At 52.5% G+C, this 142,362-nt stretch overlaps 2 protein-coding genes across 2 annotated transcripts; both read right to left on the bottom strand.

The window, feature by feature from the left end:
* Nucleotides 1–31,357: 31,357 nt before the first annotated feature.
* LOC122172995 (alpha-1B-glycoprotein-like) lies at nt 31,358–81,926 on the bottom strand. Its single transcript, XM_065566517.1, has 8 exons — nt 81,848–81,926; nt 81,614–81,652; nt 47,154–47,456; nt 43,368–43,655; nt 40,378–40,683; nt 37,434–37,721; nt 31,806–32,147; nt 31,358–31,452 (listed from the first exon to the last, which is right to left on the bottom strand). Exons 1-8 carry the CDS (start codon nt 81,876–81,878, stop codon nt 31,358–31,360), a joined length of 1,692 nt encoding a protein of 563 aa, XP_065422589.1. The 5' UTR covers nt 81,879–81,926.
* Nucleotides 81,927–110,657: 28,731 nt separating this feature from the next.
* On the bottom strand, nt 110,658–132,739 carry LOC101944541 (alpha-1B-glycoprotein-like). The gene is made up of 9 exons (XM_065565387.1): nt 132,417–132,739; nt 129,990–130,295; nt 127,711–128,013; nt 125,141–125,443; nt 122,034–122,336; nt 118,675–119,004; nt 118,023–118,124; nt 113,006–113,127; nt 110,658–111,888 (listed from the first exon to the last, which is right to left on the bottom strand). Exons 1-9 carry the CDS (start codon nt 132,643–132,645, stop codon nt 111,742–111,744), a joined length of 2,145 nt encoding a protein of 714 aa, XP_065421459.1. The 5' UTR covers nt 132,646–132,739; the 3' UTR covers nt 110,658–111,741.
* Between the last annotated feature and the right edge of the window lie 9,623 nt (nt 132,740–142,362).

The following is a 142,362-nucleotide window of genomic DNA, read 5'->3' on the forward strand; positions in this document are numbered from 1 at the left end:
TCCTTGGTACCTGAGTGGGGCAGCTCCTGCCCAGGGCCAGCTCAGCCTGCAGGGGCGGGGAGGGGAGGGCTTGTGCGGCTGAGGCTGGGGGTGTCAGGGAGCTGCTCCCAGCAAGCACAGAACAGGCTTCGCTGCACTAAAGGCAAATGGTAGGAAGGTGCCTCAGAGCCCCGGGCACCCCCTGGGGAGCATCACACACACCAGCTGGGATCTGGCCACATTGACTCCAAAGGAGCTCGGGCTCATTTTCATTGGTCTTGCTGAACCCACAGACTCATTTCCAAGTTTTTTTTTATTCTCACCAGCTGGGATCTCGCTCTCTCACGGCGAAGTTTCTGAAACCAGCCCCTTGTCCCACTGGGCCCTTGGGGTGTGTTTTAACTAATGTTTGTACTGCATCGCAGGGAGGGTTTGAACAGAAAGGGATTGACGGGGATGGGGAGGGTTTCCAGTCCCCAAATCCTGAGCCTGTGCGATGGGTATTTACCCCACACTGGCACTAAGAGGGGTAACAGGAGCTGGAGAACTCGTCACATCAGAATCCTGCAAGTTGGTGATCCCTGGGGCAGCCCAGCCTGTGAGGGAAACAGGTTCTCTGGGGAGGTACCCAGGAAGACCAGGGCTCAAGGAGAGGGACCGGGCCACCGACTGGTCAGACCCGGCAGAGATCTCTGGAAGGATGTGGGAGGTGTGTGGCAGATGTTACCCGCCGGGCCATGCAAACACTGAGCAGCAGAGATCTCACAGTCGGGGAACCCTGTGGGACCAGCGTCCCCTCCTTGGTACCTGAGGGGGGCAGCTCCTGCCCAGGGCCAGCTCAGCCTGCAGGGGTTGGGAGTGGAGGGCTTGTGCGGCTGAGGCTGGGGGTGGCAGGGAGCTGCCCCCAGCAGGCACAGATCAGGTTTCCCTGCACTAAAGGCAAATGGTAGGAAGGTGCCTCAGAGCCCCAGGCCTCCCTTGGGGAGCATCACACACACCAGCTGGGATCTGGCCACAGTGACTCCGAAGGAACTCGGGCTCGTTACATTGATGTGGCTCTACCCATAGACTCTTTGGAGATTTTGCTGATTCTCACCAGCCGGGATCTCACTCATTGCTAGCGAAGACTCTGAAACCAGCCCCTGGTCCCACTGGGCCCTTGGGCTGTTTTTTAAACCAATGTTTCTTCTGTGTCACAGGGAGGATTTGCAGAGACGGGGAGTGATGGGGATGGGGCGGTTTTCCAGTACCCAAACCCTGACCCTCTGTGAAGCGTATTGACCCCGCACTGGCACTACGTGGTTTAACAGGCTCTGGAGAGCCTGTTGCATCAGAATCCTGCCAGGTGGTGACCCCCAAGGCCGAAAGTGAGCCGGTACGGGCCGGTACTGTGTACCGGTAAGAAGACGGTACTGGCCCGTAGCAGCCCACACACAAGCGCTGCCGTGGCAGTGCTTTAATATCCCTGCCCCTTTTGCACGCCCCAACTGCGGCCCCAGGGCCGGTGCAGGGAAGTTTCACGCCCTAAGCAAGGCTTCCACCTCTCCCTCCCACAGCCATGCAGCAGCTCCCGCCTCCCCCCACCCTGAGGCGCCCCCCCGTGGCAGCTCTCCTCCTGGGAAGCCGTGCGGCAGCTCCCCACCCCAGCTCAACTCTGCTATGGCCCCTCCCCGAGCACACGGTCGCCGCTCCACTTCTCCCGTCTCCCACCAGTGGGACCAGCGTCCCCTCCTTGGTACCTGAGGGGGGCATCTCCTGCACAGGGCCAGCTCAGCCTGCAGGGGCGGGGAGGGGAGGGGAGGGCTTATGTGGCTGCGTCCGGGGGTGTCGGGGAGCTGCCCCCAGCAGCCACAGACCAGGCTTCCTCACGCTAAGGGCAGGTGGTAGCGACGTGCCTCACAGCCCTGGGTACCGCCAGGGACCATCACACACACCAGCTGGGGTCTGTGCCACTGACTGAATGGAGCTACGGCCGATTGACACCAGCTAAGGACGTGGCCCCCTTGACTATAATGGAGCGACAGCGTTTTTCCTTTGGGCTGGCTGTACCTATAGGCTCCTTTGGAGGTGTTGCTGAGTCTCACCAGCTGGGATCTCTCTCATTCACAGCAAAGGCTCTGATACCAGCCCCCTGGTCCAAATGGGCCCTTGGTGTGTTTTAAACTAATGTCTGGAGGCTCTGCGGTGGTTCAGAGAGCCTTTGCACAGACAGGGGCTGACGGGACTGGGGAGGTTTTCCAGTCCCCAAACCCTGACCCCGTGTGTTGGGTTTTGACCCCGCACTTCCTCAAAAAGGGGTAACAGGAGCTGCAGAGCTCGTCACATTGGAATCCTGCAAGTTAGTGACCCCAGGGTCAGCCCCGTGTGTGAGAAGAACAGGCTCTCCGGAGAGGTACCCAGGGAGATCAGGGCTCAGGGAGAGGTTTGGGGCCGCAGAGGGGCCTGGAAAAGAGGGGTCAATGTTAGATATAGAAGAAGAGTCACACCCAGCAGGGATCTCTGGAAGGACCTGGGACTCTAGGGTGAAATTCATCTCAGAAATTACAGGGGTATTGAGATTTCTCTGTGGGAAACACCCTGCATCCCTGTACCTCACTGAACCCCAAGCCTGCACTGTGCCCACATGTTATCCAGCAGGAGACAGAGCCTCTCTGTGTGGGATCCACTGGCTTTACTGGGTTGTCTAGTGCACAGCAGGGGTAAGGGACGGGTAATCTCTGTCTCAGCTGTGAGCATCAGCCGGTCACTCCACTGGGACCAGGGACCTCTTTAGAGACCAAATCCCTGACTTGATAGAGGAACTTTGTATCCTATTGTTTTTTTGCTGCCAGGTGCCGAGCACCTCAGCAGAGCACCTTCCCCTCCGATACACATGGCAGTAGGGGATCCTGGCACATTGGTGCCAGCAGGGGGTTGTTGTAACATGATAGAAACAAATCTCTCTCTCGATAGAAACCATGACTGAGGAATCCAGGCAGATGTAGGGCCGAAGATTTACAGTGTGTGGCCCTGACAGTGCCCAGCTGTGTCCCTAGCACTGTGAGCCTCCCCACAGCAGTGCCCACCTTACCCAGCATTGTAAGCTTCCCTGTAGCAGTGCCCATTTTTTGTTGATCAGGTGGGACAGCTCTGCCCACCACAGAATGTCTGATATGAGGGGAGTTGCCCTGACCAGAGACGGGGTGAAGCTGACATGTTGCGGTGTGTGACCATATGGGGATTTTCCATAATATTTCCTATGATTTCTGTGCATGCCTCAGTTTCCCCTATGTGGTGCATGGTTAACTAGGTGGAGGGAAAACGTTGTTTAGTCTTTGCAGAGACACAGAGATCTGGGTGTGAGTAATGCCTAGCGGCTTGGGTCTTGGGTCCCCATTCCCATGGAGAGCTTGAGAAGACAATGATCACTCCAACTGCCTGGACATTTGGTGCCTTGCAACTAATGACCGTGGATGTTCCACCCTCTGCAGGAAGGCAGCCAGCATTGACCAACTGGAGAACAAAGCTCCAGTCAGGCTCCTGCATTAGTGCTGAGGACTGCACTGGGACCCTGCTGCCCTTTTTGATAGAAGAATCCGTATCCCAAAACCTGCTCAGGCCGAGGAACCAAGCACTGAGGGTAGCACACTCCTCTGGGAGATACACTGTGTACCGTGGTCCGGAGAGACCATGGAGGCCAGTGGGTGAGCTGGAACAGAGGCAGAGGGATCAATGCAGAGGGAGAGGCCAGAACGGAATGAGGAGATTGGAGAAGCGTGGAAGAGATGAGTCCTGGACAGACATGATCACAAACCAGGCTCATCTCACTGCACGGCACCCACCCCCCACGCTGGGAAATACACCATGGCAAATAAACCACGGCCCCTCTCTCTCTGTCGGGAATCTTTCCATAGATCCCAAGACCAGAATGGACCATTGTGATCATGGAGTCTGACCCCCTGTGTCACCCAAGCCCTAGGACTTCCCTGAATTGATTCCTATGTAACGTAGAGCAGATCTCTGAGAAAAACTTTTAGGGTATGGTTACACTTGCAGATGTAGAGCGCTGAGAGTTAAACCAGCCTTCAGAAACCACAGCAGGGAAAACACTGACGTGTGTTTACACTATCAGCTGCAAGCGCACTGGTGTGGCCACATTAGCAGCTCTTGCAACGGCCACAGAGAGCCGTGCATTGCCGTGGCTGTCCCAGCGTGCAAGTGGCTGCAACGTGCTTCTCAAATGGTGGTGCGGGGGTGGAGTGTGACAGGCAGTGTTTTGTGTGTATGTGGCGGGAGAGACAGTGTGTTTTGGGGGGCTGAGAGTGTGTCAGCATGCTGTCTTGTAAGTTCAGACAGCAGCAGACTGCCTCTTACCCCTCATACACACTCACAACAAGAGCATTCCACACTAATGGCTCCTTTGTCGTGGAGCAGGTAAGCATGTGGGCTGTCAGAAACAGAGCTTTCAAAACAATGGGAATAGAGGCCACTTGACTTCAGGGGATTATGGGACGTTTCTGGAGGCCAATCACAGCGCAGTAATGCAACACCTCGTTCACACTGACACATGGGCATTTCAGTCGGGGTGCAGCAAGCTTTATGCTTCTCGTAGAGGTGGATTACCAGGAGCTCTCCATCTGCAGAGTCCAGGCCCTCTATGTGCCTTGCCAGTGTGGACACATCGGGAGTTAGGGCACCCAGGGCTGCTTTAATGCGCTCTCACTTTCAAGTGTAGCCAAGCCCTCAGGCTTGATTCAGAAGTTGCCAGCGCTGGAGAATCCACCACGACCCTTGGGGAACTGTCCCAGTAGTGAATTCCCCTCACTGTTAAAATCTGTGCCTTATTTCCTGCCTGAATTTGTCTAGCTCCAGCTTCCAGGCACTGGGTCGTGTTAGATCTTTTTCTGTCGATTGCCCGGTTTCTGTTCCCATTGGGAACTGCTAGACTGTGATCAACTCCCTCTTAACCTTCTCTTTGTTACAGTAAACACCTGCAGCTTCTGGAGTCTCTCACTATAAGATGGACCCACCCTTTGTGCTGCTGGGCAAATTCCAGCTCCCCCCATCTGTGAAACTTAACACCTCCCAGCCCGCAGCCTACTCCACCCATATCCTCCCACTGCCCCCAAATCTGCTGCTCCACCATCCTGTGCACGGAGGAGCTGACAGGGCGGATGGGACTAGACTGTTGCAAGGAGCAATTCAGGGAAAAGAACAGGAGCCAAGGAGAGAATCTGCCTTTCTCACCAGGGATTAGGGGCATGAGCAGCAGAGCTAGGGTGGGAAGGGTTCTTCATGTGCCTGGGGAGCACCAGGACCCCCTCTGTGTCCATCCTGGGGGAGCAGGTGGGGGATGATGAACATGGGAGGGTCCTTAATCCACCTGGGGCACCCAAAGATCTCCCACTCTCCCTCCTGGAGAAAGGGGGTTCAAATGGAGGCATGGTTGTAAATGCAAATATTCACCCCAAGTTCTCTATCTGGGGGGAGGGGAAGAATAGAGGGAGGAACCCATCAGCCGACCATGAGACCTGCCTACCTGTAGCTAGAGGCTTCAAAGAGAGAGAGAAATGAGGAAGCTCAGGCGGATGAGGGGAAGGGAGGGGGGAGTTTTTCTACCCACCGCATTTCCTCTGGGGTCTCTTCAGACCCTGCAGGTAATGTTCTGCTGGGCAGTGCTGGGTCTCTGCCCCCTGACCCTGAGCCCTGTGTGGGAGCCCAGAGCTGGGGTAGGGAGACCTCCCCCCTCCACACAGCCCCACCCCAATGGGCCCCTGCCTGGGGGGGACTCAGTGTAATGGGGAGGTGGGTGCTCAGTCTCCACAGCCCGTCCAGCCCTCGCTCTCTCCGCTGAGGCTGCCAATGAGGGGCTGGGTAGCGCCCATGGGGACAGGGGATCTTCTTCACTACAGCCAGTGCTGGGACCCGCCACATGGACCCCCACAAACTGCCATCAGCTGCGGTCACTCTTCTGCCCCACAGATGTGACTCTGGAGTGGAGCTGCTGCTGCTGCTGCAGGTTCCACAGGAGACACCTGTGAATGGGGCAGCCTGACCCACACAGGGGATGACAAGGGAGCACCCGGGGATCCCCCCTTCTTTGGAATGCCAAACATCACAGTGCGATAGGAGGGGGATCCGTGCCACCACCCCCATTGTCCAAGACCCCACCCCCACCGCGAGCATCTCAGCAAGGACAGGAGACGTTCTTACCTTCTGGGGACACCGGCCTGGGGAGCATCTGGAGAGAGGCTGGAAGGGAAGAGAAGAGCGGGGGTGAGAGCTCTGGGGAGAGAATGAAGGGTGTAGAGGGATGGAGGGACGTGGGTGTGAGGATCACCAGGCAGACTGACAGAGGGAGGGATGTGGACCGAGGGAAGTGACTTACCCAGCAGAGGCAGAAGGAGAGTTAGCGCCATGCTGAGCTGGTCGTTCTGGGCTCGGAGCTGGGCTCTTAGCTCAGCCACTGGCCCCGTCTGGACGCAGGGAGGGGAATGGGCTCCTCCTCTCTGATGAAGGGAGAGGAAGCCACAGCCTCAGGCGTGGTCACCGCTCAGCTCAGGGACTGGAGAGACACTGGTTCCTTATGCGCAGGGCGTGCGGAGGGGAGCTGGCCTTTTCACATGGCTGACACTGTTGGGGAGGGCTAAACCAATAGCCCCAGGTAACTGACACCTCCAGGTGTGGGCTAGGGACTCAGCGGGGCTAAAGGAACCTAAGGTGAGTTAACCTGGTTTACACCAGCTGGGGATCTTCCCCTTTGAGTCCAGTGGAGCTACGTCCCGATGACCCCAGCTGGGATCTGGCCTCATTGACTCCGGTGGAGCTATGTAACAATGACCCCACCTGGGGATCTTGCTCATTCATGGCAATGGCTCTAAAACCGGCCCCCTGGTCCTGCTGTGGCCTTGGGGTGTGTTTTAAACTAACATTTAGAGGTTCTGTGCCTCTGTCATGGACTCACAGGACTCGTGCTTTCTCAGCTCCGTACGGTTCCTGGGGGAAAACCCTTCAGAGCCACAGCCCTTCTCGGGGAGCCACTCTCTCTCTCGGGGGTTAAGCCGTAGGCCTCTCTTTCTCCTGGAACCACACCTCTCTGAAACTTCAGTACGCCTTTCGCTCACCTTGGCCCCCTCAGGGAGTCCCCTCGCTCTGGCTCCCCGGGGCCTCCATGGCCAGAGGGAGCAATGCAACTCTGATCTCTTGACTGGAGTGACTCTCAGCTGGCGTAAAGCAGAAGGGTTATTGAATGTCTGAACACAGCTTAGGAAACTCTCCGGGCCCTTGGTCCTAGCAACCCTCAGCACAGAACATCTAGATCTCTCCTGCATCCAGGGGGCCTCTGGCTGCTCTCTCTCCCCAGTCCAGAAGTCCTCTCCTTCCAGCTGGGCATCTGATATCACTTTCCCCTTAGCCCCACCTCTGTATTTTGTCTTTTGTCCCAGGTAAACAGGTCACCTGGGCCTCCTCTCCTCTCAGCCTCTCCTGTCATCCATCCTTTTTCCCCACTGGCTCGAACCAGCTGCTCGGGTCACTGGGGTCCTCGCTCCGCAGCCATTGTCCTTCCACAGGCCAGAACCAGCTGTGACTTCGGAGCTGAGCCTCCCGGTCACCAGTCGCTGGGGTATCCATTCTCCAGGCCCTGGTCTGGGGTCCCTAGTACCACCACTGGCCCTCTGTAACAACAAACTCTGTCTCCCACCACCTCACTAAACCAGTAACACACAGGGAAACTGAGTCCCACACCCTCTGCATGCAAACCAGTGGAAAAAAAGACCCCCCCTGCTTCGTCACATCTCTCCCCATTTCGAGTCAGAACTATAGAAAACTCTCCAGCATGAACCTTCAGCAAAACAAATGGAGTGTCTCAGAGATGGAGGGTGCCAGAGAATTTCACTGTTGTCCTACAGCCGTGTGGGCATTTCCTGGGAGCATCTTGTAGATCCTGGAGGACACAAACACAAGGAGCAATGCAGGGTCATCAACCCTCCAGGCTCCATTTCATACCACGTCCTGCCTCGTGAGCTGTGATTCACTCTGATCTCTCATTCTCAGCAAGATTGGGTGACCCCAACCGTGTTCAGTGCATTGCCCTGGGGCGCCATGCTGCAGGGAGCAGGACAGGGGATCAGCAGGGGGTGCTCTCCCCTGGTAGGCAGTGCTGGCTGCCATATCCTGTGTGGTGCCAGGGGGCGCTGTCCTTCAGGAAGGGGCGTGAGTGTCTCCTTGGGGTGCATTGTGCTGCTGGATTTGTCATCTCGTGGAAAGTGTCCATAGATGCTAATGACATGCCTGGTAGTTAAATACCCACTCTTCATATGTACAGTTCTTGTCCCCAAAATTCCCACGTCCACTTCAACTGGGCACATAAATCTTGCTCTGTTGAGTTCATGGATATAGGTCCTGTGTCTTTGTACAACAGCTCTTGTGTCTTAACATAAGAAGATAAGAACGGCCATGCTGGGTCAGATCAAAGGTCCATCTTGCCCAGTATCCTGTCTACCGACAGTGGCCAAGGCCAGGTGCCCCAGAGGGAGTGAATCTAACAGGCAATGATCAAGTGATCTCTCTCCTGCCATCCATCTCCACCCTCTGGCAAACAGAGACTAGGGACACCATTCCTTACCCGTCCTGGCTAATAGCCATTAATGGACTTAACCTCCATGAATTTATCCAGTTCTCTTTTAAATGCTGTTATAGTCCTAGCCTTCACAAGCTCCTCAGGTAAGGAGTTCCACAAGTTGACTGTGCGCCGCGTGAGGAAGAACTTCCTTTTATTTGTTTTGAACCTGCTGCCCATTAATTTCATTTGGTGGCCCCTAGTTCTTGTATTATGGGAATAAGTAAATAACTTTTCCTTATCTACTTTCTCCACATCACTCATGATTTTATATACCTCTATCATATCCCCCCTTAGTCTCCTCATTTACAAGCTGAAAAGTCCTAGCCTCTTTAATCTCTCCTCATATGGGACCCGTTCCAAACCCCTAATCATTTTAGTTGCCCTTCTCTGAACCTTTTCTAGTGCCAGTATATCTTTTTTGAGATGAGGAGACCACATCTGTACGCAGTATTCGAGATGAAGTCGTACCATTGATTTATATAAGGGCAATAATATATTCTCAGTCTTATTCTCTATCCCCTTTTTAATGATTCTTAACATCCTGTTTGCTTTTTTGATCGCCTCAGTACTGTGTGGAAGTGTTCAGAGAACTGTCCACAATAACTCCAAGATCTTTTTCCTGACTTGTTGTAGCTAAATTAGCCCCCATCATATTGTATGTATAGTTGGGGTTATTTTTTCCAAGGTGCATTACTTTACGTTTATCCACATTAAATTTTATTTGCCATTTTGTTGCCCAATCACTTAGTCTTACGCTAGGGGAGGGTGGATAAGTCTATGTTGGCTGGGATCACTGGTCACTGACTGTGCAAAAGCCGCTATGCCAACAGCAGGGGGGCTGCATGGAAGCGCTGAGTGTCACGTTGGGGTTTGATCCAAAACCGCCTGCCCTGTAACCCTGGGTGCCTTGAAATGCTCGGCTGCTGCAGCTCCCTGCTGGACATTCCCTGCCAGCAGACAACCGTGTACCAGGGCCGGCACCAGCGTAGGAAGCAGGTGCTTGGGGCGGCCAATGGAAAGGGGTGGCCCGTCCGGGTCTTCGGCGGCAATTCGGTGGCGGGTCCCTAGAGTGAGGGAGGGACCCGCCGCCGAATTGCCGCTGAAGAATGAAGCAGCGCGGTAGAGCTGCCACCGAAGTGCTTTATCTTTTTTTTTTTTGGCTTTGCCACTTGGGGTGGCAAAAAAGCTGGAGCCGGCCCTGCCGTGTACTGACGATGTACTGATGGGTGTGGGAGCCACCACCACCACTGCCCCTTGTGGAGCAGGCTCAGGGCCCCGTGCCCCGGCGACAGCTCACATGCCCGGGGAGCCGCAGAGCCGAGCATGGCGAGCGGGGAACCGGGGGGCACATGATGGCTGGCGCCCGCATGCATCTGCTGCAGCCTGCAGGAGCCCCCGGGTGGGGCAGGCCGCAACCTTGGCAGGAGGGGTGGGGGGGGTGGCTGCTCCCTACTAGCGGCACCACCGCCTTTGCAGGGCTGCTCCATGGCTGGGGCTCGCCGCCCCCGCAAGCCGATGCTCTGGCTCTCCAGTGCCTCCGGAAGGCGGCTCCTCCCTGCCAAGCCAGGGCACCACTTTTTGGCACCCGCAACCACTTTGCGCCCTAGGAGACTGCCCACTTCACCTAGTGGTTGCACCGGCGCTGGGCCTCCCGCATTACACAGGCCAGAGAACTAGAGCAGAACCAGTGCTAACGTCCCTCTGGCCCATTCTCCTACTTCTGATTATTATCCTCTCTTCCTCCTTCTATGCTGGACTCCAGGCTTTGAATTAACATCTGCTCCTTTTATTCCCCTCCTTTTCTGCCCCCTCTTTCCTCTTTCATGTTCCTGATAAGCCTCACGACACCAAAGTCACACCCAACATAGCTGCACAGGTGAGAAAATGACCTCCTCCCTGCCCTACATGGCCACCCAATCAGCAACATGGCCGCTATACAGAGGTCAACACAGCCGTAAAACATGAGTGCTCAACACAGCCAAGGACAAATCTACCCACTGTGGCAGCTTGATTTCCAATATGGCCGCCCTTCAGAGAGCAGCACAACGTATGGCCGCTCAACATGGCCAAGAACAGCTGCCCAGTAGACATAGATCTGTGCATTCAATATGGCTGCTTTGCACATCTACCCTCTGGGATGGAAGAAACCAGCAGGATCATCGAACCCTCAGCCAGTCTGGCCGCAGGGGGTGTGATTGCCAGATGCTCTAGGCCCTCCCTATCTGCAGAGGGCTCCATAAATATCAGGCACTGGGGCATTAGTAACAGGGAGGTGACAGAAAATTAGGCATCTCCTGGTGACCCTGGCTGCCTTCTGACCCCTCTTCCCAGTTCCATGTTATGTCTGAAGGATGAAATCCCCAGCCCCTCACCCAGCTCTTGCTCATTTCTGTGGGGAGCCCCTCAGGATCCTGAGGTGAAGCAAGAGGCTCTGGAGAGAGAGCACAGGTCAGCTCTGAATAAATTGAATTCTGGGCACCATCTCCACATTCCCCACGGCCATGTCCCAGCTGACCCCTCCCCTTTGCTGCTCCTCACAGATCCCCTTCCCCAGCCAGTGCTGAGCGTGGATCCCCGTCCAGTGAGGTGAGCAAAGGGCTCCCCCTGTTGATCACCTGCGCGGCCCCTGGGGATGCTGGTGAACGGAGGTTTCATTTCTACAAGACGGAGCCAAGATCATCCCCAAAGAAGCAGGGTCTGAGATCAGCACCACAGAGCTCGGCAGCGGCTCTGTGTATGTCTCTGTGCTCAGCATTCCATGGGCCAGTTCCAACAACACCCGGAAATTCAGCTGTGGGTACGAGGAGAATGCGGGCGGGAGGTGGATCCCATCCCCCGGCAGACGGGCCGTGACTGTCACCGGGAACATCACAGAGACAGGTGAGGAGGCTCTTGGCTGCTAACATCTCCCCAGACACATTTACCCTCCAAACGCCACACAGGGACATCATGTGCAACACGCTCAGCAGTGATGTTCACCTGCCGGATCCTCTCATGATTTTCCGCTCCCTTCAGCTCCCAGCTTCCTCTGGGTACAGAAGCTGGTGGTGGGTGGCTCCTTCTTCCTCATCAATGGCCTCATCTTCTTCATCTCCCACTGCTGCGTCTAGATCCAGGTAAGTGGCATGTTCTGGGAAGGGGGCCCTTCATTCTGTGCCTTGCATTCTCTCCACAAAGAAGCCCATTTGGTCTGCAATCGCCCCCCTCGAATTTCAGCCTGGGGTGGGGGAGGTTCTGGTGGAAAGTCCAAGAGTGAGATCTGAGAAACCTCCACATGATCTGAAAGGGCTTTAGGCAGCATGAACGCTTTAGCAACCAAACCAAAATACAACTGCATCTGCGGTGGGGCATGGCCACTGTTTCACAGTTGCACAACCCTTGTGCACAGAGTTTGCTTCCTCGGTGTGGACCCAGGCAGCCCTGCATTCACAACGTACACATGGCTGCAATGTCGTGTGTATATACTCTGCCTTGCAAGGTATCATTTCAAACTCCCACCGCACTTTGGTGGAAGGTTCCGACCGAGAGCCAGCTGGACAGGCTGGACCAAACGTAATTGGAGAGCAAAACCATCTTCAATGCAGTCCGTCCTTTGCTACATTGAATTTGAGCCTTTCAGCTGTGTGTTTTCACTTTGATTTACTTGTAACCATCTGTAACTTGGTTTCTTTTCACTTGGCATCGCTTAACCCATGTCCTGTTGTTGATAAACTTGGTTTATTTTAATCTAATCCAACCCAGGGTTGGGTCTGAATTTAAGTCACTGGTAACTCCAGTTAACGTGGCGAGCAGCTCAGGATTGTCTCTTTAAAGGAGCAAGTGATTCTTGTTATTTATGTGGATGGTCCAGGAGAGGGCTGCACTTCAGGGTGGACGGTCTGGGGGAAACTTGGGCCTGGGGGGGTGGGTTTGGGGTCCCTTGACTAGCAGTAACCAAGGCTGGGGGAGCCCAGAGCATGACAGGAAGAACCAAGCAGGCTGCTGGAGTCGGAGTTTCTACACCAGGGCTGTTGATCACACAGACACTCAGTACCGGCTTGTCTCCTGGCTGGGAGCATCCAGACAGAGCTGCAGCAGCCCAGCATTTCTGGGTATCCAGGCTTGCAGGGCAGGTGGTTTTGGATCAAAACTGAAAACGTTGCAAAGGGAAATGCTGGGTCATGAACCTGTGTGTACTGGAGATGGAATCCAGTTGAGAGATCTTATCTAGAGACAGTGCCACCGTCTCCATCACAGTGACACGTGAGCCCCTCTTTTTCCTGCTGTTTGGTGGGAGGGTGACTGGGAATCTGAAGCCCAGCCCAATATCCCAGCTTCACCCCCTGTCTCTATGGAGTGCCACTCCCTGTGTCTCAGATACACCATGGTGGGCTTGGGGTGGTTCCAAGCTGATTATTAAAGCCTGGGCACCAGCTGGGCACTGCTGTGGGGAAGGGCAGAGCACTCGTGTCCCCACTGGGCACTGCCGTGGGGAAGGGCAGAGCGCTCGTGTCCCCACTGGGCACTGCCGTGGGGAAAGGCAGAGCGCTCGTGTCCCCACTGGGCACTGCCGTGGGGAAGGGCAGAGCGCTCGTGTCCCCGCTGGGCACTGCTGTGGGGAAGGGCAGAGCGCTCGTGTCCCCGCTGGGCACTGCCGTGGGGAAGGGCAGAGCGCTCGTGTCCCCGCTGGGCACTGCCGTGGGGAAGGGCAGAGCGCTCGTGTCCCCGCTGGGCACTGCCGTGGGGAAGGGCAGAGCGCTCGTGTCCCCGCTGGGCACTGCTGTGGGGAAGGGCAGAGCGCTCGTGTCCCCGCTGGGCAAAGCTGTGGGGAAGGGCAGAGCGCTCGTGTCCCCGCTGGGCACTGCTGTGGGGAAGGGCAGAGCGCTCGTGTCCCCGCTGGGCACTGCTGTGGGGAAGGGCAGAGCGCTCGTGTCCCCACTGGGCACTGCTGTGGGGAAGCTCACAGCGCTCATGTCCCCACTGGGCACTGCTGTGGGAAGCTCACATTGCAGGAGTTACAGTGATTGACTTTGAAATGTATTCTTTGGAAAGTAAATCCAGACAAAGTTCCCCTTCTCCTGCTGCTTGTTCTTCAGGGTGCACACCCCCTGCATCCTCAGGTCCATTTGCTTTCTTGGTTGACTGGATCCCTTTACAGTAGAACCTCAGAGTTATGAACACCAGGGCTATGAACTGACCAGTCAACCACACACCTCACTTGCAACTGGAAGTACGAAATCAGGCAGCAGCGGAGACAAAAAAAATACAGTACAATACTGTGTTAAACATAAACTGCCTTTAAAAAAGGAAAACAGCATTTTTCTTCTGCAGAGTAAAGCTGTATTAAGTCAATGGTCAGTTTTAAACTTTTGATAGAACTACAACATTTTGTTCAGAGTTACGAACATTTCAGAGTTACGAACAATCTCTATTCCTGAGGTGTTTGTGACTCTGAAGTTCTACTGTACCTTAGATGCAAATGTTCTGCTGTGGTCCTTTGCTTAGAGTCAAGCTGTCACACTGTCTGGACTGGCTCACAGATTCATAGATTCTAGGACTGGAAGGGACCTCGAGAGGTCATCGAGTCCAGTCCCCTGCCCGCATGGCAGGACCAAATACTGTTTAGACCATCCCTGATAGACATTTATCTAACCTACTCTTAAATATCTCCAGAGATGGTGATTCCACAACCTCCCTAGGCAATTTATTCCAGTGTTTAACCACCCTGACAGTTAGGAACTTTTTCCTAATGTCCAACCTAGACCTCCCTTGCTGCAGTTTAAACCCATTGCTTCTGGTTCTATCCTTAGAGGCTAAGGTGAACAAGTTTTCTCCCTCCTCCTTATGGCACCCTTTTAAATACCTGAAAACTGCTATCATGTCCCCTCTCAGTCTTCTCTTTTCCAAACTAAACAAACCCAATTCTTTCAGCCTTCCTTCATAAGGCATGTTCTCAAGACCTTTAATCATTCTTGTTGCTCTTCTCTGGACCCTTTCCAATTTCTCCACATCTTTTTTAAAATGCGGTGCCCAGAACTGGACACAATACTCCAGCTGAGGCCTAACCAGAGCAGAGTAGAGCGGAAGAATGACTTCTCGTGTCTTGCTCACAACACACCTGTTAATACATCCCAGAATCATGTTTGCTTTTTTTGCAACAGCATCACACTGTTGACTCATATTTAGCTTGTGGTCCACTATAACCCCTAGATCCCTTTCTGCCGTACTCCTTCCTAGACAGTCTCTTCCCATTCTGTATGTGTGAAACTGATTTTTCCTTCCTAGGTGGAGCACTTTGCATTTGTCTTTGTTAAACTTCATCCTGTTCACCTCAGCCCATTTCTCCAATTTGTCCAGATCATTTTGAATTATGACCCTGTCCTCCAAAGCAGTTGCAATCCCTCCCAGTTTGGTATCATCCCCAAACTTAATAAGCGTACTTTAAGTACGCTTAAGTAAGTAGATCCCTACCTCAGGGTGTACTGTTAAAAACAGGGCAGGCACCCCAAGCTGGTGGTGGGTCCTATTATTCGATGTCAATAAACCAGTAACAAATGTGAACTCCTGGATCACTGTAACAGCCTTACCATGGATTGACAGACAGTCGCCTTAGGCTCTCCAATCTGTCTTGCCACCAGGTGCACCGGACTTAGTGGAATGGTCACTTACACCAAAAATCACATCACATTCAGGTTGCTTCCAGAACCAAGAGACCACTCACTTCCCCAGAACAATTGGTACCCTAAATCCTACACCAGAGACAACACCTGTAGCCAATCCTGGAATCAACTATCTAAAGGCTTATTAACCAGGAAAAAGGAATAAGAGAGTTCTCTGCAGGTTAAAGCAAGCAAACAGATACACTCCAATGAGTTACCATATAAACCCGAAGAGTGACAGATTTGTAGTGATCTGTCTATCCAAAGTGTCCAAACTGTCTATCCAAAGCCCCTGGGGATCTCTGGCTTCAGTTCAGAGTCTCTAGCCCTTCAGAGTTCAAATAGCCCCAAAGATGCCATTTCTTCTTGTCAGGGGTTTTTATTCCCTCTCCCCAGATTTCAGGAGGGTTGGATGTGTTCACATGCACGTCTCTTCTTTATGGGTGGGGGGACGAGAGCAACAAAGTGTTTTGTCCTCTGATGTTCCACAATGGTTTGTCTGGTGTCTATGGGCCTTCCTTTGCTGGGCAGGAAATAACACCTCCTGTGGCAAACTTGTATTTCACACTTGGTCATGCTTGTCTCTGGACTGTGGGTGTTTACAGTTTCAGAGGAAACACATAAATATCACCTTATAACATGGGATACGAACGTTATCTGTGAGATTAATGTAGGCAGCAACATACAAGCATTTCATAGAGTCTAAACTCTAAAAACATTCCTAGCCGTCCAAGGCCTTGTATACACCACACAATTTTGTTGGCAAAAGGCAGCTTTTGTCAACAAAACAATGGAGGTGTGCACACTAGTATGTGCCTCCCACGGACAAAACTCTCCGGCTTTGCTGACAAAATAAAACCATCTCAATGAGAGCTCTAGAGCTTTTTGCAGCAAAGTCAGATTGACAAAGCATCAGAGTGGACACCGCATTCATTATGTTGCTGTAACTGGCCTCCAGGAGGTATCCCACAATGCCCATCGTGGCCGCTCTTCTCAGTTTTGAGCTCTGCTGCCCTGCATCCAGCTACAGAGGTACGCGCCCCTCCCCTTTCACAGCCCTAGGAAGTTTTGTAACTGCTCAGCACGGAGAGCTCCCGTAGCTACTGCCCAGCTGAGCAGGCCGGCTCCGCAGCGAACGCACTCCTGCCTGGACTACGGGGTTGGGGGCTGGGGTGGATCTCCTGGGACTGTGGGGAGAGGAGGCTGTGGGAGAACTCAGAGGGAATCATGGAGTCAAAACATTACTGGTAGGGTTACCATATTTCAAGAAGCAAAAAAGAGGACGGGAGGAGCCCCACCCTAGCCCCGCCCCTGCCCCTCCCACTTCCCGCCCCCCCAGAACCCCCAACCCTCCCCCCGTTCCTTGTCCCCTGACTGCCCCCTCCTGGGACCCCTGCCCCTAACTGCTCCCCGGGACTCCACTCCCTATCTAAGCCTCCTTGCCTCTTGTCCCCTGACTGCCCCAACCCTTATCCACACCCCCACCCCCAGACAGACCCCTGGGACTCCCACGCCCCATCCAACCACTCCCCACCCCCTGACAGCCCCCCCCAGAACTCCCAACCCATCTAAACCCCTCTGCTCCCTGTCCCCTGACTGCTCCGATCCCTCTCCACACTCCTGCCCCCTGACAGCCCCCCCAGAACTCCCAACCCATCTAAACCCCTCTGCTCCCTGTCCCCTGACTGCTCCTATCCCTCTCCCCACTCCTGCCCCCTGACAGCTCCCCCCCAGAACTCCCAGCCCCCTACCCCCCGCTCCTTGTCCCCTGACTGCCCCCTCCTGGGACCCCTGCTCCTAACTGCCCTCCAGAACCCCACCCCCTACCTAAGACTCCCTGTTCCTTGTCCCCTAACTGCCCCCTCCTAAGACCCCCCCCAACTGCCCCCCAGGACCCTACCCCCTACCTGTACCCTGACTGCCCAAAACTTTCTCCACTCCCCCCCAAAAGCCCCCCCCGTTTCTTGACTGCCCCCTCCAGAACCTCCCTGTCCCTTCTCCTGCCCCCCCTTACCCTGCTGCTCAGAACAGGGTGTTGGGCTCTGTGCCAGCCGGACACATGGCTGAGCTCCCCTGCACAACAAAACCCGGTCCCTGGCCCTGCACAATGCTGCCGGACCGGGCTGCAGGAGGAGGAGCTGCCGGCCGGCTCAGAATGCAGGGGGCGGGTGGGAGGAGGAAGCTGCTCCGGAGTCCAGCCTGGGACTTTCCTGCAGCCCTCCCAGCCGCTCGCTCTGCCGGGGGAGGGGGAAATCCCGGACATTGTGAGTGCTTTACAAATTCCCCCCGGATGCTATTTTTAGCACACAAAAGGAGGACATGTCCGGGTAAATCCGGACGAATGGTAACCCTAATTACTGGGGAATCCTGCTCTGCCCGGCCCTAGGACAGCAGCAGCAGGCAGGCAGGGCGGCCTGCTCCTGGGGCGGGGGAGACAGGGCTGCCCAGAGGGGGGGCAAGTGGGGCAATTTGCCCCAGACCCTGGGCCCCACAGGGGCCCCCGACAAGATTTTTATGGGGCCCCTGGAGCGGGGTCCTTCACTTGCTCTGGGGGCCCCAGAAAACTCTCGTGGGGCCCGGGCCCCCGGAGCTTCTTCCGCTCCGGGTCTTCGGCGGCAATTCGGCGGCAGGGGGTCCTTCCACTCTGGGACCTGCCGCTGAAGTGCCCTGAAGACCTGTGGTGGGGGGTCCTTCCACACCGGGACCTGCTGTCGAAGCGCCCAGACCCCCTGAATGCTCTGGGCAGCCCTGGGGGAGAGAATCCTCCCATGCTGTGCAGAGTTAGGGAGGGAGGTGGAGGCTGAAGTTGGGGTGTCCCCCTCCCCCTGCTGGTGTACGGTCTGTGCTGAGCTGGGGGGGGCACATGGGGACACCAGCTGGCTGTGCATCAGCGTCTGCCTCAGGATTGGTTGCTTCTGGCTGCTGTCTGAACTTAAATAGCTTGTGGACACATTCACTCTCCCCAGCTCACACTCTGTCTCTCTCTCACTAACACACATACACACACTCCCTCTCACACACTGCCCCCCCCCCACACACACTGCTGTGGGCTTGTTGGGTTAGTGTTCAGGAATGTCAGCTTCGTCATATTACCGAGCGATACTGTCAGGGTTCCCTCCCCACTCTGAACTCTGGGGTACATGTGGGGACCCGCATGAATAGGGTTACCATACATCCGGATTTTCCCGGACATGTCCAGCTTTTTGGGCTCCAAATCCCCGTCCGGGGGGAAATCCCAAAAAGCCGGACATGTCCGGGAAAATCGGGACATGCGGGCGGCGGTGCTGGGCCGGGAGCCGGGGGCCGGCGGGGCCGAGCACCGGGGGTGCCGGGGGCCGGGGGCATCGAGCGCCGGTGGGGCCGGGGACCAGGGGGTCAGGGGCCGGGCCGGGGGGGCCGGGGGCACCGAGCGCCGGGGGCCAGGGGGCCGGCGGGGCTGGGGGGTGCTGAGCGGTCCAGGGGGTGCTCGGCCTGGAGTCCGGGGTCCAGGCCGGAGGGTGCTGAGCGGGCCGGCGGGGCTGGGGGGTGCTGAGTGGGCCAGGGGTGTTCGGCCGGGGGCCGGCGGGGCCAGGGGGTGCTCGGACGGGGGTCCGGGGTCCAGGCCGGGGACCAGCAGTGCTGGGCGGGCCGGGGGTGCTCGGCCGGGAGCCGGGCCCGGGCCCGGCACCCCAGGGCCCGAGCCGACCCAGGCTGGAAACGCCGGGGGGGCAGCCTGGGCCACGCCTCCTCCCCCCACACCCGCCCTTACCTGCTTCAGGCTTCCCACGAATCAAATGTTCGCGGGAAGCAGGGGAGGGGGCGGAGTTGGGGCGGGGACTTTGGGGAAGGGCGGAGTTGGGGCGTGGGGGCGTGGGCAGGGCTGGGGGCAGGGCCCCGTGGAGTGTCCTCCTTTTGGAGGCTCAAAATATGGTAACCCTACGCATGAAAGACCCCCTAAGCTTATTTCTACCAGCTTAGGTTAAAAACTTCCCCAAGGCACAAATTCTTCCTTGCCCTTGGATGGGTACTGCTGCCATCACCTAGTGAGTTAGACAAAGATTCAGGAAAAGGACCACTTGGTGTTCCTGTGTCCCCAAAATATCCCCCCAAGCCCCTTCACCTCCTTTCCTGGGGAGGCTGGAGAATAATATACCCACCAAATAGGTAAACAAAGTGAGCACAGACCAGAGTCTTGGGTTTTTAGGACACAGATTCTTAAAAACAGAACTTTATTATAAAGAAAAAAGTAAAAGCAGCACCTCTGTAAAATCAGGATGGAAGGTAATTTTACAGGGTAATAAGATTTAAAACACAGAGGATTCCCCTCTAGGCAAAACTTTAAAGTTACAAAAAACAGGAATGAACTTCCCTCTTAGCATAGGGACAATTCAGAAGCTAAAACAAAAGATAATCTAACACATTTCTTTGCTATTACTTACAATTTATAATCTTAGATGCTTATTTCAGGTAGGGTTTTAGGAGATTTTTTTTCCTGCCCTGGTCCCTCTCTGTCCAAGAGAGAACAACAAAGAGAGCACAAACAAAAACCTCCCCCAGGGATTTGAAAGGATCTTCTTCCCTTATTGGTCCATTTGGTCAGGTGCCAACCAGGTTATTTGAGCTTCTTAACCCCTTAGAGGTAAAGGAGGGATTTTATGCTACCCTCAGCTGTATGTTTAGACAGCTACTTGTAAAAGTGATTTAAAATGTGTTAATTTGGGGCACACACAGCAATCGTTACAAGGCTCTTAGCACGGTGCAAACAAACAATGCCGGGTTCAGCACACGACAGCAACACACATTACTGTGGCTCAGGGTTAATATGCTCCTTCAAGGCATCCCTCAACCCAATAGCCCCCCACTGGGCTCCTCTTTTAGCCTTGTGTTCATAATGCACAGCACAATACTGAAGAGCCGTGCAGGAGCCAGGATTTCTGACAGAGATGGCTGGGTTGCAGGTTCCCTGGCCTCTGTTTGCCGGAAGCTGGGAATGGGCAACAGGGGATGTATCACTTGATGATGACCTGTTCTGTTCATTCTCTCTAAAGCACCTGCCATTGACCACTGTCGGAAGAAAGAAGACTGTGCTAGATGGCCTTTAGTCTAACCCAGTATGGCCGTTCTTATGTGACCAGGGCAGTTGGAAATGGCTGGCAATCTGAAAGGATGCCCATGGAATGATGGGATTGAGAAACCTGAATCATGTGATGCTGTACCTGCCCCATGAGAAATTGCAAGTCCTTCCCAAGCACCCTGCGGCCAGTTGCACCATGGGATAGCTACCAACAGGGCACTGCTCTCTGTGTCGATGCAAAAGCTGCTAGTGTGGAAATGCAACAGCGGTTTAATTCCAGCAGAGGCTGTATGTCAGCATAACTTGAGTCAACAAAACTCTGTACTGTAGACAAGGCCTAATACTTATTTTGAGGAAAACTAACACACAGGTGACCTGGTCTGGTCTCCAGCTATGGTGTTGTCTGTTCTTAGCTAATGCCTGTAGCGTGGGCAAGAGCTGGGATCTGATCTTATCATAGAATATCAGGGTTGGAAGGGACCTCAGGAGGTCATCTAGTCCAACCCCCTGCTCAAAGCAGGACTAATCCCCAGACAGATTTTTGCCCCAGATCCCCAAACAGCCCCCTAAAGTATTGAACTCACAACCTTGTCACAACCTTCCAGTATAACACAAGCCAGGCTGTTTTTCTTAGCTGCCATTAGCTTGCTCCATGGAGATTATAAATCCACATTTGTTTGTTTCTGAAATACCTTCACAACATATTTCCAGCACACATACATAACTCTTTCTACACAACCCGTATACACATCATGCAGTGATAGTCATGAGCAGTGGATCACCAGTTTTTATATGATACCTGACAAGATGTTGATTGGCTAAATATTCTGTCAACAGTGTGTTGGCTGTGCCCTTTGCCAAGTGGCATAAAAGGGCTGTTGGGGTGTAAAGGGTTAAGGATATGGATGCCGGGAGAAGATGCAGAGAGACATAGAGAGGGTTCTCCCTCCTTATTTAGCTGCCTATCGGGTGTGCGTTGTTACCACCTCGCTATACAGCACATGTTCACCTTCAGCAGGTTTGTCTTTGTTTTTCAACTGGGTTGTGTGGGTCTGTAAGGCTGGAAATACCATGAGCGCGTAGGTGACTTCTAAGCCCTGGTGGTACAAGTTTTAAATTATTTTACCCTCACTTCACCCTAACCACAACCAAAGGTCTTAGTGCTCACATCAAATGAAATGATTTGTCTTCAATCAAACTTCAGCTGAGTTGGTTATTTGACATCATGTGCTAATAAATCCAGCATGTACCGATATACATTTGAAAGCCTATATCTATTTTTTTAGAACTCTGTCTTGTTATACTTTGTCTTCTCATTGAAAGGTACATACCTCATTTGCAATGCATATTTTATGTTTTGTTTCCTTCACCAAGCATCCTACCGCGGTGTGGGTGTCATTAATGGTTTAAAACTATTTATGCTGATCACTACAGAACAGTTATTGGCTACACCATATCACGGGAGCAGGTGGGAGATCACATCCCCTTGCCCCCTTTCACACACCTCTTTTCTTCCTATGGCAATAGCAGATGAGAGCAGCCAGGCCTCCACCCAGAAGCAAGATGCCGCCAGTTGTCAACAGTTCTCAGCCTGGCTCCTGGGGGACGGGATCAAGCTCCCGCTCACATTCTCCTTGTACCCACAGATGAATTCCCCGGTGTTGTTGGGACCGGCCTGCGGGATGCTGAGCACAGAGACATTCATATAGCCGATGCCAGGCTCCATGGTGTTGATCTCAGACCCCACGTTCCTGGGGATGAGCTTGACTCCATCCTTGTAGAAGTGAAATCACCCTCTCTGGCATCCCTGGAGACCGCGCAGGTGATGAGCAGGGGAATCCTTCGCTCCCTGCTCCAGAAGGGGGATCCAGCCTCAGCCCTGGATGGGGAGGGGGATCTGTGGGGTGCAGGAAAGGAGAAGGGTCAGCAGGGACAAGGTATTGGGGAATGTGGAGATGGTGCCCAGAATTCAATTTATTCAGAGCTGACTTGTGCTTTGTCTCCAGAGCCTCTTGCTTCACCTCAGGATCCCAATAAGTATAAACCTGGGATCATACTGTGTGCAGGAGACCAGCGTGGCAGGAAATCATCTTTCAATGCAAGTGTCATGCTCAGTCCAGGGTACGTAATGACAAGACTGGTCCAGCCTAAGGAGAGAAGACACTGACCAGCTAGGCCTGGGGTGGGGTGGGAGGCAAGTCCCAGGTTTATGTCAACAGAAGGAAGCAACTTGATCAGATGCTGTCATAAATATAAAGGGAAGGGTAACAATCTTTATGAATGCAGTAATATAAAATCCCTACTGGCCAGAGGTACAGAATCACTTTACCTGTAAGGGGTTAAGAAGCTCAAATTACCTGTGTTTTAAATCTTTTTTATTTACTCTGTAAAGTTACCTTCCATCCTGATTTTGCAGGTGTGATTCTCTTACTTTTTTTATGAATAAAATTCTTCTTTTAAGAACCTGATTGATTTTCAGTGTCCTAAAACCCAAAGGGTTTGGTCTGTGCTCACATTGTAACCAATTGGTTAGTATATTATTTTCAAGTCCCCCAGGAAAGGGGGTGAAGGGGCTTGGGGGGATATTTTGGGGGAATAGAGACTCCAAGTGACCCTTTCCTGAATTTATGTGTGAATCACTTGGTGGTGGCAGCAATACCATCCAAGGAGAAGGAAAAGAATTTGTGTCTTGGGGAAGATTTTAACCTAAGCTGGTAAAATATAAGCTATGGGGATCTTTCATGCGGGTCCCCACATCTGTACCCCAGAGTTCAGAGTGGGGAGGGAACCTTGACAGACTTCCTGCAAAAATGAGTGCGAGCCAGGCTAGGGGATGGGGATGGCTTCCTTCAGATACAATATGGGGCTGGGATGTGGGGTCAGATGGTGGCCAGGGTCACTAGAAGGTGACTTCCATTATTAATGCCCCAGCCCCTGATATTTATGGATCCCACACATGGACCACCTCCATGTCATAACCCTGGAGGAGAAGGCTCCATCTCAGCAGCTTAGCATTAGCTCCTTTCATTCGATGTAGCCACATTCTGGGTGAATGGTCAGTGTACACAGTGAAGCGCCACTCAAATAGATAGGGCTGCAGTTTTTTACTGTGGCCAGGGATTCCTTCTCTATGGCCACATAGTGCTGCTCCCGGTGCAGCAGCTTCTTCCTAAGGTACACAACGGGGTGTCTCTCCCCTTTCATATCAGTTTGCATCTGCACCACACCCAGCCCTGTGCCTGAGGCATCGGTGAACATCAGGAAGGGTTTGTTAAAATCTGGGTTTAGCACTGGGCTTTGGATAAGTGCCCCCTTCAGGGCACAAAGAGCCCTTTGGCACTACTCGGACCAGACCACCTTGTCCGTCTTTCCCTTCCAACAAAGCTCTGTGAGGGGAGCTGCCAGGGAGCGAAAGTGGGGCACAAACCTCCGGTAGGACCCCGCCATCCCAATGAAAGCCTGGACCTGCTTTTTAGTCTGGGAAGCGGGCCAGTCCTTGATTGCCTCCACTTTAGCCGGCTCCGTCTTCAGGTGGCCACCCCCCACCTTGTGGCCTAGGTATGAAACCTCTGCCATCTCTACCTTCCACTTTTCAGCTTTGATGGTCAGTCCTGCATCCTGGAGGCGACCCAGCACCCTCTTCATCTGGGACACATGTTCTTCCCAGGTCTGGCTAAAGACAAAGATATCGTCAATATACGCTATAGCAAAGTCCTCCATCCCCCTTAGCAACTGATCCACCAGGCGCTGGAAGATGGCAGGTGCCCCCTTGAGGCCAAAAGGCAGGACCAGGAACTCGAAGACCCCTATTCAGGGGGTGAAGGCAGACTTTGCCCTGGCCTCCAGGTCCAAAAGCACCTGCTAGTAGCCTTTGGTAAGATCCATGGTAGTGAGGTACCGGGCGCCCCCCAACTTGTCTAGGATCTCATCAGTCCTAGGCATGGGGTAGGCACTGTACACGGTAATGGCATTGAGCTTCTGATAGTCCACACAGAACCAGATTGACCCGTCCTTCTTGGGGACCAGCACCACAGGTGAGGCCCAGGGGCTGGTGGACGGCTCGATCACTCTTAACGCCAGTATATCCCTGATGTCTCTCTGCAGGTTCTGGGCTGTTTTCCCAGTGACCCTGAATGGGGAACACCTGATGGGTGGGTTGGTTCCTGTCTCCACCTGGTGGACAGCCAGGTTAGTGAGCCCAGGCCGGTTGGAGAACAGCTGCTGGAATGATGCAGCACCTCTCTGATCTCTGCCTGCTGGGCAGGGGTTAGCTGGACTGAGAGGGGAATTGATTTCAGTGGGGGGTTAGCCCCAGCCTCAGGGAGGAGTCCCACCAGGGGATCCTCTCCTTTCTCCTCCCACTGCCCACACACAGCCACCACCAACTTCTCCCTGTCCCAGTACAGTTTCATCATGTTGACATGATACACCCAGTGGCTGTGTGCCTGGATGGACAGTTCCACTACATAGTTCACCTCATTTACGTGTCTGATGACTTTGAAGGGGCTGTTCCAGGTAACTTGCAGCTTGTTCTTCCTCACGGGGATGAGGAGCATCACCTGGTCCCAGGTAGCATATGAGCGGGCACATGCTGAGAGGTCATACCAGACTTTCTGCTTCCTCTGTGCCCTTGCTAGGTTTCCCCTAGTCAAGGCCATGAGCTCCACAAGCTTTTCCCAGAAACTCAGTACATACTCCACCACTGATTCCCCACTGGGAGAGTCCTTTCCCTCCCACTTGGCACTCATCAAGTCCAGGGGCCCTGTCAGGGTTACTTCCCCACTCTGAACTCTAGGGTACAGATGTGGGGACCCGCATGAAAGATCCTTAAGCTTATTTCTACCAGCTTAGGTTAAAACCTGGAACGCTGCCACCACCAAGTGATTTAACAAGAAACAGGGGAAGGACCATCTGGAGTTCCTCTTCCCGCAAATATCGCCACAAGCCCTTACACCCCCTTTCCTGGGGAGGCTTGAGAATAATATCCTAACCAATTGGTTACAAAGTGATCAAAGACCCAAACCCCTGGGTCTTTGAATAATGGAAAAATCAGTCAGGTTCTTAAAAGAAAGATTTTATTAAAAATAAAATGTAAAAATCATCTCTGTAAAATCAGGATGGAAAATAACTTTACAGGGTAATCAGATTCAAAGAGCCCTGAGGAACCCCCTCTAGCCTTAGTTTCAAAGTTACAACAAAACAGGGATAAACCTCCCTCTAGCAAAGGTAAAATTCACAAGTTGAGAAAACAAAGATAAACTAATACGCCTTGCCTGGCTGTTACTTACAAGTTTGAAATATGAGAGACTTGTTCAGAAAGATTTGGAGAGCCTGGATTGATGTCTGGTCCCTCTCAGTCCCAAGAGTGAAAACCCACCAAAATAAAGAGCACAAACAAAAGCCTTCCCCTCCCCCTGCCAAGATTTGAAATTATCTTGTCCCCTTATTGGTCCTTTGGGTCAGGTGTCAGCCAGGTTACCTGAGCTTCTTAACCCTTTCCAGGTAAAAGGATTTTGGTGCCTCTGGCCAGGAAGGATTTTATAGTATTGTACACAAGAGGGCTGTTACTCTTCCCTTTATAGTTACGACACGCTCCCCAAATCACAGATAATGTTGGACAGCCGGTTCCACACTGGCTGTGATTTCTTCCTGGAGCTCTAGGAGAAAACAGAGTTAATAAGACACATGCACCTTTAGACATACTACTGATTATATAAAAATTAACAGTATGTCCCACATTCCAAGAACAATTGTTAACCAGTAAAAAGCAACAGAGGGTCCTGTGGCATCTTTAAGACTAACAGAAGTATTGGGAGCATAAGCTTTCTAGGTTCTTACCCACAAAAGCTTATGCTCCCAATACTTCTGTTAGTCTTAAAGGTGCCACAGGACCCTCTGTTGCTTTTTAAAAATTCAGACTAACACGGCTACCCCTCTGATACTTGATTGTTAACCAGTTGATTCTAGGAAACTTTTATGGAAGAGTGCATCAGCCACTTTGTTAGACTGAGGGAGGTCACTTACCCAGAAGAGGGAGAAGGAGGGTTAGCTCCATAGAATCATAGAATATCAGGGTTGGAAGGGACCTCAGGAGGTCACCTAGTGCTACCCCCTGCTCAAAGCAGGACCAATCCCCATGCTGAGCTGGTCACTCTGGACTGAGCCCTGTCTGGGTGCAAGGAGGGGGGTGGGCCCCTCCCCTCTGATGGAGGCAGAGGGAGTCACAGCCTCAGGCATGGTCACTGCTCAGCTCAGGAGTTGGAGACTCACCTGTGCCTCGTGCGCAGGGCGTGCAGAGGGGAGCTGGCCATTTTCCAGGGCTGACAATGTTGAGGAGGCCGGAGCAGCAGCCTCAAGTGACTGATACCTCCGGGGTTGGGCCAGGGACTGAGCTGGGGTAAAGCGACCTTAGATTAGTTACAGTGTATTACACCCGCTGGGGATCTGGCCCCATTGACTCCAGTGGAGCTACGGCCCATTGACACCACCTGGGGATCTCGCTCATTCACGGCGATGACTCTGAAACCAGCCCCCTGGTCCAGCTGTGTCCTTGGGAGTGTTTTGAACTAATAGTTGGAGGTTCTGCTGCAGCACAGGGAGTGTTTGCACAGACAGGGAGTGTCGGGGCTGGGGAGGGTTTCCAGTCCCCAAACCCTGATCCCGTGTGTTGGGCATTGACCCTGAACTAGCACTAAGAGGGGTAACCGGAGCTGGAGTGTGGGCCTGGCCCAGCTGGAGATGGAGCTCAGCTGGGCAGTGAGTAGAAAGAGAGGCAGCCCAGATGAGAAGTGGGCTGTGAGGAAAAGCTCTCCCATTTCTCTCTGGTCCCTGGAGGGAAGGTCTGGAGAGAAGCAGCTGTGAAGACAGCCCAGGGAGATGCTGTGCAAAGGGCCCGAAGGAAAGCCAAGGTAGGAAGGAATCCAGCAGGCAGCTGGGAGGTGTCTGGGGGAGCAGAGCAGATCTCAGTTGCTCACCACAGCACTCTGGGTTTGGTTTCCCGTCTCCGGCCCTGGGAACGGTGGGTGAGATCCCCCGGCACAAGAAGGAGAAGCACTGCTGAGTTTGGGGGAGGGTCTCTGGATAGAAAGTTCTAGTCAGCGTTGGTCTGTGCAAGAGCCAGACAACGACTCTGTAGAAGCTGGGGAGCGGTGAAGGGCCTGTATGGGGGATGGCAGGGGGAGGCTGGGGAGAGATGGAGAATTATGTTGATTTGAGTTTAATTTACTGGACTCTATGTTTATCCCCACAGGAGCCAGCTGGCTGTAGGGCCTATCATGGCGGGTGAAATCACCACAGAACCTGAGGAACTGTCAGCAGTGGTGCTATGCCAGGCCCTGCCACAAACGGAAGCTACAGCAGTGAGTCCCCTCTTCCCCACCCAGCCAGACTCTTGGCCTGGGGACAGACCGTCTTGCCAGGGTGAAATTTTCATGTCCCCTGATGAGAAAATCCATCATTTTCAGTTCATCGTGAACGTGCCGTCTAGAGACCAGCGTTGAACCTGCTGCGGGTTTGCTCTCCGGTTCCGCGCTCTGAGCGTTGTGAGTTTCAAGCTTTCGTACAAGGCAGAGATTTCATTGAACCCAGTGACAAAGAGCTTTAGGGATTTTCTTTTTCTATCCTTGCACGGCCCATAAACACCATGGATGTAATTTTCCAAGCTTTGTGGACATTTTACAGTAGGAAAAAGCATAAAAGAGAATAGCAACCAAAGCGGGCTGGAAAGGTTAACTGAAGGCGGAGTAACTGTGTTATTCCCATCTCCAACCCACTGGCTCCCACTTCCCTCCCAGAGCTGGGATTAGAACAGAGGTTTTCTGACTCTGAGCTCCCCTCTGCTCGAACCCATGAGACTCCATATCATTCCCAGCGTCCGGAATAGAGCCCAGGAGAGCTGGTTCCCAGTCCCCCTGCTGGCTCAAAAGAATGCACGGGAGGACCAGAGACAACTCTTCATCATGAACCTTCAGTCAAACCAATGGAGTGTCATGGAGATGGAGTGTGCCAGAGAATGTCACTGTTGTCCAACAGCCCCTGTGGGCTCTGCCTGCAGGCCTCTTGCAATCCCCGGAAGACAGTAGCACAAGGAGCAATGAAGGGTCACCAACTCTTGGGACTCTGTTTCCCACAATGTTCTACCTTGTGAGCTGTGATCCACTCCAATCTCTCATGCTCAGCAAGTCTGGGTGACCCCAACCATGTGCACTGTATTGCCCGGGAGGTGCCATGGCACAGGGAGCAAGTGGATTAGCAGGTGCGCTCTCCCCTGGCAGGCAGTGCTGGCTGCCATGCCCTGCCCAGTGCTAGGGGGCGCTCTGCTTCAGGAAGGGGCATGAGTGTCTCCTTAGGGTGCATTGTTCTGCTGGACTTGTCACCTCGTGGGAGGTATTCACAGAAGCTAATAACATGCAGGGTCGTTAAATCCCCACTGGCTCATCTTGTCCCCAAAATTCCCACCTCCTCTTCCACTGGACACAGAAATCTCACTCTGCTGAGCTGTGACAATGCGGTTCTGGTGGAACCCAACTGAGAGTGCCAACTCAGGACAAATTGCTCAAACAGGGCAGTTACAGCCCAAGGCTGGGGTTTTTTCCACCTCTAAGGCAAACCAAACCAGCCAGACTAGGACTTCGGTCTCACCCCTTGGCTAACCGCAAGTCTCACAAGCAATCTCCTTAGACACCCCAGTTTCCCAGTATTACCACCAGTGCCACTCGTTATGGGGACAAATGGTTATGAAAACCAATACCCCAGTAAAAGAAAAAGGTTCTCCTGATCCCAAAGGACCAAGCCCCAGACCCAGGTCAATATACAAATCAGATCTTACCCACAAATCACGCTGTTGCCAATCCTTTAGAATCTAAAATCTAAAGGTTTATTCATAAAAGGAAAAAGATAGAGATGAGAGTTAGAATTGGTTAAATGGAATCAATTACATACAGTAATGGCAAAGTTCTTGGTTCAGGCTTGCAGCAGCGATGGAATAAACTGCAGGTTTAAATCAAGTCTCTGGAATACATCCCCCGCTGGGATGGGTCCTCAGTCCTTTGTTCAAAGCTTCAGCTTGTAGCAAAGTTCTTCCAGAGGTGTGAAGCAGGATTGAAGACAAGATGGAGATGAGGCATCAGCCTTATATAGTCTTTTCCAGGAGTAAGAACACCTCCTTGTTACCTCCTTACAGCCAAATGGAGTCTGGAGTCACATGGGCCAGTTCTTGCATACTTCGCTGAGTTACAAGGCGTATCTGCCTTCTCTCAATGGATCCATTGTACAGCTGATGGTCCTTAATGGGCCATCAAGCAGGCTAGGCAGAGCTAATCTCAGCTTGTCTGGGATGTCACCCAGAAGCATAGCATAAGTTTGCCATACAGACAGTATAGAGCCAATATTCATAACTTTAACTACAAAACTGATACACACATACAGACAGCATAATCATAACCAGTAAACCATAACCTTGTCCTAGACACCCCATTTGACCCCCTTTATACAAGATTTGGGTGCCACTACAGGACCTTGGTTGCAACAATGATCTAGACGATCCTAGTTTATGTCAATAACGTCACATGAGCTCATGGATAAAGGTCTGCACTTTTGTACAAGAGCTGTGGGGGTTGGATGGGTTGATGTTGGCTGGGATCGCTGCTCACTGAAGTGGCGCAAAAGCCGCTATGCCCTACAGCATGGGGGCTGGGTGTCATGTTTTGGGGTTTGATACAAAACCACCTGCCCTGTGTTCCTGGGTGCCCTGAAACACTCAGTGCTGCAGCTCCGTATCTGCACATTCCCAGCTAACAGACAAGCATTTACTGAGTGTTTGCAGTCAACAGCCCTGATTTAGCAACACCGACTCCAGCAGCCTGCTTGATACATCCCGCCATGCCCTGGTCCCCAGCAGCCTCGGTTACTGCTAGGAAAGGAACCACAACACACACACCCCGGTCTGCATTTCCCCCAAACCACCTGCCCTGAAATGTCCAGCCCTCTCCTGCAGCATCCAGAGAAATAATAGTGGTCACTTGCTCCGTTTAAGAGACAATCCCCAGCTGCTCGCCATGTTAACTGGAGTTACCAGTGACTGGAATTCAAACCCAGCCCTGGGTTGATTTAGATTAGAATAAACCAAGTTTATTAACAAAAGGCCATGGGTTAAGAGATTCCAAATGAAAAGAAACCCAGTTAGAGATGGTTACAAGTAAATCAAAGGGAAAACACACAGCTGAAAGGCTAAAACTCAAGGTAGCAAGGCATGGTCTGCGCTGAAGGTGATTTCACTTTCTGATTACTCTTGGTCTGGCCTGGGCAACAGGCTCTCGATCCTGACCTTCCTGGGAAGTGCGAGGTGCTGGTTTCCCTTGTTGTCTGAGGGGGAAGAGAATTTGGGGGTTCACTGCCCCTCTCTCTGTAGTTCAGGAGAACATGTCTCTCTATGTTCATTGACACTGCTTCAGGAAGGAAGGTCTCCTGGGGGTGCCTTCTCCCGCCCGGTTGATAGCTGAGTCCTCACCTCCTGTCCATGGTGGCCATATACATCCTAATTCTCTTGTTACTGGCAACCCGGATTAATTTCTATTCAAGTCCTGGGCAGACCTGGTTCTCCTTTGTTCAAATACAGACTTTAAAACAGACTCACAGAGGTCAGCCATATCTCCACCTTCAGCGTTCTCACCTATACTCTGCAGTGATATTATTGACCAGTGTGGTGGGATTTTCAAATGATACCTCACAAGGCAGAGTTTGTATAGGTCATTGCAGCTGTGTGTAGGGTGTGAATACAGGGGTGCATGGGTTAACTCTGGGCAAGCAAATTCTGTGCACAAGGGTTGTCAAGCTGTGAAACAGTGACAGTGCCCCACCACAGATACAGTTTCTTTTTGGTTGGTTGCTGAAGCGTTCATGGTGCTTAAAACCCTTTGAAAACCTGTGGATGTTTCTCAGACCTCACTCTTGGACTTTTCAGCAGAACCTCCCCCTCCAGGCTGTAATTCAAGGGGAGAGATTTCAGATCAAATGGGTCACCTTGTGGAGAGAATCCAAGACACAGAATGAAGGGCCCCCTTCACAGAGGAAGCCAGTTACCTGGATCTAGAAGCAGCAGTGGGAGCCGAGGATGATGAGACCATTAATGAGGAAGAAGGAGCCACCTACTGCCAGCTCCCGGACACAGAGGAAGGTTCGAGCTGCAGAGAGAGGAGAACCTCAAATGGAACCAGCAGGTTAACATCCCTGCTGAGCGCGATGCATATGATGTCCGTGTGCCCGTGCCTCTAAGGCTTGTGACTAACTCCCCTGGATCTCAGAAGCCATCCAGCTGAGATGTGAAACCCACCCACAGCTCTTCCCCTTCACACTGGTGGACACCAATTTCTGATTCTTCCCATCTGTGTGTCTGTCCCTCTCCTGTCAGCCTGTCCTCCAGCACCCCGTGACCTGCCCTGTCCTCATTTGGACATCAAGGGAACTGGGCACAAGTATGTGGGGTTAGAAGAGTCAATTTTTCTGGGGAGATGTTAGCAGCCAAGAGCCACCTCACCTGACAGTGTGACGTTCCTGGCGACAGTCACGGCCCGGCTCCTGGGGGACGGGATCCATCTCCCACCCACATTCTCCTCATACCCACAGGTGAATTCCCCAGTGTTGTTTGAACTGTCCAGCGGGATTCTGAGCACAGAGATGTTCATAGAGACAGTCTTGGGATCTGTCGTGTTGATCTCAGACCCCACGTCCCCAGGGATGAGCTCGGCTCTGTCCTTGTAGAAGTGAAACCTCCGCTGACCGGCGTCCCTGGGGGCCGTGCAGGTCATGAGCAGGTGGATCCCTTCGCTCACTGATCCGGATGGGGGATCCACACTCAGCGCTGGCTGGGGAGGGGGATCTGTGGGGAGTAGCAGAGAGGAGGAGTCAGAAGGGACATGGCAGTGGGGGAAGTGGAGCTGGTGCCTAGAATTCCACTTATTCAGAGCTGACCTGTGTCCCCTCTCCAGAGCCTCTTGTTTCACCTCAGGATCCTGAGGGTCTCCCCCAGAAATGAGCGAGAACTGGGCTGGGGGAGGGGATTCCGTCCTTCAGATACTATATGGGTCTCAGATGTGGGATCAGAAGGAGGATGGCCTCACCAGGACATAACTTGTTTTTTGTTATATCTCTGTTACTAATGCCCCGGCCCCTGATATTTCTGTAGATAGTGAGGGCCCAGAACATCTGGCTATCCTGTAGCCTGATCTGGGGTAGGTTAGTAGTGTTGATTTAATTTATCCACTTAATTTTATTTTTCTTTAATTAATTAATTAATAATTTTATTAATTTTAATAGTTTAATAATTATGGTGAATATTCATTAGTATGGGTATTTGGCTCGCCAATTTGTTTAATCAGAAGATAGAGTTCATCCTGAATCAGGCTTCACAGAGTTTATAGAAGGAAATTCGGGGTTGTGACAGGAAGTTTACACAGAAACAGATGTAGTTATAAAGACATTTTATTAAAATCAATGAAGATAGTAAGTAAATGGAAAAACAGTTAGAGTTACAGAGTTACACTTGTATCACAGTTCTTTAAGAGAATATAAGGCTATACACTGCAAAATGGATGAATACTCACACCCTGTTCTTGATAATAATCTGGTGCTGGCAACACCTTGGGCGTTTTTCACACTTCTAGTAAAGGAAGTTACTGCAAAGTGACTTGTTTTCTAAATTCACTCTATATGCCTTCTCTAAATAAAAATGTAAATGAGATTAAATCCCTTTTTAATTTACAATCTTGTAAAGAATGAAGAACGACCTTTCAATAGCTAATAGTCGTGTGGAAGATGAGTAGTATTGATACGTAGTTCAAAGGTGGAGGCAACGAAGAGTAGACAGGAGTAGGTAGATGGGTAGATTGCCTGTCTAATGGCAAACTGCCTGCCTTTTTATAAGGTATTTAATCGGAAATCCTCCCTCCTATGCCCATATTTCATTCTTCCCCCACGGAAATGTTAGGGTACACTTACCATAGGCTAGTATGCATGTGCGTATGGATGACAGATATGTACGCACTTGTGGTAAATACATTAGAATGTGGGCAAAACCCCTCATTTTCCACCCCATTTTACTATTGGTTTAGGTAAAGGTCTCTAGACATCCGCGTGGGTGTTTTGCCTAATTTCACTTTTTCCTGGAAAGGGTCTCAAAAAGGTGTTAACTACGCATTAGCTTTAACATACAGAGTTTAACCTGTAGTTAGGTCTCTTGCATTACAGCTAAACTTACTTTTAATATAAATCTATAAATCCAATACATCAAATACTCATTTTATAAGAAAGATATATTGATACAGACAGGCAGATTAATCCTTAGGGCTACACGCCCCCCTTTGACGGGGTGGTTTGCACAAAGAAACCCCGTCACCTAGATTGGATTTCATATCTGTGGGGCCCTTTTTAGCAACACTTTCATACCTGGGCATATTTTGATAGGTATCTGGAATGGGCATCATGTATATATATTCCTCACTCTGTGATGCTTGTATATGCCTCTGTCTAGGTGTCTGTCTAGGCATTTGCTTAGGTTTAGGCTTGGGTTTGTTGAATTTATACTGCAAGTAACCTAAAATAAGGAAATTAATTCCAATTGCAATTCCTTGGATGATTACCCATCCTTTTAATCCAAAATTTTCTCTGGGAATTGTTGCAGTTCACTACCTTCATTTATTAACTGGGAAATAACTTGTTGGGCTTTGTCCATATCATTAGTAATTTGGATTAGGTGAGTCTCCTTACTAGCCATTAATGATTTTAGCTGTAAGTTTAGTGGGGGAATATAGGCCAGAAAAGTGGGTGTTCTTTGGACAATTAAATCCTAATAAGCGGGGTTGGACTGAATAATGGTAATGTTCTCAAAAATGGGAATAGGGAAAATAGCTTGATTTCCTATTACTGGGGGTTGCTTTGGGGTAAAACAGAAATTTGGCTCTGTGACAGGACACTCCAAGGGACCATATTGGTACCTCTTTTGGTGGGTTACCACGCAAAATTGGTTACTTCCAGCATAGGTCACCCTCTCCATCGGTGTCTTCCACCTTGTCAGCCTCACCAGGCATGACGATGATGAATTCTGTAGTTTCTCTCCCTGTAGTCCACACAAAACAGTGTCTGTTTCAAACACATTACCCCTACAGATATACTGAGGCCCTTTCTCAGAACAACAGGCCATCTGTGGAACTTTCCAGGTCTGAGTTGGAGTTTGATAGATTACCAGGGGAGGTGCATTAATGCGTTCCCTGTAGATGTCATCTTCGAGGTGACCTATAGAATGGATAGTAGCCAATTGCCTGTACACATCCTTGTTTGGGTCAAACACCGGTAACGAGACCATGAATGAGACAGACAAAGATTGTGCCATCATACAATCTTTTGAAAGAGAACAACTGTCTCGATTGGGGTGAGGTGTCACAGATCCTAACTCTCTCATAGCACCCACTGACAAATGCTGGCATGCATCCAAACAAGTAGATCTTTCCTTATTCAGTTTTTGAAAACATTTAGGGCAGTACCAACTTAACAGTTGCTCATCTTTAATTAAGTCTGGAACTTCTCCTAATCTCAAGGATCGTAATGCATCAGTAATAGTACTTACAACATATTCCCCATATGCAGAGCATATAATTTCTTTCCCCAAATGTTTATCCCTTTGCTGATCATTGTTTAAAGCAATTAACTGATTAACTTTCTATTGAGTCTCATTAAACAATTGAGTTATATCATACATATTATAGACAGTATATTGTTCTTCCTGGGCCAACCCTTTTATTCCTTGTAACATTGGATTGACCACTCAGTTGGCTTCCTCTTTTAACACATAATCTATATGCTTGCGGATTTTCCAAGTTCCATAAGGTACAACATGTTTCAGGGAAGTTGAATTTGTTGTGGATGTCTTGCACCCTCCTCCCTTTGAATTTTCATCTAAGGGCCACATCTTTTTCCAACCACTAGACGGCAATGAAGTGACTCCCACTAATTGATATTGAAAAGTAACATCCTCCCCTCTAATTCCCTTAACCTGTTGAATCGGGTCATTGATAATTTCTGGGTTGAGTGAAATTTTGTTGGTATGTTCTGTTGCTTGTGCCCAGACTGTTTGAGAGCTGGATGGCCCTGCTGGGATTCTACCGTCCCAGAGGGTAGAGGCGCAAGGCGGCCATGTTGAATATCTGGGTCTACATATTCTTGGGCTTGTTGAGTGACCATATCTTGTGCTGCTGTCTGAAAGTCAGGCAACTTCTCCAGTTATGTCAACAGGCTGCTCTGGGGACACAGTGACATGGAGAGCCGGGACGAAGGCTGGAAAAGACAAGGGCGACGGGGGAGGAGATGGCTACTTGGGCAGCTGGTGACACAGAAGCAGAGGAAGGGCCAGTGAAGAGCAGAAGAGGGCGGGATCCTGGACACAGACCCCAGCCAGCCCCAGCTCATAGCCCAGGAAACACCTCTCCACCAGGCCATGAAAACACTGAGCAGCAGAGATCTCACTGCCAGGGAACCCAGTGAGACCAGCGTCCCCTCCTCAGTATGTGAGGGGGGCAGCTCCTGACCAGGGCCATATCAGCCTGCAGGGACGGGGAGGGGAGGACCTGTGCGGCTAAGGCTGGGGGTGTCGGGGAGCTGCCCCCAGCAGGCACAGTTCAGGCTTCCCTGTACAAAGGACAGATGGTAGGAAGGTGCCTCAGAGCCACGGGCACCCCCTGGGGAGCATCACACACACACAGCTCACTTTCATTGGTCTTGCTGAATCCACAGACTCATTTCAAGGTTTTTATTTATTCTCACCAGCTGGGATCTCGCTCTCTCATGGCGAAGATTCTGAAACCAGTCCCTTGTCTCACTGGGCCCTTGGGGTGTGTTTTAACTAATATTTTTGCTGCATCACAGGGAGCGTTTGCATAGACGGGGAGTGAGGGGCTGGGGTGGGTTTCCAGTCTCCAAACCTTGATCCCGTGTGATGGGTATTGACCCCGCAATGGCACTAAGAGGGGTAAGAAGAGCTGGAGAACTTGTCACATCAGAATCCTGCCAGTTGGTAATCCCTGGGGTAGCGCAGCCTGTGAGGGGAACCGGCTCTCTGGGGGAACCCGGGGAGATCACAGCTCAAGGGGCAGGACCGGGCCACAGACAGGTCTGGAAACAGGGGTCAGGGTTAGATACAGAAGAAGGGCAGACCCGGCAGAGATCTCTGGAAGGACCTGGGAGATGAGGGGCAGCTGTTACGCGCTGAGCCATGCAAACACTGAGCAGCGGAGTCTCACTGCCGGGAAACCCAATGGGCCCAGCGTCCCCTCACTAAACGGGAACCCTGCACTGTGCCCACACGTTACCCAGCAGGAGGCTGGGCATCTCTATGTGGGATCCACTGGCTGGACTGGATTGCCCAGTGCCCAACAGGGTTAAGGGACGGGTGGTCTCTGTCTCAGCTGTGAGCATCAGCTGGTAACTCCACCTAGACCAGAGACTTCTCTAGCGACCAAATCCCTGCTTTGATAGAAGGATTTAATTAATTAATTAATAATAATTTTTTTTTTTATCCTATGGTGCTTTCATGCCCGGGGGCCAAGCACCTCAGGGCAGCACCTTCCCCTCCCATACACAAGGGCCATAGGGATCCTGGTGAGCGGGTGCCGGTAGGGGTCAGGGTGACATCAGAAATTGATCCCTCTTCTGATAACAATTAGGAATGAAGCAGCAGGACTGAGCATGTAGAACTAGATGACTTGTGAGCCAGGATGACAGGGCTGAAAGTTGCCCCACAGCTGTGCCCTCTAAGTGACTAACTTTACTGATCAGCTAGGAGTCTCTCCCTGCTGTTGTGGTGCCCAATCTCCCCTCCCCATGGTGTGTCTGACATCAGGGCCTGGCACTGACAAGAGACGGCCCCAAACTTTAGATGTTACTGCTGCCTGGGAGACCCCAAAACCCAAAATAGCGCAATAGCCCCCGCAACACCCACTAGAGGAGCCAGAGATCCAGGGAGTGACAGTAACCAGACATGGGGACGGGGGGGGTTGAAACTGACCTAGTTGGTGGTCCTGCCCGGAGCTGAGTGACCGGGCTGTGTCTCACCCCATGCGTGGAGCAGAGATACCCCACCACAGGACCAGTAAACAGCAGGAGACGGGGGACTCACCTGTGACTGCTATGGAGATCGGTCGGCTCCTGTTTGATGTGATTTCTCGCCCAGACACTGTCTGCCAGGATTCACAGGTATAGGCTCCGCCTTGTGCTTGAATCGATTTGGTGTAACTGTACCGAGGTGAGGGGAGTTCCTTCTGCTGAATTTCCTGATCATCTCTGAAGAACCGAACTCCGAACACAGTGGACGTCCCGGTAGCTGAGCACATCAGGGTCACAGCTTCTCCAGTTATGTAGACAGGCGGCTGCGGGGACAGGCTGAGCTGGGGAGTCGGGAGTGGGGCTGGAAAAGACAAGGGGGTCGGGGGAGGAGATGGCTACTTGGGACGCTGGTGACACAGAAGCAGAGGAAGGGCCAGTGAACCACAGAAGAAGGCGGGATCCTGGACACGGAGCCCAGCCAACCCCAGCTCAGTGCCCAGGGACCACGTCCCCGCCAGGCCATGCAAACACTGAGCAGCAGAGATCTCACTGCCGGGGAACCTTGGTACCTGAGGGGGCAGCTCCTGCCCAGGGCCAGCTCAGCCTGCAGGGGCGGGGAGGGGAGGGCTTGTGCGGCTGAGGCTGGGGGTGTCGGGGAGCTGCCCCCAGCAGGCACAGATCAGGCTTCCCTGCACTAAGGGCAGATGGTAGGAAGGTGCCTCAGAGCCCCGGGCACCCCCTGGGGAGCATCACACACACCAGCTGGGATCTGGCCACATTGACTCCAAAGGAGCTCGGGCTCATTTTCATTGGTCTTGCTGAACCCACAGACTCATTTCCAGGTTTTTTTTATTCTCACCAGCTGGGATCTCGCTCTCTCACGGAGAAGTTTCTGAAACCAGCCCCCTGGTCCCACTGGGCCCTTGGGGTGTGTTTTAACTAATGTTTGTGCTGCATCATAGGCAGCATTTGCACAGACAGGGATTGACAGCACTGGGGAGGGTTTCCAGTCCCCAAACCCTGACCCATGTGACGGATATTGACCCCACACTGGCACTAAGAGGGGTAACAGGAGCTGGAGAGTTTGTCACATCACAATCCTGCCAGTTGGTGATCCCCTGGGACAGCCCAGCCTGTAAGGGGAACCAGCTCTCCAGGGTGGGTACCTGGGGGTATCACGACTCAAGGGGCAGGACAGGGTTACAGACAGGTCTGGAAACAGGGGACAGCATTAGATAGAGAAGAAGGGCAGACCCGGCAGAGATCTCTGGAAGGACCTGGGAGATGAGGGGCAGCTGTTACCCGCTGAGCCATGCAAACACTGAGCAGCAGAGATCTCACTGCCGGGAAACCCAATGGGCCCAGCGTCCCCTCCTTGGTACCTGACGGGGGTATCTACTGCCCAGGGCCAGCTCAGCCTGCAGGGGCGGGGAGGGGAGGGCTTGTGCGGCTGAGACCAGGCAGTCAGGGAGCTGCCCCCAGTAAGCACAGGCCATGCTTCCTCACGCTAAGGGCAGATGGCAGGAACATGCCCGAGGCCCTGGGTATCCCCGAGGAGCGTCACACATGCTCTCTGCTGAGTAAGCCGTGCTGATCACTTATGTGCCCTGGCTGAAGACCCCTTTGGGGATCTGCTCCGCTCTGTGATTGAGGAACCTCTATCCCGTCACTCTCTCACTCCTGGGAGCCGAGCATTTGAGGGTGACTGACTCCCCTCGGATAGAGATGGGGTGCAGGGAGCCAAGAGAGAGCATGGGGCTGGTGGAGAGTCTGGAATGGAGATAGAATGGGGAATCTCCACAAAGTAAGGAGGATGGGGAGATAGATGAAAAAATCCCTAACAGATCCCAGATGAGCCCCCAGCGGAGATGCTCCATGACCCCACCATATCGATTTGGAATCCTGCAGCTTTGTGACCCAGGAGCGCCCAGCATGAGAGGGGAACAGGCTCTCCAGGGAGGTACCCAGGGAGATCAGGGCTCAGGGAGAGGGATGGGGCCGCAGGAGGGTCTGGAAAACAGGCATATGGGTTAGATACAGGAGAAGGTCACACATGGACGGGATCCCTGGAAGGCCTGGGAGGTGAGGGGCAGATGTTACCAGGTTCCATTCATCTCAGGAATAAGAGTGGGATGGAGACTTCTCTGTGGGAAACACTCTGCACCCCTGTACCTCACTAAACCCGAACCCTGCACTGTGCCCACATGTTACCCAGCAGGAGGCTGGGCATCTCTGTGTGGGATCCACTGGCTGGACTGGATTGCCCAGTGCCCAACAGGGGTAAGGGACGGGTGGTCTCTGTCTTAGCTGTGAGCATCAGCTGGTAACTCCACCTAGACCAGAGACTTCTCTAGCGACCAAATCCCTGCTTTGAGAGAAGGATTTAATTAATTAATTAATAATTAATTTTTTGGGGGTATCCTATGGTGCTTTCATGCCTGGGGGCCAAGCACCTCAGGGCAGAACCTTCCCCTCCCATACACAAGGGCCATAGGGATCCTGGTGAACGGGTGCCGGTAGGGGTCAGGGTGACATCAGAAATTGATCCCTCTTCTGATAACAATTATGAATGAAGCAGCAGGACTGAGCATGTAGAACTATATGACTTGTGAGCCAGGATGACAGGGCTGAAAGTTGCCCCACAGCTGTGCCCTCTAAGTGACTAACTTTACTGATCAGCTAGGAGTCTCTCCCTGATGTTGTCGTGCCCAATCTCCCCTCCCCATGGTGTGTCTGACATCAGGGCCTGGCACTGACAAGAGACGGCCCCAAACTTTAAAAGTTACTGCTGCATGGGAGACCCTGAAACCCAAAGGAGCACGATAGCCCCCACAACACCCACTAGAGTAGCCAGAGATCCAGGGAGTGACACTAACCAGACATGGGGGGGGGGGGTTGAAACTGACCTAGTTGGTGGTCCTGTATGGAGCTGAGTGACCGGGTTGTGTCTCACCCCATGTGTGGAGCACAGATACCCCACCACGGGACCAGTAAACAGCAGGAGACGGGGGACTCACCTGTGACTGCTATGGAGATCGGTCGGCTCCTGTTTGATGTGATTTCTCGCCCAGACACTGTCTTCCAGGATTCACAGGTGTACGCTCCGGCTTGTGATCTAGACACCCCTAATAGTTTAATCGAATTGGTGAAACTGTACCGAGGTGAGGGGAGTTCCTTTCGCTGAATTTCCTGATCGTCTCTGAAGAACCGGACTCCGGACACAGTGGACGTCCCAATAGCTGAGCACGTCAGGGTCACAGCTTCTCCAGTTAAGTAGACAGGCTGCTGCGGGGACACGGTGAGCTGGGGAGCCGGGTCGCGGTCTAGAAAAGAACAGGGGGTAAGAGGAGGAGATGGCTACTTGTGTGGCTGGTGACACAGAAGCAGAGGAAGGGCCAGTGAAGCGCAGAAGAAGGCGGGATCCTGGACACGGACCCCAGCGAGCCCCAACTCAGTGCACAGGGACCACATCCCCACCGGGCCATGCAAACACTGAGCAGCAGAGATCTCACTGCCGGGGAACCCAGTGGGACCAGCATCCCCTCCTTGGTACCTGAGGGGGCAGCTCCTGCCCCGGGCAAGCTCAGTCTGCAGGGGCGGGGAGGGGAGGGCTTGTGCGGCTGAGGCTGGGGGTGTCAGGGAGCTGCCCCCAGCAGGCACAGACCAGGCTTCTCTGCACTAAGGACAGATGGTAGGAAGGTGCCTCAGAGCCCCGGGCACCCCCTGGGGAGCATCGCACACGCCACCGGGGATCTGGCCACATTGACTCCAAAGGAGCTCGGGCTCATTTTCATTGGTCTTGCTGAACCCACAGACTCATTTCCAGGTGTTTTTTTTATTCTCACCAGCTGGGATCTCGCTCTCTCACGGCGAAGTTTCTGAAACCAGCCCCCTTGTCCCACTGGGCCCTTGGGGTGTGTTTTAACTAATGTTTGTGCTGCATCATAGTCAGCATTTGCACAGACAGGGATTGACAGCACTGGGGAGGCTTTCCAGTCCCCAAACCCTGACCCGTGTGATGGGTATTGACCCTGCACTGGCACTAAGAGGGGTAACAGGAGCTGGAGAGTTTGTCACATCACAATCCTGCCAGTTGGTGATCCCCTGGGACAGCCCAGCCTGTGAGGGGAACCGGCTCTCCAGGGTGCATACCTGGGGATATCACGGCTCAAAGGGCAGGACCGGGCTACAGACAGGTCTGGAAACAGGGGACAGCGTTAGATAGAGAAGAAGGGCAGACCCGGCAGAGATCTCTGGAAGGACCTGGGAGATGAGGGGCAGCTGTAACCCGCTGAGCCATGCAAACACAGAGCAGCGGAGATCTCACTGCCTGGAAACCCAATGGGCCCAGCGTCCCCTCCTTGGTACCTGACGGGGGAATCTACTGCCCAGGGCCAGCTCAGCCTGCAGGGGCTGGGAGGGGAGGGCTTGTGCGGCTGAGACCAGGCAGTCAGGGAGCTGCCCCCAGTAAGCACAGGCCAGGCTTCCTCACGCTAAGGGTGGGTGGCAGGGACATGCCCCAGGCCCTGGGTATCCCCGAGGAGCGTCACACATGCTTTCTGCTGAGTAAGTCGTGCTGATCACTGATGTGCCCTGGCTGAAGACCCCTTTGGGGATCTGCTCCGCTCTGTGATTGAGGAACCTCTATCCCGTCGCTCTCTCACTCCCGGGAGCCGAGCACTTGAGGGTGACTGACTCCCCTCGGATAGAGATGGGGTGCAGGGAGCCAAGAGAGAGCATAGGGCTGGTGGAGAGTCTGGAATGGAGATAGAATGGGGAATCTCCACAAAGTAAGGAGGATGGGGAGATAGATGAAAAAATCCCTAACAGATCCCAGATGAGCCCCCAGCGGAGATGCTCCATGACCCCACCATATCGATTTGGAATCCTGCAGCTTTGTGACCCCAGGAGCGCCCAGCATGAGAGGGGAACAGGCTCTCCGGGGAGGTACCCAGGGAGATCAGGGCTCAGGGAGAGGGATGGGGCCGCAGGAGGGTCTGGAAAACAGGCATATGGGTTAGATCCAGGAGAAGGTCACACATGGACGGGATGTCTGGAAGGCCTGGGAGGTGAGGGGCAGATGTTACCAGGTTCCATTCATCTCAGGAATAAGAGGGGGATGGAGACTTCTCTGTGGGAAACAGTCTGCACCCCTGTACCTCACTAAACCCGAACCCTGCACTGTGCCCACATGTTACCCAGCAGGAGGCTGGGCATCTCTATGTGGGATCCACTGGCTGGACTGGATTGCCCATTACCCAAGAGGGGTAAGGGGCGGGTGGTCTCTGTCTCAGCTGTGAGCGTCAGCTGGTAACTCCACCTAGACCAGAGACCTCTCTAGCGACCAAATCCCTGCTTTGAGAGAAGGATTTAATTAATTAATTAATAATTCATTTTTGGGGGGTATCCTATGGTGCTTTCATGCCTGGGGGCCAAGCACCTCAGGGCAGCACCTTCCCCTCCCATACACAAGGGCCATAGGGATCCTGGTGAACGGGTGCCGGTAGGGGTCAGGGTGAGATCAGAAATTGATCCCTCTTCTCATAACAATTAGGAATGAAGCAGCAGGACTGAGCATGTAGAACTAGATGACTTGTGAGCCAGGATGACAGGGCTGAAAGTTGCCCCACAGCTGTGCCCTCTAAGTGACTAACTTTACTGATCAGCTAGGAGGCTCTCCCTGCTGTTGTGGTGCCCAATCTCCCCTCCCCATGGTGTGTCTGACATCAGGGCCTGGCACTGACAAGAGACGGCCCCAAACTTTAGATGTTACTGCTGCCTGGGAGACCCCAAAACCCAAAGTAGCACGATAGCCCCCACAACACCCACTAGAGGAGCCAGAGATCCAGGGAGTGACACTAACCAGACATGGGGGGGGGGGGGGTTTGAGACTGACCTAGTTGGTGGTCCTGCCCGGAGCTGAGTGACCAGGTTGTGTCTCACCCCATGTGTGTAGCAGAGATACCCCACCACGGGACCAGTAAACAGCAGGAGTCGGGGGACTCACCTGTGACTGCTATGGAGATCGGTCGGCTCCTGTTTGATGTGATTTCTCGCCCAGACACTGTCTGCCAGGATTCACAGGTATAGGCTCCGCCTTGTGCTTGAATCGAATTGGTGTAACTGTACCGAGGTGAGGGGAGTTCCTTCTGCTGAATTTCCTGATCATCTCTGAAGAACCGGACCCCGGACACAGTGGACGCCCTGGCAGCTGAGCACGTCAGGGTCACAGCTTCTCCAGTTATGTAGACAGGCGGCTGCGGGGACACGGTGAGCTGGGGAGTCGGGAGGGGGGCTGGAAAAGACAAGGGGGTCGGGGGAGGAGATGGCTACTTGTGTGGCTGGTGATACAGAAGCAGAGGAAGGGCCAATGAAGAGCAGAAGAGGGAGGGATCCTGGACACAGACCCCAGCCAGCCCCAACTCAGTGCTCAGGTACCACGTCCCCACCGGGCCATGCAAACACGGAGCAGCAGAGATCTCACTGCCGAGGAACCCAGTGGGACCAGCGTCCCCTCCTTGGTAACTGAGGGGGCAGCTCCTGCCCAGGGCCAGCTCAGCCTGCAGGGGCTGGGAGGGGAGGGCTTGTGCGGCTGAGACCAGGCAGTCAGGGAGCTGCCCCCAGCAAGTACAGACCAGGCTTCCTCACGCTAAGGGCAGGTGGCAGGAACATGCCCCAGAGCCCTGGGTATCCCCGAGGAGTGTCACACATGCTCTTTGCTGAGTAAGTCGTGCTGATCACTGATGTGCCCTGGCTGAAGACCCCTTTGGGGATCTGCTCCGCTCTGTGATTGAGGAGGATTGGGAGATAGATGAAAAAATCCCTAACACACACAAACCAACCCGATCTCCCTGCCCAATGCCGCCTCCCCCAGGCTGGTGGAGAGGGGCTGGTTCTTCCGTGCTGGGATCTCCCGGTCAGACAGACGTATCAGTACAAGCAGGTGCAGGATTTTTTTTATTCTCACCAATTGGGATCTCCCTCTCTCATGGCGAAGTTTCTGAAACCAGCCCCCTTGTCCCACTGGGCCCTTGGGGTGTGTTTTAACTAATGTTTGTGCTGCATCATAGGGAGCATTTGCACAGACAGGGATTGACGGGGCAGGGGAGGGTTTCCAGTCCCCAAACCCTGACCCTGTGTTATGGGTATTGACCCCGCACTGGCACTAAGAGGGGTAACAGGAGCTGGAGAACTTGTCACATCAGAATCCTGCAAGTTGGTGATCCCTTGGGCATCCCAGCCTGTGAGGGAAACAGGCTCTCCGGGGAGGTACTCAGGAAGACCAGGGCTCAGGGAGAGGGACCGGGCCACCGACTGGTCAGACCCGGCAGAGATCTCTGGAAGGATGTGGGAGGTGAGGGGCAGATGTTACCCTCCGGGCCATGCAAACACTGAGCAGCAGAGAAATCACTGCCGGGGAACGCAGTAGGAGGAACGTCCCCTCCTTGGTACCTGAGGGGGGCAGCTCCTTCCCAGGGCCAGCTCAGCCTGCAGGGGCGGGGAGGGGAGGGCTTGTGTGGCTGAGGCTGGAAGTGTCGGGGAGCTGCCCCCAGCAGGCACAGACCAGGCTTCCCTGCACTAAAGGCAGATGGTAGTGAGGTGCCTCGGAGCCGCAGGCACCCCCTGGGGAGCATCACACACGCCAGCTGGGATCTGGCCACAGTGACTCCGAAGGAGCACGAGCTCGTTACATTGATCTGGATCTCCCCATAGACTCTTTTGGAGATTTTGCTGATTCTCACCAGCCGGGATCTCGCTCATTGCTAGCGAAGACTCTGAAACCAGCCCCCTGGTCCCACTGGGCCCTTGGGCTGTTTTTTAAACCAATGTTTCTTCTGTGTCACAGGGAGGATTTGCACAGACGGGGAGTGACGGGGATGGGGTGGTTTTCCAATCCCCAAACCCTGACCCTGTGTGATGGGTATTGACCCCGCACTGGCACTACGAGGTTTAACAGGCACTGGAGAGCCTGTTGCATCAGAATCCTGCCAGGTGGTGACCCCCAAGGCCGAAAGTGAGCCGGTACGGGCCGGTACCGTGTACCGGTAAGAAGACGGTACTGGTCCATAGCAGCCCACATACAAGCGCTGCCGCGACAGTGCTTTAACATCCCTTCCCCTTTTGCACCCCCCAACGGCAGCCCCAGGGCTGGTGCAAGGAAGTTTCGCGCCCCAGGCAAAACTTCCACCTTGCCCTCCCACAGCCATGCGGCAGCTCCCTGCCCCCTCCCCACCCTGAGGCGCCCCCCCGTGGCAGCTCTCCCCCCGGGGAGCCGCGCGGCAGCTCCCCACCCCAGCTCAACTCTGCTATGCCCCCTCCCCGAGCACACGGTCGCCGCTCCACTTCTCCAGTCTCCCAGGCTTGCGGTGCCAATCAGCTGTTTGGTGCTGGAAGCCTGGGAGGGGAGGAGAATTAGAGCGGGGGCGGCGTGCTCGGGGAGGAGGCGGAGCAGAGGTGAGCTGGGGTGGGGAGCTGCCGCACGGCTCCCTGGGGGGTGGGGAGCTGCCATGGGGGCGGGGGGGAAGCTGCTGCACAGCTGGGGTGAGGTCACAAACTGCGGCAGAACTTTAACTTTGCTGCCAACGGAGGGGAGTAAAAGGAGCAGCTGCCCTGGGGCCAGTGATTTAAAAGGGCCCAGGGCTTTGGCCGACGCTGCTGCTACCGCAGCTGGAGCCCTGGGCCCTTTAAATGGCCACTGGAGCCCTGGGCAGTGCGGATGCGATGGCTGGGGGACGCTGACCCCCCCCAGCTCTGCCCCTTCCGCCCGAGGCCCTGCCCCTTCTTTGGACTTACTTTCACCCCTGATAACCACCGGGGCAGTGAAGTGTGTGAATGTCACAGATTCTCTGGTGAGGTACAGGGGGGGCTCAGGGCGAGGGACAGATTCACAGGGGCGGGGGTCTGGAAACAGGGGTCAGCGTTAGATACAGAACAAGGGTCACAGCCGGCTGGGATGTCTGGAAGGATCTGGAAGGTGAGAGGCAGATGTCACTATATTACATTCATCTCAGAAATTACAGGGGGATGGAGACTTCACCGTGGGAAACTCCCTGCACCCCTGCACCTCACTGAGCCCCAATCTGGACTGTGCCCACATGTTACCCAGCGGGAGGCAGGGCCTCTCTGTGTGGGAGTCGCTGGCTGGACTGGATTGCCTAGTGCACACCAGGAGTATGGGAGGTCTCTGTCTCAGCTGTGAGCATCAGCTGATAACTCCACCAGGGTCAGGGACCTCTTCAGAAAGCTTTCATAGAAAAAAAATTTGCTTCCGTTGGTGCCTTCACCCATGGGTGCAGAGTAACTTAGGGTAGCACCTTCCCCTCTCATATACATATGCAATAGGGGATCCTGGTGTATTGGTACCGGCAGGGGAACTGGGTAAGACGCCATAAACTTATCCATCTCCCCATGAGAATCATGAATGAAGCTGCAGGGCAGAGGACTTAGAATTGGTTCCCGTTAGCAGGGATCAGGGCTGTGAGCTTCCCTCCAGCAGTGCCATTATAATGCCAAACTTTAGTGTCTGACAGCAGGGCCTGACACTGGACACAGACGGGGGAGATTAGGTGTTCATTGCATTAAACGTCCCCAAGTTCTCAAATGTTACTGGGGGCGAGGAGCCCCCGAACCTCAAAGTAACACCGACTCCCTGCTCAAAAAACCATCGTAGGGGCCAGAAATTCCAGTGGGTGGCTCTGTGCAGAGCTGAGTAACCAGGCTGTGTCTCACCCCATCCATAGAGAAGAGATACCTGCCACTGGGCCAGCAAACAGCGGGAGACAGGGGTTCTCACCTGTCACGGCTATGGAGATGGGTCGGCTCCTCTCTGATGGGATCTCTCGCCCAGACTCTGTCTCCCAGTAATCACAGGTGTACGCTACGGCTCGCCGTCCAGACACCCCCGACAGTTGAATCGAGCTGGTGTAACTGTACGGAAGTGAGGGGAGATCTGTGGAGTGGATTTCTTCGCCGTCTCTGAAGAACCGGAGCCCGGACACGGTGGACACCCCAGCTGAGCACGTCAGGGTCACAGCTTCTCCAGTTACGTAGACAGGCGGCTGCGGGGACACGGTGAGCTGGGGAGCCGGGAGGGGGGCTGGAAAAGACAAGGGGGTCGGGGGAGGAGACGGTTCCTACTTGGGCGGCTGGTGACACAGACGCAGAGGAAGGGCCAGTGAAGAGCAGAAGAGGGAGGGATCCTGGCCACAGACCCCAGCCAGCCCCAGCTCAGTGCCCAGGAATCAGGTCCCCTCCGGGGCAGGTAAATATAAGGGGATTGTTGTCCCCTTACTAACAGTCAATGTGGTGTTTGGTTGTTAGCTCCCAGTACCAAAAGGGGAGGGGTCGATGGAAATCAGGAGCCTGAGACTGACAGTCCCCAGGGGCAATGGGGAGAGGCCAACGCTCTAAGTCAGTCTGATTGAGAAGGGAGGGAGGGCCGGCGGTGGCGGTGCTTGGCCGGTGGCCGGGGCCAGCGGTGCTCGGCCAGGGGCCGGGGCCAGGGCCGGCGGTGCTTGGACGGGGCCGGGACGGGGCCGGAGCCAGGGCCAGTGGTGCTCAGCCAGGGCCGGGACGGGGCTGGGACGGGGCCGGGACGGGCCAGCGGTGCTCGGCCGGGGCCGGGCCGGGGAGACGCCGGGGCCAGAGCCTCTTGGCCTGGGCTGGCCGGCCGCCGAAGGGAGCTGCTCGGCCAGGGGGGCCGGACTGGGCCGCTCCGCACCCCACCCCAGCCCCAGCCCCAGCCCCAGCTTACCTGCTGCCTCCCTGTTTCAGGCTTCCCGCGATCATTTGATTCACGGGAAGCAGGGGAGGGGGAGGAGCAGGGGGCGAAGCGTTCAGGGGAGGGGGCAGAGTTGGGGCAGGGACTTTGGGGAAGGGGCGGAGTTGGGGCGGGGCTGGGGGCGGGGAAGGGGCAGAGTTGGGGTGGGGCCAGGGCCCCGTGGAGTGTCCTCCTTTTTTAAAACTAAAATATGGTAACCCAGCGAAGGGGACGCTGGGCCCACTGGGACGTGTGGGGAACAGACTGAACTTCCCTGGCATTGCAGAGACGCTGGTTGTGCTGTCCCTGTGCCACAGAGCAGGGTGATGTGTTTTCCTTTCACCTTTCCCATTTCCCCCTTGTTTGTCTATATTGGTTGCTGTTTAATACATTGTACATTTGCTTTGAACTCTCTGGCTGGGTATCACTGCATGTATATCAGTGGGCCAGGGAAGTGCCCAGTGCAGAGAGAGCACCCGGAGTGGGGACACCCCAGCCCTGCCCTAAGTGACCACGACAAGGTTGGGGGTTGAGCCCCCAGGAATCCTGGGCCCAGCCTCATCGGGGTTACGAGGACTCTGCCACACAGGAGAGTGGAAGGGGAGCCTTGAGGTCAGGCAGCCTCTGGGGAAAGGGAGTGGGAGCGAGGACTCAGTTTCCTCACACTAAGGGCAGGTGGTAGCGATGTGCCTCACAGCCCTGGGTACCGACAGGGACCATCACACACACCAGCTGGGGTCTGTGCCACTGACTGAATGAGCTACGGCCTCTTGACACCAGCTGAGGACGTGGCCCCTTTGACTATAATGGAGCGACAGCGTTTTTCCGTTGGGCTGGCTGTACCTATAGGCTCCTTTGGAGATGTTGCTGAGTCTCACCAGCTGGGATCTCGCTCATTCACGGCAAAGACTCTGATACCAGCCCCCTGGTCCAAATGGGCCCTTGGTGTGTTTTAAACTAATGTCTGGAGGTTCTGCGGTGGCTCAGGGAGCCTTTGCACAGACAGGGGCTGACGGGACTGGGGAGGGTTTCCAATCCCCAAACCCTGACCCCGTGTGTTGGGTTTTTACCCCGCACTGGCACAAAAAGGGGTAACAGGAGCTGCAGAGCTCGTCACATTGGAATCCTGCAAGTTAGTGACCGCAGGGTCAGCCCCGTGTGTGAGACGAACAGGCTCTCCGGAGAGGTACCCAGGGAGATCAGGGCTCAGGGAGAGGGTTGGGGCCGCAGAGGGGCCTGGAAAAGAGGGATCAATGTTAGATACAGAAGAAGAGTCACAACCAGCAGTGATCTCTGGAAGGACCTGGGACTTTAGGGTGAAATTCATCTCAGAAATTACAGGGGTATTGAGATTTCTCTGTGGGAAACACCCTGCACCCTGTACCTCACTGAACTCCAACCCTGCACTGTGCCCACATATTACCCAGCAGGAGAGAGAGCCTCTCTGTGTGGGATCCACTGGCTTTACTGGGTTGCCTAGTGCACAGCAGGGGTACGGGACGAGTAATCTCTGTCTCAACTGTGAGCATCAGCTGGTCACTCCACTGGGACCAGGGAGCCTTTCACAGACCAAATCCCTGACGTGATAGAGGAACTTTGTGTCCTATTGGTTTTTTTGCTGCCAGGTGCTGAGCACCTCAGCGGAGCACCTTCCCCTCCGATACACATGGCAGTAGGGGATCCTGGCATATTGGTGCCAGCAGGGGGTTGTTGTAACATGATAGAAACCAATCCCTCTCTCGAGAGAAACCATGACCGTGGAATCCATGCAGCTGCAGGGCTGAAGATTTACAGTGGGTGGCCCTGACAGTGCCCAGCTGTGTCCCTAGCACTGTGTGCCTCCCCACAGCAGTGTCCACCTGGGACCCCAGAGTTGTAAGCTTCCCTGTAGCAGTGCCCATTTTTTGTTGATCAGGTGGGACACCTCTGCTCACCACGGAATGTCTGATATGAGGGGAGTGGCCCTGACCAGAGACGGGGTGAAGCTGACATGTTGCGGTGTGTGACCATATGGGGATTTTCCATAATATTTCCTATGATTTCTGTGCATGTCTCAGTTTCCCCTATGTGCTAACTAGGTAGAGGGAAAACGTTGTTTAGTCTTTGCAGAGACGCAGAGATCTGGGTGTGAGTAATGCCTAGCGGCCTGGGTCGTCGGTCCCCATTCCCATGGAGAGCTCGAGAAGATAATGATCACTCCAACTGCCTGGACATTTGGTGCCTTGCAACTAATGACCATGGATGGCCCACCCTCTGCAGGAAGGCAGCCAGCATTGACCAACTAGAGAACAAAGCTCCAGCCAGGCTCTGCATTAGTGCTGAGGACTGCACTGGGATCCTGCTGCCCTTTTTGATAGAAGAATCCGTGTCCCGAAACCTGCTCAGGCCGAGGAACCAAGCACCTGAGGGTAGCCCACACCTCTGGGAGATGCACTGTGTACCCGTGGTCGGGAGAGACGATGGAGGACAGTGGGTGAGCTGGAACAGAGTCAGAGGGGTCAGTGGAGAGGGAGAGGCCACAACGGAATGAGGAGATTGGAGAAGGGGGAAGAGATGAGTCCTCGACAGACATGATCACAAACCAGCCTTATCTCACTGCCCGGCACCCACCCCCGACGCTGGGAAATACACCACGGCAAATAAACCATAGCCCATCTCTCTCTCTCCCTCTCTCTTTCTCTCTCTATCTCTCACTCACTCGGGGATCTTTCCATAGATCCCAAGACCAGAATGGACCATTGTGATCATGGAGTCTGACCCCCTGTGTCACCCAGGTCCTAGGACTTCCCTGAATTGATTCCTCTGTGACCTAGAGCACATCTCTGAGAAAAACATTTAGGGCATGGTTACACTTGCAGATGTAGAGTGCTGAGAGTTAAACCAGCCTTCAGAGACCACAGCAGGGAAATCGCTTACGTGTGTTCACACTGTCAGCTGCAAGTGCAGTGATATGGCCACATTAGCAGCTCTTGCAACGCTACAGAGAGCAGTGCATTGCGGTAGCTATCCCAGTGTGCAAGTGGCTGCAACATGCTTCTCAAATTGGGGGGGAGTTGGTGGACTGTGACAGGAAGTTTGTTGTGTGTATGTGGGGGGAGAGACAGTGTGTTTTGGGGGGCTGAGAGTGTGTCAGCATGCTGTCTTGTAAGTTCAGACAGCAGCAGACTCCCTCCACACACCCCTCACACACACTCACAACAGAAGCATTCCACACTAATGGGTGCTTTGTCCCGGAGCAGATAAGCATGTGGGCTGTCAGAAACAGAGCTTTCAAAACAATGGGAAGAGTGGCCACTTGACTTCAGGGGATTATGGGACGTTTCTGGAGGCCAATCACAGCGCAGTAATGCAACACCTCGTTCACACTGACGCATGGGCATTTCAGTCGGGGCGCAGCAAGCTTTATGCTTCTCGTAGAGGTGGATTACCAGGAGCTCTCCAGGTGCAGAGTCCAGGCCCTCTATGTGCCTTGCCAGTGTGGACACATCGGGAGTTAGGGCACCCAGGGCTGCTTTAATGCGCTCTCACTTGCAAGTATAGCCAAGCCAGCAGGCTTGATTCAGAAGTTGCCAGCGCTGGAGAATCCACCACGACCCCTGGGGAACTGTCCCAGTAGTGAATTCCCCTCACTGTTAAAATCTGCGCCTTATTTCCTGCCTGAATTTGTCTAGCTCCAGCTTCCAGGCACTGGATCGTGTTAGATCTTTTTCTGTCGATTGCCCGGTTTCTGTTCCCATTGGGAACTGCTAGACTGTGATCAACTCCCTCTTAACCTTCTCTTTGTTACAGTAAACACCTGCAGCTTCTGGAGTCTCTCACTATAAGATGGACCCACCCTTTGTGCTGCTGGGCAAATTCCAGCTCCCCCCATCTGTGAAACTTAACACCCCCCAGCCCGCAGCCTACTCCACCCATATCCTCCCACTGCCCCCAAATCTGCTGCTCCACCATCCTGTGCACGGAGGAGATGACAGGGCGGATGGGACTAGACTGTTGCAAAGAGCAATTCAGGGAAAAGGGCAGGAGCCAAGGAGAGAATCTCTCTTTCTCACCAGGGATTAGGGGCATGAGCAGCAGAGCTGGGGTGGGAAGGGTTCTTCATGTGCCTGGGGAGCACCAGGACCCCCTCTGTGTCCTTCCTGGGGGAGCGGGTGGGGGATGATGAGCATGGGAGGGTCCTTAATCCACCTGGGGCACCCGAAGATCCCCCACTCTCCCTCCTGGAGAAAGGGGGTTCAAATGGGGGCATGGTTGTTAATGCAAATATTCACCCCAAGTTCTCTGTCTGGGGGGAGGGGAAGAATCAGCTGGCCATGAGACCTGCCGAGCTGTAGCTAGAAGGCTTCAAAGAGAAAGAGAAATGAGGAAGCTCAGGCGGATGAGGGGAAGGGTGGGGGGAGTTTTTCTACCCACCGCATTTCCTCTGGGGTCTCTGCAGACCCTGCTGTTAATGTCCTGCTGGGCAGTGCTGGCTCTCTGCCCCCTGACCCTGAGCCCTGTGTGGGAGCCCAGAGCCGGGGTAGGGAGACCTCCCACCTCCACACAGCCCCACCCCTATGGACCCCTGCCTGGGGGGGACTCAGTGTAATGGGGAGGTGGGTGCTCAGTCTCCACAGCCAGTCCAGTCCTCGCTCTCTCTGCTGAGGCTGCCAATGAGGGGCTGGGTAGAGCCCATGGGGACGGGGGATCTTCTTCACTACAGCCGGTGCTGGGACCCGCCACATGGACCCCCACAAACTGCCATCAGCTGGGGTCACTCTTCTGCCCCCACAGATGTGATTCTGGAGTGGAGCTGCTGCTGCTGCTGCAGGTTCCACAGGAGACACCTGTGAATGGGGCAGCCTGACCCACACAGGGGATGACAAGGGAGCACCCGGGGATCCCCCCTTCTTTGGAATGCCAAACATCACACACATTGCGATAGGAGGGGGATCCGTGCCACCACCCCCATTGTCCAAGACCCCACCCCCACCGCGAGCATCTCAGCAAGGACAGGAGACGTTCTTACCGTCTGGGGACACCGGCCTTGGGAGCATCAGGAGAGAGGCTGGAAGGGAAGAGAAGAGCGGGGGTGAGAGCTCTGGGGAGAGGGTGAAGAGAGTAGAGGGATGGAGGGATGTGGGTGGGAGGATCACCAGGCAGACTGACAGAGGGAGGGATGTGGACCGAGGGAAGTGACTTACCAAGCAGAGGCAGAAGGTGAGTTAGCGCCATGCTGAGCTGGTCGCTCTGGGCTCGGAGCTGGGCTCTTAGCTCAGCCACTGGCCCCGTCTGGACGCAGGAAGGGGAATGGGCTCCTCCTCTCTGATGAAGGGAGAGGAAGCCACAGCCTCAGGCGTGGTCACTGCTCAGCTCAGGGACTGGAGAGACACTGGTTCCTTATGCGCAGGGCGTGCAGAGGGGAGCTGGCCTTTTCACATGGCTGACACTGTTGGGGAGGGCTAAAGCGGCAGCCCCAGGTAACTGACACCTCCAGGTGTGGGCTAGGGACTCAGCGGGGCTAAAGGAACCTAAGGTGAGTTAACCTGGTTTACACCAGCTGGGGATCTTCCCCTTTGAGTCCAGTGGAGCTACGTCCCCATGACCCCAGCTGGGATCCTGGCCTCATTGACTCCGGTAGAGCTATGTAACAATGACCCCACCTGGGGATCTCGCTCATTCATGGCAATGGCTCTAAAACCAGCCCCCTGGTCCTGCTGTGGCCTTGGGGTGTGTTATAAACTAACATTTAGAGGTTCTGTGCCTCTGTCATGGACTCACAGGACTCGTGCTCTCTCGGCTCCGTACGGTTCCTGGGGGAAAACCCTTCAGAGCCACAGCCCTTCTCGGGGAGCCACTCTCTCTCTCGGGGGTTAAGCCGTAGGCCTCTCTTTCTCCTGGAACCACACCTCTCTGAAACTTCAGTACGCCTTTCGCTCACCTTAGCCCCCTCAGGGAGTCCTCTCGCTCTGGCTCCCCGGGGCCTCCATGGCCAGAGGGAGCAATGCAACTCTGATCTCTTGACTGGAGTGACTCTCAGCTGGCGTAAAGCAGAAGGGTTATTGAATGTCTGAACACAGCTTAGGAAACTCTCCGGGCCCTTGGTCCTAGCAACCCTCAGCACAGAACATCTAGATCTCTCCTGCATCCAGGGGGCCTCTGGCTGCTCTCTCTCCCCAGTCCAGAAGTCCTCTCCTTCCAGCTGGGCATCTGATATCACTTTCCCCTTAGCCCCACCTCTGTATTTTGTCTTTTGTCCCAGGTAAACAGGTCACCTGGGCCTCCTCTCCTCTCAGCCTCTCCTGTCATCCATCCTCTTTCCCCACTGGCTCGAACCAGCTGCTCGGGTCACTGGGGTCCTCTCTCCACAGCCATTGTCCTTCCACAGGCCAGAACCAGCTGTGACTTTTGAGCTGAGCCTACTGGTCACCAGTCGCTGGGGTATCCATTCTCCAGGCCCTGGTCCGGGGTCCCTACTGCCACCACTGGCCCTCTGTAACAACAAACTCTGTCTCCCACCACCTCGCTAAACCAGTAACACACAGGGAAACTGAGTCCCACACCCTCTGCATGCAAACCAGTGGAAAAAAAGACACCCCCCCCCGCTTCGTCACATCTCTCCCCATTTCGAGTCAGAACTATAGAAAACTCTCCAGCATGAACCTTCAGCAAAACAAATGGAGTGTCTCAGAGATGGAGGGTGCCAGAGAATTTCACTGTTGTCCTACAGCCGTGTGGGCACTTCCTGGGAGCATCTTGTAGATCCTGGAGGACACAAACGCAAGGAGCAATGCAGGGTCATCAACCCTCCGGGCTCCATTTCATACCACGTCCTGCCTCGTGAGCTGTGATTCACTCTGATCTCTCATTCTCAGCAAGATTGGGTGACCCCAACCGTGTTCAGTGCATTGCCCTGGGGCGCCATGCTGCAGGGAGCAGGACAGGGGATCAGCAGGGGGCGCTCTCCCCTGACAGGCAGTGCTGGCTGCCATATCCTGTGTGGTGCCAGGGGGCGCTGTGCTTCAGGAAAGTGCGTGAATGTCTCCTTGGGGTGCATTGTGCTGCTGGATTTGTCATCTCTTGGAAAGTGTCCATAGATGCTAATGACATGCCTGGTAGTTAAATACCCACTCTTCACATGCACAGTTCTTGTCCCCAAAATTCCCACGTCCACTTCAACTGGGCACATAAATCTTGCTCTGTTGAGTTCATGGATATAGGTCCTGTGTCTTTGTACAACAGCTCCTGTGTCTTAACATAAGAAGATAAGAACGGCCATGCTGGGTCAGACCAAAGGTCCATCTTGCCCAGTATCCTGTCTACCGACAGTGGCCAAGACCAGGTGCCCCAGAGGGAGTGAATCTAACAGGCAATGATCAAGTGATCTCTCTCCTGCCGTCCATCTCCACCCTCTGGCAAACAGAGGCTAGGGACACCATTCCTTATCCATCCTGGCTAATAGCTCCAAGATCTTTTTCCTGACTTGTTGTAGCTAAATTAGCCCCCATCATATTGTATGTATAGTTGGGGTTATTTTTTCCAAGGTGCATTACTTTACATTTATCCACATTAAATTTTATTTGCCATTTTGTTGCCCAATCACTTAGTCTGACGCTAGGGGAGGGTGGATAAGTCTATGTTGGCTGGGATCACTGGTCACTGACTGTGCAAAAGCCGCTATGCCAACAGCAGGGGGGCTGCATGGAAGCGCTGGGTGTGAAATTGGGGTTTGATCCAAAACCTCCTGCCCTGTAATCCTGGGTCCCTTGAAATGATGAGCTGCTACAGCTCCCTGCTGGACATTCCCCGACAGCAGACAACCGTGTAGCAGGGCCGGCACCAGCGCAGGAAGCAGGTGCTTGGGGCGGCCAATGGAAAGGGGTGGCCCGTCCGGGTCTTTGGCAGCAATTTGGTGGCGGGTCCCTAGAGGGAGGGAGGGACCCGCCGCCGAATTGCTGCTAAAGAATGAAGCGGTGCGGTAGAGCTGCCACCGAAGTGCCGCCGATCGCGGCTTTATCTTTTTTTTTTTGGCTTTGCCACTTGGGGTGGCAAAAAAGCTGGAGCCGGCCCTGCCGTGTACTGATGATGTACTGATGGGTGTGGGAGCCGCCACCACCGCTGCCCCTTCCGGAACAGGCTCAGGGCCCCGCGCCCTGGCGGCAGCTCACATGCCCGGGGAGCCGCAGAGCCGAGCATGGCGAGCGGGGAACCGGGGGGCACATGATGGCTGGGGCCCGCATGCATCTGCTGCAGCCTGCAGGAGCCCCCGGGTGGGGCAGGCCGCAACCTTGGCAGGAGGGGTGGGGGGCGTGGCTGCTCCCCGCTAGTGGCACCGCCGCCTTTGCAGGGCTGCTCCATGGCTGGGGCTCACCGCCCCCACAAGCCAACACTCTGGCTCTCCAGTGCCTCCGGAAGGCGGCTCCTCCCTGCCGAGACAGGGCACCGCTTTTTGGCGCCCGCAACCACTTGGCGCCCCAGGAGACCGCCTAGTTCACCTAGCGGTTGCACCGGCCCTGGGCCTCCATCATTACACAGGCCAGAGAACTAGAGCCTAACCAGCGCTTACTTCCCTCTGGCCCCTACTCCTACTTCTGATTATTATCCTCTCTCCCTCCTTCTATGCTGGACTCCAGCCTTTGAATTAACATCTGCTCCTTTTATTCCCCTCCTTTTCTGCCCCCTCTTTCCTCTTTCATGGTCCTGATAAGCCTCACGACACAACATTCACACCCAACATAGCTGCACAGGTGAGAAAATGACCTCCTCCCTGCCCTACATGCCCACCCAATCAGCAACATGGCCGCTATACAGAGGTCAACACAGCGGTAAAACATGAGTGCTCAACACAGCCAATGACAAATCTACCCACTGTGGCAGCTTGATTTCCAATATGGCCGCCCTTTAGAGAGCAGCACAACGTATGGCCGTTCAACATGGCCAAGAACAGCTGCCCAGTAGACATAGATCTGTGCATTCAATATGGCTGCTTTGCACATCTACCCTCTGGGATGGAAGAAACCAGCAGGATCATCGTACCCTCACCCAGTCTGGCCATATGGGGTGTGATTGCCAGATGCTCTAGGCCCTCCCTATCTGCAGAGGGCTCCATAAATTTCAGGCATTGGGGCATTAGTAACAGAGAGGTGACAGAAAATTAGGCATCTCCTGGTGACCCTGGCTGCCTTCTGACCCCACTTCCCAGCTCCATTTTATGTCTGAAGGATGAAATCCCCAGCCCCTCACCCAGCTCTTGCTCATTTCTGTGGGGAGCCCCTCAGGATCCACAGGTGAAGCAAGAGGCTCTGGAGAGAGAGCACAGGTCATCTCTGAATAAATTGAATTCTGGGCACCATCTCCACATTCCCAACTGCCATGTCCCAGCTGACCCCTCCCCTTTGCTGCTCCCCACAGATCCCCCTCCCCAGCCAGTGCTGAGCTTGGGTCCCCGTCCAGTGGGGTGAGCGAAAGGCTCCCCCTGTTGATCACCAGTGCGGCCCCTGGGGATGCTGGTGAACGGAGGTTTCATTTCTACAAGGACGGAGCCAAGATCATCCCCAGGGAAGCAGGGTCTGAGATCAGCACCACAGAGCTTGGCAGCAGCTCTGTGAATGTCTCTGTGCTCAGCATCCCATGGGCGAGCTCCAACAACACCGGGAAATTCAGCTGTGGGTATGAGGAGAATGTGGGCAGGAGGTGGATCCCATCCCCCGGCAGCCGGGCCGTGACTGTCACCGGGAACATCACAGTGACAGGTGAGGCGGCTCTTGGCTGCTAACATCTCCCCAGACACATTCACCCTCCTAACCCCACACAGGGACATCATGTGCAACACGCTCAGCAGTGATGTTCACTTGCCGGATATTCTCATGATTTTCCGCTCTCTTCAGCTCCCAGCTTCTTCTGGATACAGAAGTTGGTGGTGGGTGGCTCCTTCTTCCTCATCAATGGCCTCATCTTCCTCATCTCCCACTGCTGCTTCTAGATCCAGGTAACTGGCGTGTTCTGGGAACGGGGCCCTTCAGTCTGTGCCTTGGATTCTCTCCACAAAGAAGCCCATTTGGGCTGCAATCGCTCCCCTTGAATTTCAGCCTGGGGCGGGGAGGTTCTGGTGGAAAGTCCAAGAGTGAGATCTGAGAAACCTCCCCAGGATCTGAAAGGGCTTTAGGCACCATGAACACTTTAGCAACCAACCAAAATACAACTGCATCTGGGGTGGGGCATGGCCACTGTTTCACAGCTGTACAACCCTTGTGCACGGAGTTTGCTTGCTCGGTGTGGACCCAGGCAGCCCTGTAGTCGCACCTTACACACGGCTGCAATGTCGTGTGTACATACTCTGCCTTGCAAGGTATCATTTCAAACTCCCACCACACTGGTCAATAATATCACTGTGGAGCATATGTGAGAATGCCACAGGTGGAGATACGGCCGACCTCTGTGAGTCTGTTTTAAAGCCTGCATTTGAACAAAGGGGAACCAGGTCTGCCCAGGGATTGAATACAAATGAAGCTGGATGACTGATGAGAAGACAATTAGGAAGTACATGTATGGTAAACAAAGCCATCGAGCCACCAAGGAGAGGAAGTGATGACTCAGCTATCGACGGGGGCTGGAGATGGCACCCCCAGGAGACCTTCCTGCTTCTTGAAGCAGTGTCAATGAACATAGAGAGACATGCTCTCCTGGCTGATAGAGAGAGGGGCAGCGAACCCCCAACTTACCTTCCCCCTAAGATGACAAGGGAAACCAGCACCTCGCACTTTAGTGGAAGGTACTGACCGAGAGCCAGCCGGACAGGCTGGACCAAACGTAATTGGAGAGCAAAACCATCTTCAATGCAGTCCGTCCTTTGCTACATTGAATTTGAGCCTTTCAGCTGTGTGTTTTCACTTTGATTGACTTGTAACCATCTGTAACTTGGTTTCTTTTTACTTGGCATCGCTTAACCCATGGCCTGTTGTTGATAAACTTGGTTTATTTTAATCTAATCAACCCAGGGTTGGGTCTGAATTTAAGTCACTGGTAACTCCAGTTAACGTGGCGAGCAGCTCGGGATTGTCTCTTTAAAGGAGGAAGTGACTCTTGTTATTTATGTGGATGGTCCAGGAGAGGGCTGCACATTTCAGGGTGGATGGTCTGGGGGAAACTTGGGCCTGGGGGGGTGGGTTTGGGGTCCCTTGACTAGCAGTAACCAAGGCTGGGGGAGACCAGAGCATGACAGGAAGTACCAAGCAGGCTTCTGGAGGTGGAGTTTCTACACCAGGCCTGTTGATCACACAGACACTCAGTACCGGCTTGTCTCCTGGCTGGGAGCATCCAGACAGAGCTGCAGTTGCCCAGCATTTCAGGGTATCCAGGCTTACAGGGCAGGTGGTTTTGGATCAAAACTGAAAACGTTGGAAAGGGAAATGCTGGGTCATACACCTGTGTGTACTGGAGATGGAATCCAGTTAAGAGATCTTATCTAGAGACAGTGTCACCATCTCCATCACAGTGACACGTGAGCCCCTCTTTTTCCTGCTGTTTGGTGGGAGGGTGACTGGGAATCTGAAGCCCAGCCCAATATCCCAGCTTCACCCCCTGTCTCTAGGGAGTGCCACTCCCTGTGTCTCAGATACGCCATGGTGGGCTTTGGGTGGATCCAAGCTGATTATTAAAGCCTGGGCACCAGCAGGGCACTGCTGTGGGGAAGGGCAGAGCACTCGTGTCCCCACTGGGCACTGCTGTGGGGAAGCTCACAGTGCTCGTGTCCCCGCTGGGCACTGCTGTGGGGAAGCTCACAGCACTCATGTCCCAGCTGGGCACTGCTGTGTGGAAGCTCACATTGCAGGAGTTACAGCGATTGACTTTGAAATGTATTCTTTGGAAAGTAAATCCAGACAAAGTTCCCCTTCTCCTGCTGCTTGTTCTTCAGGGTGCACACCCCCTGCATCCTCAGGTCCATTTGCTTTCTTGGTTGACTGGGTCCCTTTACAGTAGAACCTCGGAGTTATGAACACCAGGGCTATGAACTGACCAGTCAACCACACACCTCACTTACAACTGGAAATATGCAATTAGGCAGCAGCGGAGACAAAAAAAATACAGTACAATACTGTGTTAAACGTAAACTGATTTTAAAAAAGGAAAACAGCATTTTTCTTCTGCAGAGTAAAGCTCTATTAAGTCAATGTTCAGTTTTAAACTTTTGATAGAACAACCACAACATTTTGTTCAGAGTTACGAACATTTCAGAGTTACGAACAATCTCTATTCCTGAGGTGTTTGTGACTCTAAAGTTCTACTGTACCTTAGATGCAAATGTTGTGCTGTGGTCCTTTGCTTAGAGTCAAGCTGTCACACTGTCTGGACTGGCTCACGATGGTAGATCCCTACCTCAGGGTGTACTGTTAAAAACAGGGCAGACACCCCAAGCTGGTGGTGGGTCCTATTATTCGATGTCAATAAACCAGTAACAAATGTGAACTCCTGGATCACTGTAATAGCCTTACCATGGATTGACACAGTCCCCTTGGGCTCTCCAATCTGTCTTGCCTCCAGGTGCACCGGACTTAGTGGAATGGTCACTTACACCAAAAATCACATCACATTCAGGTTGCTTCCAGAACCAAGAGACCATTCTCTTCCCCAGAACAATTGGTACCCTAGATCGTACACCAAAGACAACACCTGTAGCCAATCCTGGAATCAACTATCTAAAGGCTTATTAACCAGGAAAAAGGAATAAGAGAGTTCTCTGCAGGTTAAAGCAAGCAAACAGATACACACCAATGAGTGACCCTCTAAACCCGAAGAGTGACAGATTTGTAGTGATCTGTCTATCCAAAGTGTCCAAACTGTCTATCCAAAGCCCCTGGGGATCTCTGGCTTCAGTTCAGAGTCTCTAGCCCTTCAGAGTTCAAATAGCCCCAAAAATGCCATTTCTTCTTGTCAGGGGTTTTATTCCCTCCCCCCAGATTTCAGGAGGGTTGGATGTGTTCACATGCACGTCTCTTCTTTATGGGTGAGGGGACGAGAGCAACAAAGTGTTTTGTCCTCTGATGTTCCACAATGGTTTGTCTGGTGTCTATGGGCCTTCCTTTGCTGGGCAGGAAATAACACCTCCTGTGGCAAACTTGTATTTCACACTTGGCCATGCTTGTCTCTGGACTGTGGGTGTTTACAGTTTCAGAGGAAACACATAAATATCACCTTATAACATGGGATACGAACGTTATCTGTGAGATTAATGTAGCCAGCCTCATACAAGCATTTCATAGAGTCTAAACTCTAAAAACATTCCTAGACGTCCAAGGCCTTGTATACACCACACAATTTTGATGGCAAAAGGCAGCTTTTGTCGACAAAACAATGGAGGTGTGCACACTAGTATGTGCCTCCCACGGACAAAACTCTCCGGCTTTGCTGACAAAATAAAACCATCTCAATGAGAGCTCTAGAGCTTTTTGCAGCAAAGTCAGATTGACAAAGCATCACAGTGGACACTGCATTCATTATGTTGCTGTAACTGGCCTCCAGGAGGTATCCCACAATGCCCACTGTGACCGCTCTGCCCAGTTTTGAGCTCCGCTGCCCTGCATCCAGCTACAGAGGTACGCGCCCCTCCCCTTTCACAGCCCTAGGAAGTTTTGTAACTGCTCAGCATGGAGAGCTCCCGTAGCTACTGCCCAGCTGAGCAGGCCGGCTCCACAGCGAACGCACTCCTGCCTGGACTACGGGGTGGGGGTTGGGGTGGATCTCCTGGGTCTGTGGGGAGAGGAGGCTGTGGGAGAACTCAGGGGGAATCATGGAGTCAAAACATTACTGGGGAATCCGGCTCTGCCCGGCCCTAGGACGGCAGCAGCAGGCAGGCAGAGCGGCCTGCTCCTGGGGTGGGGGAGACAGGGCTGCCCAGAGTGGGGGCAAGTGGGGCAATTTGCCCCAGGCCCCGGGCCCTGCAGGGGCCCCCATGAGAGTTTTATGGGACCCCTGGAGCGGGGTCCTTCACTTGCTCCAGAGGCCCTGGAAAAATCTCGTGGGGCCCGAGCCCCCGGAGCTTCTTCCGCTCCAGGTCTTCAGCGGCAATTCAGCAGCGGGGGGTCCTTCCACTCTGGGACCCGCCACCAAAGTGCCCTGAAGACCCGAGGCGGGGGGTCCTTCCGCCCCGGGACCCGCTGCTGAAGCGCCCAGGCCCCCTGAATCCTCTGGGCAGCCCTGGGGGAAGAGAATTCTCCCATGCTGTGCAGAGCCAGGGAGGGAGGTGGAGGCTGAAGTTGGGGTGTCCCCCTCCCCCTGCTGGTGTACGGTCTCTGCTGAGCTGGGGGGGGGCACAGGGGGACACCAGCTGTCTGTGCATCAGCTTCTGCCTCAGGATTGGTTGCTTCTGGCTGCTGTCTGAACTTAAATAGCTTGCGGACACATTCACTCTCCCCAGCTCACTCTCTCTCTCTCTCTCTCTCTCTCTCTCTCTCTCTCTCTCTCTCGCTAACACACACACACACACTCCCTCTCACACACTGCCCCTCCCCCCCCACACACTGCTGTGGGCTTGTTGGGTTAGTGTTCAGGAATGTCAGCTTGGTCATATTACGGAGCGATACTGTCATGGTTCCCTCCCCACTCTGAACTCTGGGGTACATGTGGAGACCCGCATGAAAGACCCCCTAAGCTTATTTCTACCTGCTTAGGTTAAAAACTTCCCCAAGGCACAAATTCTTCCTTGCCTTTGGATGGGTACTGCTGCCATCACCAAGTGAGTTAGACAAAGATTCAGGAAAAGGACCACTTGGCGTTCCTGTTTCCCCAAAATATCCCCCCAAGCCCCTTCCCCCCCTTTCCTGGGGAGGCTGGAGAATAATATACCCACCAAATAGGTAAACAAAGTGAGCACAGACCAGACTCCTGGGTTTAGGACACTAAAAATCAATCAATCTAACACATTTCTTTGCTATTACTTACAATTTATAATCTTAGATGCTTATTTCAGGTAGGGTTTTAGGTCTCTCTCTGTCCCGGAGAGAACAACAAAGAGAGCACAAACAAAAACCTCCCCCAGGGATTTGAAAGGATCTTCTTCCCTTATTGGTCCATTTGGTCAGCTGCCAACCAGGTTATTTGAGCTTCTTAACCCCTTAGAGGTAAAGGAGGGACTTTATGCTACGCTCAGCTGTATGTTTAGACAACTACTTTTAAAAGTGATTTAAAATGTGTTAATTTGGGGCACACACAGCAATCGTTACAAGGCTCTTAGCACAGTGCAAACAAACAATGCCGGGTTCAGCACAGGACAGCAACACACATTACTGTGGCTCAGGGTTAATATGCTCCTTCAAGGCATCCCTGCGCCAAATAGCACCCCCACTGGGCTCCTCTTCTAGCCTTGTGTTCATAATGCACAGCACAATACTGAAGAGCCGTGCAGGAGCCAGGCCTTCTGAAAGAGATGGTTGGGTCACAGGTTACCTGGCCTCTGTTTGCCAGAAGCTGGGAATGGGCGACAGGGGATGTATCACTTGATGATGACCTGTTCTGTTCATTCCCTCTGGGGCACCTGCCATTGACCACTGTCAGAAGAAAGAAGACCGTGCTAGATGGACCTTTAGTCTAACCCAGTATGGCCATTCTTATGTGACCAGGGCAGTTGGAAATGGCTGGCGATCTGAAAGGATGCCCATGGAATGATGGGATTGAGAAACCTGAATCATGTGATGCTGTACCTGCCCCATGAGAAATTGCAAGCCTTTCCCAAGCACCCTGCGGCCAGTTGCACCATGGGATAGCTACCCACAGGGCGCTGCTCTCTGTGTAAATGCAAGAGCTGCTAGTGTGGAAATGCAACAGCGGTTTATTTCCAGCAGAGGCTGTATGTCAGCATAACTTGAGGCAACAAAACCCTGTAGTGTAGACAAGGCCTAATACTTATTTTGAGGAAAACTAACACACAGGTGACCTGGTCTGGTCTCCAGCTATGGTTTTGTCTGCTCTTAGCTAATGCCTGTATCCTGGGCAAGAGCTGGGATGTGATCTTATCATAGAATATCAGGGTTGGAAGGGACCTCAGAAGGTTCTAGTCCAACCCCCTGCTCAAAGCAGGACCAATCCCCAGACAGATTTTTGCCCCAGATCCCTAAACAGCCCCCTCAAGGATTGAACTCACAACCTTGTCACAAACTTTCAGTGTAATACAAGCCAGGCTGTTTTTCTTAGCTGCCATTAGCTTGATCCATGGAGATCATAAATCCACATTTGTTTGTTTCCGAAATACCTTCATAACATATTTCCAGCACCCATACATAACTCTTTCTACACAGCCCGTATACACATCATGCAGTGATAGTCATGAGCAGTGGATCACCAGTTTTTATATGATACCTGACAAGATGTTGGTTGGCAAAATATTCTGTCAACAGTGTGTTGGCTGTGCCCTTTGCCAAGTGGCATAAAAGGGCTGTTGGGGTGTAAAGGGTTAAGGATATGGATGCCTGGAGAAGATGCAGAGAGACATAGAGAGGGTTCTCCCTCCTTATTTAGCTGCCTATCGGGTGTGCGTTGTCACCACCTCGCTATACAGCACATGCTCATCTTCAGCAGGCTTGGCTTTGTTTTTCAACCGGGTTGTGTGGGCCTGTAAGGCTGGAAATACCATGAGCGCGTAGGTGACTTCTAATCCCTGGTGGTACAAGTTTTAAATTATTTAACCCCTCACTTCACCCTAAACACAAACAAAGAATAGTTATTGGCTACACCATATCAAGGGAGAAGATGGGAGATCACATCCCCTTGCCCCCTTTCACACACCTCTTTTCTTCCTATGGCATTAGCAGATGAGAGCAGCCAGGCCTCCACCAAGAAGCAAGACACCATCATTTGTCAACAGTTTTCAGCCCGGCTCCTAGGGGACAGGATCCACCTCCCGCTCACATTTTCCTTGTACCCACAGGTGAATTCCCTGGTGTTGTTGGGACCGGCCTTTGGGATGCTTAGCACAGAGACATTCACAGAGCCGGTGCCAGGCTCCATGGTGTTGTTCTCAGACCCCATGTCCCCTGGGATGATCTTGACTCCATCCTTGTAGAAGTGAAATCGCCACTGTCTGGCATCCTTGGAGACTGCGCAGGTGATGAGCAGGGGGAGTCCTTCACTCACTGCTCCAGAAGGGGGATCCAGCCTCAGCCCTGGCTGGGGAGGGGGATCTGTGGGGTGCAGGAAAGGGGAGGGGTCAGCTGGGTCATGGCAGTGGGGAATGTGGAGATGGTGCCCAGAATTCAATTTATTCAGATCTGACTTGTGCTCTGTCTCTAGAGCCTCTTGCTTCACCTCAGATCCCAATAAGTATAAACCTGGGACCATGCTGTGTGCAGGAGACCAGCATGTCAGGAAATCATCTTTCAATGTAAGTGTCGTGCTCAGTCCAAGGTACGTAATACCAAGACTGGCCCAGCCTAAGGAGAGGAGACACTGACCAGCTGGGCCTGGGGTGGGGTGGGAGGCAAGTCCCAGGTCTATGTCAACAGAAGGAAGCAACTTGATCAGATGCTGTCATAAATATAAAGGGAAGGGTAACAACCTTTATGAATTCAGTAATATAAAATCCCTCCTGGCCAGAGGTACAGAATCACTTTACCTGTAAGGGGTTAAGAAGCTCAAATTACCTGGTTGGCACCTGACCAAAAGGACCAATAAGGAAAGAAGATACTTTCAAATATGGGGGGTGAGGGGAGGTTTTGTTTGTGCTCCCTTTCTTCCCTCTCCGGACAGAGAGAGAGAGACCAGGCAGATAAAACATCTCCTGAAAACATACCTGAAACGATTAATCTAAGTTTACAAAAATTGTAAGTAAGGCAAGGAAATTAGTTAGATTCCCTTTTGTTTTAGCATGTAAATTTTCCCTATGCTAAGAGGTAGTTTCATTCCTATTTTGTAACTGGGAAGCAGAGTCAGAGGGGAATCCTCTGTGTTTTAAATCTTTTTATTTACTCTGTAAAGTTACCTTCCATCCTGATTTTGCAGGTGTGATTCTCTTACTTTTTTTATAAATAAAATTATTCTTTTAAGAATCTGATTGATTTTCAGTGTCCTAAAAACCAAAGGGTTTGGTCTGTGCTCACATTGTAACCAATTGGTTCATATATTATTTTCAAGCCGCCAAGGAAAGGGAGTGAAGAAGTTTGGGGGCATATTTGGAGGGAATAGGGATTCCAAGTGACCCTTTCCTGAATTTATGTGTGAATCACTTGGTGGTGGCAGCAATACCATCCAAGGACAAGGAAAAGAATTTGTGCCTTGGGGAAGATTTTAACGTAAATTATAAGCTCTGGGGATCTTTCATGCGGGTCCCCACATCTGTACCCCAGAGTTCAGAGTGGGGAGGGAACCTTGACAGACTTCCTGCAAAAATGAGTGAGAGCCGGGCTAGGGGATGGGGATGGCTTCCTTCAGATACAATATGGGGCTGGGATGTGGGGTCAGATGGTGGCCAGGGTCACTAGAAGGTGACTCATTTTTTGCCAGTCTGCCATTATTAATGCCCCAGCCCCTGATATTTATGGATCCCATACATGGACCACCTCCATGTCATAACCCTGGAGGAGAAGGCTCCATCTCAGCAGCTTAGCATTAGCTCCTTTCATTCAATGTAGCCACGTTATGGGTGAATGGTCAGTGTACACAGTGAAGCACCGCCCAAATAGATAGGGCTGCAGTTTTTTAAGAGCCCACACCATGGCCAGGGATTCCTTCTCTATAGCCACATAGTGCTGCTCCCGGGGCAGCAGCTTCTTCCTCAGGTACAACGGGGTGTCTCTCCCTTTTCATATCAGTTTCCATCTGCACCGCGCCCAGCCCTGTGTCTGAGGCATCGGTGAAAACCAAGAAGGGTTTGTTAAAATCCGGGTTTAGCACTGGGCTTTGGATAAGTGCCCCCTTCAGGGCACAAAGAGCCCTCTGGCACTGCTTCAACCAGACCATCTTGTCAGGCTTTCCCTTCCAACAAAGCTCTGTGAGGGGAGCTGCCAGGGAGTGAAAATGGGGCACAAACCTCCGGTAGTACCCCACCATCCCAATGAAAGCCTGGACCTGCTTCTTAGTCTGGGAAGCAAGCCAGTCCTTGATTGCCACCACTTTAGCCGGCTCTGGCTTCAGGTGGCCACCCCCCACCTAGTGGCCTAAGTATGAAACCTCTGCCATCCCCACCTTGCACTTTTCAGCTTTGATGATCATTCCTGCATCCTGGAGGTGACCCAGCACCCTCTTCATCTGGGACACATGTTCTTCCCAGGTCTGGCTAAAGACAAAGATATCGTCAATATACGCTAGAGCAAAGTCCTCCATCCCCCTTAGCAACTGATCCACCAGGTGCTGGAAGTTGGCAGGTGCCCCCTTGAGGCCGAAAGGCAGGACCAGGAACTCGAAGAGCCCTATTGGGGTGGTGAAAGCAGACTTTGCCCTAGCCTTGGGGTCCAAAGGCACCTGCCAGTAGCCTTTGGTAAGATCCATGGTAGTGAGGTACTGGGCGCCCCCCAACTTGTCTAGGATCTCATCGGTCTTAGGCATGGGGTAGGCATCGGAGACGGTGATGGCATTGAGCTTCTGATAGTCCACACAAAACCAGATTGACCCGTCCTTCTTGGGGACCAGCACCACAGGTGAGGCCCAGGGGCTGGTGGACGGATCGATCACCCTTAAAACCAGTATGTCCCTGACCTCTCTCTTCAGGTCCTGGGCTGTTTTCTCAGTGACCCTGAATGGGGAACATCTGATGGGCGGGTTGGTTTCTTTCTCCACCTGGTGGACAGCCAGGTTAGTGAGCCAAGGCCGATTGGAGAACAGCTGCTGGAATGAATGCAGCACCTCTCTGATCTCTGCTTTCTGGGCAGGGGTTAGCTGGACTGAGAGGGGAATTGATTTCAGTGGCAGGTTAGCCCCCAGCCTCAGGGAGGAGTCCCACCAGGGGATCCTATCCCTTCTCCTCCCACTGCCCACACACAGCCAGCACCAACTTCTCCCTGTCCCAGTACAGTTTCATCATTTTGACATGATACACCCGGTGGCTGTGTGCCTGGATGGACAGTTCTGCTACATAGTTCACCTCATTTATGTGTCTGAAGACTTTGAAGGGGCCGTTCCAGGCAGCTTGCAGCTTGTTCTTCCTCACAGGGATGAGGAGCATCACCTGCTCCCAGGTAGCATATGAGCGGGCACGTGCTGAGCGGTCGAACCAGACTTTCTGCTTCCTCTCGGCCCTTGCTATGTTTCCCCTAGCCAAGCCCATGAGCTCCACAAGCTTTTCCCAGAAACTCAGTACATACTCCACCACTGATTCCCCATTGGGAGAGGCCTTTCCCTCCCTCCCCTCATCAAGTCCAGGGGCCCTGTCAGGGTTCCTTCCCAACTCTGAACTCTAGGGTACAGATGTGGGGACCCGCATGAAAGCTCCCTAAGCTTATTTCTACCAGCTTAGGTTAAAACCTGGAATGCTGCCACCACCAAGTGACTTAACAAGAAACAGGGAAAGGACCACTTGGAGTTCCTCTTCCCCCAAATATCCCCCCAAGCCCTTACACCCCCTTTCCCAGGGAGGCTTGAGAATAATATCCTAACCAACTGGTTACAAAGTGATCAAAGATTGAAACCCTTGGGACAATGGGAAAATCAGTCAGGTTCTTAAAAGAAAGATTTTATTAAAAAGAAAATATAAAATTCATCTCTGTAAAATCAGGATGGAAAACACCTTTACAGGGTAATCAGATTCAAAGAGCCCAGAGGAGCCCCTTCTAGCCTTAGTTTCAAAGTTACAACAAAACAGGGATAAACCTCCCTCTAGCAAAGGTAAAATTCACAAGTTGAGAAAACAAAGATAAACTAATACTCCTTGCCTGGCTGTTACTTACAAGTTTGAAATATGAGAGACTTGTTCAGAAAGACTTGGGGAACATGGATTGATGTCCGGTCCCCAAGAGTGAACACCCACCAAAACAAAGAGCACAAACAAAAGCCTTCCCCCCCCGCCACAAGATTTGAAAGTATCTTGTCCCCTTATTGGTCCTTTGGGTCAGGTGTCAACCAGGTTACCTGAGATTCTTAACCCTTTCCAGGTAAAAGGATTTTGGAGTCTCTGGCCAGGAGGGATTTTATAGTATTGTACACAGGAGGGCTGTTACCCTTCCCTTTATAGTTATGACACGTCCCCCAAATCACAGATAGTGTTGGACAGCCAGATCCACACTGGCTGTGATTTCTTCCTGGAATTCTAGGAGAAAACAGAGTTAATAAGACACATGCACCTTTAGTCATACTACTGATTATATAAAAACTAACAATATCTCCCACATTCCAAGAACAATTGTTAACCAGTTGATTCTGGGAAACATTGACAGGAGAGTGCATCAGCCACTTTGTTATAAGCTCCTGAAATGTGTTGTATTTCAAAATCAAAATCTTGGAGAGTTAAATTCCACCGAAGAATTTTTTTGTTATTTACCTTGGCGGTATGAAGCCACCTTAGCCAGCATGGTCGATTTGTAGTTGGAAACACCATCCCCAAACGTATGGGCATAGCTTTTTCAGTGCGTACATAATGTTGTAGCATTTTTTCGCTGATTGACCAGTGGCTTTCCCTCTCAGACAGTTTGTTGCTGAGAAACACGACAGGATGGAATTCTTGATCCGGTCCTTCCTGCATTAAAACTGCTCCCACACCACGCTCGGACGCATCTGTGGTTACTAGGAATGGTTTGTCAAAGTCTGGGGCCCTTAACACAGGGTCAGACATGAATGTCGCTTTAAGCTGGTTAAAGGCCTTCTAACACTCTTCAGTCCACTGAACTGCATTTGGCTGTTTCTTTTTGGTTAGGTCTGTCAGTGGAGGGATTTTATAGTATTGTATACAGGACGGTTGTTACCCTTCCCTTTATAGTTATGACAGGCTGTAAGAGAAGAGAAGAGAAGAGAAGAGAAGAGAAGAGAAGAGAAGAGAAGAGAAGAGAAGAGAAGAGAAGAGAAGAGAAGAGGCTCCTTGGAGTAGATTGGTGTTTAGGGGGATGGAGGGATGTGGGGCGGGGGGAATCGTCAGACAGACAGACAGCAGGATGGAGGCTGAGGGAGGTCACTTACCCAGAAGAAGGAGAAGGAGGGTTAGCTCCATAGAATCATAGAATATCAGGGTTGGAAGGGACCTCAGGAGGTCACCTAGTCCAACCCCCTGCTCAAAGCAGGACCATTCCCCATGCTGAGCTGGTCACTCTGGGCTGAGAGCTGGGCCCTGTCTGGGTGCAAGGAGGAGGGTGGGTCCCTCCCCTCTGATGGAGGCAGAGGGAGTCACGGCGTCAGGCATGGTCACTGCTCAGCTCAGGAGCTGGAGACTCACCTGTGCCTCGTGCACAGGGCGTGCAGAGGGGAGCTGGCCATTTTCCAGGGCTGACAATGTTGAGGAGGCCGGAGCAGCAGCCTCAAGTGACTGATACCTCCAGGGTTGGGCCAGGGACTGAGCTGGGGTAAAGGGACCTTAGATTAGTTACAGTGTATTACACCCGCTGGGGATCCGGTTGCATTGACTCCAGTGGAGCTACGGCCCATTGACACCACCTGGGGATCTCGCTCATTCACGGCGATGACTCTGAAACCAGCCCCCTGGTGCAGCTGTGTCCTTGGGGAGTGTTTTGAACTAACATTTGGAGGTTCTGCTGCAGCACAGGGATCGTTTGCACAGACAGGGAGTGTCGGGGCTGGGGAGGGTTTCCAGTCCCCAAACCCGGATCCCAGGTGTTGGGCATTGACCCTGCACTAGCACTAAGAGGGGTAACCAGAGCTGGAGTGTGGGCCTGGCCCCGCTGGAGATGGAGCTCAGCTGGGCAGTGAGTAGAAAGGGAGGCAGCCCAGACGAGAAGTGGGCTGTGAGGAAAAGCTCTCCCATTTCTCTCTGGTCGCTGGAGGGAAGGTCTGGAGAGAAGCAGCTGTGAAGACAGCCCAGGGAGATGCTGTGCAAAGGGCCCGAAGGAAAGCCAAGGTAGGGAGGAATCCAGCAGGCAGTTGGGAGGTGTCTGGGGGAGCAGAGCAGATCTCAGTTGCTCACCACAGCACTCTGGGTTTGGTTTCCCGTCTCGGCCCCTGGGAACGGTGGGCGAGATCCCCCAGCACAAGAAGGAGAAACACTGCTGAGTTTGGGGGAGGGTCTCTGGATAGAAAGTTCTAGTCAGCGTTGGTCTGTGCAAGAGCAAGACAATGACCCTGCAGAAGCTGGGGAGCGGTGAAGGGGCTGTATGGGGGATGGCCGGGGGAGTCTGGGGAGAGATGGAGAATTATGTTGATTTGAGTTTAATTTACTGGACTCTCTGTTTATCCCCACAGGAGGCAGCCAGCTGTAGGGCCTATCATGGGGGGAGAAATCACCACAGAACCTGAGGAACTGTCAGCAGTAGTGCTATACCAGGCCCTGCCACAAAGGGAAGCTACAGCAGTGAGTCCCCTCTTCCCCACCCAGCCAGACTCTTGGCCTGGAGACAGACCGTCTTGCCACAGTGACATTTTCATGTCCCCTGATGAGAAAATCCATCATTTTCAGTTCATCGTGAACCTGCCGTCTAGAGACAAGCGTTGAACCTGCTGCGGCTTTGCTCTCCGGTTCCGCACTCTGAGCGTTGTGAGTTTCAAGCCTTCGTACAAGGCAGAGATTTCACTGAACCCAGTGACAAAGAGCTTTAGGGATTTTCTTTGTCTTCCCTTGCACGGCCCATAAACACCATGGATGTAATTTTCCAAGCTTTGTGGACATTTTACAGTAGGGAAAAGGATAAAAGAGAACAGCAACCAAAGTGGGCTGGAAAGAAGGTTAACTGAAGGCGGAGTAACTGTGTTATTCCCATCTCCAACCCACTGGAGCCCACTTCCCTCCCAGAGCTGGGATTAGAACAGTTTTTTTCTGACTCTGAGCTCCCCTCTGCTCGAACCCATGAGACTCAATACCACTCACAGCATCCGGAATAGAGCCCAGGAGACCTGGTTCCCAGTCCCCCTGCTGGCTGCCTCAAAATAACGCACGGGAGGACCAGAGACAACTCTTCATCATGAACCTTCAGTCAAACCAATGGAGTGTCACAGAGATGAAGGGTGCCAGAGAATGTCACTGTTCTCCTAGAGCCGCTGTGGGCTCTGCCTGTGGGCCTCTTGCAATCCCCAGAAGACAGTAGCACAAGGAGCAATGAAGGGTCACCAACTCTTGGGACTCCATTTCCCACAATATCCTGCCTTGTGAGCTGTGATCCACTCCAATCTCTCATGCTCAGCAAGACTGGGTGACCCCAACCATGTTCACTGTATTGCCCTGGGGGTGCCGTGGCACAAGGAGCAAGGCAGGGGGTTAGCAGGGGGTGCTCTCCCATGGCAGGCAGTGCTGGCTGCCATGCCCTGTGCAATGCCGGGGGGTGGGGGCTGTGCTTCAGGAAGGGGCGTGAGTGTCTCCTTAGGGTGCATTGTTCTGCTGGACTTGTCACCTCGTGGGAGGTGTGCACAGAAACTAATAAGATGCAGGATTGTTAAATACCCACTGGCTTTTCACATGTGTAATTCTTGTCCCCAAAATTCCCACCTCCTCTTCCACTGGGCACAGAAATTTCACTCTGCTGAGCTCATGGATAAAGGTCTGCAACTTTTTACAACAGCTCCGGTGTCCTACACTGCGGGGGGTTGGATGGGTTGATGTTGGCTGGGATCGCTGCTCACTGACATGGCGCAAAAGCTGCTATGCCTACAGCATGGGGGCTGAGTGTCATGTTTTGGGGTTTGATCCAAAACCACCTGCCCTGTATCCCTTGGTGCCCTGAAACGCTCAGGTGCTGCAGCTCGGTGTCTGCACATTCCCAGCTAGCAGACAAGTACTTACTGAGTGTTTGCAGTCAACAGCCCTGATTTAGCAACACCGACTCCAGCAGCCTGCTTGATACATCCCGCCATGCCCTGGTCCCCAGCAGCCTCGGTTACTGCTAGGAAAGGAACCCCAACACACACACCCCGGTCTGCATTTCCCCAAACCACCTGCCCTGAAATGTCCAGCCCTCTCCTGCAGCATCCAGAGAAATAATAGTGGTCATTTGCTCTGTTTAAGAGACAAACTTCAGCTGCTCGCCACGTTAACTGGAGTTACCAGTGACTTGAATTCAAATCCAGCCCTGGGTTGGTTTAGAAGAGAATAAACCAAGTATATTAACAAGAGGCCATGGGTTAAGAGATTCCAAATAAAAAGAAACCCAGTTAGAGATGGTTACAAGTAAATCAAAGGGAAGACACACAGCTGAAAGGCTAAAACTCAAGGTAGCAAGGCACGGTCTGTGTTGAAGGTGATTTCACTTTCCGGTTACTCTTGGTCTGGCCTGGCTCTCGATCCTGACTTTCCTGGGAAGTGCGAGGTGCTGGTTTCCCTTGTTGTCTTAGGGGGAAGAGAATTTGGAGGTTTACTGCCCCTCTCTGTATCGTCCAGGAGACCATGTTTCTCTATGTTTATTGAGCCTGCTTCAGGAAGGAAGGTCTCCTGGGGGTCCCTTCTCTCGCCCTCTCGATAGCTGAGTCATCACCTCTTGTCCTTGGTGGCTTGATGGCTTTGTTTACCACCCATGTACATCCTAATTCTCTTGTCACTGGCCACCCGGATTAATTTCTATTCAAGTCCTGGTTCTCCTTTGTTCAAATACAGACTTTAAAACAGACTCACGGAGGTTGGCCACATCTCTACCTTCAGCGTTCTCACCTATACTCTGCAGTGATATTATTGACCAGTGTAGTGGGATTTTCAAATGATACCTCACAAGGCAGAGTTTGTATAGGTCATTGCAGCTGTGTGTAGGGTGTGAATACAGGGGTGCGTGGGTTCACACCGGGCAAGCAAATTCTGTGCACAAGGATTGTGAAGCTGTGAAACAGTGACGGTGCCCCACCCCAGATTCAGCTTCTTTTTGGTTGGTTGCTGAAGCGTTCATGGTGCTTAAAACCCTTTGAAACCCTGTGGATGTTTCTCAGACCTCACTCTTGGACTTTTCAGCAGAACCTCCCCCTCCAGGCTGTAATTCAAGGGGAGAGATTGCAGATCAAACGGGTCACCTTGTGGAGAGAATCCAAGACACAGAATGAAAGGCCCCCTTCACAGAGGAAGCCAGTTACCTGGATCTAGAAGCAGCAGTGGGAGCCGAGGAAGATGAGACCATTAATGAGGAAGAAGGAGCCACCTACTGCCAGCTCCCGGACCCAGAGGAAGGTTCGAGCTGCAGAGAGAGGAGAAGCTCGAATGGAACCAGCAGGTTAACATCCCTGCTGAGCGCGATGCATATGATGTCCGTGTGTCCGTGCCTCTAAGACTTGTGACTAACTCCCCTGGATCTCAGAAGCCATCCAGCTGAGATGTGAAACCCACCGACAGCCCTTCCCTCTCACACTGGTGGACACCAATTTCTGATTCTTCCCATCTGTGTGTCTGTCCCTCTCCTGTCAGCCTGTCCTCCAGCACCCCGTGACCTGCCCTGTCCTCATTTGGACATCAAGGGAACTGGGCACAAGTATGTGGGGTTAGAAGAGTCAATTTTTCTGGGGAGATGTTAGCAGCCAAGAGCCACCTCACCTGACACTGTGACGTTCCTGGCAACAGTCACAGCCCGGCTCCTGGGGGACGGGATCCATCTCCCGCCCACATTCTCCTCGTACCCACAGGTGAATTCCCCGGTGTTGTTTGAACTGTCCAGCGGGATTCTGAGCACAGAGGTGTTCATAGACACAGTCCTGGGATCTGTCGTGTTGATCTCAGACCCCACGTCCCCAGGGATGAGCTCGGCTCTGTCCTTGTAGAAGTGAAACCTCCGCTGACCGGCGTCCCTGGGGGCCGTGCAGGTCATGAGCAGGTGGATCCCTTCACTCACTGATCCGGACGGGGGAGCCACACTCAGCGCCGGCTGGAGAGGGGGATCTGTGGGGAGTAGCAGAGAGGAGGAGTCAGAAGGGACATGGCAGTGGGGGAAGTGGAGCTGGTGCCTAGAATTCCACTTATTCAGAGCTGACCTGTGTCCTCTCTCCAGAGCCTCTTGTTTCACCTCAGGATCCTGAGGGTCTCCCCCCAGAAATGAGGAAGAACTGGGCTGGGGGAGAGGATTTCATCCTTCAGATACTATATGAGTCTCTGATGTGGGATCAGAAGGAGGCCGGCGTCACTAGGACATGACTTGTTTTTTGTTATATCTCTGTTACTAATGCCCCAGCCCCTGATATTTCTGTAGATAGTGAGGGCCCAGAACATCTGGCTATCCTGTAGCCTGATTTGGGGTAGGTTAGTAGTGTTGATTTAATTTATCCACTTAATTTTATTTTTCTTTAATTAATTAATTAATAATTTTATTAATTTTAATAGTTTAATAATTATGGTGAATATTCATTAGTATGGGTATTTGGCTCGCCAATTTGTTTAATGAGAAGATAGAGTTCGTCCGGAATCAGGCTTCACAGAGTTTATAAAAGAAAATTCGGGGTTGTGACAGGAAGTTTACACAGAAACAGATGTAGTCATAAAGACTTTTTATTAAAATCAATGAAGATAGTAAGTAAATGGAAAAACACTTAGAGTTACAGAGTTACACTTGTATCACAGTTCGTTAAGAGAATATAAGGCTATACACTGCAAAATGGATGAATACTCACACCCTGTTCTTGATAATAATCTGGTGCTGGGAATACCTTGGGCGTTTTTCACACTTCTAGTAAAGGAAGCTACTGCAAAGTGACTTGTTTTCTAAATTCACTCTATATGCCTTATCTAAATAAACATGTAAATGAGATTAAATCCGTTTTAATTTACAATCTTGTAAAGAGTGAAGAACGACCTATCAATAGCTAATAGTCGTGTGGAAGATGAGTAGTATTGATACATAGTTGAAAGGTGGAGGCAATGAAGAGCAGACAGGAGTAGGTAGATGGGTAGATTGCCTGTCTAATGGCAAACTGCCTGCCTTTTTATAAGGTATTTAATTGGAAATCCTCCCTCCTATGCCCATATTTCATTCTTCCCCCACGGAAATGTTAGGGTACACTTACCCATAGGCTAGTATGCATGTGTGTATGGATGACAGGTATGTACACACTTGTGGTAAATACATTAGAATGTGGGCAAAACCCCTCATTTTCCACCCCATTTTACTATTGGTTTAGGTAAAGGTCTCTAGACATCCGCGTGGGTGTTTTGCTTAATTTCACTTTTTCCTGGAAAGGGTCTCAAAAAGGTGTTAACTACACATTTGCTTTAACATACAGAGTTTAACCTGTAGTTAGGTCTCTTGCATTACAGCTAAACTTACTTTTAATATAAATCTATAAATCCAATACATCAAATACTCATTTTATAAGAAAGATATATTGATACAGACAGGCAGATTAATCCTTAGGGCCACACGCCCCCCTTTGACGGGGTGGTTTGCACAAAAAAACCAGGTCACCTAGATTGGATTTCATATCTGTGGGGCCCTTTTTAGCAACACTTTCATACCTGGGCAGATTTTGATAGGTATCTGGAATGGGCATCATGTATATATATATTCCTCACTCTGTGATGCTTGTATATGCCTCTGTCTAGGTGTCTGTCTAGGCATTTGCTTAGGTTTAGGCTTGGGTTTGTTGAATGTATACTGCAAGTAAAATAAAATAAGGAAATTAATTCCAATTGCAATTCCTTGGACGATTACCCATCCTTTTAATCCAAAATTTTCTCTGGGAGTTGTTGCAGTTCACTACCTTCATTTATTAACTGGGAAATAACTTGTTGGGCTTTGTCCATCTCATTAGTAATTTGGATTAGGTGAGTCTCCTTACGAGACATTAATGATTTTAGCTGTAAATTTAGTGGGGGAATATAGGCCAGAAAAGTGGGTGTGCTTTGGACAATTAAATCCTAATAAGCGGGGTTGGACTGAATAATGGTAATGTTCTCAAAAATGGGAATAGGGAAAATAGCTTGATTTCCTATTACTGGGGGTTGCTTTGTGGTAAAACAGAAATTTGGCTCTGTGACAGGACACTCCAAGGGACCATATTGGTACCTCTTTTGGTTGGTTACCACGCAAAATTGGTTACTTCCAGCATAGGTCACCCTCTCCATCAGTGTCTTCCACATGGTCAGCCTCACCAGGCATGACGATGATGAATTCTGTAATTTCTCTCCCTATAGTCCACACAAAACAGTGTCTGTTTCAAACACATTACCCCTACAGATATACTGAGGCCCTTTCTCAAAACAACAGGCCATCTGTGGAACTTTCCAGGTCTGAGTTGGAGTGTGATAGATTACCAGGGGAGGTGCATTAATGCGTTCCCTGTAGATGTCATCTTCGAGGTGACCTATAGAATGGATAGGAGCCAATTGCCTGTACACATCCTTGTTTGGGTCAAACACTGGTAACGAGACAATGAATGAGACATACAAAGATTGTACCATCATACAATCTTTTGAAAGAGAACAACTGTCTCGATTGGGGTGAGGTGTCACATATCCTAACTCTCTCATAGCATCCAATGACAAATGCTGGCATGCATCCAAACAAGTAGATCTTTCCTTATTCCGTTTTTGAAAACATTTAGGGCAGTACCAACTTAACAGTTGCTCATCTTTAATTAAGTCTAGAACTTCTCCTAATCTCAAGGATTGTAATGCATCAGTAATAGTACATACAACATATTCCCGATATGCAGAGCATATAATTTCTTTCCCCAAACGTTTATCCCTTTGCTGATCATTGTTTAAAGCAATTAACTGATTAATTTTCTGTTGAGTCTCATTAAACAATTGGGTTATATCATGCATATTATAGACAGTATATCGTTCTTCCTGTGCCAACCCTTTTATTCCTTGTAACATTGGATTGACCTCTCAGTTGGCTTCCTCTTTTAACACATAATCTATATGCTTGCGGATTTTTCAAGTTCCATAAGGTACACCATATTTCAGGGAAATTGAATTTGTTGTGGATGTCTTGCACCCTCCTCCCTTCGAATTTTCATCTAAGGGCCACATCTTTTTCCAACCACTAGAGGGCAATGAAGTGACTCCCACTAATTGATATTCAAAAGAAACATCCTCCCCTCTAATTCCCTTAACCTGTTGAATCGGGTCGTTGATAATTTCCGGGTTGAGTGAAATTTGGTTGGTATGTTCTGTTGCTTGTGCCCAGACTGTTTGAGAGCTGGATGGTCCTGCTGGGATTCTACCATCCCAGAGGGTAGAGGCACAAGGCGGCCATGTTGAATATCTGGGTCTACATATTCTTGGGCTTGTTGAGTGACCATATCTTGTGCTGCTGTCTGAAAGTCAGGCAACTTCTCCAGTTATGTCAACAGGCTGCTCTGGGGACACAGTGATATGGAGAGCCGGGACGACGGCTGGAAAAGACAAGGGCATCGGGGGAGGAGATGGCTACTTGGGCAGCTGGTGACACAGAAGCCGAGGAAGGGTCAATGAAGAGCAGAAGAGGGAGGGATCCTGGACACAGACCCCTGCCAGCACCAGCCCAGGGCCCAGGGACCACCTCTCCACCAGGCCATGAAAACACTGAGCAGCAGAGATCTCACTGCCGGGGAACCCAGTGGGACCAGCGTCCCCTCCTTGGTACCTGAGGGGGCAGCTCCTGACACCAGCTGAGGATGTGGCCCCCTTGACTATAATGGAGCGACAGCGTTTTTCCATTGGGCTGGCTGTACCTATAGGCTCCTTTGGAGAAGTTGCTGAGTCTCACCAGCTGGGATCTCGCTCATTCACGGCAAAGACTCTGATACCAGCCCCCTGGTCCAAATGGGCCCTTGGTGTGTTTTAAACTAACGTCTGGAAGTTCTGCGGTGGCTCAGGGAGCCTTTGCACAGACAGGGGCTGACGGGACTGGGGAGGGTTTCCAATCCCCAAACCCTGACCCCGTGTGTTGGGTTTTGACCCCGCACTGGCACAAAAAGGGGTAACAGGAGCTGCAGAGCTCGTCATATTGGAATCCTGCAAGTTAGTGACCCCAGGGTCAGCCCCGTGTGTGAGAAGAACAGGGTCTCCGGAGAGGTACCCAGGGAGATCAGGGCTCAGGGAGAGGGTTGGGGCCAGAGAGAGGCCTGGAAAAGAGGGGTCAATGTTAGATACAGAAGAAGAGTCACGCCCAGTGTCCCCATTCCCATGGAGAGCTCGGGAAGACAATGATCACTCCAACTGCCTGGACATTTGGTGCCTTGCAACTAATGACCTTGGATGGCCCACCCTCTGCAGGAAGGCAGCCAGCATTGACCAACTAGAGAACAAAGCTCCAGCCAGGCTCCTGCATTAGTGCTGAGAACTGCACTGGGACCCTGCTGTCCTTTTTGATAGAAGAATCCGTATCCCAAAACCTGCTCATGCCGAGGAACCAAGCACCTGAGGGTAGCACACTCCTCTGGGAGATGCACTGTGTACCCGTGGTCCGGAGAGACCATGAAGGCCGGTGGGTGAGCTAGAACAGTAGCAGAGGGGTCAGTGGCGAGGGAGAGGACACAACGGAATGAGGAGATTGGAGAAGGGGGGAAGAGATGAGTCCTGGACAGACATGATCACAAACCAGGCTCATCTCACTGCACGGCACCCACCCCCCATGCTGGGAAATACACCACGGCAAATAAACCACGGCCCCCTTTCAATAGATCCCAAGACCAGAATGGACCATTGTGATCATGGAGTCTGACCCCCTGTGTCACCCAAGCCCTAGGACTTCCCTGAATTGATTCCTATGTGACCTAGAGCAGATCTCTGAGAAAAACATTTAGAGCATGGCTACACTTGTAGATGTAGAGCACTGAGAGTTAAACCAGCCTTCAGAAACCACAGCAGGGAAAACACTGACGTGTGTTTACACTGTCAGCTGCAAGTGCACCGGTGTGGCCACATTAGCAGCTCTTGCAACGGCCACAGAGAGCCGTGCATTGCCGTGGCTGCAACGTGCTTCTCAAATGGTGGTCGTGCGGAGGGTGGAGTGTGACAGGCAGTGTGTTGTGTGTATGTGGGGGGAGAGACAGTGTGTTTTGGGTGGCTGAGAGTGTGTCAGCATGCTGTCTTGTAAGTTCAGACAGCAGCAGACCCCCTCCTCCCCCTCATACACACTCACAAAAGAGCATTCCACACTTATGGTTGCTTTGTTGTGGAGCAGGTAAGTATGTGGGCTGTCAGAAACAGAGCTTTCAAAACAATGGGAAGAGTGGCCACTAGAGTTCAGGGGACTATGGGACGTTTCGGGAGGCCAATCACAGCGTAGTAATGCAACACCTCGTTCACACTGACACATGGGCATTTCAGTCGGGGCGCAGCAAGCTTTATGCTTCTCGTAGAGGTGGATTACCAGGAGCTCTCCAGCTGCAGAGTCCAGGCCCTCTATCTGCCTTGCCAGTGTGGACACATCGGGAGTTAGGGCACCCAGGGCTGCTTTAATGTGCTCTCACTTGCAAGTCTAGCCAAGCCCGCAGGCTTGATTCAGAAGTTGCCAGCGCTGGAGAATCCACCACGACCCCTGGGGAACTGTCCCAGTGGTGAATTCCCCTCACTGCTAAAATCTGCGCCTTATTTCCTGCCTGAATTTGTCTAGCTCCAGCTTCCAGGCACTGGGTCGTGTTAGATCTTTGTCTTTCGATTGCCCAATTTCTGTTCCCATGTGGAACTGCTAGACTGTGATCAACTCCCTCTGAACCTTCTCTTTGTTATACTAAACACCTCCAGCTCCTGGAGTCTCTCACTATCAGATGGACCCACTCTTTGTGGGGCTGAGCAAATTCCAGCTCCCCCCATCTGTGAAACTTAACACCCCCCATCCCACAGCCTGCTCCCCCCATATCCTCCCACTGACCCCAAATCTGCTGCTCTTCCATCCTGTGCACAGAGGAGATGACAGGGTGGGTGGGACTAGACAGTGGAAAAGGAGCAATTCAGGGAGAAGGGCAGGAGCCAAGGAGAGAATCTGCCTTTCTCACCAGGGATTAGGGGCATGAGCAGCAGAGCTGGGGGGGGGAAGGGTTCTTCATGTGCATGGGGAGCACCAGGACCCCCTCTGTGTCCATGCTGTGGGAGCGGGTGGGGGATGAAGAGTATGGGAGGGTCCTTAATGCACCTGGGGCACCTGAAGATCCCCCACTCTCTCTCCTGGAGAACGGGGGTTCAAATGGGGGCATGGTTTTAAATGCAAATATTCACCCCAAGTTCTCTATCTTGGGGGAGGGGAAGAATAGAGGGAAGAACCCATCAGCCAACCATGAGACCTGCCGAGCTGTAGCTAGAAGGCTTCAAAGAGAGAGAGAAATGAGGAAGCTCAGGCGGATGAGGGGAAGGGAGGGGGGAGTTTTTCTACCCATCGCATTTCCTCTGGGGTCTCTGCATACCCTGCTGTTAATGTCCTGCTGGGTGGTGCTGGATCTCTGCCCCTGACCCTGAGCCCTGTGTGTGAGCCCAGAGCTGGGGTAGGGAGAGCTCCCCCCTCCACACAGCCCCACCCCACCGCGAATATCTCAGCAAGGAAAGGAGACATTGTTACCTTGAGGGGACACCGGCCTGGGGAGCATCTGGAGAGAGGCTGGAAGAGAAGAGAAGAGAAGAGAAGAGAAGAGAAGAGAAGAGAAGAGAAGAGAAGAGAAGAGAAGAGAAGAGAAGAGCGGGGGTGAGAGCTCTGGGAGAGAATGAAGGGTGTAGAGGGATGGAGGGACGTGGGTGGGAGGATCACCAGGCAGACTGACAGAGGGAGGGATGTGGACCGAGGGAAGTGACTTACCCAGCAGAGGCAGAAGGAGAGTTAGCGCCATGCTGAGCTGGTCGCTCTGGGCTTGGAGCTGGGTTCTTAGCTCAGCCACTGGCCCTGTCTGGACGCAGGGAGGGGAACGGGCTCCTCCTCTCTGACGAAGGCAGAGGAAGCCACAGCCTCAGGCGTGGTCACCGCTCAGCTCAGGGACTGGAGAGACACTGGTTCCTTATGAGCAGGGCGTGCGGAGGGGAGCTGGCCTTTTCACATGGCTGAAACTGTTGGGGAGGGCTAAAGCAGCAGCCCCAGGTAACTGACACCTCCAGGTGTGGGCTAGGGACTCAGCGGGGCTAAAGGAACCTAAGGTGAGTTAACCTGGTTTACACCAGCTGGGGATTTTCCCCTTTGAGTCCAGTGGAGCTACGTCCCGATGACCCCAGCTGGGATCTCACTCATTCATGGCCATGACTCTAAAACCAGCCCCATGGTCCTGCTGTGGCCTTGGGGTGTGTTTTAACGTAACAGTTAGAGGTTCTGTGCCTCTGTCCCTGACTCACAGGACTTGTGCTCTCTCGTCTCCGTGCGGCCCCTGGGGGGAACCACAGCCCTTCTCGGGGGTCCACTCTCTCTCGGGGGTTAAGCCGTAGGCCCCTCTGCCTCCTGGAACTGCACCTCTCTGAGCCTTCAGCACGCCTGTCGCTCGCCTGCGCCCCCTCAGGGATTCCACTCGCTCTGGCCCTCCGGGGCCTCCATGGCCAGAGGGAGCGATGCAACCCTGATCTCTAGACCGGAGTGACTCCCAGCCAGTGTAAAGCTGAAGGGTTTATTGAATGTCTGAACACAGCTTAGGAAACTCTCCGGGCCCTTAGGCCTAGCAATCCTCAGCACATCTATGTCTCTCCTGCATCCATGGGGCTCTGGCGGCTCTCTCTCCCCAGTGCAGCAGCCCCCTCCTTCCAGCTGGGCATTGGATATCACTTCCCCCAAGTCGCACCTGTATTCTTTGTCTTGTGTCCCAGGTAAACAGGTCGCCTGGGCCTCCTCCCCTCTCAGCCTCTCCTCTCATACATCCTGTTTCCCCACTGGCTCGAACCAGCTGGTCGGGTCACCAGGGTCCTCTCTCCGCAGCCATTGTCCTCCCAGTGGCCAGAACCAGCTGTGACTTCTGAGCTGAGTCTCCCAGTCACCAGGTCACCAGTCGCTGGCTGCCATGTCCTGTGCGGTGCTAGGGGGCGCTGTGCTTCAGGAAAGGGCATGAGTGTCTCTTTAGTGTGCATTGTGCTGCTGGATTTGTCATCTCATGGAAGGTGTCCATAGATGCTAATGACATGCCTCGTCATTAACTACCCCCTGGCTCTTCACATGCACAATTCTTGTCCCCCAAATTTCCCCCTCCACTTCAACTGCGCACATAAATCTCGCTCTGCTGAGCTCATGGATATCCATCCTGTGCCTTTGTACAACAGCTCCTGTGTCTCACGCTAGGGGAGGGTGCATGAGTCTATGTTGGCTGGGATCACTGGTCACTTGCTGTGCAAAAGCCGCTATGTCAACAGCAGGGGGGCTGCATGGAAGTGCTGGATGTCACGTTGGGGTCTGATCCAAAACCGCCTGCCCTGTAACCCTGGGTGCCTTGAAATGCTCGGCTGCTGCAGCTCCCTGTTGGACATTCCCGGCCAGCCGACAACCGTGTACTGAGCGTCTGTGTGACGAACAGCCAACTCCAACTGCAGCAGCTTACTTGGTACACCCCACCACCCTCTGGTCTCCACCAGCCTTGGTTATTACTAGCTAAGGGACCCCAACACCCACCTCCCAGCCCAAATTTCCCCCCAACCCTCCACCCTGGCATGTCCAGCCCTCTCCTGGAGCATCCGGAGAAATAATAAGGGCAGCTTGATCCTGTAAAGAGACAATCCGCAGCTGCTCACCACGTTAACTGGAGTTACCAGTGACTTGAATTCAAACCCATCCCTGGGTTGGTTTAGATTGAAATAAACCAAGTTTATTAACAACAGGCCATGGGTTAAGTGATGCCGAGTGAAAACAATCCAAGCCAGAGATGGTTACAAGTCAATCAAAGTGAAACCATGCAGCTGAAAGGCAAGTACTCGATGTAGCAAGACCCAGTCTGCGTTCGAGATGGTTTCGGTCTGCGATTACGCTCGGTCCAGCCTGGCTGACTGTGTCTCGATCAGGACCTTCCACCAAAGTACAAGGTTCTTGTTTCTCTTCTCATCTTAGGGGAAGATAACTTAGTGGCCAGCTGCCCTCAGCCCCTCCTTACCTGAGATGCTGCTGCCTGTCCAGCCGCCCAGCTGAGTGGTGACTGCGACTGAGGCTGTGGCTTCCTCTGCCTCCAAGAGAAGGGTGGGGCCCATAACCGTCCCTGTGCCCAGACGGGGCCAGTGGCTGAGCTGAGAACCGAGCTCCTACCCCAGAGCGACCAGATCAGCATGGCGCTAACTCTCCTTCTGCCTCTGCTGGGTAAGTGACCTCCCTCAGCCCACAACCCTCTGTGTGTCTGTCTGTCTGGAGACTCCTCCCCCACCCTGACCCACATCCCTGCATCCCACTCGGCCCCATCCCCTTCCCAGAGCTCTCAGCCCTTCTTCTCTTCTCTTCCCTTCCAGCCTCTCTCCAGATTGTCCCCAGGCTGGTGTCCCCTGCACGTAATGACATCTCCTGTCCTTGCTGAGATGCTTGCAGTAGGGGTGGGTTGGTCTTGGGAGTGGGGGTGGGGATCCCCCTCCTCTCACACTATGATGTTTGGAATTACAAGGAAGGGGGGGATCCCCAGGTGCCCGTGTCATCCCCTGCGTGGGTCAGGCTGCCCTATTCACAGTTGTCTCCCATGGAACCTGCCCCAGCACCAGCAGCACCAGTCCTAAGCCATGTCCATGGGGGCGGAAGAACAACCCCCGCTGATGCCTCCCTGGGTGTCACTTTGGTGAGTCCTGCAAAGGAGTCAATGATTAGAGCTAGATGAATGTAAATGAGCCGTAGCTCCATTACAGTCAATGGGGCCAGGTCTCTCACTGACATCTGTGATACTCTCAGGGGTACCCAGATCTCTGAGGCGCTTCGCTACCACCTGCCCTTAACGTTAGAAAGCCTGTTCTGTGCCTGACACCCCCGGCCTCAGCCACACAAGCCCTCCCCTCCCCGCCCCTGCAGGCTGAGCTGGCCCTGGGCAGGAGCTGCCCCTCAGGTACCAAGGAGGGGATGCTGGTCCCATGGGGTTCCCAGGCAGTGAGATCTCTGCTGCTCAGTGTTTGCATGGCCCGGTGGGGACGTGGTCCCTGGGCACTGAGCTGGGGCTGGCTGGGGTGTGTGTCCAGGATCCCTCCCTCTTCTGCTCTTCACTGGCCCGTCCTCTGCTTCTGTGTTACCAGCCTCCCAAGTAGGAACCGTCTCCTCCCCTGACCCCCTTGTCTTTTCCAGACCCCCTCCCAGCTCCCCAGCTCACCGTGTCCCCGCAGCAGCCTGTCCACATAACTGGAGAAGCTGTGACCCTGGTTCATAGATCATACTTCATAGATTACAAGGCCAGAAAGGACCACTGTGTCCATCTAGTCTGACCTCCATCACTAAACAGGCCAGAGAACTAGAGCAGAACCAGCGCTAACTTCCCTCTGGCCCCTACTCCTACTTCTGATTATTATTCTCTCTCCCTCCTTCTACATTGGACTCCAGCCTTTGAATTAACATCTGCTCCTTTTATTCCCCTCCTTTTCTGCCCCATCTTTGCTCTTTCATGTTTCTGATAAGCCTCATGACACAAAAGTCACACCCAGTGACCTAACCAGCCGGTTCCAGCCAGAGGACAGAAGCGAGGAGAGGAGGCCCGGGTTTACGACCCTGTTTACCTGGAGAGAAGACAATGGACAGAGGCCAGGCTTGGGGCCGGGGATCTCAGATGCTGAGCGGGAAAGCAACGGGGCTCGGGGTTGGAGAGGGGGAGCAGGCAGAGCCCACCTGGATGCAGAGAGACTGGGGTGTGCTGGGCTGAGGGAGGCCAGGCCTGAGGCCCTGAGAACTTTCTGTGCTTTGTTCAACTCTCAATAAATCCTCCTGTTTTATGCTGCCTAAGAGTCACTCTGGTCTAGAGAACAGGGTTGCATCAACCCCTTTGGGGTTGGAGGCCCCGGGGGTCCAGAGCGAGTGGACTCCTTGAGGGGGTCCACGGAAGAGACAGATGTGCTAAGGCTCAGAGAGGTGCGGCTCCAGGAGGTGGAGGGGCCAGACCCCAAGAGAGATTGGACCCCCGAGAAGGGCTGTCTCACTGAAAGGGGCACCCCCCACGGACCGCACGGGGCCAAGAGTGGGCACGATTTGTGAGGCCGTGACAACATCTACCGTCTGGGATGGAAGAAACCCAGCAGGGCCATCGAACCCTCAGCCAGTATGGCCAGAGGGGGTGTGATTGCCAGATTGCCAGACGCTCTAGGCCCTCCCTATCTGCAGAGGGCTCCATAAATATCAGGCCCTGGAGCATGAGTAACAGAGAGGTGACAGAAAATTAGGCATCTCCTGGTGACCCTGGCTGCCTTCTGACCCCACTTCCCAGCTCCATGTTATATCTGAAGGACGCAATCCCCAGCCCCTCACCCAGCTCTTGCTCATTTCGGTGGGAAGCCCCTCAGGATCCTGAGGTGAAGCAAGAGGCTCTGGAGACAGAACACAAGTCAGCTCTGAATTCTGGGCACCATCTCCACATTCCCCACTGCCATGTCCCAGCTGACCTCTCCCCTTTGCTGCTCCCCACAGATCCCCCGCCCCAGCCAGGGCTGAGCATGGATCCCTGTCCAGTGGGGTGAGCGAAGGGCTTCCCCTGTTGATCACCGGTGCGGCCCCTGGGGATGCTGGTGAACGGAGGTTTCATTTCTACAAGAATGGAGCCAAGATCATCCCCAGGGAAGCGGGGTCTGAGATCAGCACCACAGAGCTCGGCAGTGGCTCTGTGAATGTCTCTGTGCTCAGCATCCCGCAGGCCGGTTCCAACAACACCAGGGAAATTCATCTGTGGGTATGAGGAGAACATGGGCAGGAGGTGGATCCCCTCCCCCAGTACCTTTGGTGAGGGACCTTGTCAAAGGCTTTCTGGAAATCTAAATACACTATGTCCACTGGATCCCCCTTGTCCACATGTTTGTTGACCCCTTCAAAGAACTCTAATAGATTAGTAAGACATGATTTCCCTTTACAGAAACCATCTTGACCATTGCTCAACAGTTTATGTTTTTCTATGTGTCGGACAATTTTATTCTTAACTATTGTTTCGACTGATTTGCCCGGTACTGCCATTAGACTTACTGGTCTGTAATTGCCGGGATCACCTCTAGAGCCCTTTTTAAATATTGGCATTACATTACCTAACTTCCAGTCATTGGGAACAGAAGCCGATTTAAAGGACAGGTTACAAACCTTAGATAATAATTCTGCAACTTCACATTTGAGTTCTTTCAGAGCTTTTGGGTGAATGCCATCTGGTCCTGGTGACTTGTTAATGTTACGTTTATCAATTAATTCCAAAACCTCCTCTAGTGACACTTCAATCTGTGACAGTTCCTCAGATTTGTCACCTACAAGAGCCGGCTCAGGTTTGGGAATCTCCCTAACATCCTCAGCCGTGAAGACTGAAGCAAAGAATCCATTTAGTTTCTCTGCAATGACTTTATCGTCTTTAAGCGCTCCTTTTGTATGTCGATCATCAAGGGGCCCCACTGGTTGTTTAGCAGGCTTCCTGCTTCAGATGTACTTAAAAAACGTTTTGTTATTAGCTTTGGAGGTTTTGGCTAGCCGTTCTTCAAACTCCTCTTTGGCTTTTCTTATTACATTCTTGCACTTAATTTGGCAGCGTTTATGCTCCTTTCTATTTGCCTCACTAGGATTTGACTTCCACTTTTTAAAGGAAGTCTTTTTATCTCTCACTGCTTCTTTTACATGGTTGTTAAGCCACGGTGGCTCTTTTTTAGTTCTTTTACTGTGTTTCTTAATTTGGGGTATACATTGAAGTTGGGCCTCTTCTATGGTGTCTTTATAAAGCATCCATGCAGCTTGCAGGGATTTCACTTTAGTCACTGTACTTTTTAACTTCTGTTTAACTAACCCCCTCATTTTTGCATAGTTCCCCCTTTTGAAATTAAATGCCACATTGTTGGGCTGTTGAGATGTTCTTCCTACCACAGGGATGTTGAATGCTATTGTATTATGGTCACTATTTCCAAGCGGTCCTGTTATAGTTACCTCTTGGACCAGCTCCTGCACTCCACTCAGGACTAAATCTAGAGTTGCCTCTCCCCTTGTGCTCCATGAAGCAGTCATTTAAAGTATAGAGAAATTTTATCTCTGTCTTTCGTCCTGAAGTGAAATGTTCCCAGTCAATATGGGGATAATTGAAATCCCCCACTATTATTGAGTTCTTAATTTTGATAGCCTCTCTTATTTCCCTTGGCATTTCATCATCACTATCACTATCTTGGTCAGGTGGTCGATAATAGATCCCTAATGTTACATTCTTATTAGAGCATGAAATTTCTATCCATAGAGATTCTATGGAACATGTGGATTCACTTAAGATTTTTACTTCATTTGATTCTACATTTTCTTTCACATATAGTGCCACTCCACTCCACCCCACCCGACCTGTTCTGGTCCCTCCTGTTCTCTGCTGGTGGCACACAACAGTTTAGCCTCCTGAGGACTAAAATGCTTTAATTGAACACAAAAAGAAGAACAGGAGGACTTGTGGCACCTTAGAGACTAACAAATTTATTAGAGCATAAGCTTTCGTGGACTACAGCCCACTTCTGGGCTCAGTATAGGGGTGCCTGGCTGACATTAATAGCATGTGATATACAGGAGGGGAGCGTAGATGATCAAATGGTTCCATCTGGCCTTGAACTCTATGTATCCCCAATTCCTAGATTTAAATTATGCCCCAGTGTAACATAGGGCCAGAAAAGGTTACACAACTTGCAGGCTAATTGACCTGGATTCAACCTTTACAGACAGATTAGTAGATAATGATTGTGTTTTGTGTGTGTTTACATATATATTGTTAGAGACTGATAATGTAACCAAACAGTTCCTGTCTGTGGCTGTATTCAGGTAGTTTAGAGATCAAAAAAGAGATGTTAACACTTAGATGAACTTTGAATCATTCTTCTTATTTCTCTTTGAAGTTTGTAGTATATTACCTGTAAGTGGCTGAAGATGTGTAATTACCTTATGCTAATCAATTTAGTTAATTACCGGTCATGCTTAGGAAATAAGAGGTCTACTTCAAAGGGACAATGATGAACCCTCCGCCCCCCAACCCGGTTCACTCTACTTCCCTGTAAACCAACACCACCACCCCCCCCCGAGCACCGCTTGCAGAGGCAATAAAGTCATTGTTACTTCACATTCATGCATTCTTTATTAAGTCATCACACAACTAGGGGGATAATTGCCAAGGTAGCCTGGGAGGGGTGGGGGAGGAGGGAAGGAAAAGGACACACTGCAGTTTAAAACTTTAAAACTTTAACACTTATTGAAGGCCAGCCTTCCAATGCTCAGGCAATCATCTGGGGTGGAGTGACTGGGTGGCCGGAGGCCCCCCCACCGTGTTCTTGGGCGTATGGGTGAGGAGGCTATGGAACTTGGGGAGGAGGGCTGTTGGTTACACAGGGGCTGTAGCGGCGGTCTCTGCTCCTGCTGCCTTTCCTGCAGCTCAACCATACGCTGGAGCATATCAGTTTGATGCTCCAGCAGCCGGAGCATTGACTCTTGCTGTCTGTCAGCAAGCTGATGCCACCTATCCTCTTCAGCCCGCCACTTGCTCTGTTCATCCCGCGATTCAGCCCGCCACCTCTCCTCTCATTCATACTGTGCTTTTCTGTAGTCTGACATTGACTGCCTCCATGCATTCTGCTGTGCTCTTTCAGCGTGGGAGGACATCTGGAGCTCCGTTAACATGTCATCCCAAGTCCGCCGTTTTCTCCTTCTAATCTTCGCTAGCCTCTGCGAAGGAGAAACATTTGCAGCTGGTGGAGGACAAGGGAGAGGTGGTTAAAAAAGACACATTTTAGAGAACAATGGATACACTCTTTCATGTTAAATTTTGCTGTTCACATTACACAGCACATCTGCTTTCATTACAAGGTCGCATTTTTCCTCTTATATTGAGGGCCTGCCAGTTTGGTGTGAGAGATCACTCACGCAGTGCCAGGCAGCAGAATTCGGCTTGCAGGCAGCCATGGTAAGCCACAGTCTTTTGGCTTTTTTAACCTTCATAACATGTGGGAATGGTTTCAAACAGCAGCGCCCTCATTTCCCATACCAAGGACCCATTGGGTTGGCCATTTAAAATGGGTTTGCAATGTTAAAGGAGGCGCTGGGGTTTCCAGGTTAACATGCAGCACAAACCCAACTACCCCCTCCCACACACACACATCCAATTCTCTGGGATGATCTCTTCACCACCACCCACCACCACATGGCTAACAGCGGGGAACATTTCTGTTCAGCCGAGCAGGAACGGGCACCTCTGAGTGTGCCCTTAATAAAATCGCCCCATTTCAACCAGGTGAGTGTGAATGATATCACTCTCCTGAGGATAACAAAGAGTGATAAGGAATGGATGTTGTCTGCATGCCAGCAAACACCGGGACCATACGCTGCCATGCTTTGTTATGCAATGATTCCAGACTACATGCTACTGGCCTGGCGTGGTAAAGTGTCCTACCATGGCGGACGGGATAAGGCAGCCCTCCCCAGAAACCTTTTGCAAAGGCTTTGGGAGTACATGAAGGAGAGCTTTCTGGAGATGTCCCTGGAGGATTTCCGCTCCATCCCCATACACGTTAACAGACTTTTCCAGTAGCTGTACTGGCCGCGATTGCCAGGGCAAATTAATCATTAGTCACTAAACACGCTTGCTTTTAAACCATGTGTAATATTTACAAAGGTACACTCACCAGAGGTCCCTTGAGTGCCCTCAGGGTCTGGGAGCACGCCTTGGGTGAGTTTGGGGATTACTGGTTCCAGGTCCAGGGTGATAAACATATCCTGGCTGTTGGGGAAACCGGTTTCTCTGCTTCCTTGCTGTGAGCTATCTTCATTGTCTTCATCATCATCATCATCATCTTCCGCGTACCCCGAACCCGCTTACCTGCTGCGTGAGTCTCCATTGATGGAGTCATAGCACACGGTTGGGGTAGGGGTGGCTGCACCCCCTAGAATAGCATGCAGCTCCGCGTAGAAGCGGCATGTTTGCGGCTCTGCCCCAGGCCTTCCGTTTGCCTCTCTGGCTTTGTGGTAGGCTTGCCTTAGCTCCTTAATTTTCACGTGGCACTGCTGTGCGTCCCTGTTATGGCCTCTGTCCTTCATGGCCTTGGAGACCTTTTCTAATATTTTGCCATTTTGTTTACTGCTACGGAGTTCAGCTGGCACTGATTCATCTCCCCATATGGCGAGCAGATCCCATACCTCCCGTTCGGTCCATGCTGGAGCTCTTTTGCGATCCTGGGACTCCATCACGGTTACCTGTGCTGATGAGCTCTGCGTGGCCACCTGTGCTCTCCACGCTGGGCAAACAGGAAATGAAATTCAAAAGTTCGCAGGGTTTTTCCTGTCTACCTGGTCAGTGCATCTGAGTTAAGAGTGCTGTCCAGAGCGGTCACAATGAAGCACTGTGGGATAGCTCCCGGAGACCAATAACGTCGAATTCCGTCCACACTACCCCAAATCCGACCCGCAAAGGCCGATTTTAGCGTTAATCCCCTCGTCGGAGGTGGAGTAAAGAAACCGGTTTAAAGGCCCCTTTAAGTCAAAAGAAAGGGCTTCGTCATGTGGATGTGTCCAGGCTTACTTCGATTTAACGCTGCTAAAGTCGACCTAAACTCGTAGTGTAGACCAGGCCTGAGGTAGAGATGACCTGGGCACATCCCAGTTTCTCCAATAGCTCATCTGTGCGTGGCATTGGATAGTTGTCTGGGCGAGTTACAGCATTTAGTTAACAATAGTCCACACAAAAGCGTATCTCCCCATCTGGTTTGGGAACTAGAATCACTGGAGATGCCCATGCACTGTTAGAGGGGAGGATTATACCCATCTGTAGCATGTCCTGGATCTCCCGTTCTATAGCAGGTTTGGCTTGAGGAGACACCCAGATGGATTGGGCTCCAATTGGGCGAGCATTACCTGTGTCAATGGAGTGGTATTCCCGTTTGGTCCATCCTGGGGTGGCTGAGAACATCGGTGCAAAGCTAGCGCACAGCTCCTTGATCTGCTGTCACTGCATATGTCCAAGGATCATGGAGAAGTTCACCTCTTCCACACCACTGTCACCTTTTTCTTTGTAGTAGACACCTTCAGGCCACTCAGCGTTATTTCCTCCCCGGGATGTAAACTGGCAAACCTTTAACTCTCTGGAATAGAAGGGCTTTAGAGAATTAACATGGTACACTTCAGGCTTTAGGTTTGAGGTGGGGGATGCTATGAGATAGTTAACAGCTCCCAGGCACTCTTGGACCGGGAATGGCCCTTCCCACAACGTTTCCATCTTATGGGCCTGAAACGCCTTCAAGACCATAACCTGGTCCCCTACTTTGAAGGAACGCTCTCTGGCATGTTTATCATACCAGGCTTTTTGCTCTTTCTGAGCATCTTTTAGGTTTTCTCTAGCAAGGGCTAAAGAGGTTCGGAGGGTGCTTTGTAGGTTGTTTACAAAGTCCAGAATGTTAGTTCCTGGAGAAGTCATAAACCTCTCCCATTGCTGCTTCACCAACTGTAATGGCCCCTTAACCTCGCGGCCATACACAAGTTCAAATGGTGAAAACCCTCAACTGGGATGTGGTACAGCTCTGTAGGCAAAGAGCAACTGCTGCAACACTAGGTCCCAATCATTGGTGTGCTCATTTACGAATTTACGTATCATGGCCCCCAAAGTTCCATTAAACCTCTCCACCAGGCCATTGGTTTGATGGTGGTAAGGGGCGGCAACCAAGTGGGTCACCCCATGAGTTTTCCACAGGCTTTTCATGGTCCCAGCTAGGAAATTAGTTCCCGAATCTGTAAGAATGTCAGAGGGCCAACCTACCCTGGAAAAAATGTCTGTTAATGCCTAGCACACACTTTTAGCCCTGGTATTGCTTAAGGGTACTGCTTCTGGCCATCGGGTAGCAAAAATCGGTATGTACTGCTTTCCTCTGGGTGTCTTTTTCGGGAAAGGACCCAGAATATCCACAGCTATTTCCTGAAATGGAACCTCAATTACGGGGAGTGGCTGGAGAGGGACTTTGACCTGGTCTTGTGGTTTTCCCACTCTTTGGCACACCTCACAAGACAGGACATAGGTAGAAACATCCTTGCCCATTCCCTCCCAGTGGAAGGACTTCCCCAAACGGTCTTCGGTTCTGTTTGCTCCAGCATGGCCACTAGGATGACCGTGGGCTAAGCTCAAGAGCTTTACCCAGTACTTAGTTGGAATGACCAAATGTCTTTGAGGATGCCAGTCTTCCTGGTGTCCACCAGAAAGAGTTTCCTTGTATAAAAGTCCTCTTTTTACAACAACCGGGATCGGTTAGAAGAGCTGAGAGGTGGTGGGTTGTTCCGTGCCGCCGTCCAAGCTCCCTGGAGGCTGTCATCTGCTTCCTGCTCAGCCTGGAACTGTTCCCTTGATGCTGGAGACATCAGTTCCTCACTGGACTGTGGACTGGGGCTTGGTCCCTCTGGAAGCGATGCAGGTGCTGGGGCTGTTTCCGTTGACGGTGAACCGCTGTCCACTGGTGCACTATGTGGTATTTCAATCTCTGGCTGAGCCTCTTGTGTAGGGTTATCTGATGCTGCTGCCAGTGTGGGCTCAGTGCTGCCCTCTGGTGTTCGAGCTGCAGTAGGGATTGCAAGCACTGGATTCAGTGCTGGCAATGGTTCTGTTGCTGGTTGCTCTGCCAGTTCCGGTTCTGGGACTGGCTCTGTTTGTGTCTCTGCGACTAGGTCCACTACTGCTCTTGCAGACATTGGCATGGGGTCCAGTTCCACCACCTCAGTCTGGGTCTCTGGTAACCTGGACTGGGCCCTTGTAGAAGGTGCAGGAACTGAGCTAGGTGTGACTGCTTGCTTAGCCTGGCTGCGGGTGACCATTCCCACCCTCTTGGCTAGCTTCACATGGTTGGCCAAGTCTTCCCCCAGCAGCATGGGAATGGGATAGTCATCATAGACTGTGAAAGTCCACATTCCTGACCAGCCCTTGTACTGGACATGCAACTTGGCTGTAGGCAAGTTTAAAGAGTTTGACATGAAGGGTTGAATTGTCACCGCGGCCTCTGGGTTGATGAATTTGGGGTCCACTAAGGATTGGTGGATAGCTGACACTTGTGCTCCAGTGTCCCTCGACGTGATAACCTCTTCCCACCCACACTCACAGTTTCCCTTCGCTCTGAGGGGATCTGGGAGGCATGTGGGCCTGGGGACCTTTGGTGTGATTCTGGTGTAATGAACTGCAATCTGTTGGGGTTCTTGGGGCAGTTGGCCTTCACATGCCCCAGCTCATTATATCTAAAACATTGCCCAGCTGACTGGTCACTGGGGCGAGGTGGGTTGCTGGAGATTGGTGTGGTAGGACGATAAGGGGTTTGGGGTTTTCCTTGGGATGTAGGGGGGGGGGCCTTGGGTTGCCTTCAGTGATAGGGTTTTGTTTCAGGTTGCCCCTTCTGATATTCTCTCCAACTGCTACTAATTTTTTTCTTTTCTGCCACCTCCACCCATTTGGCTCCAATCTCCCCCACCTCGATTACAGTTTTGGGCTTCCCATCTAGGATGTACCTTTGTATTTCCTCAGGAACACCCTCTAAGAACTGCTCCATTTGCATTAGGAAAGGCAACTCTTCCAGAGATTTAACACTTGCTCCTGATATCCAGGCATCCCAATTTTTCACAATGTGATAGGCGTGTCGTGCAAATGACACATCTGGTTTCCACCTTAGGGCTGTGAACTGCCGACGGGCATGCTCAGGTGTTAGCCCCATTCTGATTCAGGCCCTGTTTTTAAAAAGTTTGTAGCTGCTCATGTGTTCCTTAGGCATTTCAGCTGCCACCTCTGCTAAGGGTCCACTGAGCTGTGGTCTCAGCTCCACCATATACTGGTCTGTAGAGATGCTGTACCCAAGGCAGGCCCTTTCAAAATTTTCTAAGAAGGCCTCTGTATCATCAGCTGCCTCGTAGGTGGGGAACTTTCTGGGATGGAAAGCAGTACCTGGAGAAGGATTGCTAGGGTAGTCTGGTATATTCTGCTTAGCCCTTACCCTCTCTAACTCCAGTTCATGCGTCCTCTCTCTTTTCTTTATCCTCCATCCTGGCTTTTTCTGTCTCCAGAGCTCTCTTGTGGGCATCTTCATCTGCTGCCATCTTGGCTTTTTCTCTGGCCATCTGTCTATCATGTTCTTTTCATCTTTCCTCAGCTTCAAATGTGGCTAATTCCAGTTTTTTCTGGACATCACTTTCTGTCATCCTAGCTTAACCCGAGGGTAAGAAATAATAATAAAAAAAACCAGCTTGTGACTTTCCTGGCTGTACCTAACACCTTTGTTAAAAAAACCTAATGCGTCTGTCTCCAGGCAAAGAGAGAGAACAAGAAAAAAAGAACTCCAGCTGTTCTCAGCTCCTGCTTTCCCCAAGCAGCTAAAGGAAAAAAAATCCTAGGTTTGTCCTTCTGATTCAAAATGATCTCTGGTTCAAAATGATCCCACCATGCTGCCACCATGTCAGGGTTCCCTCCCCACTCTGAACTCTAGGGTACAGATGTGGGGACCCACATGAAAGACCCCTAAGCTTATTTCTACCAGCTTAGGTTAAAAACTCCCCAAGGCACAAATTCTCCCTTGTACCTTGGATTAGGTAACACTGGCTCCACAAATTGATTAAACAAAACTCAGGGAAAGGACCACTTGGAGTTCCTACTCCCCCTTAATATCCCCCCCAAGCCCTACACCCCCTTTCCTGGGAGGCTTGAGAATAAACAAGATGAGCACAGACAAACCTTGGGTTTTTTTAGGACACTAAAAAAACCAATCAGATTTAAAAAAAACCAGAACATTATTAGAAAGAAAAAAGGTGAAAGAAGCACCTCTGTAAAGTTAGAATGAAAGATAATCTCACAGGGCAATCAGATTAAAAAACCAGAGTATTTCCCTCTGGGAAAGACTTTAACGTTACAAAAAGAAAACCAGTAATACACCTCCCTCTCAGCACAGAGAAAATCACAAGCCAAAATAAAAGTAAGCTAATACATTCCCTTGCTAGTACTTACTAATTCTCATGGAGTTGGATTGCTTGCTTTCTTGATCTGTCTCCGGCAAGCATCCAGAACAGACAGACAAAGAACAGACAAAACAAAGCCTTCACTCCTCCCCCAGATTAAAAAGTATCTTGTCTCATTATTGGTCCTTTGGGTCAGGTGTCAGCCAGGTTACCTGAGCTTCTTAACCCTTTACAGGGAAAAGGATTTTGAGCCTCCGGCCAGGAGGAATTTTATAGTACTGTATACAGGAAGTTTGTTACCTTCCCTTTATATTTCTGACAGGGCCCAGGGAAGGCAGAAGGTCTGGTACGACCACTCAGCCTATGGCACCGGGGACCAGGTGAGGGTTCTCATCCTGGTGAGGAAGAATAAGCTACAAGCTGCCTGGGACGGGCCCTTCAAGGTCATCAAGCAGCTGGATGAGGAGAACAATGTGGTGGAACTGCTCAACTGGGCTCAAAGCCACAGAGGGGACCCGGTCAACATGATGGAGCAGTACTGTGACAGGGAGAGGCTGGTACTGTCCGTGTGTGGCCAGTGGGAGAAGGGGGAAGATCCCCTTGTGGGTCTCTTCCCTGACACCGGAGCCAGCCCCTTGCTGGAATCAATTCCTGTCTCTGACCAACTAACCCCTGCCCTGGAGGCAGAGATCAGAGAGAGCCTGCATTCATACCAACAGCTGTTTTCCAAGGAGCCTGGGCTCACTAACAGAGCTGTCCACTGGGTGGAGCCGGGAGCCAGCCCTCCCATCAGCTGTTCCCCATTTAGAGTAACTGGGAACACAGCCTAGGCCCTGGAGGGAAAGGTCAGAGACATAGTGGTGTTAGGGGTGATGCAGCCATCCACCAGCCCTGGGGGCCTCTCCTGTGGTGTTGGTCCCCAGGAAAGATAGGTCAATCCGATTTTGTGTGGCCTGTCTGGTGCCTGCCCATACATAGGCCTGATGAGATCCTTGACAAACTGGGCAGGGAGGAATCTGTACCCCATGACCAGGGATCTCACCAAAGGCTATTGGCAGGTGCCTTTGGATCCAGATGCCAGGTTGAAACCTGCTTTTGTCACCCCTCTGGGGCTGTACAAGTCCCTGATTCTACCTTTTGGCATCAAGGAGGCACCAGTCACCTACCAGCGCCAGGGGGATCAGTTACTGAGGTGGATGGAGAATTTTACCCTAGCGTACATTGATGATATTGGTGTCATTAGCCAGACCTGGGAGGACCATGTGTCCCAGGTGAAGAGGGGGCTGAGTCGCCTCCAGGATACAGGGCTGACTGTAAAAGCTGGGACGTGCAAGGTGGGGAGTGGCTGCCTAAAGCCAGAGCCAGCCAAGGTGGGGGCGATCAGAGACTGGCTGCTCCCCAGACTAAGAAAGAGACCCAGGCCTTTATTGGGGGGGGGCACAACCAGAGGTTTGTGCCCCACTTTAGCTCTGTGTCAGCTCCCATCACTGAGCTATGCAGGAAGGGGAAGCCAGACAAGCTGGTCTGGACCAGGCAGTGCCAGAGGGCTCTCTGCACGGTGAAGGTGGATCTGGTCAAGGGCCCGGTGTTGGGAAACCGAGACTTTGACAAGCCCTTTATGGTGTTCACCGATGCCCCAGACACAGGGCTGGGTGCGGAGCCGGTGCAGGCCAATGCAAAGGGGGAGAAACACCCCATCATGTACCCGAGGAGGAAGCTGCTGCCCCGGGAGCAGGTCTATGCGGCCATAGAGAAGGAATGCCTGGCCATGGAGTGGGCTCTTAAAAGGCTGCACCAGATGAGAGGGGCCAATGCCAAGCCCCTGAGGTGCAGTCTGTCCTCCCAGGATTATGAGAGGGAGGTGGTCTACATTAAGAGGAGTGCAAATGTTATGGCCGATGCTTTGTCCCAGAGAGGGAGGCCTGAACTTCCCCAGGTCACCGGCTAAACTGACCCCGCTCAGTTCGGTCTTGACGTGGGGAGAGATGTGACAAAGTGGGGATTTTCCCTTGTTATGTTGCATGTGAGCCTATGTGAGTCTTGCTGTTTGCATGAATAGTGTGTGTGCCTCAGTTTCCCTGCGTATTGCACCAGTGCCTAGGTAGTGGGAATAAGGGTGTGTGACTTTTGCGGGGGCTGCTCCTGAGACCCAGGAGGGGGATGCGACCAGGTGACTCTTCGCCCGGGAAGCAAGACAAAAGCAGAAAGAGGAGCAACAGGCAAGGCAGGGGCCAGGCAGCTGCAAGGGAGTCAGTCTCGACTGGCTAGGGGTGCAGGGGGAGGGCCAGAGGCCTAGCTCTGGGCTCCCCCCCCCCAAGATGGACTTAAAAGAAAGTCACTGATTTCTGTGCTAACAAGTTCTGTTCTATGCTGTGTTCCTGTCGATTAATAAATCTTCTGTTTTACTGACTGTTTGAAAGTCATATCTGACTGCGGAGGTGGGGTGCCGGGCCCTCTGGCTTCTGCAGGAGCCCCACCTGGGTGGACTTGCTGTGGGAAGCACACGCTGTGGAAGGGGATTGTCAGGGTTCCCTCCCCACTCTGAACTGGTCGGGGAGAGCGGGGCCTGCGGCGGGCTCGCCGCCCTCCCCACGGCGCTCCTGCTGCCGGGGAGAGTGGGCCCATGGCCGGGCTCTCCGTCCTCCTCCCGGCGCTCCGGCCGGCTGGGGAGAGCAGGCCCATTGGTCCTTCTGGTCAGGGGCCAACTAGATTTATTGAACTGATTAGCCCCTTACAGGTAAGGGATTCTGTACCTCTGGCCAAGGGGGATTTTATATTACTGCATACATAGAGGTTGTTACCCTTCCCTTTATATTTATGACAGGGATGCTGAATGCTCTGAGGTCAGACCAGGAAAGTAGAATCTGTGTAAGCGTCTTGCCCTGGAGACAGTCTGCTCAGAGAGAGGAGGTTTTTCCAGAGTCCTGGCAGGCTTCGTATGGAGTAGTTCCAGAGCATTGCCCCAGTGACTCCTTGACAGGGGGCTTGGAGGCAGGACTCCTTGGTTCTATCACCAGCTCTGGGAGGAGAGTGGGGTCTGGTGGTTAGAGCACTGGGCGGGGGAGAAGGGGCTGGAAGGCTGGATTCCTGGGTTCTGTCCTGGCTCTGGGAGAGGGAGTGGGGTCTAGTAGTTAGAGCAAGGGGGTCTGGGAGCCAAGGCTTGAGGGTTCTATCCCACGCTCTGGGAGGACTTTGGGTCTAGTGGTTAGAGCTGCTGGTAAATGGCCCTGTCCAACCATGCCCTTCTGAATTAAACTTGTTTCTGGCCCAGTTTGGTTGGTGCCATTTTTTATTCATGTATCAGCTGTGGAGTAGTGGGAGGTTTGGGGACCCTGGTATTTTCAGGGGGTCCCATGGGAGACAAAGTAAGTCCCTATAATTGCTTGACTGGGTCAACTGAAATCTCCACCTCGTATTGAGCCTTTATGCTTACAAGGCTGAGAGCGCTACGAACGGGTCCGGACATCAAAGCGGCACTGGTCAAACCAAGGCAGGCCCTTTCAAAATTTTCTAAGAAGGCCTCTGTATCATCAGCTGCCTCGTAGGTGGGGAACTTTCTGGGATGGAAAGCGGTACCTGGATAAGGATTGCTAGGGTTGTCTGGTATATTATGCTTAGCCCTTACCCTCTCTAACTCCAGTTCATGCTTCCTCTCTCTTTCTTTATCCTCCATCCTGTCATCAAACCCTAGATGACAGTTTCCTGATGAACTAAAAGTGACTTTGATTATTTTGGTCAACAGACATGCAAATTATGCCCTGGTAAGGAGGGCTGGCCCCAGGCCAGGAGACTCATTGCATTAAAGATTTGAGACTGAAATTTCTCTATTTCCATTGTGGGCAGAAAGACCCTTGAGCACATTGGGAACACCAAACAATGAAAAAACCCCTCCAGCTGTAACAGCCATTTCATCGCTGTAAATGGCCCAGACCCCCAGCTTGGGTCAATGGGTCGTACCTCCATTGAGTCAATGGGTCAGACTCCCAGCTGGGATCAGTCAGCTGAGGCTCCCCAGTGGGTGTAAACTAGTGTAAATCAAGGAAGGTTGGTTGATACCAGCTGATACCCTGGGCCACCCTAGCAAGATCCAGCCCTCGGGGGCCGCTGCTCCAGCCCCTCCAACCAGCACTGCGTTGAAGTAGAAAAGCCAGAGCAAACATCGGAGAAGGTGGCGGGAAGTGGTCAGCTGCCCTCAGCCCCTCCTTACCTGAGATGCTACTGCCTGTCCAGCCGCCCAACTGAGCAGTGACTGCAAATGAGGCTGTGGCTTCCTCTGCCTCCATCAGAGGGGACGGGCCCATCCCCCTCCTTGCACCCAGACTGGTCCGGTGGCTGAGCTGAGAACCCAACTCCCACCCCACAGTGACCAGCTCAGCATGGCGCTAACTCTCCTTCTGCCTCTGCTGGGTAAGTGACCTCCCTCAGCCCCCATCCCTCTGTGTGTCTGTCTGTCGTTAGACTCCCTGCATCCCTGCCCCACATCCCTCCATCCCTCTGAATCCCCCTCCCCATAACTCTCAGCCCCTCTCTTCTCTTCTCTTCTCTTCTCTTCTCTTCTCTTCTCTTCTCTTCTCTTCTCTTCTCTTCTCTTCTCTTCTCTTCCAGTCTCTCTCCAGATGCTCCCAAGGACAGTGTCCTCCGCAGGTAATGATGTCTTCTGTCCTTGATTAGATGCTCGTGGGGGAGGGGGGCATCTCAGGGAGTGGAGGAAGGGATCCCCCTCCTCTCACACTGTGGTGCCCACGCGTCATCCCCTGGGTGGACCAGGCCGCCCCATTCACAGGCATCTCCTGTGGAACCTGCCCCAGCAGCAGCAGCAGCACCTGTCCAGACCCACGTCCATGGGGATGAAAGAGTGACCCCAGCTGTTCCCTTTGGTGGGTCCCAGCTGAAGCCATACAGGAGAAGATGCCCCCATCCCCATGGTGCTACCCAGCCCCTCATTGGCAGCCTCAGGAGAGAGACCGAGGGCTGGACAGGCCATGGAGATTGATGACCCAACTCCGCATTACACTGAGTCCCCCTTGGGCAGAGGCCCATCACTGTGGGGCTGTGTGTGAAGGGGGGAAGCTCTCTCTGCCCCAGCTTAGGGCTCCCACAAAGGACTAAGGGCCAGGGGGCACATACTCAGCCCTGCCCAGCAGGACATTAAAAGCAGATTCTTCAGAGACCCCAGAGGAAACACGGTGGGTGGAAAAACTCCCCCCTCCCTTCCTCACATCCGCCTGAGCTTCCTCATTTCTTTACAATGCCTTCTAGCTACTGCTAGGCAGGTCTGATGGTCGGCTGATGGATTCTCCCCCCTCTTCTACCACTGCCCCTGGATAGAGAACACTAGGTGAATACCCTGATGGAAATGGGGGTCTTGGGGTTGAACCATTTGCATCAACAATCCTCCCCCATTTTTGCACCCACATCCCCTTGGATGGAGAGTGTGGGGATTTTGAGGTGCACCAAGTGGATGAAGGATCCTTCTTCCCCCAGCTCTGTTCCTGATACCCCTAATCCCTGATAAGAAAAGCAGATTCTCTCCTGGGCTCCTGCCCCCTCTTTGAATTGTTCCTCAGCACAGTGTGAGTCCCATCTGCCATCTCCTCTGTGCAAGGGAGGGAAGAGCAGCATATTGCAGGTCAGTGGGGTATTTTATCAAGGGGAAGCAGACTGTGGGAGGGAGGGTGTTAAGTTTCACAGATGGGGGAGCTGGAATTTGGCCAGGAGCACAAAGAGTGGGTCCATCGTATAGTGAGAGACTCCAGGAGCTGGAGGTGTTTAGTGTCACAAAGAGAAGGTTAAGGGGAAGTTGATCACATTCTAGCAGTTTCTATGTAGGGAACAGAAATTGACAATCGACAGCTCGTCAATTGAACAGACAAAGATCAAACATGGCCCAATGGCTGGGAGCGAAGCTAGACAGATGCAGACTGGAAATAAGGCTCAGAGTTTAACAGTGAGGGGATTCCCCACTGGGAGAATTCCCCAGGGGTTGTGGTGGATTCTCCAGCTCTGATGATTTCTGAATCAAGCCTGAATGTTTCTCTCAGAGATCTGCTCTAGGTCACAGAGGAACCAGTTCAGGGAAGTCCTAGAACCTGGGTGACACAGGAAGTCGGACTCCATGATCACAATGGTCCCTTCTGGCCTTGGGATCTATGAAAATAACCCCGAGTGCGAGAAAGAGAGAGAGAGAGAGAGAGACGGGCCGTGGTCTATTTCCCAACATGGGGGTGGGTGCAGGAGCGGCGCCAGGGTTTTTGCCGCCCTAGGTTGGGGGTCCTTCTGCGCTCCTGGTCACAGGGCACAGTTCAGGGGGTATTAGCACCAGGGTCTCCATCACATGGCGGGGTAGAGCAGTAATAAGTATATGGACCCTGGCCCTCTAATAGGATGGAGCACCAAACAGAGGGCTCTAGCCTGCAGTCAGGTTAGAGCAGCAAGGTCTATACGCCCAGGCCCTCAGGCAGGGTGGGGCAGCTAGCAGTTAGGAGGCTGTGGCCGGTATTCAGGACAGAGCAGTAACGAGTCTAGGCGCCCAGGCCCCCAGCCAGGATGGGGCACCAAACAGTTACAGGATTCTCCCCTGTAGTCAGGGCAGAGCAGTAAAGTCTAAAAGCCCAGGCACTCAAGCAAGGCTGAGCAGCAAACAGTCGGGGGTCCTGGCTCTGGCAAACCACCACCAAACACAGGCTTCTTGTCCTAGAGTGGGGAGCCTGCCATCCCTGGGAGGGTGGCAGGGGTAGGAGGACCCAGGCCCACCCGACTCTAGCCCAGGGCCCTAAGAGTGGTAGAATGGTCCATCACTGGGTCAGCGGAGAAATCCAGCTACAACATGCTGCCTGGCTGTTAGACAACAACACAGCCGAACTGTATTCAGCTCCCCTGGGCCAGTGGCTCTCAACCTTTCCAGACTAATGGACCCCTTTCAGGAGTCTGTTTGTCATGCACATCCCTAAGTTACACCTCACTTAAAAACTACTTGCTTACAAAATCAGATATAAAAATACAAAAGAGTCACAGCACACTATTACCGAAAAATTACTTCCTTTCTCATTTTTACCATACAATATAAAATAAATCAATTGGAATATAAATATTGTACTTACAGTTCAGAGTATAGTATATAAAGCACTATGAACAAGTCATTGTCTGTCTAAAGTTTTAGTTTGAACTGACTTTGCTAGTGCATTTTATGTAGCCTGTTGGAAAACTAAGTAAATATCTAGATGAACTGATGCACCCCCTGGAAGACCTCTGGGTGTGCCCAGTACACATACCCCTGCTTGAGAACCACTGCCCTGGGCTACATCCTACACTCCCGTTTGGGGCTGGGGTACCTGGGTCCCAGGGTCATTGTTCATCTCCCTGGGATAAATAGCTAATGGCAGCCCCAACAACTCCTTGGTGTCTCTGGGAACTGGCAGCTCTGGCAGTCCCTCTCGGTCTCAGGCGCTGTAACGGGCACTGTCGGGTCTGAGCTCTGTCAGTGGATGGAAGATGTCCTTCTTCTCTGGTGGCTCGTCCTCAACTGAGCTGGAGGGCCTGCCTTTTATACTTCAGGTTCCTGTCCCTCCCTTTTGCTTCCGGCGGGGTGGGAGAGGGTGTCCTTCCGGCGGGGCAGTTGTAGTTGTCCCTCCATCCGTCTGGAGTGAGGTCACTCCCCCTTGTTACATGTCTTATTATCTATCTGTTTCCTAATGACTCCCAGCATTCTGTTAGCTTCTTTGACAGCTGCTGCACATTGAGTGGAAGTTTTCAATGGCACCAAAATCTCTCTTGAGTGGTAACAGCTAATTCAGACCCGATCATTTTATAGGTATAGTTGGGAATACATTTTCCAATGTGTATTGCTTTGCATTTATCAACATTGAATTTCATCTGCCATTTGATTGCCCAGTCACCCAGTTTTGTGAGATCCCTTTGTAGCTCTTCGCAGTCTGCTTTGGACTTAACTATCTTGAGTAGTTTTGTATCGTCTGCAAATTTTGCCACCTCCCTGTTTACTCCTTGTCATAACTATAAAGGGAAGGGTAACAGCTGTCCTGTGTACAGTACTATAAAATCCCTCCTGGCCAGAGACTCCAAAATCCTTTTCCCTGTAAAGGGTTAAGAAGCTCAGGTAACCTGGCTGGCATCTGACCTAAAGGACCAATAAGGGGACAAGATACTTTCAAATCTTGGGCAGGGGAGGCTTTTGTTTGTGTTCTTTGTTTGGGAGTGTGTTCGTTCTCGGGACTGAGAGGGACCAGACATCAATCCAGGTTCTCCACATCTTTCTAAACAAGTCTCTCCTATTTCAAACTTGTAAGTAAATAGCCAGGCAAGGCGTGTTAGTTTTCCTTTGTTTTTCTCAACTTGTAAATCTACCTTTTACTAGAGTGTTTATCTTTGTTTGCTGTACTTTGAACCTAAGACTAGAGGGGAGTCCTCTGAGCTCTTTTAGTTTGATTACCCTGTAAGGTTAATTTCCATACTGATTTTACAGAGATGATTTTTACCTTTTTCTTTAATTAAAAACCTTCTTTTTAAGAACCTGATTGATTTTTCCTTGTTTAAGATCCAAGGGGTTTGGATCTTGATTCACCAGGAGTTGGTGGGAGGAAGGAGGGGAATGGTTAATTTCTCCTTGTTTTAGATCCAAGGGGGTTGGATCTGTATTCACCAGGAGTTGGTGGGAGGAAGGAGGGGAATGGTTAATTTCTCCTTGTTTTAAGATCCAAGGGGTTTGGATCTGTATTCACCAGGGAATTGGTGAAGGTTTTTCAAGGCTTCCCAGGAATGGAATCCATTGAAATGGTGGCAGTGGAACCAGAGCTAAGCTGGTAGTTAAGCTTAGAAGTTTTCATGCAGGCCCCTACATTTGTACCCTAAAGTTCAAAGTGGGGATCCAGCCTTGACACTCCTTTTGCCAGATCATTTATGAATATGTTGAATAGGACTGGGCCCAGTACAGACCCCTGGAGGACCCCACTATTTACCTCTCGCATTTCTGAAAACTGATCATTTATTTCTACCCTTTGTTTTCTGTCTTTTAACAAGTTATCCGTTCATGAGAGGACCTTCCCTCTTATCCCATGACTGCTTACTTTTCTTAATAGCCTTTGGTGAGGGATCTTTTCAAAGGCTTTCTGAAAATCTTCAAAGCCATCAAGGAGAGGAGGTAATGACTCAGCAATCAGTGGTGGCTGGAGCGGCACTCCCAAGAGACCTTCCTGCTTCTTGAAGCAGCATCAATGAACTTAAAGAGATATGCTCTCAGGGACAATAGAGAGAGGGTCAGTGCACCTCCAAGTTATCTTCTGCCTCGGACGACAGGGGAAACCAGTGTCTCATACTTCGGTGGAAGGTTCTGACCGAGAGCCGGTCGGCCAGGCTGGACCATGCTTACTAGAGAGTGAAACCATGTTGAACACAGACCGTGCCTTGCTACGTTGAGTTTTAGCCTTTCAGCTGCATTTTCACTGTGATTTTCTTGTAACCATTTTTCGCTTGGATTCTTTTCACTTGGCATCACTTAACCTGTTAACCTGTTAGCCTGTTGTTAATAAATTTGTTTTATTTCAATCTAAACCAACCGAGGGCTGGATGTGAATTCAAGTCACTGGTAACTCCAGTTAATGTGGAAGCAGCTGTGGATTGTCTCTTTAAAGGAGCAAGCGACCCTTATTATTTCTCCGGATGAGGGATGGACATTTCTGGGCAAATGGTTTGTGGGGAAATTTGGGCCAGGGAAGCATCGGGGTCCCATGGTTAGTAGTAACCAAGACTTGTGAAGACCAGAGCATGGTGAGAGGTACCAAGCAGGCTGCTGGAGTCGGTGTTGCTAAACCAGGTCTGTTGATCGCAGATGCTCAGTACATGCCTGTCTGCTGGTGGGAAGCACCCAGACAGGGAGCTGCAGGATCCAAGCATTTCAAGGGACCAAAGGTTATGGGACAGGAGGGTGTGGATGAAACCCCAAAAGATGCCACCCAAGCATAGCGGCTTTTGCGCAACATCAGCAAGCAGTGATCCCAGCAACCATCCAACCTCCCCTAGTGTAGGACTCTTGCAGCTCTTGTACAAAGACACAGGACCGAGCTCCATGAGCTCAGCAGAGCGAGATTTATGTGCCCAGTCGAAGTGGAGGTGGGAATTTAGAGAACAAGAATTGTGCATGTGAAGAGCCAGTGGGTATTTAACGACCAGGCCTGTCATTAGCTTCTATGGACACCTTCCACGAGATGACAAATCCAGCAGCACAATGCACCCTAAGGAGACACTCATTCTGGTTCCCGAAGCACCGCACCCCCTAGCACCACGCAGGGCATGGCAGCCAGCACTGCCTGCCAGGGGAGAGCGCCCCCTGCTGATCCCCTGCCCTGATCCCTGCAGCACAGCACCCCCAAAGGAATACACTGAATATGGTTGGGGTCACTCAACCTGTCTGAGTGTGAGAAATTGGAGTGTATCACAGCTTACGAGGCACGACCTGGTGTGAAATGGAGCCTGGAGGGTTGATGACCCTGCATTGCTTCTTGTGTTTGTGTCTTCCAGCGTCTGCAAGACGCTCCCAGGCGGTGCCCACAAGGGCTGTAGGACAACCGTGAAATTCTCTGACACCCTCCATCTCTGAGACACTCCATTAATTTGTCTGAATGTTCATGATTAAGAGTTCTCTCTTTCTTCTGTGTGTTCTTTTGAGGCAGCCAGCAGGGGGTCTGGGAACCAGGACTCCTGGGTTCTATTCCTGGATCTGGGACAGGTGTGGGGTTTCGTGGATACAGCAGGGGAGACTGGGAGTCAGGATGTATGGGTTCTCCTTCAAGCTTTGGGAGGGAAGTGGGCTGTAGTGTGTTGGAGATGGGAATCAACCCCCTGCTCTGTTTTCAGTTAAACTTTTCAGCCCAATTTGGTTGGTGTTATCTTTTATCCTTCTTTCTGCTGCAGAAGAGCAACAGAATTTGGAAAATATCGCCATGGTGATTATGGGTCGTGCAAGGGTAGATAAAGTCAATCCCCAAAGCGCTTTGACCTTGGGTAATTGAAATTTCTGCCTCATATGAAGGCTTGAAACTTACAATGCCCAGAATACAGAACAAGAGATTCCTTTACACCAGCTCAGACTCCGGCCCCTCCCACCAGCACTTCATTGAAGTACAGCCGCCAGTGCAGGTCTTGGAGATGGTGTCAGGAAGTGATCAGCTGCCCTCAGTCCCTCCTTACCTGAGATGATTCTGCCTGTCCAACCGCTGAGCTGAGCGGTGACTGCAACTAAGGTTGTGAGTTCCTCTGCATCCCTCAGAGGGGAGGGGCCCATCCCCCTCCTTGCACCCAGATGGAGCTGGTGGCTGCGCTGAGAACCCAGCTCCCAGCCTAGAGCGACCAACTAAGCATGTTGCTAACTCTCCTTCTGCCTCTGCTGGGTAAGTGACATCCCTCGGCCCCCATCCCTCTATCTGTCTGTCTGGAGACTCCTCCTCCACCCTGCCCCAAATACCTCCATCCTACTCGACCCCATCCCCTCCCCAGAGCTCTTCTCTTCTCTTCTCTTCTCTTCTCTTCTCTTCTCTTCTCTTCTCTTCTCTTCCAGCCTCTCTCCAGATTCTCCCCAGGCTGGTGTCCCCCACAGGTAACGACATATCCTGTCCTTGCTGAGATGCTTGCGGGGGGGGGGGGAGATGAGGGGGAAGAGGGTTTTGGTTGGGGGGGCAGGCATCCCCCTCCTCTCACACAGAGAGAGCGTAGGCTGTACGGGCCATGGAGCCTGAGCCCCCACCTTCCCATTACACTGAGTCCCCACCAGACAGGGGCCCATCCATGTGGGTCAGTGAGTGGAGGGCAGAGGCGAACGTAGCTCGAGGGAGTCACCAGCGGACAAGGTATGTCGCTCAGGTAAATGAACAATTTGGAAGTAACGTTAGAGGATTTCAGAGTAGCAGCCGTGTTAGTCTGTATCTGCAAAAAGAACAGGAGTACTTGTGGCACCTTAGAGACTAACAAATTTATTAGAGCATAAGCTTTCGTGGACTACAGCCCACTTCTTCGGATGCATGCATGTGTCTGTAGTGGGATTAGGAATCGGGGTTGTGTAAATGTATGTAACCCTTCTGCATGTCAGAGTTGGCAGCAACAAGGGCCGGGTTCAGTATCTAGGAGTTCTGTTTCAATAACACAATGCAAAATCGGCTCAAGCCCCCACCCAGTGACCTGGGACAATTACATACCACCCCCCGGGTGCTTCTTAGAGGTAATACTTCCCCTTTCGCAAGCACGGAGTCTGAGTGTAGCAAATGCCTTTTAATAACAGAGAGGAAACAATGTGGCATCATGTTGGGGAAACACCACAAACAGGATTTGTAACACAAACCATGAGCAAAAGACCCGCCCCCAAGCAAATTGGGCCGTGTCCTTTCCCCAGAGCGGTTCTTGAGTCCAGCAACCCAAAGTCACCCAAAGTCCCAAAAGTCCAGCAACCCAAAAGTCTCTGTCCCTGGTCAGTGCAGCCCCAGAATTCAAAAGTTCATTTGCAGGGTTTTACACCCCCAGCCTGGGTGGAAATGGGGAGGGGGGGTGTTTTAAGGGGCACCTTATGTGGTCCAAGGCCGACTGCCCCGCCTCTCCGTGGGGCTCAGCTCTGCTCCGCCAGCCATCCCGTGAGCCGCTCCAGCCATCCCACAAACTACTCCACTCCGCCAGCCGCTCCACTCTGCCAGCTGTCCCGCAAACTGCTCCACCAGCCGCTCAGCAACATATCTTCAGTCCCCCTTTCCCCCCAGTTAACACAGTTCTCAATTTTAGCTCTTTAGTGATTTCAGCTTGTAGTAGGGGAGCCTCAGTGCTGGTGCGCCATTGGCCCAAAGTGAATTCAGCTCAGCAGCCTGTAACTAGACTCCTAATGGAATCAAAATTAGCTCTGATATTCCACAGTGGAGAGAGGAGGAGGTACAATTGATGTTTCAGGCCCTTACACGGAGGCCCACACCACCACCACTACTACTACCACAGGCTATGATCAAGTGTTTTGATCAAGTGGGTGTGCCTATGCAAATGAGATCAGCCCCTGAAGTTCTTTTCCACAACCCGCACAACTCACCACCAGATGTCAGGGTAGAGCTCATCCTGACTCTGCTTACCTATAAAAACAAGCAGTGGGAACTTACACTTGTTTCTTGTCTGAAAATCTCTCAACAGCTCGACGATGCCTTTCTAGAGGAGGCCCTGGACAGGGTTGGATCAAACAGTGAAGATGAACCGGGTCCACCTTCTTTTTGCTCAACGCTGCTACAAATTGTTGAAGAGGACTCCGAGGATGACGACTATAAGGAGTTTAGAAGGAGGCTTGGCATGGAACTAACTGAGCCAGTGCCTCATTGTGAGCGTAAAAAAGTCATGCGGACTATTGTACGTTTTGCTGTTTATGCTGTCCTTAAACACTGCCTTAGGGAAAAGCTTTTGGAAGATTGTGAGGGCTGCGTCATGGATGCCCCAGGCCAGCGGTACCATGACTGTGTGACTTGGACTTCAACGGATATAAACTGCAAGCTCCGGGGCCTGTGTGCTGAGCTGTGTTTGGAAAGCTTATTAAACACTGTTATTGCCGTAGGTTATGCTGTGCAATGTCTGTGCCTAACCCAAGAACATTTAGCGCAAGGGGTGACCTTGATAAATGCTGTGCAATTCAGTGGAGACCCTGAGCGTGTTTTAAAGAAATTGACCAAACCGGAAGATGCCTGCTTACAGCGTTATATTGACCGTCTGGTCCGCACAAAAAGTTATGGGACCCTGCTTAAAAAAAAGACTATTTGTAAGAAATTTAAAAGGATTAAGTTAGAGAATGGTGAGGGGACAAACATGCGATATAAAACTTGATAGCTGTAAATAAAAAAAAATCTATTGAAAAGGGCTTTGTGACGATCTGTGACGATCTGTGTTTGTCTCTGCAGGCCCGAAAACATATGGGTATAAGCTGTCGGGAGATAAGGCCTGTATGAAAGTCAAAGGGATTACTCTGAACATAGAAGATCAACTTTGACAGTTTGAAAGATCTAGTCCTGGACTATTGCACGGGCCTGTGAGAAAAAACTCAACAAAGATAGAGGTGCAGCAGCCCTCTATCGTAATGAACAAAAATCAGTGGCAAATAGAGACAAAAACCCTTAAGAAAATGCAGAAAGTTGTTTACAACAAGAGGGTTCTAGGCTTTTGTAAATGGATACAAGGTGGTATATTATAAAATAAAAATGGGGTATATTCCTGAGGTGCAGCGCTGGGAGCTCGGGGGATCTGGCTGGTGCCTTTCTTGTGTGACTCATGAGTGGCTCTGGGAGCATTCATGCAATCTAGCTGGGTGTGGGGATCCACATGTGGTTGTGCTGAGTGATCACAGCGCCTGGAGCGGCTTGCTGCTTCTCACTAGCAAAGCACTGTGAGACACAACCCAGATTGGAGAGAGTTCAGGGGGCACAGGGGTCCCATGGTCCCAGGCTGCACCCCGGGGATCCCGTCACAATGGTCACTTACACCAAAAATCACATCGCTCTTAGGTTGCTTCCAAGCTAAAGAGACCAGTCACTTACCTTACTGGTACCCTAGATCTTACACCAAACACAACGCCTGTTGCCAATCCTATTATAAAGGTTTATTAACTAGGAAAAAGGAATAGAAAAGTTATCTGCAGGTAAAAGCAATCAAATAGACACACGCCAATGAGTTACCATGTAAATCTGAAGAGTGACAGATTTGTGGTGATCTGTCAATTCAAAGGGTCTTTCAGGGCAGACGTAGGAGGCAGTCCCTGGGGATCTCTGGCTTCAGTTCAGTCTCTGGCCCTTCTGAGTTCAGACAGCCAAAATGACGCAATTTCTTCTTCTCAGGGATTTTTATTCCCTTCCCCGAGAGTTCAAGAGCAGGGGACAAGTTCCCATCTGTGTCTCCTCTATATGGGTTGGGGGACGCAAGCAACAAAGTGTTTTGTCCTCTGATGTTCCACAATGGTTTGTCAGGTGTCTATGGGCTGCTTTTGCTGGGCAGGAAATAACACCTCTTGTGGCAAACTCATATTTCACACTTGGTCATGCTTCTCTCCAGACTGTGGGCATTTACAGTTTCAGAGCAAACACTTATAACATTGGGTATTCACATTATCAGTGAGATTAATGCAGGCAGCAACATACAAGCATTTCATAGCATCTAAACACTAAAGACATTCTTATAAGACTAATATCTATTTAGAGCAAATCTAACACACAGGTGACCTGGTCTGGTCTCCAGCTATGAGGTTGTAAGTTCTCAGATAATGCCGGCTGCCTGGGTAAGAGTGGGCATCAAACCAGCCAGGAGCACACAAGCCAGGCTGTTTTGCTTATCCGCCAGTTAGCCTTATTCACGCAGACACATGAATCCACATTCCTTCGTCTAGGGCCGGCTTCTTTATCAACTACATTCATAGCATATTTCCAGCATACATACGTAACACTTGCTACACAATCCGTGCATATATCATGCAGTGGTGTTCATGACCAACGGGTTACCAGTTTTTATATGATACCTGACAAGATGCTGGTTGGCTAAATATTCTAGCAATGGTGTTTTGGGTGTGCCCCTCGCCAAGAGGCATAAAAGGACTCTTGGGGTATAAAGGGTTAAGGATATGGATGTCTGGAGGAGGGGAAGAACATGCAGAGAGACATAGAGAGAGTGTCTCCTCCTTATTTAGTTGCCTTCCAGGTGTGCGTTGTCACCACCTCGCTATACAGCACATGCTCATCTTCAGCAGGTTTTGGTTTTTTTGTCATCTGGGACGTGTGGGCCTGTGAGGCCGGGAATGCTATGAGTGCGTAGGTGACTTCTGAGCCCTGGTGGGAGAGGAAAGAGACATGGTGAGGGGGAGGGGTGCACAGACACTAAGTACTTGGATGCTGGAGTGAAGAGTACGCCTATAAAATAGGTGGTTGCAAAGACATTGGAGGACAAGATCAAAGTGATCTTAAAAAAAGGGAGAATTCCCCTGAAATCAGTAAAATGGAATTCAGGGAAGTGCAAAGTACTCCCTTTAGGAAGGAAAAATTAAAGGCAGCAGGACAAAAGGGGTTTAACTTGTATGGCAGCAGTACTGCAGGAAAGGCGTTCTAGTGGAGCACAAATTGCACATGAGTCGATAGCACGATGCTGCTGAGAAAAAGGCTAATCTCATTCTGAGGTATAGGAACAGGACTGTCGTATATAAGACACAGGAGGTAACTGTTGTCCCACTCGGCATGGTGAGGACTCAGCTGGTTACTGTGTCGAGTTTTGTGTGACTCACTTAAGAAAGATGTGGATAAACTGGAGAAGGTCCAGGGAAGAGCAACAAAAATGATCAGAAGTTTAGAAAATATGACCATGTGGAAGGGTGAAAGAATTGGGCATGTTTAGTTTAGAGAGGGGGGACCTTATAACCATTTTTTTACATGACATTATAAAGAGGACAGTGCTCAATTGTTCTCTGTATCCACTGAAGGTAGGACAAGATGTAATGGGCTTAATATGTGGCAAGGGAGATTTAGGTTAGATATTAAGGGAAACTTTCCATCTCTAAGGGTAGTTAATCTCTGGAACAGGTGACCTAGGGAGGATGTCATCATTGGAGGTTTTTAAGAACCTCTGGACATCCCATTGGGATGGTCTAGGTTTAAGTAATCCTTCCTCGGCACAGAGGGCTGGACTAGATGGCTTCTTGAGGTTCCTTCCAGCCCCACATTTCTGTGATTCAATGGAGGTTTGGGGTGATGGTGAAAGGGATGATGAATTCCCAGCCCTGCCTCCTGTGTGAGCAAACCCTGTGCAGCATCTCCTTGTGGCTGTTACCTGGCTGTCCCACCCCAGAGAGGCAGCTGCATCGTAGGAGTGGGCAAAAATTTCAGGCCTTGCCGTTTCCAGGTGGTTGGACTGTGCTGGGGTTTGAAGCTTAGCCTATAAATCCATTCACGTTACCTGTTCCATCCGCTCTGCTCCGGCACCCGTGGCTTTTGATCCCTTATTATCACGACCAGGATCCAGGTTCCTGGTGTGTTCTCCGGGCTCAGATCCCTTGGTGCTTTTCAGAGGCTTTGGAACTAAAACAGAACCAGATGAGAATAGTGTAGATCAATCTCTGATAATTTTCATATGACTTTACATTGTGCCTCTTCATATAACCTTGTGGTGGGTCTACCCACGTGTGACCTCTGTTTTCATGGAACTTTGTATCAAAGCCTCATTTAGAAACTTTGCATTGCCCTCGGTATAATATTATAGCCCCTAAGGATAGAATAAGATAGAAGAAAAAAATCTTTTTGCTAGCAGTAAAACAAGAGCTTCTCTCCCCCCGCCCCTTAATCAATTGCCCTGTTGAATGAATGAGGTGTGAATGAGCAAGGCATGGAAGGCAGCACCTCCAGACAGCCTCAACTGTTGGAGAGGGGCTGGGAGCCAGACCCAAGGACAATAAAACGTGTCAAGTGGGCTCATTAAAGACAAGCAGACATACTGACGGCCTCGGGGGTTAGAAGCAAGCACCTTCTTTTGGAAACACCCTCTTTGCAGCATTGGGACAACACTCAAAAGAAAGCAGCACAAAGGACCAATGGACACAGACACAGAGTTTGAATCTGGTATAGATTTGCATAAGAGGAAAGCTGCTATAAAAGTGAGGTGTCTTTCAGAGGACCCCGGGTCTTGTCTTGTCAACATGGGAGCATCGATCCGGATCGGCAGAAGCCCGGCTCCACCCCCTCCCCCATCTAACTCACCTGGCCAGTGAAGTTAAGGGGAGCAACTAATTGGTAACAACAAGACGGAGTGTGTTTGTGTGTGTGTGTGAGTGTAAGTGTAATAGTTCTATAGTGTTAATGAATACATGTATTACTAATAAATGTGGCGTTTTGTCTTATTCCCCCTGAAAAGATCCTGTGCAGTACTTTAAGTACAACATTTTGATGGAGAATGCGGGCAAGACGGAGTGTGTTTGTGTGTGTGTGTGAGTGTAAGTGTAATATATTATATGCATATAATACAGTATCAGAGGGGTAGCCGTGTTAGTCTGAATCTGTAAAAAGCAACAGAGGGTCCTGTGGCACCTTTGAGACTAACAGAAGTACTGGGAGCATAAGCTTTCGTGGGTAAGAACCTCACTTCTTCAGATGCAAGAACCTCACTTCTTCCCTTGCATCTGAAGAAGTGAGGTTCTTACCCATGAAAGCTTATGCTCCCAATACTTCTGTTAGTCTCAAAGGTGCCACAGGACCCTCTGTTGCTTTTTATATAATACAGTGTTAGTGAATACATGTATTACTAATAAATGTGGCGTTCTGCCTTATTCCCCCTGAAAAGATCCTGTGCAGTACTTTAAGTACAACATTTTGGTGGAGAATGCGAAAGGGGGAGCAAGCATAGAATCCACAGTTATTATAAAACTGGTGTGCACACCGCCAGCTTTAGCAAGCCTGGCACTAGAGGAAAAAGAGCGTAAACTTTCAGTTAATTAACCAAACTCTGAAGGATATAGGAGTTTAGGTTTAAATTGTGTTCATGACTGAGCTAAAGAGGAGAACTTAGTGTTTCTCACTCTGATCCGGGGAAGGATCTAATCCGGGGAAGGATTTGTATAATTGGTGTATGAACCCTCGGTGGTAGCAGACCGAGTAATACAGAGGGAAGCTTAGCGTCTCTCCCTCTGGCCCAGAGTGGGTTAAAAACATAAAATGCAGATCTTGTTCTGTTAAACCAAACTCTGAAGGATATAGGAGTTTGGGCAGTGTAGTGTGGTTTATGTTTGTTTGGGTTTTTTTTGTAAGTAATATTGCGGTAATTTCACAATTTTGAAAAAAATGTTTAAGAAACGGAACCAGGAAGGGTGGGGGCTAGTTGGAAAGCCCACCCTCCTTGCTAAATTAGTAGTGAAACAAGGCTTGTGCCCATGGAATGGAACTGTTTATTGGAAAAAGCAGGATTGGGCCCAGGCAAGCAACAGATAGAGAAACTAAAAAACAGGTTGGGTACAGAGAGTTAAAACAGCACTCTCAAATCTTACAGCAGCAGTAACATCAGGAGAAGAAACATTTGAGACCCCAGAAGGGGGCAGACCTTTGGGACCCCTCTGGAGATTGGGAAGGGGGATATTTGGGTAAATTCCTCCTCCCAGGGCCAAAATGCCATTGAAACAGTTAACAACAGTGCCTGCTTCTGCCTCAGATCTCCAGGCCATGGCAAAATGGCTGGAGATTTTAAAACAGAATTTTTTTTTCTAGATGGAGTGTTAACGCCCTTTTACTGAGAGAAAGGGAGGGTTTACACTCACAAGAAATGCACCACTTAATTAGCATTTGTGCAGCCCCAAGTACCAAACACACTGTGGCAGAGACTAAGCAGGTTCTGCCATGGTTAAAGCACTGTGCTAATTTGTTTCCAAGCTTCTATCTTTCAGGCTCTGAACCAGAACATCAGGAGAGCTGGTACCAGCTGAAGAGTTATAAAATACCATGGTTATAGTGTCATGACAAAGTCTGTGTTCAGTGTTCTGTGTTGCATGTTCTGTGTCTGTCTCTAGTGGTGTCCTGTGCTAGCATTGGGTCCAGAAAAAGAGGGGATACTACACTAAACAGGGTAAATGTCTTTTCCTCTCTCTACTTCCCCCATCTCCATCCAACTTATCAATCACCCCTTGTGTCCAAAAGACTTTGGTCCCCAGTGCATCAGGGTTATTTTGTTTTGTTTTGTCAGGTTCTCTAATAATCATTTTGTTGTTGATTTTTGTTCTTGATACATTTGTATTGTTAGTTACATTTGCTTGTATTATTATTAATTCCACACTTTCCTCTATGCACTCTGGTTCTATTTCCCCAAGCCCTAAAGGGTAGTCTTGGGCCTCCATAACCTGTAAGACCTTGGCCCATAATTGTATGGCCCCATCTTTCAGGTCCCCAGAAACCTCTGAGAACAACTGTTAAAAATAAAAAATTCTACAACATTTTAGCAACTGAATGTTAGTTTAAGTCCAAATCAGCTTAACCTTGCATAACAACTGTGGTACTCCTACAAAATCTTATGTGTTGTGTGTGCTTAAGAAGGTCCTGACCTCAGTGACTTTTATTGTTTGATGGCTATTGCAGCATCAAACTTGGACCTCATTTTGTTTGTCAATGTACCCAATTATTGTAATGGTAATGGTTTTGTTGTATTTCCAATTATTATAATTATAATTGTTAGCATTTGTGTTTATGTTATATCTGGTGTTTAGTCAATTGTAATGGTTTTAGTTATATTCACCTGGTTATAATTGTTTGGTTTGTTTGCAACAAATACAAAAGATTTATGTGGTGACCACTCAAGAATTGTTCTTGAGAGGTCAAAAGGGGGACAATGTAGATCAATCTCTGATAATTTTCATATGACTTTACATTGTGCCTCTTCATAAAGCCTTGTGGTGGGTCTACCCACGTGTGACCTCTGTTTTCATGGAACTTTGTATCAAAGCCTCATTTAGAAACTTTGCATTGCCCTTGGTATAATATTATAGCCCCTAAGGATAGAATAAGATAGAAGAAAAAATTCTTTTTGCTAGCAGTAAAACAAGATGCAGGTTTCAGAGTAACAGCCGTGTTAGTCTGTATCCGCAAAAAGAAGAACAGGAGTACTTGTGGCACCTTAGAGACTAACAAATTTATTTGTTAGTCTCTAAGGTGCCACAAGTACTCCTGTTCTTCTTTTAGTAAAACAAGAGCTTCTCTCCCCCCCCCCACTCTTAATCAATTGCCCTGTTGAATGAATGAGGTGTGAATGAGCAAGGCATGGAAGGCAGCACCTCCAGACAGCCTCAACTGTTGGAGAGGGGCTGGGAGCCAGACCCAAGGACAATAAAACGTGTCAAGTGGGCTCATTAAAGACAAGCAGACATACCGACGGCCTCGGGGGTTAGAAGCAAGAGCCTTCTTTTGGAAACACCCTCTTTGCAGCATTGGAACAACACTCAAAAGAAAGCAGCACAAAGGACCAATGGACACAGACACAGAGTTTGAATCTGGTATAGATTTGCATAAGAGGAAAGCTGCTATAAAAGTGAGGTGTCTTTCAGAGGACCCCGGGTCTTGTCTTGTCAACATGGGAGCATCGATCCGGATCGGCAGAAGCCCGGCTCCACCCCCTCCCCCATCTAACTCACCTGGCCAGTGAAGTTAAGGGGAGCAACTAATTGGTAACAACAAGATGGAGTGTGTTTGTGTGTGTGTGTGAGTGTAAGTGTAATATATTATATGCATATAATACAGTGTTAATGAATACATGTATTACTAATAAATGTGGCGTTTTGTCTTATTCCCCCTGAAAAGATCCTGTGCAGTACTTTAAGTACAACAATAGAGCTGAAGTGGGGAGATATCATGAGGCAATGCCTAGCTGCAATGTGCAACCTTGAGAGAGAAGAAGGTAAACTCAGCTTTGTGACTACTGATTTCAGTGTGTGTGTGATTCTGGGGCTTCTACCAGGGCACAGGGGGAAAACGGTCCCACAATTTATCTGAATTTGTTTAAATCTATATTTTCCCAGCCCAGAGGCATGAAGACGGCTGCACATTTTAAATTATTTTACCCTCACTTCGCCCTAACCACAACCAAAGGTCTTAGTGCTCACATCAAATGAAATGATTTGTCTTCAATCAAACTTCAGCTGAGTTGGTTATTTGACATGATGTGTTCATAAATGGAACATGTATCACTACACATTGGAAAGCCTATCCATATTTTTTTAGAACTCAATCTTCTTATTGTACTTTGTCTTCTTATTCAAAGGTACATACGTCCTTTACCAGGCATATTTGAGAATTTGGTTTCCGTACCCGTAACACACGGTGGTAGGATTCTTTGTGGTTGTTAATGGTTTAAAATAATTTACACTGATCACTACAGAACTGTTTTTGATGAGACCATATCACAGGAGCAGGTGGGAGATCACACCCCCTTGCCCCCTTTCACTCACCTCTTTTCTTCCTATGGCAGTAGCAGATGAGAGCAGCCAGGGCTCCACCCAGAAGCAAGACGCCACCAGTTCCCAACAGAATATCACGGGTGTAGTGTGAGGCTGTTCATGCCACAGAAAAGAAAAGGGAGGGAAGGGGACATGAGAACAGCCAGGCAGCCATGTGAAAAGGTTTGGGACCCACAGAGGAATCTGTCCTTGAAACAAATTTGCTGTGACGACAACCTCTCACTATGTTGTCTATTGCACATTCCATCTGTAACAGCCTGCTCCCCTTTTTTAAAGAGGGGAAGGATGGTCCAGTGGTTATGGAGCTGGTCTTCAACACTAGCTATGGGGGTTCAATTCCCTTCTATCCTGTGGGACTCATCTTCTTTTTCCCTCTATTCCCCATCTCTGAAATGGGTACTGAGGGGCTAAATCCATTAACAACATTGTGAGGAGCTCAGATAATAGGTCACGTGGCCACTGAAGTATCATAGATAGAAAGGGCATGGGAGGAGAGGGAGGATTTTCATCTCCACTTTAGTTTCTATCTCCATGTGACATCTGTCACCTCATCCGACCCCCTTTCCCTGGACAGCTCCAGGGGATGGTTCCCCTCCAATGGGAGCAAACCAGGAGCTGGATTAAGAAATTAGGGAAGTCTCACCTGTCACAGTGACAGTCACAGCGTGGCTCCTGGGGGATGGGATCCACCTTCCACCCACGTTCTCCTCGTACCCGCAGGTGAATTCCCCGGTGTTGTTAGGACCAGCCTGCGGGATGCTGAGCAGAGAGATGTTCATAGACCTGGTGCTGGGCTCTGTGGTGCTGATCTCAGACTCCACATTCCCAGGAATGAGCTTGACACTGTCCTTGTAGAAGTGAAACCTCCGCTGACCAGCATCCCTGGGGCCCGTGCAGGTGATGAGCAGGGGGAGCCCTTCGTTCACCACTCCGGATGGGGGATCCATGCTCAGCGAAGGCTGGGGAGGGGGATCTGTGGGGATTAAAAACAGGAGAGGGGTCAGCAGAGGCATGGCGGTGGAGAAAGTAGAGATGGTGCCCAGAATTCCATTTATGTACAGCTGAACTTTATTCTCTCTCCAGAGTCTCGTGCTTCTCTTCAGGATCCTGAGGGGCTCCCCACACAAATGAGTGAGAGCCGGGCTGGGGTGGGGATTGCTTCTGTCAGATACAATGTTGGGCTGTGACATGGGGGTCAGAAGGTGGGCGGGGGCACCAGGCCATGACTCATTTTCTGTCACCCCTCCATTACTAATGCTCCAGCCCCTGATATTTACAGAGATCACAGTAGATAGGGCGACTGACTGAGAGCTGGGTGGTCCTGGTGGGATTCTATCTTCCCAGAGGGGAGAAGCACAAGATGGCCATGTTGGACGCCCAGATCTGTTTCTGTTTGGCAGCCATGTCCTTGGCTATGTTGACTAGCCATAGGTTGTGCTGCTCTCTGAAGGGCGGCCATATTGGAAATCAGGCAGCCATATTGGATAAATGTGTCCTGGGCTGTGCTGAGCAGCCTCATTTTGTGGCTGTGTTGGCATCAGAATAGCAGCCATGTTGCCAGTTAGGTGGTCATGTAAAGCAGTGAGGAGGCCATTTTCCCAGTTGGGCAGCCATGTTAGGCCCAAATGTTGAAGCGTGAGGCTCATCAGGAGCATGAAAGAGCAAAGAGGGGGCAGAAGAGGAGGGGAGTAAAAGGAGCAGATGTAAATTTAAAGACTAGAGTCCAGTGTGGAAGGAGGGAGAGAGGATAATAAGCAGAAGTGGAATCAGAAGAGGCAGGAGTGGGGACCAGAGGGACGTAGCGCTGGTCCTGCTCCAGTTCTCTGGCCTGTGCAATGCTGGAAGTCAGACAAGATGAGCAGTGTGGTCATTTCTGGGCTGGCAACCTATGAAGTATGATCTATGATCCATTGACTGGCCTGGATTATCCAGGTCTGGAGCTCTGGTTTCTTTACCTCAGCTGTTACCCCAGCTGGCCCCTCCTGGCTGAGATGGGGGCCACGTCGGAGTTCAACTCCCTTCCTTGGCTGCGGGGTCTGTGCCTAAGAGAAATGAGTTGGGGGAAGGGCAAAGCAGAGAGGCTGGGAGCTGGTCTGGAGAGCAGAGGGAGAGGAAGATGATTGTTCTGTGGAGAGGAGAATCTGGGGCAGAGAGGTCAGTGGAGAGGGGGAGAGGAGAAAGTCCCAGGCTCTGGTATGGATCTCTGGGCAGTCTGGCTGGGGGCATTGCTGGGGAGAGTCAGAAGGCACTGGGAGCACTGGGATCATGGTCTGGGGCTGCAGCAGCACAATTCCCGGCTGAAGCTTGGAAGGGATGGAGAAGGGTCCTCCCCAGCGATGAGTCTCATGTCTCACCCACCCACAGGTGGAAATAGGATCTCACCCATCACTGACAACAGGAAAGGAGGGCTCCTTTCAAATGGGAACTTACGTCCACGCTCCACTCTCCAGTACAGACAGGTGTACGTTTCGCTGTCTGCTGCATAAGTTGTGCTGATCAGCCACGTGTCGTGGCTGGAGACGCCGTTGGAAATCCGCCCCCTCTTTGATTTAATAATTTATATCCCACATTGATTCCTCACTCCTTAGACCCAAGCACCTGAGCGTGACCGGCTACACTCAAATATAGATGGGGTGAAGCGGGTCTAGAGAGCGTGTTGGGGGAGGTGCAGTGTCTAGTATAGAGATAGAGAGGGGGACCCCCACAACAGGAGGAGGGAACGTATATGAGAAAAGGGAGCCAAGAGACAGCGTGGGGGTGGTGGAGGGTCTGGAATGGAGATCGAGGGGGGAACCTCCACAAAGTGGAGGAGGATGGGGAGATAAATGAACAAAGTTCCTAACATACACAAATCAACCTGATCTCCCTGCCCAGTGCCGCCTCCCCCAGGCTGGTGGAGAGGGGCTGGTTCATCCCAGCTGGGATCACCCGGTCAGACAGGCGCCAGTACATGCAGGTGCATGACCCAGAGCCCCCCTGGCCCTGTGACATTCAGGGTTTGAGGGAAGCTACCCCCAGATGAGCCCCCAGGTGAGATGCTCCATGGCCCCAACACATCGAATTGGATCCTGCATCTTTGTGACCCCAGTGGCAGCCCAGCCTGTGAGGGGAACAGGCTCTCCGGGGAGGTACACAGGGAGACCAGGGCTCAGGGAGAGGAATGGAGTTGCAGGGGGGGTTGGAAAAAGAAGGATCAGGATTAGTTACTGAAGAGTGTCACACCTGGCCGGGATCTCTGGAAGGCCTGGGAGGTGAGGGCAAATGTTACCAGGTTACATTCATCTCAGCAATTAGAGAGCGCTGGAGACTTATATGGTCCCTGTCTCAGGTGTGAGCATCACCCAGTCATGCCACTGGGACTGAGGACCTCTTTGCAGATCAGATCCCTGCTTTCAGAGAAGAATTTGGATCTTATGGTGCTTTCACCCCCGGGGCGTGAGCACCTCAGGGTGCACCTTTGTCTCCCATACACATGGGCAGTAGGGGATCCTGGTGTATTGGTGACAGCAGGGGGACGGGGTGACAAGAGAAACTGATCCATCTCCTGGTGATAATCATGAAAGAAGCAGCAGGGCTGGGTCCTCTGTGAGTCAGGAGAACAGGGCTGCGAGCTCTCCACAGCAGTGCCCAGGGCTGTGAGCTTGCCCCACAGCAGTGCTCTCTTAGTGCCAAACATTAGTGACCAGCTGGGACCCTCTCTCCCCACGGCGTGTCGGACACCGGGGCCTGACACTGACCAGAGAGGGGGGAGATTTGGGGTTTGTTTCAATAACCATCTCCAAGTTTTCAAATATTATGTCTGCCTGGGATCCTCCAAAATTTAAAATAGCACCAATGCCCCACCCCCAAAACCCACCACAGGATCCAGAGAGCCAGGGAGTGACACTGACCTGGTGGATGCCCTGTCACGAGCTGAGTGACTGGGCTGTGTCTCACCCAGTGAATGGAGGAGAGATACCCCGCCAGAGGGCCAGGAAACAGCAGGAGACAGGGGGGTCTCACCTGTCAGTGCTATGGAGATGGGTTGGCTCGTCTTCGATGCAATTTCTCGCCCAGACACTGTCTTCCAGGATTTACAGCTGTACTCTCCAGCTCGCAATCCAGACACCCCCGACAGTCGAATCAACTCAGAGTAACTGTACCGGGGTGAGCGGAATTCCTTGGAGTGGATTTTTTGGCCGTTCCTGAAGAACCGGACCCCGGACACGGTGGACACCCCAGCTGAGCACGCCAGGGTCACAGCTTCTCCAGTTACGTAGACAGGCTGCTGCGGGGACACGGTGAGCTGGGGAGCCGGGTCAGGGTCTGGAAAAGACAAGGGGGTCGGTGAGGAGACGGTTTCTACTTGGGCTGCTGGTGACACAGACGCAGAGGAAGGGCCAAGAAAAGAGCAGACGCGGGAAAGATCCTGGCCACACACCCCAGCCAGCCCCAGCTCAGTGCCCAGTAATTTCATCACTACCAGTCCATGCAAACACTGAGCAGCAGAGATCTCACTGCCCGGGAAAGCACACGGGATCAGCGTCCCCTCCTTGGTACCTGAGGGGGGCAGCTCCTGCCCAGGGCCAGCTCAGCCTGCAGGGGCTGGGAAGGGAGGGCTTGTGTGGCTGAGGCCAGGGGTGGCAGGGAGCTGCCCCCAGCAGGCACAGACCAGGGTTCCCTGTCCTAAGGGCAGGTGGTAGCGACGTGTCTAACAGCCCCGGGTACTCCCTGGGGAGCATCACACAAGCTAACTGGGATCTGGCCCCATTGACTCCAAAGGAGCCAGGGTCATTTACATTGATCTGGCTCTACCCATAGACTCCTTTGGAGATTTTGCTGATTCTCACCAGCCGGGATCTTGCTCATTCCTAGCGAAGACTCTGAAACCAGCCCCTGGTCCCACTGGCCCCTTGGGCTGTTTTTTTAACCAATGTTTCTTCTGCGTCAGAGGGAGCGTTTGCACAGACGGGGAGTGACGGGCCCGGGGAGCTTTTCCAGTCCCCCAAACCTTGACCCTGTGTGACGGGTATTGACCCCACACTGGCACTAAGAGGGGTAACAGGAGCTGGAGAACTTGTTACATCAGAATCCTGCAAGTTGGTGATCCCCAGAGTAGCCCAGCCTGTGAGGGGAACCGGCTCTCCAGGGAGGTACCCAGGGAGATCACGGCTCAGGGAGAGGCACCGGGCTACAAAGGGGTCTGGAAAACAGGGGTCAGTGTTAGATACAGAAGGTCTCACCCGGCAGAGATCTCTGGAAGGACCTGGGAGGTGAGGGGCAGATGTTATCCGTTGAGCCATGCAAACGCTGAGCAGCAGAGATCTCACTGACGGGGAAGCCAGTGGTACCAGCATCCTCTCCTTGGTACGTGAGGGGGGCAGCTCCTGCCCAGGGCCAACTCAGCCTGCAGGGGCGGGGAGGGGAGGGCTCGTGTGGCTGAGACCAGGCAGTCAGGGAGCTGCCCCCAGCAAGCACAGACCAGGCTTCCTCACGCTAAAGGCAGGTGGTAGGAACATGCCTCAGAGCCCTGGGTGTCCCCGGGGAGCGTCACACATGTTTTCTGCTGAGTAAGTCGTGCTGATCACTGAGGTGCCCTGGCTGAAGACTCATTTGGCGATCTGTTCTGTGATTGAGGACCCTGTATCCCGTCGCCCTCTCACTCCTGGGAGACAAGCACTTGAGGGTGACTGACTCCCCTCGGATAGAGATGGGGTGCAGGGAGCCAAGAGAGAGCGTGGGGGTGGCGGAGGGTCTGGAATGGAGATCGAGGGGGGAACCTCCACAAAGTGAGGAGGACGGGGAGCTAGATGAACAAAGTCCCTAACACACACAAACCAGCCTGATCTCCCTGCCCAATGCCGCATCCCCCAGGCTGGTGGAGAGGGGCTGGCTCTTCCCAGCTGGGATCTCCTGGTCGGACAGGCATATCCAGTACACGCAGGAGCATGACCCAGAGCCCCCCTGGCCCTGTGACATTTGGGGTTTGAGGGAAGCTGCTCCCAGATGGAGCTGAGATGCTCCATGGCCCCACCACGTCGAATTGGAATCCTGCAGCTTTGTGACTACAAGGGCAGCCCAGCCTGTGACGGGAACAGGCTCTCCAGGGAGGTATCCAGGGAGACCTGGTCTCAGGGAGAGGAACAAAGTTGCAGGGGGGTTTGGAAAAAGAGGGATCAGGGTTATTTACAGAAGAATGTCACACCTGGCCGGGAACTCTGGAAGGCCTGGGAGGTGAGGGGCAGATGTTACCAGGTTACATTCATTTCAGAAATTAGAGGGGGATGGAGACTTCCTTTGGGAAACTCCCTGCACCCCTGTACCACACTGAACCCCAATGCAGCACTGTGCCCACATCTTACCCAGAGAGAGGTAGGGCCTCCCGGTCTGGGATCTGCTGGCTGGAATAGGTTTCCCAGTGCACAGCAGGGCTAAGGAGCGGCTGGTCCCTGTCTCGGGTGTGAGCATAAGCCAGGCACTCCACTGGGACTGGCGACCTTTTGCAGATCAGATCTTATGGTGCTTTCACCCCCGGGGCGCGAGCACCTCAGGGTGCACCTTCGTCTCCCACAGACATGGGCAGTAGGGGATCCTGGTGTATTGGTGACGGCAGGGAGACGGGGTGACAAGAGAAACTGATCCATCTCCTGGTGATAATCATGAAAGAAGCAGCAGGGCTGGGTCCTCTGTGAGTCAGGAGAACAGGGCTGCGAGCTCTCCACAGCAGTGCCCAGGGCTTTGAGCTGCCCCCACAGCAGTGCCCAGGGCTCTGAGCTCTCCAAGCAGTGCCCTCTTAGTGCCAAACTTTAGTGATCAGCTGGGACCCTCTCCCCCCCACGGCGTATCGGACACCGGGGCCTGACACTGACCAGAGAGGGGGGAGATTTGGGGTTTGTTTCAATAACCATCTCCAAGTTTTCAAATGTTATGTCTCCCTGGGATCCCCCAAAACTTAAAATAGCACCAATGGCCCCCCAAACCTACCACAGGATCCAGAGAGCCATGGAGTGACACTGACCCGATGGGTGCCCTTTCACGAGCTGAGTGACTGGGCTGTGATTCACCCCGTGAATGGAGGAGAGATACCCCGCCAGAGGGCCAGGAAACAGCAGAAGAAGGGGGGGTCTCACCTGTCAGTGCTATGGAGATGTGTTGGCTCGTCTTCGATGCAATTTCTCTCCCAGACACTGTCTTCCAGGATTCACAGCTGTACTTTACAGCTTGCAATCCAGACACCCCCGACAGTGGAATCGACTCAGAGTAACTGTACCAGGGTGAGGAGAGTTCCTTGGAGTGGATTTTTTGGCCGTTCCTGAAGAACCGGACCCCGGACACGGTGGACACCCCAGCTGAGCACGTCAGGGTCACAGCTTCTCCAGTTACGTAGACAGGCGGCTGCGGGGACACGGTGAGCTGGGGAGCCGGGTCAGGGTCTGGAAAAGACAAGGGGGTCGGGGGAGGAGACGGTTCCTACTTGGGCGGCTGGTGACACAGAAGCAGAGGAAGTGCCAGTGAAGAGCAGAAGAGGGAGGGATCCTGGACACAGACCCCAGCCAGCCCCAGCTCAGTGCCCAGTGACCACATCCCCACGGGCAATGCAAACACTGAGCACCAGAGATCTCACTGCCCGGGAAAGCACATGGGAGCAGTGTCCCCTCCTTGGTACCTGAGGGGGCAGCTCCTGCCCAGGGCCAGCTCAGCCTGCAGGGGCGGGGAGGGGAGGGCTTGTGTGGCTGAGGCCGGGGGTGTCGGGGAGCTGCCCCCAGCAGGCACAGACCAGGCTTCCCTGCACTAAGGACAGATGGTAGGAAGGTGCCTCAGAGCCCCGGGCACCCCCTGGAGAGCATCACACACACCAGCTGGGATCTGGCCCCATTGACTCCAAAGGAGCCAGGGTCATTTACATTGATCTGGCTCTACCCATAGACTCCTTTGGAGATTTTGCTGATTCTCACCAGCTGGGATCTCGCTCATTGCTAGCAAAGACTCTGATACCAGCCCCCTGGTTCCACTGGGCCCTTGGGGTGTGTTTTAAACTAATGTTTCTTCTGTGTCACAGGGAGGATTTGCACAGATGGGGAGTGAGGGGGATGGGGAGGGTTTCCAATCCCCAAACCCTGACTCTCTGTGATGGGTATTGACCCCGCTCCGGCACTACGAGGTTTAACAGGCACTGGAGAGCTTGTCCCATCAGAATCCTGCCAGTTGGTGACCCCCAGGGCTGAAAGTGAGCTGGTACGGGCCGGTACAGCCTACCGGTAAGAAGTCGGTACCGGTCCATAGCAGCCCACATTAAAGCGCTGCCGCGGCAGTGCTTTAACGTCCCTGCCCCTTTTGTGCCCCCCAACGGCGGCCCTGCCGTTAGGGTCCGTACTGGCCGGGCGGCCGACGGGGAAGGGGAGTGACATTACAGCACTGCCGCTGCATCACTTTAAGGACCCTCAAAGTGCTGCTGTGGTGCCGCTTTAATGTTGCTGCCAATGCGGGGGGGAGTAAAAGGAGCAGCTGCCCTGGGGCCTGCGATTTAAAAGGGCCTGGGGCTCTGGCTGCCGCTGCCGCTGCCGCTACCACAGCTGCAGCTGAAGCCCTGGGCCCTTTAAATTGCCACTGGAGCCCTGGGCAGTGTGGATACGATGGCTGGGGGACGCTGACCCCCCCCAGCTCTGCCCCTTCCGCCCGAGGTCCTGCCCCTTCTTTGCACTTACTTTCACCCCTGGGCAGTGAAGTGTGTGAATGTCACAGATTCTCTGGGGAGGTACATGGGGTGCTCAGGGCTCAGGGAGAGGGGTGGGTTCACGGGGGGGGGGGGCTGGAAACAGGCGTCAGTGTTACATACAGAAGAAGGGTCACACCCGGCTGGGATCTCTGGAAGGATCTGGGAGGTGAGGGGCAGATGGTACCAGGTTACATTCATCTCAGAAATTAGAAGGGGATGGAGACTTCTCCGTGGGAAACTCCCTGCACCCCTGCACCTCACTGAGCCCCAGCCCTGCCCTGTGCCCACATGTTACCCAGCGGGAGGCAGGGCCTCTCTGTGTGGGAGTCGCTGGCTGGACCGGATTGCCCAGTGCACACCAGGAGTATGGTAGGTCTCTGTCTGAGCTATGAGCATCAGCCGATAACTCCAAAGGGGTCAGGGACCTCTTCAGAAATCTTTCATAGAAAATTTTTTATCCATTGGTGCCTTCACCCATGGGTGCAGAGTAACTTAGGGTACCACCTTCCCCTCTCATACACATATGCAATAGGGGATCCTGGTGTATTGGTACCGGCAGGGGAACTGGGTAAGACGCCATAAACTTATCTATCTCCCGATGAGAATCATGAATGAAGCTGCAGGGCAGAGGACTTAGAATTGGTTCCCGTCAGCAGGGATCAGGGCTGTGAGCTTCCCTCCAGCAGTGCCATTATAATGCCAAACTTTAGTGTTTGACAGCAGGGTCTGACACTGGGCACAGACAGGGGAGATTTGGTGTTCATTGCATTAAACGTCCCCAAGTTCTCAAATGTTACTGAGGGCGACGAGCCCCCGAACCTCAAAGTAACACCGACCCCCCCCCTCAGAAAACCATCGTAGGGGCCAGAAATTCCAGTGGGTGGCTCTGTGCAGAGCTGAGTAACCAGGCTGTGTCTCACCCCATCCATAGAGAAGAGATACCGGCCACTGGGCCAGCAAACAGCGGGAGACAGGGGCTCTCACCTGTTACTGCTATGAAGATGGGTCGGCTCCTCGCTGATGGGATCGCTCGCCCAGAATCTATCTCCCAGTAATCACAGATGTACGCTCCGGCTCGCAATCCAGACACCCCCGACAGCGGAATCGACTCAGTGTAACTGTACGGATGTGAGGGGAATTCCTTGGAGTGGATTTCCTGGCCGTTCCTGAAGAACCGGATCCCGGACATGGTGGACACCCCGGCTGAGCACGTCAGGGTCACAGCTTCTCCAGTTACGTAGACAGGCAGCTGCGGGGACACGGTGAGCTGGGGAGCCGGGAGGGGGTCTGGAAAAGACAAGGGGGTCGGGGAGGAGACGGTTCCTACTTGTGCGGCTGATGGCACAGAAGCAGAGGAAGAGTGAGTGACAGAGCAGAAGAGGGAGGGATCCTGGACACAGACCCCAGCCAGCCCCAGTTCAGTGCCCAGGGACCATGTCCCCGCCGGGCCATGCAAACACGGAGCAGCAGAGAACTCACTGCCGGGGAACCCCGTGGGCCCAGCGTCCCCTCCTTGGTACCTGAGGGGGCAGCTCCTGCCCAGGGCCAGCTCAGCCTGCAGGGGTGGGGAGGGAAGGGGGGAGGGGGGGGCTTGTGTGGCTGAGCCTGGGGGTGTCAGGGAGCTGCCCCCAGCAGGCACAGACCAGGCTTCCTCACGCTAAGGGCAGGTGGCAGGAACATGCCCCAGAGCCCTGGATATCCCCGGGGAGTGTCACACACGCTCTCTGCTGAGTAAGTCGTGCTGATCACTGATGTGCCCTGGCTGAAGACTCCTTTGGGGATCTGCTCCGCTCTGTGATCGAGGACCCTGTATCCTGTCGCCCTCTCACTCCTGGGAGCCAAGCACTTGAGGGTGACTGACTCCCCTCAGATAGAGATGGTGTGCAGGGAGCCAAGAGAGCGCATGGGGGTGGTGGAGGGTCTGGAATGGAGATCGAGGGGGGAACATCCACAAAGGGAAGAGGACTGGGAGATAGATGAATAAAGTCCCTAACACTCACAAACCAGCCCGATCTCCCTTCCCAGTTCCACCTCCCCGAGGCTGGTGGAGAGGGGCTGGCTCTTCATAGCTGGGCTCTCCTGGTCGGACGGGGGTATCCAGTACAGGTAGGTGCACGACCCAGAGCCCCCTGGTCCTGTGACATTCAGGGTATGAGGGAAGCTACCCCTAGATAGCCCGCAGCTGAGACGCTCCATGCCCCCACCATGTTGAATTGGAATCCTGAAGCTTTGTGACCCCAGGGGTAGCCCAGGGAGACCAGGGCTCAGGGAGAGGGATGGAGTTGCAGGGGGGTTTGGAAAAAGAGGGATCAGGGTTAGTTACTGAAGAATGTCACACCCGGCCGGGATCTCTGGAAGGCCTGGGAGGTGAGGGGCAGATGTTACCAGGTTACATTCATCTCAGAAATTAGAGGGGGATGGAGCCTTCTCTTTGGGAAACTCCCTGCACCCCTGTACCACACTGAACCCCAATGCTGCACTGTGCTCACATCTTACCCAGATGGAGGCAGGGCCTCCCGGTGTGGGATCTGCTGGCTGGAATAGGTTTCCCAGTGCACAGCAGGGCTAAGGGGCGGCTGGTCCCTGTCTCAGGTGTGAGCATCAGCCGGTCACTCCACTGGGACTGGGGACCTCTTTGCAGATCAGATCCCTGCTTTCAGAGAAGAATTTGGATCTTATGGTGCTTTCACCCCTGGGGCCCGAGTAGCTCAGGGTGCACCTTCGTCTCCCATAGACATGGGCAGTAGGGGATCCTGGTGTATTGGTGACGGCAGGGGGACGGGGTGACAGGAAAAACTGATCCATCTCCTGATGATAATCATGAAAGAAGCAGCAGGGCTGGGTCCTCTGTGAACCAGGAGAACACAGCTGCGAGCTCTCCACAGCAGTGCCCAGGGCTGTGAGCTTGCCCCACAGCATTGCCCTCTTAGTGCAAATCATTAGTGATCAGCTGGGACCCTCTCCCCCCACGGTGTGTCGGACACCAGGGTCTGACACTGACCAGAGAGGGGGGAGATTTGGGGTTTGTTTCAATAACCATCTCCAAGTTTTCAAATGTTACTCTGCTTGGGATCCCCCAAAACTTAAAATAGCACCGAAGCCCCCCCTCAAACCCACCACAGGATCCAGAGAGCCATGGAGTGACACTGACCCGATGGGTGCCCTTTCACGAGCTGAGTGACTGGGCTGTAATTCACACCGTGAATGGAGGAGAGATACCCCGCCAGAGGGCCAGGAAACAGCAGGAGACGGGGGGGTCTCACCTCTCACTGCTATGGAGATGTGTTGGCTCGTCTCCGATGCAATTTCTCTCCCAGACACTGTCTTCCAGGATTCACAGCTGTACTTTACAGCTCGCAATCCAGACACCCCCGACAGTGGAATCAACTCAGAGTAACTGTACCAGGGTGAGGGGAGTTTCTTGGAGTGGATTTTTTGGCCGTTCCTGAAGAACCGGACCCCGGACACGGTGGGTGCCCCTGTAGCTGAGCACGTCAGGGTCACAGCTTCTCCAGTTACGTAGACAGGCGGCTGCGGGGACACGGTGAGCTGGGAAGCCGGGAGGGGGTCTGGAAAAGACAAGGGGGTCGGGGGAGGAGACGGTTCCTACTTGGGCGGCTGGTGACACCGAAGCAGAGGAAGGGCCAGTGAAGAGCACAAGAGGGCGGAATCCTGGACACAGACCCCAGCCAGCCCCAGCTCAGTGCCCAGGGACCACGTCCCCGCCAGGCCATGCAAACACTGAGCAGCAGCGATCTCACTACCAGGGAACCTCCTGGGACCAGCGTCCCCTCCTTGGTACCTGAGGGGGCAGCTCCTGCCCAGGGCCAGCTCAGCCTGCAGGGGCGGGGAGGGGAGGGCTTGTGTGGCTGAAGCTGGGGGTGTCGGGGAGTGCTCTCATCTGGCACAGACCAGGCTTCCCTGCACTAAGGGTAGATGGTAGGAAGGTGCCTCACAGCCATGAGTTCCACCCCGGGGAGCATCACACACACCAGCTGGGATCTGGCCCCATTGACTCCAAAGGAGCCAGGGTCATTTACATTGATCTGGCTCTACCCATAGACTCCTTTGGAGATTTTGCTGATTCTCACCAGCCGGGATCTCGCTCATTCACGGCGAAGACTCTGAAACCAGCCCCTGGTCCCACTGGGCCTTGGGCTGTTTTTTAAACCAATGTTTCTTCTGTGTCACAGGGAGGATTTGCACAGATGGGGAGTGAGGGGGATGGGGAGGGTTTCCAATCCCCAAACCCTGACTCTCTGTGATGGGTATTGACCCCGCTCTGGCACTACGAGGTTTAACAGGCACTGGAGAGCTTGTCCCATGAGAATCCTGCCAGTTGGTGACCCCCAGGGCTGAAAGTGAGCCGGTACGGGCCGGTACAGCGTACCGGTAAGAAGACGGTACCGGTCCGTAGCAGCCCACATTAAAGCGCTGCCACGGCAGTGCTTTAACGTCCCTGTCCCTTTTGTGCCCCCCAACGGGGGCCCTCCCGGTAGGGTCCGTACTGGCCGGGTGGCCGACGGGGAAGGGGAGTGACATTACAGCACTGCCGCTGCATCACTGTAAGCACCCTCAAAGTGCTGCTGTGGTGCCGCTTTAAGGTTGCTGCCAACGCGGAGGGGAGTAAAAGGAGTTGCTGCCCTGGGGCCGGCGATTTAAAAGGGCCTGGGGCTTTGGCCGACGCTGCCGCTACCGCAGCAGCGGCTGGAGCCCTGGGCCCTTTAAATTGCCACTGGAGCCCTGGGTAGTGTGGATGGGTTGGCTGGGGGACACTGACCCCCCCAGCTCTGCCCCTTCTGCCCGAGGCCCTGCCCCTTCTTTGGACTTACTTTCACCCCTGATGAACCCCGGGGTTGGGATCTCTGGAAGGATCTGGAAGGTGAGGGGCAGATGTTACCAGGTTACATTCATCTCAGAAATTACAGGGGGATGGAGACTTCTCCGTGGGAAACTCCCTGCACCTCACTGAGCCCCAGCCCTGCCCTGTGCCCACATGTTACCCAGCGGGAGGCAGGGCCTCTCTGTGTGGGAGTCCCTGGCTGGACTGGATTGCCCAGTGCACACCAGGAGTATGGGAGGTCTCTGTCTGAGCTGTGAGCATCAGCTGATAACTCTACAAGGGTAAGGGACCTCTTCAGAAAGCTTCCATAGAAAAATTTGCTTCCGTTGGTGCCTTCACCCATGGGTGCAGAGTAACTTAGGGTAGCACCTTCCCCTCTCATACACATATGCAATAGGGGATCCTGGTGTATTGGTACCGGCAGGGGAACTGGGTAAGACGCCATAAACTTATCCATCTCCCGATGAGAATCAAGAATGAAGCTGCAGGGCAGAGGACTTAGAATTGGTTCCCGTCAGCAGGGATCAGGGCTGCGAGCTTCCCTCCAGCAGTGCCATTATAATGCCAAACTTTAGTGTCTGACAGCAGGGCCTGACACTGGGCACAGACGGGGGAGATTTGGCGTTCATTGCATTAAACGTCCCCAAGTTCTCAAATGTTACTGGGGTTGAGGAGCCCCCGAACCTCAAAGTAACACCGACCCCCCCTCAATAAACCATCGTAGGGGCCAGAAGTTCCAGTGGGTGGCTCTGTGCAGAACTGAGTGACCAGGCTGTGTCTCACCCCATCCATAGAGGAGAGATACCGGCCACTGGGCCAGCAAACAGCGGGAGACAGGGGCTCTCACCTGTCACGGCTATGGAGATGGGTTGGCTCCTCGCTGATGGGATCTCTTGCCCAGACTGTGTCTCCCAGTAATCACAGGTGTACGCTCCGGCTCGCAGTCCAGACACCCCCGACAGTTGAATCGGCTCAGTGTAACTGTACGGAAGTGAGGGGAATTCCTTGAAGTGGATTTCCTGGCCGTCTCTGAAGAACCGGACCTCGGACACGTTGGACACCTCAGCTGAGCACATCAGGGTCACAGCTTCTCCAGTTACGTAGACAGGCTGCTGCGGGGACACGGTGAGCTGGGGAGCCGGAAGGGGGGCTGCAAAAGACAAGGGGGTCGGGGAGGAGACGGTTCCTACTTGGGCGGCTGGTGACACAGAAGCAGAGGAAGAACCAAGAAAAGAGCAGACGAGGGAAAGATCCTGGCCACACACCCCAGCCAGCCCCAGCTCAGTGCCCAGGAATCAGGTCCCCTCCGGGGCAGGTAAATATAAGGGGATTGTTGCCCCCTTACTAACAGTCAATGGGGTGTTTGGTTGTTAGCTCCCAGCACCAAAAGGGGAAGAGTCAATGGAAATCAGGGGCCTGAGACTGACAGTCCCCAGGGGCAATGGGGAGAGGCCAACGCTCCAGGTCAGTCTGATTGACGGGGCGGGCAGCTAATCAGGGAGTCAAGGAGGCCAGAGGGGTCCCGTCCTCTGTGTGAGCTGGAATTGCCTGGGTCAGACAGAGTGAGGTCAAGCTAAGGAGGGAGCAGGGGCCCGAGCTGAGCTGGGAGCAGAGCTGGGCCAGCCGGAGGGGCCAGAGAAGTGCCCAGGGAGCAGGTCAGAGCTGGGAGCAGAGTCACAGAAGCAGCCCACAGAGCTGACCTGTGCTGGGAGCAGAGCTGCAGCCACCGGAGCCAGGGGGCCAGAGAAGCCGCCCAGGGAGGCAGAGGAGCAGCAGCAGCCGAGCTGGGGCAGGTGATGGGGCTGGAGCTGAGGCAGGTGGTAGGGCTGGCGCAGTCCGGAGCTGGGTGCGGGGAGCAGCGGGGGTGGGGGATCCTGGGCAGTGGGCCCAGCACAGGGAGACGCCCTCAGCCAAGAGGCTCTGCAGGCCAGACTTGGAGGGGGATCGTAACCCTGACGGGGCGGGGCGACGCTGGGAAGAAGGGTCCTGCCACCTAGAGCCTGAGAGCGTGTGGCCACCGCCAGAGCAAGTGTCCGACCCGCAGCGTCCCTGCAGCACAGCCAGGGCTGGAGAAGGAGACCTGGGACGTGTGGGGAACAGACTGAACTTCCCTGGCATTGCAGAGACGCTGGTTGTGCTGTCCCCGTGCCACAGAGCAGGGTGATGTGTTTTCCTTTCACCTTTCCCATTTCCCCCTTGTTTGTCTATATTGGTTGCTGTTTAATACATTGTACATTTGCTTTGAACTCTCTGGCTGGGTATCACTGCATGTATATCAGTGGGTCAGGGAAGTGCCCAGTGCAGAGAGAGCACCTGGAGTGGGGACACCCCAGCCCTGCCCTAAGTGCCCACGACAAGGTTGGGGGTTGAGCCCCCAGGAATTCTGGGCCCAGCCTCGTCGGGCTTACGAGGACTCTGCCACACAGGAGAGTGGAAGGGGAGCCTTGAGGTCAGGCAGCCTCTGGGGAAAGGGAGTGGGAGCGAGGACTCAGTTCCTTCCACTAGCCCATTTCACCAGGATAGTGTATAAACCAGGGAAATTCCCCACAATAGTGGGACCATCCCCCACTTACATAATCCCTGAGCAGCAGAGATCTCACTGCCGGGGAACCCAGTGGGGCCAGCGTCCCCTCCTTGGTACCTGAGGGGGCAGCTCCTGCCCAGGGCCAGCTCAGCCTGCAGGGGCGGGGAGGGGAGAGGAGGGGAGGGCTTGTGCGGCTGAGGCCGGGGGTGTCGGGGAGCTGCCCCCAGCAGCCACAGACCAGGCTTCCTCACGCTAAGGGCAGGTGGTAGCGACGTGCCTCACAGCCCTGGGTACCTCCAGGGACCATCACACACACCAGCTGGGGTCTGTGCCACTGACTGCATGGAGCTACGGCCTATTGACACCAGCTGAGGATGTGACCCCCTTGACTATAATGGAGCGACAGCGTTTTTCCCTTGGGCTGGCTGTACCTACAGGCTCCTTTGGAGATGTTGCTGAGTCTCACCAGCTGGGATCTCTCTCATTCACGGCAAAGACTCTGATACCAGCCCCCTGGTCCAAATGAGCCCTTGGTGTGTTTTAAACTAATGTCTGGAGGTTCTGCGGTGGCTCAGGGAGCCTTTGCACAGACAGGGGCTGACGGGACTGGGGAGGGTTTCCAATCCCCAAACCCTGACCCCGTGTGTTGGGTTTTTACCACGCACTGGCACAAAAAGGGGTAACAGGAGCTGCAGAGCTCGTCACATTGGAATCCTGCAAGTTAGTGACCGCAGGGTCAGCCCCGTGTGTGAGACGAACAGGCTCTCCGGAGAGGTACCCAGGGAGATCAGGGCTCAGGGAGAGGGTTGGGGCCACAGAGGGGCCTGGAAAAGAGGGGTCAATGTTAGATACAGAAGAAGAGTCACACCCAGCAGGGATCTCTGGAAGGACCTGGGACTTTAGGGTGAAATTCATCTCAGAAATTACAGGGGTATTGAGATTTCTCTGTGGGAAACACCCTGCATCCCTGTACATCACAGAACCCCAACCCTGCACTGTGCCCACATGTTACCCAGCAGGAGAGAGAGCCTCTCTCCTGTGGGATCCACTGGCTTTACTGGGTTGCCCAGTGCACAGCAGGGGTACGGGACAGGTGGTCTCTGTCTCAGCTGTGAGCATCAGCCGGCCACTCCACTGGGACCAGGGAGCCCTTCACAGACCAAATCCTGACCTGATAGAGGAACTTTGTATCCTATTGTTTTTTTTTTTTTGCTGCCAGGTGCCAAGCACCTCAGCGGAGCACCTTCCCCTCCGATACATGTGGCAGTAGGGGATCCTGGCACATTGGCGCCAGGAGTGGGTTATTGTAACATGATAGAAACCAATCCCTCTCTCGAGAGAAACCATGACCGAGGAATCCAGGCAGCTGCAGGACTGAAGATTTACAGTGGGTGGCCCTGACAGTGCCCAGCCGTGTCCGTAGCACTGTGAGCCTCCCCACAGCAGTGCCCACCTTACCCAGCATTGTAAGCTTCCCTGTAGCAGTGCCCATTTTTTGTTGATCAGGTGGGACACCTCTGCCCATCACGGAATGTCTGAGATGAGGGGAGTGGCCCTGACCAGAGATGGGGTGAAGCTGACATGTTGCGGTGTGTGACCATATGGGGATTTTCCATAATATTTCCTATGATTTCTGTGCATGTCTCAGTTTCCCCTATGTGCTAACTAGGTAGAGGGAAAACGTTGTTTAGTCTTTGCAGAGACGCAGAGATCTGGGTGTGAGTAATGCCTAGCGGCCTGGGTCTTGGGGCCCCATTCCCATGGAGAGCTCGAGAAGACAGTGATCACTCCAACTGCCTGGACATTTGGTGCCTTGCAACTAATGACCATGGATGGCCCACCCTCTGCAGGAAGGCAGCCAGCATTGACCAACTAGAGAACAAAGCTCCAGCCAGGCTCCTGCATTAGTGCTGAGGACTGCACTGGGACACTGCTGCCCTTTTTGATAGAAGAATCCGTATCCCAAAACCTGCTCAGGCCGAGGAACCAAGCACCTGAGGGTAGCACACTCCTCTGGGAGGTGCACTGTGTACCCGTGGTCCGGAGAGACCATGGAGGCCAGTGGTTGAGCTGGAACAGAGGCAGAGGGGTCAGTGGAGAGGGAGAGGCCACAACGGAATGAGGAGATTGGAGAAGGGGGGAAGAGACGAGTCCTGGACAGACATGATCACAAACCAGGCTCATCTGACTGCACGGCACCCACCTCCCACGCTGGGAAATACACGACGGCAAATAAACCACGGCCCCTCTCTCTCTCTGTCGGGGATCTTTCCATAGATCCCAAGACCAGAATAGACCATTGTGATCATGGAGTCTGACCCCCTGTGTCACCCAAGCCCTAGGACTTCCCTGAATTGATTCCTATGTGACCTAGAGCAGATCTCTGAGAAAAACATTTAGGGCATGGATACACTTGCAGATGTAGAGCGCTGAGAGTTAAACCAGCCTTCAGAAAGCACAGCAGGGAAAACACTGACGTGTGTTTACACTGTCAGCTGCAAGCGCACTGGTGTGGCCACATTAGCAGCTCTTGCAACGGCCACAGAGAGCAGTGCATTGCGGTAGCTATCCCAGCGGGCAAGTGGCTGCAACGTGCTTCTCAAATGGTGTGTGTGGGGGGGTGGAGTGTGACAGGCAGTGTGTTGTGTGTATGTGGGGGGAGAGACAGTGTGTTTTGGGGGCTGAGAGTGTGTCAGCATGCTGTCTTGTAAGTTCAGACAGCAGCAGACCCCCTCCTCCCCCTCATACACACTCACAACAAGAGCATTCCACACTAACGGTTGCTTTGTCGTGGAGCAGGTAAGCATGTGGGCTGTCAGAAACAGAGCTTTCAAAACAATGGGAAGAGAGGCCACTTGACTTGAGGGGATTATGGGACGTTTCTGGAGGCCAATCACAGCGCAGTAATGCAACACCTCGTTCACACTGACGCATGGGCATTTCAGTCGAGGCGCAGCAAGCTTTATGCTTCTTGTAGAGGTGGATTATCGGGAGCTCTCCAGCTGCAGAGTCCAGGCCCTCTATGTGCCTTGCCAGTGTGGACACATCGGGAGTTAGGGCACCCAGGGCTGCTTTAATGCACTCTCACTTGCAAGTGTAGACAAGCCCGCAGGCTTGATTCAGAAGTTGCCAGCGCTGGAGAATCCACCACGACCCCTGGGGAACTGTCCCAGTGGTGAATTCCCCTCACTGCTAAAATCTGCACCTTATTTCCTGCCTGAATTTGTCTAGGTCCAGCTTCCAGGCACTGGGTCGTGTTAGATCTTTGTCTGTCGATTGCCCAATTTCTGTTCCCATGTGGGAACTGCTAGACTGTGATCAACTCCCTCTTAACCTTCTCTTTGTTACACTAAACACATCCAGCTCCTGGAGTCTCTCACTATAACATGGACCCACTCTTTGTGTGGCTGGGCAAATTCCAGCTCCCCCCATCTGTGAAACTTAACACCCCCCATCCCACAGCCTGCTCCCCCCATATCCTCCCACTGACCCCAAATCTGCTGCTCCACCATTCTGTGCACGGAGGAGATGACAGGGCGGATGGGACTAGACTGTTGCAAGGAGCAATTCAGGGAAAAGGGCAGGAGCCAAGGAGAGAATCTGTCTTTCTCACCAGGGATTAGGGGCATGAGCAGCAGAGCCGGGGGGGAAGGGTTCTTCATGTGCCTGGGGAGCACCAGGACCCCCTCTGTGTCCATCCTGGGGGAGCGGGTGAGGAGATGATGAGCATAGAAGGGTCCTTAATCCACCTGGGGCACCTGAAGATCCCCCAATCTCCCTCCTGGAGAAAGGGGGTTCAAATGGGGGCATGGTTGTAAATGCAAATATTCACCCCAAGTTCTCTATCTGGGGGGAGGGGAAGAATAGAGGGAAGGACCTATCAGCCGGCCATGAGACCTGCTGAGCTGTAGCTAGAAGGCTTCAAAGAGAGAGAGAAATGAGGAAGCTCAGGCGGATGAGGGGAAGGGAGGGGGAAGTTTTTCTACCCACCGCATTTCCTCTGGGGTCTCTGCAGACCCTGCTGTTAATGTTCTGCTGGGCGGTGCTGGGTCTCTCCCCCTGACCCTGAGCCCTGTGTGGGAGCCCAGAGCTGGGGTAGGGAGAGCTCCCACCTCCACACAGCCCCACCCCAATGGGCCCCTGCCCGGGGGGGACTCAGTGTAATGGGGAGCTGGGTGCTCAGTCTCCACAGCCCGTCCAGCCCTCGCTCTCTCCGCTGAGGCTGCCAATGAGGGGCTGAGTAGAGCCCATGGGGACGGGGGATCTTCTTCACTACAGCCTGTGCTGGGACCCACCACATGGACCCCCACAAACTGCCATCAGCTGAGGTCATTCTCCCACCCCCATGGATGTGGCTCTGAAGTGGAGCTGCGGCTGCTGCAGGTTCCACAGGAGACACCTGTGAGTGGGGCAGCCTGACCCACTCAGTGAATGACATGAGGGCACCCGGGGATCCCCCCCTTCTTTGGAACGCCAAACATCACAGTGCGAGAGGAGGGGGATCCGTGCCACCACCCCTATTGTCCAAGACCCCACCCCCACCGAGAGCATCTCAGCAAGGACAGGAGACATTGTTACCTTGAGGGGACACCGGCCTGGGGAGCATCTGGAGAGAGGCTGGAAAGGAAGAGAAGAGAAGAGCGGGGGTGAGAGCTCTGGGGAGAGAATGAAGGGTGTAGAGGGATGGAGGGACGTGGGTGGGAGGATCACCAGGCAGACTGACAGAGGGAGGGATGTGGACCGAGGGAAGTGACTTACCCAGCAGAGGCAGAAGGAGAGTTAGCGCCATGCTGAGCTGGTCGCTCTGGGCTCGGAGCTGGGCTCTTAGCTCAGCCACTGGACCCGTCTGGACGCAGGGAGGGGAACGGGCTCCTCCTCTCTGACGAAGGCAGAGGAAGTCACAGCCTCACGTGTGGTCACCGCTCAGCTCAGGGACTGGAGAGACACTGGTTCCTTATCAAGTATCGGGGGTAGCCGCGTTAGTCTGTATCTACAAAAACAACAAGGAGTCTGGTGGCACCTTAAAGACTAACAGATTTATTTGGGCATAAGCTTTCGTGGGTAAAAACGTCACTTCTTCAGATGCATAGAGTGAAAGTTACAGATGCAGGCATTACATACTGACACATGGAGAGCAGGGAGTTACTTCGCAAGTGGAGAACCAGTGTTGACAGGGCCAATTCAATCAGGGTGGATGTAGTCCACTCCCAATAATAGATGAGGAGGTGTCAATTCCAGGAGAGGAAAAGCTGCTTCTGTAATGAGCCAGCCACTCCCAGTCCCTATTCAAGCCCAGATTAATGGTGTTAAATTTGCAAATGAATTTTAGTTCTGCTGTTTCTCTTTGAAGTCTGTTTCTGAAGTTATTTTGATCAATGATAGTGACTTTTAAATCTGTAATAGAATGACCAGGGAGATTCAAGTGTTCACTTACTGGCTTTTGTATGTTACCAATCCTGATGTCCGATTTGTGTCCATTTATTCTTTTGCGGAGGGACTGGCTGGTTTGGCCGATGTACATGGCAGAGGGGCATTGCTGGCACATGATGGCATATATAACATTAGTGGATGTGCAGGTGAATGAGCCCTTGATGGTGTGGCTGATGTGGTTGGGTCCTCTGATGGTGTCGCCAGAGTAGATATGGGGACAGAGTAGGCAACGAGGTTTGCTACAGGGATTGGTTCCTGGGCTGGTGTTTCTGTGGTGTGGTGTGTAGTTGCTGATGAGTATTTTCTTCAGGTTGGGGGGGCTGTCTGTAAGCAAGGACTGGCCTGCCTCCCAAGGTCTGTGAGAGTGAGGGATCACTTTCCAGGATAGGTTGTAGATCGTGGATAATGCCCTGGAGAGGTTTTAGCTGGGGGCTGTATGTGATGGCCAGTGGTGTTCTGTTATTGTCCTTGTTGGGCCTGTCCTGTAGTAGGTGATTTCTGGGTACCCGTCTTGCTCTGTCAATCTGTTTCCTCACTTCCCCAGATGGTTCCTTATGCGCAGGGCATGCGGAGGGGAGCTGGCCTTTTCACATGGCTGACACTGTTGGGGAGGGCTATAGCAACAGCCCCAGGTAACTGATACCTCCAGGTGTGGGCTAGGGACTCAGCGGGGCTAAAGGAACCTAAGGTGAGTTAACCTGGTTTACATCAGCTGGGGATCTTCCCCTATGAGTCCAGTGGAGCTATGTCCCGATGACCCCAGCTGGGATCTGGCCTCATTGACTCCGGTGGAGCTATGTAACAATGACCCCAGCTGGGGATCTCGCTCATTCATGGCAATGGCTCTAAAACCAGCCCCCTGGTCCTGCTGTGGCCTTGGGGTGTGTTATAAACTAACATTTAGAGGTTCTGTGCCTCTGTCATGGACTCACAGGACTCGTGCTCTCTAGACTCCGTACAGTCCCTGGGGGGAAAACCCTTCAGAGCCACAGCCCTTCTCGGGGAGCCACTCTGTCTCTCGGGGGTTAAGCTGTAGGCCTCTCTGCCTCCTGGAACCACAGCTGTCTGAAACTTCAACAAGCGTTTCGCTCGCCTACGCCCCCTCAGGGAGTCCACGCTCTGGCCCCCCGGGGCCTCCATGGCCAGAGGGAGCAATGCAACCCTGGTCTCTTGACTGGAGTGACTCTCAGCTGGCGTAAAGCAGAAGCGTTTATTGAATGTCTGAACACAGTATAGGAAACTATCCAGGTCCTCGGGCCTAGCAACCCTCAGCACAGCACAGCTAGGTCTCTCCTGCATCCAGGGGGCCTCTGGCTGCTCTCTCTCCCCAGTCCAGAAGCCCTCTCCTTCCAGCTGGGCATCCGATATCACTTTCCCCTAAGCCCCATCTCTGTTCTTTGTCTTTTGTCCAAGGTAAACAGGTCACCTGGGCCTCCTCTCCTCTCAGCCTCTCCTCTCATCCATCCTGTTTCCCCACTGGCTCGAACCAGCTGGTCGGGTCACTGGGGTCCTCTCTCCGCAGCCATTGTCCTCCCAGTGGCCAGAACCAGCTGTGACTTCTGAGCTGAGCCTCCCAGTCACCAGGGTCACCAGTCGCTGGGGTATCCATTCTCCAGGCCCTGGTCCAGGGTCCCTACTGCCACCACTGGCCCTCTGTAACAACAAACTCCGTCTCCCACCGCCTTGCTAAACCAGTAACACACAGGGAAACTGAGTCCCATACCCTCTGCATGCAAACCAGTGGAAAAAAAGAAACCCTCCTGCTTCGTCACATCTCTCCCCCTTTTGAGTCGGAACTATAGAAAACTCTCCAGCATGAACCTTCAGCAAAACAAATGGAGTGCCTCAGAGATGGAGGGTGCCAGAGAATTTCACTGTTGTCCTACAGCCGTGTGGGCACTTCCTGGGAGCATCTTGTAGATCCTGGAGGACACAAACGCCAGGAGCAATGCAGGGTCATCAACGCTCCGGGCTCCATTTCACACCACGTCCTGCCTCGTGAGCTGTGATTCACTCTGATCTCTCATTCTCAGCAAGATTGGGTGACCCCAACCGTGTTCAGTGCATTGCCCTGGGGCGCCATGCTGCAGGGAGCAGGACAGGGGATCAGCAGGGGGCGCTCTCCCCTGGCAGGCAGTGCTGGCTGCCATATCCTGTGTGCTGCCAGGGGGCGCTGTGCTTCAGGAAGGGGTGTGAGTGTCTCCTTGTGGTGCATTGTGCTGCTGGATTTGTCATCTCGTGGAAAGTGTCCATAGATGCTAATGACAGGCCTGGTTGTTAAATACCCATTCTTCACATGCACAGTTCTTGTCCCCAAAATTCCCACGTCCACTTCAACTGGGCACATAAATCTTGCTCTGTTGAGCTCATGGATATAGGTCCTGTGTCTTTGTACAACAGCTCCTGTGTCTTAACATAAGAACATAAGAACGGCCATGCTGGGTCAGACCAAAGGTCCATCTTGCCCAGTATCCTGTCTACCGACAGTGGCCAACACCAGGTGCCCCAGAGGGAGTGAACCTAACAGGCAATGATCAAGTGATCTCTCTCCTGCCATCCATCTCCACCCTCTGGCAAACAGAGACTAGGGACACCATTCCTTACCCATCCTGGCTAATAGCCATTAATGGACTTAACCTCCATGAATTTATCCAGTTCTCTTTTAAATGCTGTTATAGTCCTACCCTTCACAACCTCCTCAGGTAAGGAGTTCCACAAGTTGACCATGCGCTGCGTGAAGAAGAACTTCCTTTTATTTGTTTTGAACCCGCTGCCCATTAATTTCATTTGGTGGCCCCTAGTTCTTGTATTATGGGAATAAGTAAATAACTTTTCCTTA

This window comes from Chrysemys picta, chromosome 13 (genome assembly GCF_011386835.1).
Source record: "Chrysemys picta bellii isolate R12L10 chromosome 13, ASM1138683v2, whole genome shotgun sequence".
In the NCBI taxonomy this organism is placed as follows: Eukaryota; Metazoa; Chordata; order Testudines; family Emydidae; genus Chrysemys; species Chrysemys picta.

What these genes read in the sequence shown, in the direction of transcription:
- LOC122172995 (XM_065566517.1), bottom strand. Translation starts at nt 81,878, where the DNA reads ATGGCGCTAACTCTCCTTCTGCCTCTGCTGG. An exon ending in TCTCCTTCTGCCTCTGCTGG is followed by an intron (nt 81,653 to 81,847) that starts GTAAGTCACTTC and finishes CTTCTCTTCCAG; the next exon opens with CCTCTCTCCAGATGCTCCCC. An exon ending in CAGGCCGGTGTCCCCTCAAG is followed by an intron (nt 47,457 to 81,613) that starts GTAACAATGTCT and finishes TGTCTTTTCCAG; the next exon opens with CCCCCCTCCCGGCTCCCCAG.
- LOC101944541 (XM_065565387.1), bottom strand. Translation starts at nt 132,645, where the DNA reads ATGTGCTCAGCTGAGGTGTCCAACGTGTCCGAGGTCCGGTTCTTCAGA. An exon ending in CATCTTCATAGCAGTAACAG is followed by an intron (nt 125,444 to 127,710) that starts GTGAGAGCCCCT and finishes TGTCTTTTCCAG; the next exon opens with ACCCTGACCCGGCTCCCCAG. An exon ending in CATCTCCATAGCACTGACAG is followed by an intron (nt 119,005 to 122,033) that starts GTGAGACCCCCC and finishes TAATCCCCACAG; the next exon opens with ATCCCCCTCCCCAGCCTTCG.